This window comes from Lepisosteus oculatus, chromosome 1 (genome assembly GCF_040954835.1).
Source record: "Lepisosteus oculatus isolate fLepOcu1 chromosome 1, fLepOcu1.hap2, whole genome shotgun sequence".
Classification (NCBI taxonomy): domain Eukaryota; kingdom Metazoa; phylum Chordata; class Actinopteri; order Semionotiformes; family Lepisosteidae; genus Lepisosteus; species Lepisosteus oculatus.
This window is the reverse complement of record NC_090696.1, coordinates 3,097,460-3,227,183: the sequence shown is the minus strand read 5'-3', so window position 1 is coordinate 3,227,183 and position 129,724 is coordinate 3,097,460. Positions and strand designations below refer to the sequence as shown.

Sequence of the window (129,724 nt, the reverse complement as noted above, 5' to 3'; positions counted from 1 at the left end):
CAGCCTGAGCAGGGCAGGGGCACTCGGTCCAGTGTGATCTGAAGACCTTAACTGGCCACAGCATCAGTCCTCAAGCTCTAGGCAAGACTCGGCCTTTTCAGGACTGGGATGAGAAACCTCTGAGAATAAAAATGTTCCTGCGGCTGTTGGTGAACTAGTACTTTGTTGGTGTAAGTGGCACTCTTCCACCTGAACTAAAACTGCCCCAGCATTGTGACGGGGAAACTGGGGACACAATACAGGTCTTGGTCAGTAAAAAGGGTGGTGCTATTCCTGCTGTCCTAGCTTGATTGTTCTCTGGGCTGGCACTGTCTGGCCACCCTAAAGGTCCCCTTTAATTCTATTGGTGAAGCAGTTTCTCATTTCTTCAACTGATCTGCTCTACAGTGGGGCTGCTGGTGCAGAATGGCCTCTGTGTGTCTCCCAGGTGGGGCTGCTGGTGCAGAATGCTGCTGTGTCTCCCAGGTGGGGCTGCTGGTGCACTATTGTATGTAAAACACTTTGGGATTTTTTTAGGTGGAAATGCAAGCAACTGATAACTAAAGAACATATATTTAGTGCATTTCTAGTTGTATGAATCTGCTAGGAAGCGTGCTATATACCACAATTATTAATACTATTATTATGATAAGTATAGTTTAAAAAGAAAACTGCAGACAATGAGCAGTATACATAGACATATAGATTTATAGGCATATGAATAAAAATACATGTACATATTATTTACAGTCTTGGTTTTCATTGCCTGAGCACGAAAACAACTCTGTTGTCCAGAACAAGAAGAGACCTTCTTTCAGCTGAATGTACATAACATTGTACAGCAAAAGAAAATAAAAATAAGTGCAAATTGTTAATGGGACACAGTATTGTAAAGCATATATAAAGATCTGTTTTCTTATCACGTGATACTGACTTTGAGGTACTGTGCAAGGCCTATATATTTACATACACCTGCAGTTTGTGAGTAACTGGGACCAGCTCATTTATAAATTACACATTGTTACTGCCAATGGAATATGGCTTACCTGTGTGTAAGAACACTAAATTAAAACCATAGCAACACAATCTCAATAGATTCCATTCATTGAGCTCTTTGATACAGTAGCACCTTATATTAAAAGAAGAAGTAGGAACAAAGGAAATCAACAGCACTCTTCCATCAGAAATCTGAAGACTCTGGAGGTTGGAAACAGGTAGTCCCACTGGCAGTGGACACAAGGGGCAAAGACGGAGGACAGTCCAGTCACAGTGTCTGAGGGTCTTACTCCAAACCCAGGCCAGCAGGAACAGGCTGGCCAGCCTTTGTCCCAGGCCGTCGAGATTTGACTTTTTTTGCATGACCTGTGTTTTTATTACAGATTCTCTTGTAGTCTTTGCTCCTGAAGCTGGCTGATCATTCCTTCAGTCCGTCTAGTTTTCCAGTTTAGCCTCACGTCCATTTTCACAGGACAGCGGTACCTGTAGCTGAACTGCGTAATGGAGCTGCAGTCATGACTCCAAACACGCTGTCAGAAAATCTGAAGAATGTTGCTGGCAAAGCAAAAGATACAAGAAGCCACTAGCCAGATCTGTGTAATTATTAACAGTACAGAAAACCAAAGAGAAATACACAGCAGCACAGCATTAATTCATGAATTTGCTTAATGAAACAATAACTTATTTCACCCCAGAGAACGTAGTTACAAAGCTAAAGTAGTTTGGACATAAAAAACTCTTTAACCTATCTTAATTGAATCCTTTATCAATCCAGCTGAGAAAGAAACATTTCTCATCTACAGTGACCTGACAAGTTACCCATTTAAGCAGCAGAGCATTTGAGTGAAACTCCTTGCTCAGGGACATAACAGGAGCACCCCAGATGGGATTCGAACCTGCAACCCTATGGTCTAGAATCCTGACGGCTACTTTAATTGCAGCTTGTTTTGTTAGTGGAAACCGGAACACTTGAATCAGTTTTAACCAGGTTTTGTACTCCATCCATCCATCTAACCTCTTCATCCGTACAGGGTCACACTGGAGCTGATGCCTGTCCTGGCAAGTAAGGGGTGCAAATGAGGTGCAGGGCACACACAGATACACACACTAACACTGGGGCCAGTTTCCCCAAAAGCCACTTACCCTACCAGTATGTCTTGGAATTGTGGAAGGAAACCTGATCACCCAGTGGAACCTTGGGAAGAACATGCAAACTCCACACGGATAGCACCCCGATACACAGTTGAACCCAGAGCCCCAGCAGTGCGAGATAGCGACGCTAACCACTGTGCCAAAGTGCCACCCAGCTTTTGTACTCCTTCATACTTAATGATTCACTAGGTGAATTATAAACAATGCTCGTGGGTAACTAGGTTTCACAAACGGCATGGAAGAGTGATCCAACCAGACTGTGTAGTCATTCTGTATCACTAGTGCACAGCTTTGGAGAAACACAGTAGTGAAGTTTACAGTACAGCCCGACTTCACTCCACAAGAACACACCAGGAGAGGCACACAAGGAAGCTCAAATGTAGGACATCAAAGCCCACAGGGTGGTCAGGCCTTTGCACACAGGAAAAAGAAAGTAAAAGTCAGAGTGACAGAGAAGTGGCAAAGAGAAATAAAGGGAGATTGGAGGCAGCAATCAAAGACACGCAATATACAACCGAATAGCCCCACTTAATATTGACAATGCACTCATTCCTTTATGCAAATGGAGCATCTAAGTCAGTATGTAACTGTAAGTCATGCCTCTGACTCTTCAGAGCTCAATAACTGCCCCTGCAGTTACTGCACTGACACTCTGCAATGCATGAGTATGTGCTGTTCACCACTCTGCTATTCACACTGCTAGCTTATACTTCTGCTAGAAAGTACCTGTAAAATCACTGTGGGTCTTTCTGTGATCTTGTCTTTATACTTAACACATCTCATCATTTGTTCACCTGACAGTGTTTAAAGATTATTACTGTGAACAATTTTGTGATTAAACTAAGCACTCAGTATTTTTTACCCAATGTCTCTGGGCATAGAGAGATAAACAGGGTTTAAATAACCCTGTTGATTCAGTAATCAGACAATATAAGTACCGAAGAGCTTGGGGTCAAACAAAAGGACAGCCCTGCTGTCAAAGTGTCAGTGATTGCTGCTGTCTGTGAGTCTCACTCACAGAGCCCCATGGAGATGACAGGTCTCTTCCTAAATGGGGTAGCAGGTGTGTTAATATGCCATCGCTAACCTTCAGGGCTCATAAAGAGCAGTTCAATCAATGCTGAGAGACATTTGCTCCCACAAAATTCCACCCAGACATCTCTACCTCAAGCCTCATCAGACTCAATTACTTTTTTTTAACACTGCAGGGCTGACTTTTCTTCAAGGTAAGAGAGGTGTTAGTCTCAGCATCTGGCTCTGTCACTGACTCACTGCACTGTTCCGTATCCTGCTCAAGTGGCACAACATTCCTGCACCCCTTCTTCCAGGGAAGACCCAGCGCTGGCGCCCCATCGTAACTGACAGCTGGTGACGCACTGATCTCTTCACAGGCTTTGGATAAAATCATCAATTTTTTACTATCAAACCACAAGTTTCTCTTCATTTCTGAAAAGCTGGACATCAGAAACACTGATGCACAGAATTTAAACTATAGTTATACCGGGGACGGTCAAGCTCTAGAGCAGGTTCAGTGTCTCAGGGCTCTTTGATCCTCTTGAAACTGCCCCCCCGCAGTGCCGCAGTGCGCCACAGACACTGGCACAGACAGTCTGAGACTGGAGACTCCCGGGCAGGGACCTCTGCAAGAGACTGCGAGCAGAAAGCATCCTGGAAAAGAGTGGCAGTCGAGGACCGGAAACGGGAGACAAGGGACAAGCAGGGCGAGGTGCTCCAGAGGTCAGGGGGCAGGAGGGGAGGCAATAATAAACGCCCAACCATCTTCCAGGAAACACGCCGGGACAGCACGTCGAAACGCCGGGAACTGCCTGCAGACCGCTGGTCCCCCCCGCCGCACACACGCCCCTGTCCCGCGGTCCCGGGGGTCTCTACGAGCTGCTCTTCCTCCCGCAGGCCTCGGCCTCCTTCCTCTCTATCCGCGTGTAGGGCTCGAAGGCCGAGAAGCCGCAGCTGGAGCCTCCCGGCGGGGGGACGGAGAAGCAGAGCTGGGGGGCCCCCACATGGGGGGACGGGGGCGGGCCCAGAGAGGGGACGGGGAGCCGGAAAGTGCTTCCGGAGCCGGGGGGGGTCCTGCTGAGCCCCGGGGAGGAGCTGCCCGAGGCGGGCGCCAGGGCCGGCGGGGGCGGCAGCGGGCTGGGGGGCACCGGCACCGACAGCAGCCGGCCCTGCTCCAGCAGCCGCAGGATGTTGCAGGTGGCCAGGGACTCGGAGGAGGAGCAGGAGCGCCTGTCCATGTCCTTGGTCTGGTCCTTCTTCTGCTTGGTGCGCCTGTTCTGGAACCACACCTTCACCTGCAGAACAGGGGCCACAACACATTTCGGGGTTACAGCAGGGGCCCCAGCCACAGCACAGCCCCACTGAGCCCTCACCCCCCCCGAGCTGTCTGGTGCTCTGCTGGAAAAGTTCTTCGCAGGCGCTGTGAGGGTTTAGCGTCCTTCAGGGGGGAAGATCCTGCCAGAGAGCAGAGCTGCTTCTGCGATGCCTGCGATGGCTACTGAGACTGATGGCCTGCACAGCCCTTCACCCTCCGCAAAGGGAAATCTTTGAGAACCAAGTGCAAGTGCATTGATGGTGGTTTGTACGATGCTCATTGGTGTACATGTGTTATGTGTACTGTATGTGTTGGGACCCTTTAATTAACCCCCTTATAGAGACCAACCATACTAGAGTCAACAGCCTTTGTGTAGCAATCAATGAAATTGCACAGAAACAGCACGCACAAAACTAACCTGACACAAACTCATCTGTTAGTCTGGTCCTGTGTGTCATGTGAGGTCTGATGCATACGATCATGCTGAAGGTTGATAATCATTTGTAAAGCTGTCACCGTTTCAGGGTGTGCTCCTGTTAATATGGGAGTGTTTTAAAAGCGGGGTCATTTCACTTGGCATCATTAGCCAGCAGCCATATCACCCTGCAACTCACAACTGGCAACCCACTGAAGCTAAGCAGGTGTGAGCCTGGTCAGTACCTGGATGGGAGACCTCCTGGGAAAAACTAAGGTTGCTGCTGGAAGAGGTGTTAGTGGGGCCAGCAGGGGGCGCTCACCCTGTGGTCCATGTGGGTCCTAATGCCCCAGTATAGTGACGGGGACACTATACTGTAAACAGGCGCTGTCCTTCGGATGAGACGTAAAACCGAGGTCCTGACTCTCTGTGGTCATTAAAAATCCCAGGGCTCTTCTCGAAAAGAGTAGGGGTGTACCCCGCCTGTACCCCGGTGTCCTGGCCAAATTTCCAATTGGCCCTTACTAATCATGGCCTCCTAATAATCCCCCTCTATGAATTGGCTACATTACTCTGCTCTCCTCCCCACTGATAGCTGATGTGTGGTGAGCGTTCTGGCGCACTATGGCTGCCGTCACATCATCCAGGTGGGGCTGCACACTGGTGGTGGTGGAGGGGAGTCCCCATTACCTGTAAAGCACTTTGAGTGGAGTGTCCAGAAAAGCGCTATATAAGTGTAAGCAATTATTATTATTATTATTATCATTAGCTTCTTTCTCTCTCTCTTTGGGTTAATGAGCCAGCTGAGCAGAGACACAGTTGCCCAGGGCTTGTGTTTGTGTCTTGACAATTCTGCAGACTTCTCTGATCCTGGGCAGTCCACGCCCCTCCCGGTGCTCACAGCGCCCCAAAGACAGCCCAGTGGCCCCTCTGCGGCCCTGTCAGTGCCTTGCTCAGACAGTCAGCAGGCTGCCTCCCACCGAACAATGCAGCTGTGTTCTAAAGGTCACTCTCTGTGCTGGTGTCATCAATGAGCCCTTATTGTCTATAGTCACTGGAGCTACACCTCCTGTATAGAAAACTGCTTTTCATCAGCTGCAAAAGATTTGACTACATTGCTAAAGATCCAAATAATTACAGGCAACTTTTACATTTTCTGTATTTGGCTAAAACGTATGACATCCATAAGGAACCATCATCTTTTGACAAACTATACAAACCTTTTCAGTTGAGACTGAGACTTTATTCAGCACGAAAACAGCCCCTGTCAAAGTCAAAAATTATATTCTAAATGCCTTTTATATCTATTGCCAGTATGCTACTTAATTTAATTTTACTGGACCTTAGTGCCTGTATCTTTAGTACTTTCGACAATAACATTATTTTTTTAAAGACAAAAAGGCATATTTGGGATTACTGGTATTGCTCAAGGTTGGTGTAGATCTTACCTTTAGCAGAGAAAGCTGTTGATCTCAGTAAGTATGGTGAGTTCTGTCTCTGGAATGGTTTCTCAAGGGCCTACACTAACATCAGCTCTCTGTAGTACGGTATGTATACATTTCTCTCCTTGCCTTCTGGGTGAGTCTACAATTCGCTGTGAAATCCTGTTCAGGATGTTCAAGACTTTTAACATCTCATTCCCCCAACATCACTGATCCTGTGTCCAATCATATCCCCAGCCCAACCCCAATATTGATCCACTGCTGCAGGGTTCCTCTGAGCTGACAGGACCTTCAGTCTATACAGACCTAGACTGTGGACTACATTTCCCAGGAACCTCCAGGATTCTGAGCATTTTGGATGTTTTGAATTTGTTTTGTTTTCTTGTTTTTTTTATTTATTTATTTACAGCACTTTGGAATATTTTTATGTAAGGTGCTTTAAAAATGAATTATTTAATTTTACCTGCATAATTACTTCCTGGGCTTTCATTTTTAAATTAAATTTCTTTCATTTTCATTTCATTTTCATTTCTTTGCTGTTGTTTTGAGCCACCTACTCCTGTAGCAACAATATAATGTCCATGTATCTGCAACCTGAAACGGCTATTGCAGCAGACACCGGCACCGGGCCCCACACTGGGGCAGCAGAGCCACTGTTCACACTGTTCCCTGATCCTGAACTCTCACTCAGCCCATCTGAATTCTGTGTTAAACCAAGCACAGGGGAATAAGCGTAGATAAAAAATGCATAAACTCCCGACCAGCTCTATGCTTTCCCTGGGGCATTCACTCCACGCAATCTTCTGTCTCCATGCACAACGACAAGCACACATCGTATTTGGAAAACACTGCTCCACGGTTTAGACATTAAAGCATCATTAAACCACTAGTGTGGTTAAGTGTCATTAAAGTCACGACTGATTAAACTTGCAACGACTGTAAACTGTATCTTAAAATCCAAATCTTCCTGCTTGTTGCTGATACTAATATGTTACATCCCTCTTTGTTTCTTCAGAGCGGCAAAGCTTTGGATTAAAAACTATCTTTAAACCAAACTGTCTCCAGGCTCTACACAGTGGAGCAGGTTGTCTATCCGATTAAAACCAGCCCTTTCTCTGGAGTCTGATTTATGTGCATTGGCCTGAATTCTTGCCCTCTCCTGGGTAACCACACTCTCACATAATCCCATCTTGGGCAGCTCTTCTCACCTGAGCTTGTACAGGATTATGAAAGTTATTACTACATATTGCGTAAGCACGTTCCCACAGAATAAGGGTACAAATAAAAGATTTTTGAAAAGCTCTTATACTGCAGAGTTCATAATCTGATCTTAGTTTTCATTTTTTAATTGTAAAATAAAATAGTGTTGCTTCATTGGACCACAAAAAACTAATGACTAAAGATGTATTCAAGGATGAATTAAAATGAATGGTATCACTGGTCTTTCTCCATGAGCAAACTTACAAAAGAAATAATTTCCCTATTATTTGTGTCATTGTTTTTAGTTTGGTGAGAGGTGTGCTGGATGGGTAGAAAATGATATGATATGATATGATAACACATTTCTTGGAAACACAGTTTTGTCAAAGAACCACATAAGATATCAGAGCAATCAGACAGCATGAAGTGATTCGGCAGCACTCGGGGTTGGCAGCTGTGGCGGCTGAGGTTTCCCGGGAAGGAGATCATGCTTTCAGCCAGCATCCGCCCAGTGAGGACAGAGATCATGGGATCTGGGGCGCCTATGAGCACGGAGGCGCACGGAGGCAGGTTTCCATGGGGAGAACAATATTCCTGTACAGCATCCCCTCCCACTGTGACGGAGCACGGCACTGCTGCTTTCTGTCCTGCGTGCCTGTTAGTGTGTGTGTGTGTGTGTGTGTGTGTGTGTGTGTGTGTGTGTGCGCGCACGCGTCACAGTGCTGCATGTGTGCCAGCCGTGTGCTGTCGTCTCTGTGCGTGAACTGAACTCAAGTCTACTGATGAAGACAACTAGAAAAATATCAGAGCTGCGCAACACAAAAATAAGACAATAACACACACAGAGCAATAGAGATCAGTGCCTATATATGAAGAGAAAAATTAACCGATGTAACTGATTACAAGGAGGAGCATGTGATCTCATCAGAAGATACAGGAGAACAAGATGGCAACAGGCTAGATGCTGACAAAGAAGACAGAACATCCCTAGGCCGAGGGAATGCGGAATGCTGTACCTACTGTATATATAATGGATATATAAAGCAGAAAAGATGAGGAAGAAGAGCTCCTTTCAGATGACAGGATGACACATGACTAGATCTGGCCGAGTTGAGAGAAAGACATCCGTGCACGAATGTTGAGAAAACCTTCATCCTGGAGTGGTTCAATATAGGAAAAGATATTCATGATGATGATGATACATAGCCCTGGGAAGGATAACTTTAGATTGGAGGTTTGTTGGAAAATACAGAATGTACTTTTTGTTGGTGCTAAGAGTTGGGGGTAAATTTCTTTTCAGTACTTGCGGCTTTGAAGCCAGTTATGAAAGAAAATGTTCAGGGCCTAAAATATCCTGGAAGGAAATTTGGCTTTGAAGACTAAATAAACACCGAGAGCTAGACGGAGGCGTAAAGATACATTTAACCCTGAAATTCGATGCCATATCATGGAGATTTTCTGTTAATGTGAAGCATCATGGTATCCACTGATACTCATTGGTTCAGGACAGGATACTGGAGGAACACAGGCCTCAGGACAGAGAAATTGCCTCACAGCGATCTGGACTGCGAGGTTCCCCTTAGCTCCTCTAATCCCGTCTTCAGAGAGCCCTAACTCAAGCTATACTGGTGAAGTACAGTAGCACTCGGTGAACTGGGAAGGCCTCTCCTGCCCTGGGTACTGTAGATAATCACGCTCCTTCCTCAGTGCAGAGAAAAAGCAAAACAACAAGTTAACATGTATGTTTTTTACCATAAATATTATTTAATGAGATCTGGCCTCAGTGCTTGGTCGGTTTAACAACAAAGCTGCTTTATATTTCCATGCCCAAAAGTGACCTGGATTTGTTCTTACTATTACAAGTAGAGGTCTAGCTATGCTTGGCATTAGGGAGTGAGACAGAAGAGACGTGATCGTGATAAGTCCCGAGCATGCTGTTGCTCATACATGGAGACTGCTTGGTCCACATACAGGATGGTAACCGACACGACTGTGGCATCTGTCTGACCTGTACCAGGATTATATACTCTGGTGATCTGGGAGGGACTGTCTGTCTTTTAGACTGCACTGTGAAACACTGTGAAACATGAGTCCCCTTTAGTCAGTCCAAATACTCGTAAATCGCACCAAAACTTTCACTTTAACAGCCTTTTATTGCAACACATCGCTTCAATTTCTCATGGAGGAAGGATCAGAGCTCAAGCCAGCAACACTATCCTGCTTTTCTTCCTAAAGCAAAGCCTTCTGTTGCCACTCTGTGACCTGATCTTGGCCTAGGAGCTCGTGTTAAAGAAACACATGCCTGCCAGGGTTCATCCATGGGTCAACTCCATCTTACAGGATCACTGGTAGATATGGCCCACTAATCCGCCTTAGTGGGAAGCATTTCGACTATTAATAGTTTCTACTCTGCGTACTGTGATGTGGAGGTTTAGATTAGACAATTAGTCTTACAGAGCCCACAGAGACTGATAGGATTCCCTCAGAGCTACGCCAGCTCCCTGCTCAGCAGCACCACTGTCTCAGAGTGACACTCCCTCACACAACAACACATTCTGGCACTGGCACACAGTCCCGCCTGGATAAGCAGCCAGTTTCCGGTGTGTGACCTTCGTCCTGCATCACTGAGCTACTGGTGAATAACTCTGTGGGGTGCAGAGCGGTGGTCAGGGCTCTAGGCTTGTGACTGAAAGGTTGTGGATTCAACTCCCACCTGAGGCACAGCTGCTGATGGACTCTTGAGCCCGGGACTTAACCCAGATTACTCCAGCAGAGCACATGACTGCACAAATGGAGGCTGCTTGGAATAACATAGGAAAAATATACAATTTGGTTTGTTACAGGGTGTCTCACAAGAGAAGACACTACTGACACATCAAACAAAGCAGTCTATGTACTGCATGTATTCACAGGTTTTCCTAGCAAACTTTACTGGTAGATTAAGTTCAAATTCTAGAAACAATTAAACCACAACAATTATTATTTTTATTACAGAGAGCTCCCAGAGTCATTCCCCATGCTTTACCCTTGATATTTCTGCAAAACCAACCCTTTCTTAAAAAAAAATGAATCTACAACAGTGAAGAAGGCAAAACACACCAAGCTGTACAACACTAAAACATATTTAAGAACTCTTGTACTTAAACACATTTCACTGTGTCCCCTGGATTGGCAAGATCTCCAGCACAGAAGCAAATACTTTAATCTTAGTCATCTAGGGTTAGGAAGGGTTACAAAAAAGAGGAAGCCACTGGGCCAACAACAGTCGCCTTAACAACACGGCTCCTAACTAAGTCACAATATAATAATCCCTACCTGGAGCACAGGATTAATTTAATAAGATCAGAATGCCTCCCCCATGAGAGGAAGCTGGCTCAAGATCTAAGTCCCCCACCCCACAGTGTGTAAATACACCTGCCTTCTGAACTGCGTTCTGATCAGAGGTGTCCGTGTACTTCCTGGAGGGAATTTTCCTGACGACTGGGCCCTGCTCCCAGGACACAGATGCAGGGCACTGTCAGTGACCCGTTGCCCCAGAAAACGTCCCTAGAAGAACTAGTTTCTTTGCTAGGGGGCTGCGTAAGGCAAGCTATCTGCACTTCGTTTTCCACAATACCTGACACCAAGACACAGCAAAGAGCATGCGTGTGGAGAGCAGGAGGGAACAGCAGGGGCCTGCCAACGTCTCACACTGATGCAGTTATCTCAGCGGATTGGGGATTATGAGCACCTGCATTTGTCAGAAAATTTACATTGTCAAATACAAAATATCCATTCTACCTGAAGCTCAGCAGTGTCATCCCAGCCCAGCCCCTGTTAACACACAAGAGGGCTTGCAGGCCGTTCTCTGAAGAACAGCTGTGATGCACTTTTACACAACGGCCCTGGTAAATCTGACAGCACGAGCCGTGAGACACACATTCCCAGCCATCTGCTCTTCCCAGGCAGTCATGCAATTTGATGTTTTATCATCTTTTTTTAGACTATGTTCAATCAAAAAGCTCTTACTTGCACCGTGTCAGGGGATTTTACTATCTGCCAGTGTAGACGTTCGACCTAGGGAATGTAGCAATAGGTCACAACACACGTGCTTGTGAAAAGTGAAATGACTGGGGATCCAGTGAAATGAACAGTATTTCCACTAGATCTGGCACTAGAATGCATCTAATCCGCATTTACAAAACAAAACAATGTCATTCAAGATGGATTCTATATCTGATTTTGAAAAAGACTATAAAATTGTATTGCTGCATTTTGGTAAGTAAGACACAATATCAATTTGGTCATGGTTAAATGGTTAAGTGCTCAATTCACACGTCAGTTTCCTTTAATTCAGGAGCAACATCAAAAACGTCATGTCTCACTGGGACCAGGATTTACAATAAGGCCTGGATGGCACCTGGGACGTCACTTTGCTGAAAGCATGATATATATTACATGATAGACACTGTACAGTAAATGTGTTCGTATCTGAGCACAAAGACCCAACTGGAGCAAACCCTGCAGATTCTCAACAGATTACAGGGATCTATCATGGATTTCAGGACTTCCATGACAGCTTTACCATAAGCTTCTGTAATCACACCTGAGAGACGTTCTTTCCACTCTTGAAAGGCCCAGCAATGGTGAAGCTGACTGCTCTCTCAGCAGGGCCTTGACCGGGCCTGTTTCTGCACCGCACGCCAACACAACAGATCCGCTCAGAGGGAAAGGGGGCCTATGGACATCATCACCTGTCAGTATTACGAGACCAACTCGCAACAGCAGCAGCACCAGCTGGTTAATGAAAGGTCACAGCAGCAAAATATTAAACATTCTTGCTCTCCTCAGTGCTTCCTTACTTGATTTTCATTCCCATATCCGCTGTGGAAAACGATTTGTGCTTTGAATGGCGTGTGCACCATGAGTGCACCATTGCTCCCGAGAGACGGCTTTGAACACTTTCAAACCCCTTCCTCCACTCCGGGCTCTGTGATGGGCAGAGCTGGACGGAGTCACGTCGACACAGAACGGACCTCTCAGGGATGTGGTTTTCAAGACAGCTGTATTCACGCTTGAAGGCACATCTGCTCAGGGATAAAGGCGCTCAGCTGAGTTTGTAATTGAACACAGTCTTCACAGGCGCGGTGATAAGCCCAGAGCAGTGTGCAATCATGTTACAATACCTGTACCAGGTTTATACACCTTTGCTGTGTAAAGGATAAGATGGAGTATTTGCATTATATAGAGGTGCTACTCAACATAGAGTGAAATTAGACCCGAACTACTGATCGGCATGTTCAGATTATAAGAAATACGACATTTGGTTTATAAAATAACACTGGTAATTGTAATAGAATCATCCCTCTATCCATTTTCTAACTGTTTTCCAATTCAGGGCTATGGGGGAGCTGGGGGGTATCCCGACACACAATGAGCACAAGGCAGGGTACAGCCTGGACAGCACCAGTCCCTCACAGAGAGGACACACAGTCACACACCAGAGCCAATTCACCTGCAGGATTGTCTTCGAACTGCAGGGGGAAAACCAGAGAACCCAGCACAAAGAAGGAGAACATACAAACTCCACACAGAGAGCAGCCCAGGTCTGGAAATGAACCCCAGCACTGCGAGGCAGTAGCACTAACCACTGCATCACCATGCCAACAACAGTGATATGTAAATTCATCTTCATAATAATAGCACTTTTCCTTGTAAGCAGTTCGTCATTGGCTCTCAGACTAGTTGTCTAACACACATTTTCTCCGAGTTTGTCCTGACCACCTGCACAGGCATGGGTGAGGGGGTGGGTTCTCACCTATGGAGCATTCTGGGATTGGAGAACTGGGGATTGTATCTCTATGTTACTGACTCATATTATTGAATTCTTTTATTATTATTATTTTACAAACCCTCTGGTATAAACCAGTCATCTGTTTACTGACAATGATGACAACGGCAGTAGTATGTCTTGTGAGCCCATATCTCCACGGGAAATAACATCACCCATTAAGAAAATGTGAAAAGCCAAGAAGCCACGTTTAGGACTGATTGTTGAGGAGTTAGAACATAAGGAACTTTGGCCGATCATCTGTCTGCAGGAGAAGGAAGTCAGGAGAAATGTCTGGCTGCACAGGGGTGTTTCCAGCTCTTCAGGAAGTGATGTCATGGAGGATTACAAGTTACAAGAAGAGAGCTGAGGGAGACCTTGGTTGCTGTCGTCCCTCCCCGAGTCCTCCTTGAACACTCCAGTCCACACAAAGGGACTAGTGACCAAACCCGAAACCCAACAGGTGAGGTCTCCGGCTTGTTTTCGTGCCTGCGATGCACCTGTTTTCACCCTGCACAAACCTGAAACATTTTCTGTGTTTCCAAAACAGGAAAGATGTTGCCACTACACTGTGGCCTTCTCGAGGTTTGTGAAGCAGAAACACACAACAAGACGTGTCTTCTTCCTCCACCTCAGAATCGTTAAAGATGGTCAACCGCTCTTCCTAATTTATAACAATAATTGAGATTCTGGTTCCATCAGAAAAACAGTCCTATTAAGGACAGAGAAGACTCTACAGAAACACCACAGAAACCTTCTTAATCTTTTTTTATGTGTTTAAGAAGCTCTGCCTGATAAGCAGCATTTGAATCCCATGCTGACGCAACTAAACCAGTGCATAATAGTCACCTTGGACAAAGAAGACAAAAAACATTGTTCGTTTGGAGATGTACTGTATTTGCCTCTTTGACTATTTTGGATCATCTGCAGATTTAACTGGCTTGTGCATCATTCCAGAATCTAAATCATTGATTTAGACCAGAAAACGCAGTGGGCTACAGGCAGGTCCCTGTGGCGCACTGCTGCTTGCACTCCTCAGTCAGCAGTCTCACCCTGTCCAGCTGACATGCTGTTTTCCATTACTTAATCAGCTCTCGATCCATATGCAGACATTATCTTGGATTCCGAAGGTGTTTAATTTGTGAATGAACTTTTTATGAGGGACCTTATCTGATTTTCACTGGAAATATGAATATGTCGTGCCGTGTTTTAGAACTATCTAATGTCCTTGGTGATTGACGAATTCTAGCAATGTAACATGAGACCATCCCTTTCTAAACCCATGTTGGTAATCTCTTAAAAACCCATTGTTTTGTGAGATTTAGTCTTGGCGACTCTCATTTACACATGTTCCCAGCGACAGAAGTCGGTTTGATGGGTCTGTGGTTTCTGTGTTCTGCTCTGTCCCTGTTTCATGAGCTGGTGTGACTCGCGCAGACTCCAGCCTGTGGCTACAGCTCCCGTTCTCAGCGAGAGCTGCCGAGCCAGCTGGGGGTCCATGAAGACTGTCCCTCGTTTCCTTCTGCAAGGCTGAGAGGACGCCGTCAGGCCCGTGGCAGTTATCATTTCTAAGTTGCTCTAGAGCCTGAGCTAGCCCTCATGGTGGCTTGTGCTGAAAGAGCCCATACTGACAGAGCGTATTCTGAAACATGGTTCATATCACTGACAACTTCAACTGTAAAAACCTCCAAGAAATATCCTTTTAAAATGATTTATTTTTCATATTTTCTGATCAATTCCCTATTCACTTCTGTTTTTACAATATACTCATTGTAGGACTGAAAAGGCCTCCAATTTGGGATTATTGGAGTGTCCTTTTATTCTCTGTCTCCTGGCCTAATATCACATTCTCAGTGCCTAAATGACTGTAAGGGGAAGGTCAAGTATTTCTTCAAGGTTTTATCAATGACGATAAAAATAATAAAAAGACACTCATCCACAAATGTATTAACACTTTACATGATATACATAAAGGTGTTTAGCTTTTATATTGTGTCGTGGAATCTTTATCAAAGACAAGCCAGGAAAGGTGTTCTCATTCACGCAGTAAGGCATTTATTCATATTGTGCAATAGGCAAAAACAGCAACCACCAGTCTGTGCAGCAAGTGGGGGCTGATTTCCAGAGTAAAATAGGGAAAGGCCCCTTATTTTATACACTTAGCTGATGCAACACCTCAACTTGTTTCCTTCATTATGGTTGGTTAGTAATACAAAGACAGGCGAGACAGTAATTTTCCAGTCCTTATAGATCTTAGCCTTGAAGGACAGAGAAGACAGCTATGTGCAGTTTCGTATCGCCTTTTTGCTGGGGCAGAGATAAACATTATTAAAACATCTCGTGCCCTTGACTCGCTGGGTACAATCACACTTTGTTCATAGAATCTAGCTGCTTTTACAACACAGCTCTGCCTGTAAATCACATTTTTAGGATAAACCATTTTTCTTCAGTAACTTTCCTTTACAATTGCCTTCAAAAAAAATCTCTTGTGCTACAATTTTAATTATGTTATAAACATTAAGAAAACTGCATTATGAAATGTACTGTAATTATTGCCAAAAATGGCAGAAAGCCTTGAAGGCAATCTACAAAGAGCTTGTTTACCATCACTGAGGGGCTCCCCTTTTAATAGTACACCACTGAATGATATATATAATTTTTTAAATTAATTTAATAGCTAGAAAGCATTTTTAAAATGGTGCCCAAACCTTTTTAAGTGTCTGCCGGACTGTAACACTTCCACACTGGACAGAATGCACTCAACCTGTCCCACACAATGGAAAATAATAATTAATTAATTGCTTACACTTATATAGTGCTTTTCTGGACACTCCACTCAAAGCTCTTTACAGGTAATGGGGATCCCCTCCACCACCACCAGTGTGCAGCCCCACCTGGATGATGCGACGGCAGCCATAGTGCGCCAGAACGCTCACCACACATCAGCTATCAGTGGGGAGGAGAGCAGAGTGATGAAGCCAGTTCAGAGATGTTTTCATCACCCTTGACAAGAGCCAGAGATGGGGTCAGAGCTCCTCAAATCACAGCACATGGTTTTGATTTACTGCTGAGAGAAAATTAGGGAGCATTCAAACCTGAAAACACTACAACAAGTTTAATTAATGAATTGACGTAGATGGGAACTGTGACTATACGTGTGAAAAACTGAAACAGTCTAGAGAGTGAGGTCAATTAGCTTCAGGGAAAGCTTGGCAATGTGGTCTTATCTCCAGCACGATACTTTTTGAAAAACCATGAGCCCAGCTCCTGTGGGTTCTGTCTGAGAAGCAGGTGCAGTCAGAGTGGTCTGCCAAGATCACTACAAGTCAAGGTAACACATAGGTTAACCGTCTACAGTCCTGGTCCTGCAAGGGGCGCTGTATCTGCAGGTCACCCAGGTCTCTTTAAAGCAGTAGCACTTTGGTCCAGTTAAACCAGACACTGGAAAAGGGCTTAAACCTGTAGCGACACAGCTGGGCATCCAGGACTGGGCTTGGAGTCATCTGACATGCACACTTCTCCTCTGGAGGTGACTGGCAAGGACACATGGGTTAGTCATCGTCGGAGACAAATCTGCTACCACAGCAGTTGCGAACAGCACTATAGAATGCTCCGCTCTGTTTTCTCACAAGTATGCAGCCGGGACTAAGACTGCAAAGATCGTGTTCATGTGTCGGAGCCAGGCTACACACTGCAGGAGGCTGATTGTGATCTTCAAAACAACGCAATAGGTGTTTTGTTTACAGTGATAACACTGCAGAATATCACTGGTGTCACCTACTACAACAAGGGGACAGAAACAGCTCAGGCAAACAGAAGTACACTGCAGAGTTCTGCTATTCACCAACCACTCTTCCCGATTTACATACATGATCTAGACCCTAGTGGTCTAGATTTAAATCTCCTAAATTTGCAGGGGACACCAGAACAGGTGGGTATCAAACTAGTTTGAAAGCAACAAAGGCTCTATCCATCACATAAGGAAGTTAATACGTTCATTGTAGGACACAGAAGATTGCCGAGGTCTTAATACAAGTATTTAAAATCCCTGCAGCTATTGAACAAGTCAACCCACTGGAGTTCTTCACTATTAACAATGAAACAGGAAGTTGACACAGAAACAAGTAGAAGCACATTTAAAACTGAGACCAGACCTTTTTTTACTCAATGGCTGGAAAAATATGACCATAAAGCATTATGCAAAATGAAATGTCCTAATGTTGGTAGTGTATGTAGACAGGGTGATGTACAGTAACATTTAAATGTTACATTATGTGTAGGGAGGCATCATGGTGACACAGGGGTCAGTTTTGCTGTCTGACAGCGCTGGGGCCTTGAGTTCTATTCCTGACCTGGGCTGCTGTCTGTGTGGAGTCTGCATGTTCTCCCTGTGTTTGCGTGTGTTTCCTCCAGGTTCTCCGCTTTCCTGCCACAGTCCAAAGACATGCTGGTATTCTGTGTGTGTGTGTGTGTGTGTGTGTGCGCGCGCACGTCTGTGTCTGTGTGCCGCCCTGCGATAGACTGGTGTACCATCCAGGGTGTGTCCTGCCTTGTGCCCAGTGTTCACAGGGATAGGCTCCAGCGGTTAAAGAAAGGATGGATGGAAAAAGGAACAATATCGCAAGTGCAAAACATAACAATGCTGTCAATTCCTTAATAAAAGGGCCTTAAGGCTTGCAGAAAATGGAGCAACAGTGCAGATGCTGTGAGAAAGGAAAAATGGAGAAATCGGGCAGTGCACAGTGTGGATACAGAGCAACAGTGCAGCCACACTGTGCTAGCTTGCCATTTTTACAATGAAAAAGTGCAATAAGCAAATTCCATTAGTCTCAGAATTAAAATGGAGCTGAAGACTGAAAGGTCACAGGTGCTGGATGCCTGGCAGAAGGGAGAGGCTCTAGGGAGAGACCAGAGAAGATCTGCAGGACAAGAGTGGCTTTAGGCAACAGTTAACATTTGGGATTGGATGCATTCAGCAATAGGAAGCCAATTGTGGGACTTTAGTGGAGAAATAGCAGTGGAATTAGACCTAACTAATGTCTTCTCATGAGGTTATTAAAGTCATTTTATAAGAATGGCTTTTAATCAAGGGCTGTGTGATGGGATGTTGGTTGAGCTGATGTCTCAAGGGTCTTTGGGGTCAATTTTGAACTTTTGTGTGGAGTGTGCATGTTCTCACTGTGTTGAGGTAGGACGTTCTGGGTGCTGGAGAGCCCTGATCTCTTAAATCTTGTAAATCTGCTCTTTTAATAAATACTGAAGTTTAGTGATCAATTTAGCAAATAATTTATTGAGGAAACTCTGGTCCCTGAGTGCCTGAAGGTTGTTGTTTGTTTTTTCAAACAGCCTGTAACCATAAGCTTCTTGAGCTGTATTATTATAGGAATCATCTGTTTAATCGATCTCAAGTCAACAGTGCTGAATCTTCAGGACATGATGATATACTGGAATGGTGATGTACTGTATAAGAGCTGTTGGACTGGGACAGTGTGCGCAGGTGCAGCGTCTGCCTGGGCTCTTCATAGCAGGGCTCCCAGTGCTGGCCGGGGTGACCCACACACCTGCTGGTTTCTGCTCCAGCCGAGCCCTCAGTTGACTTAATAATAAGATTCATTTGAACGTCTCTAAACAATGTTGGAGCTCCGAGTGAAATAAAATCCCAAACTTGTGACTTGAAACAATTTGCAGGTCTTCGTTCGAAGCTATTTCTTAGCTCAAGTAAGGCTCCAGTTGCCTCATGGCGGCGGGGCGGAAGGACCCCAGCGGCCGTGTGGGTCACCAGGACCCGGACTGGGAACCGCTGCGCCACACGCTGGGCTCCGGGCGCTCACGCCCTCGCCAGCTTCACGGATAGTGAATTTCCTCTCAATAGCAGAAAGTGTCATATTTTAAAAATATATATTACGCATTAAACAGACAAAACATAAGTTTGTGTATGTTCTTATTTAAAGTGTTTTTTTCCCCAGACTTCATTAGGTACATTTCTGCTGAATACTAAAGTTTGGTAATCTGAAAACTTTCCAGATTTACACTACTCATTAACACAGCACATTAAATAATCGGATAATTTTACCGTACTGCACAAGTTGGGTTTGTGTGCTTAGTAAGATCTGCAGACCGAAGCATTGTTTTTTTTCCTTTCTGACTAACTTTCTGGTTAGTTTTCTCCGCCGACAGTTTAAAACGTCGCCATTCAGATTTACATTTCATTTATTTTGTTGTTGGAGCAGACACCACGGTACGGAAAAGACTGTGGGCTACTACAGGGCTGACTGATCCGGGTGTCGATTCATTTGACATCGGTTTCAATTTGCCTGCAGCGGGCGGGACGCTCGCTCTCCTGGTTGCCATTAATGTCAAGAAGAGAGATCATTAAACATCACAACCCCGTTACTCATGAGGTGCCGCGGGACGGGCTCAGATGCCTTTCCCCCCACTGGTGAGCAGGCTTTTTTTTATAGATGCAATTTACCTGTTATTTGCGGACACTTTGAAATCTGAAACACGATACTGGTGAACTGCTTGCGGATATCCGCCCTCTCCCGAGCGCCCTTCTCTTCAGGAGCCCGCGGCATCACATTACCAGCCGCCTGTTCGGCGCCTTCGGACAGGACCCTACTGTGAGCAGGTAGACGGTGCTGTAACGCGGCAGGGCGGCGCCTGGTACAGTGTGTCGCTTTACCGACTCGCACTGCGTGTTTAAGGCTGGAGCCGAGAGCCACCTGCTGGGAAGACGGCGCGCCGTGTCCCCGAGCCTCACGGGAGCGGTGATCCCCGCCAGGCGAGTCAAACCCCACCCGCTTAGGATTTGTCTCGCTTTGAAAATAAAATACACCCGCCTAAGCACACCTGTGCTTGTAAACTAATCTTCCAGGTACCCTGCTATTCGAGAAGGCTTGAACGCAAAATATGCGTTTTGCAAGCGGGAATGAAATAAATAAAACTGATTTTCATAGCAGCGGAGAGAGATGCAGAACCTCTCACGAACGAGTGCGCCGTCTTCTGATAAAACAACAATGCGTCCCATTGCTCGGACCTGAGTTCGCCATGAGACGAGAGATCGTTAGTCTAATCGGGTGAATTTATCCACGATTGGTGTAAAGGATACCTTATGCCTCTCTGTGTTTTGAGTTCCTCAGGTATAGAATCATCTTGAAAGATGCTCTTGGCAGCTCTTTCAGAGGTATTAAAATCTTTATAGAGCTCTCGACCATATGTAAGCAAAGCGGCCCCAAACCACGATGCTCCCTCCACCATGCTTCACGGTTGGGATGAGGTTTTGGTGTTGGTGTGCAGTGCTTTTTTTCCTCCAAGCATAGCGTTGTGCATTTCTGCCAAAGAGTTCAGCTTTTGTCTCATCCATCCACAGAACATTGTCCCAGAGGTGTTGTGGAACATCCAGGTGGTCTTTTGCAAACTTGAGACGTGCAGCAATGGTTTTTTTTTAGAGCAGTGGTTTCCTCCATGGTGTCCTTCCATTAACACCCATCCTGTTCAGTGTTTTTCTTGTAGTGGACACATGAGCAGAGACTTTGGCAAGTTCAAGAGATTTCTGCAGGTCCTTTGCTGTTACCCTAGGGTTCTTTTTTAGTTTAAGCAGATTGTGTTTGTCTATTTGTATGAGTAATTAATGCAGAAAGCCAGCGTTCAAAAACTTTTTCTTGCAACTGTATCTGCTCAGCCCTTATAAAGCATAATATTGTGTTAAAAATGGCAGTGATTTGTAACACCAGCTATCAGCGTAACATAATAGTTTGTTTCCAGGATAGAAAAACGTTCTTTATATTCTTTATAGATGGCTAAAGTGTATGATCACTATAGAAACTAATAAGAAACAAAAATGAAAAAAATCTAAATGCAGAATACTAACTTTGTAATATCGATGGGAGCATTGCCTTTATGGTAATCAGAATATATGAAAGTTCATTTCCCCGATTAGCCTTTTATTTTCAAGTTATTCTAGAGAATAAGTAGCCACGTGTGTCAATAGGATTTTTTGTAAAATAAGGTCAAAACATAGGACATGACATGACAAAACATTTGGACTGCATAATCTGAAATTGAGCAGATACATAATTTGCTTTACAATTAGTGTCAGAAAAACATGTATTGCCTGTTGATTTAAACTGAATATTGTCTTGTACTGCTTTAAATATATTTTATGTGTGTATTCCATTTGCACACAATTATTTGATTAAATAATGGAGTAGATCTTAATTTTGTACTGTAAATTCTTTTGAATCAATATTTTTACAGGAAGCCAAACTCTGTTTATATGTGAATGTCTCAACAGGTCACAGAATGAACCTCCCAGCTGTTAGCTTCCTTCCACATGGAAACCAGCCAGCCATCAGACACTGGGTTTGTAGTCTGTAAGTAGCAGGTGGGAGTTTTGATTGAATCTGTGCTTTATATAGCAGCACACGGCCACAAAACCGCTCTTTACAGTTGTGAGGGGGGAGATGACAGATATTTTGTTTAAAGGTGTTAATTGGTTTGATTTCAACACTGCCTCCAGTCTGTGCTAATGCCTGCTGTTTACAATAGCTAAAGCACTAAACAAGGGGTTCACACCTGGCTGTTAGTTCTAGCAATATTTGAATTTAATATTTTCAGGCACTTAATTACCTATAGATTTTAATCTTCACTTGCTAGATTATTGCTAAACATATTGCTACAGCAATGTCATGGCAATTAACAATGTGTTAGTTAGAAAATGTTGGTTCACAGATTTTTGCATTTGATAGTCATTAATTTAACTGAGAAGAGAGATGCGAGCTTTATTTAATTGCTTCTGTATTAGATATTTGAAGCAGGTATTGGTTGGTGTGGGGAGGTGTATCAGTGTGCCAGCTGCAAAGAACATGTAGAGGTTAATTCTACCCTAAAATGATCATTTTATATTTAAATTATTTTACACTTATATAGCGCTTTTCTGGACACTCCACTCAAAGCGCTTTACAGGTAATGGGGATCCCCTCCACCACCACCAATGTGCAGCCCCACCTGGATGATGCTCCAGTACTCTCCCCACACACCAGCTCTCAGTGAGGAAGAGAGCAGAGTGATGAAGCCAGTTCAGAGATGGGGATTATTAGGAGGCCATAGTTGGTAAAGGTTAGAGGGAAATTTGACCAGGATACCGGGGTAACACCCCTACTGTCTTTGAAAAACACCCTGCAATTTTGAATGATCACAGTCAGGACCTTGGTTTTACATCTCATCCAAAGGGCAGCACCCTTTTATAGTATAGTGTCCCCATCATTGGGAACCACACAGACCACAGGGTGAGCACAACCTACTGGTGCCAGTAACACTACTTCCAGCAGCAGCCTCAGCTTTCCCAGGAGTCTCCCATCCAGGTACTGACCAGGCTCACACCTGCTGAGCTTCAGTGGGCTGCCAGTTGTGAGCTGCAGGGTGATATGGCTGCAGGTCTGGTTTGGCTGTATACTTTCTTTGCATTTGTAGGGAAAAGAGGGAGAGCGCAGGAATATGAGGCAAAGGTGTCAGTATTGTTTTCTCCTTTTGTTTTAGTGGGTTACTATACATAAGACCATTCTGCACAACTGAGGACGCTGTACTCTCAATATATTTTTGTAGCATAGAAAATGGTGTTATTTTCTAAAATTAAAAAAGAAATGCAAAGAGTATGTAAAATCATTTTTTAAATAAATTCTCATGAAAATTTGATTTTCAACATTCCTTCCAATAAATCGTCTGATAAAAAAAATCCTTCACCTTGATTTTGCCAATACTTTACTGCCTGTTTCGTGTATGTGTGACTGTGTGCATATAATCACTCACAGAGGAAATAATTTATAAAGTAAAGATTACAAAAGCATAATGAGCGTTTTTTTTCTCTGTAATTCATATTTGAGCTGGGGATGTGAGAATCAGCTCCTGTTTCTCCACGCCTCTGGAGGACTCATCATTCCCTCTCGCATTCCAGCACAATTCCCAATTACCCAACTAACCTCAGCCTCTCTAAGGCTGCTTCCCACACTTCTCCCTGCTCAGTGTTCCAGTAGGTTTATCCCGGCTAGAGCTACCCTTCCTATCGCTGTGACCTTCTCGTTGGTTATTGGCTTCCTGGCCCTGGTTTGTTCCCCGGCCACGTCTCCTGGTTTCGGTTCTGGCTTTATACTGATTGTACTGGTTTCCACTCTCGGCTTCCTCACGGATTACGGCTCCGTTTCTGGTTTTGTACTTTTGCACCGGCTTGTTTTCCTATGGCTTTCGGACCTCGGATTGTTATATCGACTACGCCTCTGGAGATCGTTCTGGTTTCTGCGTATGGTCCGCACAACTACTTCATAACAGCTCCATGTTCAATTTCCTTAGTCCTGACAGACACTTGTGAATCACTTAGGCAGTTTTTGTTTATGCAGAACAAAAAGAATCGTACACATCACTATGAATTTCAGACGCTTGGCTCCTGACCAAGGACACTGGTACAAACTCTCACTAAAATGTTTGCAGTAATATACAGAACATCTGTGTGATCTGCCTGGAAATGGATCGCACACATTGTCTTCTAACCTAAATGAGCTTCATCATAATGAGGTGCCATGTGCAGAGCAGCTGAACTAATACAGAGCCTAGCAGCACTCATGAGATGGAGTGTCTTGAATTGGTAACCAATGAGATATTTGAATGCTGTATATTCACAGATAGAAGACATTGGATTCAAAATTTACTCTGACAAAAGTGATGTAACAGTGGATAAAAAGATGGTAAAACAAACTATGGATGTCAGATCTATCAGGAAACACTGAGCTTAAAGAAGCTACTAATGAAAAAGACATTTATGGGCATCTTGCAGATAATGTGTGAAAGCAATACTAAAGACAAACTGGGAGTTAGAATACATAAAAGGGTAGAATATTTTATACTAAAAATGTATAACGCACTAGTAAGATCTCGTGTAGAATATTACACAGGTTTGCCTCCATTCCAGCAAAAAAATGCTTTTTAGTCTACAGGGGAACATGATACAAGGATTTACAATCCTCAAATTCACTCACGAAGTCAACCTAGTAGACCTTATCATAACAGTGAAACATCAACAAGAGACCACAAGAGCAAACTAAGCGGAACTGCATTTAAAATGAGAGCAGAAGGCACTGCTTTACACAAAGGGTTGTGGGAGTGTGGAACAAGCTACCTAGCCATGTGGTTGAAGGCCATACCTAGCTTCTTTTAAAAAATGGCTGAAACAGATCTTCTCGTCAATCTGCCGCCAGCGCCTAAACAAGTTAGATGGGCTGGACGGTCTCTTTTTGTCCATAATATTCGTTATGCACGTGTGCAACAATGTGTACTGTATGTGTTTATGTCTGAACTCCAGCAGAGATGACACCCAACCTACATCTAACAAAGCTGGCCATTAGAAGATCTCGCACTGCATTTCCAAAGCACAGTTATGTCGAGGGTTTGAGCCACTGTTGTAGATGCATTCTGTCTGACATCCACTGAGCATTGTGATGTCATCATGATGGGCCAACATGGGTCCCAGTGTTATCTCTTACCACACCCAGCTCTTTACGTCACAGGATTCAACAGCCATCATCCAGACGCGTGCTACAGAGCAGCTGAAGGTGCTGGTGAACAACTCGCTGGCAGGACGTCGCTCTGCTTCCAGATCCAATACAGCCCAAATTATTAGATGACTGACCTCCAAATCTTCTAGATGGAACCAAAACACACTGAGCTGGCGCAGACCGAGGCAAACTGTGCCCAAAACTTGCCACATTGCCAATACAGATCACAATGGATCTGCAATGCCCAAATATTCAGCCCTTTCCAATTGCAAAAATGAGGCTGACACACTTTTATATTTAATATTTCATTCAAAACCTGAATGTTCAAACTCAAGACTTCTGAGGGTAAGATAAGATACAGTAAATGTCGGCAAACCCACGGGCTCAGTATCTGATGGAAGCACCTTTGGCAGCAGTTACAGCCGCAGGTGTTTTGTGGTCGGTCTCTACCAGCCCTGCACGCTGGCTTGGAGCGATGCTTGCCCATTCTTCTTGGCACATGTGCTCAAGCTCTTTCAAGGTGCGTGTGGATCTTCTATAAAAAGCAGCCGGTACAAAGTCAGCCACTCAGGAACATTCACTGTCTTATTCCTAAGCCACTCCAATGGAGCTTTGGCCTTGTACTTTGGATCGCTGTCCTGCTGGAAGGTGATTTTTCGTGCCACTTTTAATTCCTCAGCAGAGTGAAACAGGTTTTTCCTCTAGCCCTTGCCTGTAATTTACTCCACCCATTTTTCCTTTAATTCAAAGGTTTTCAGTCCCTGCCGAGGGGAAGCATCCCAGCATCCAAGCTCCAGCCAGCTCCATGCTTGACTGCAGGGATCCTGCTGGGAGGTGTGCTGAGATGGGTCTGCTTGAAACAGAGCGCCTGGTATTTAGGCCAAAAAGGTCTGACCACAACCCCTTTTCACCACAGTCTGCAGTGTCCCGCAGGTGCTTTGTTGCTGAATATGTGTGGGACTTGAGATGTCCTCTTTTCAGTTCCATGCACGCCCCTGTTTTGGAGTGACTAGGGTATTGCTGACCCATGGACACTGACGTGGACTCTGTAGCTCTTTGAAAGCCCACATTGACCTCCCTGCTTCCCCCTTGCTGGCTGCTCGGTTTGGTGGGACAGTCTGATCCACGCAGTGTCTGAGTGCCTTCCACTTCTTAATGATCGACATTACTATGTTAAAAAAGATATTAATGCCCTGTGAAATGTTTTAATACCCTTCTCCTGATTTGTGTTTTCATATAACTTTGTCCCTGAGTTGTTTTGAAAGCTCCTTGGCCTTCATATTTGAATCTTTGATCGAAATTCACGATTTGACTGAGAGACCTTAGAGAGAATGTTTTGTACGTGAAACATTATAATTGCACACAGACAGAGGCCACTAAACCAATTGTGTAACTTGGCACAGCTAATTATGTGACTCCGTAAGGTCATTTTATTTTCCCTAAATTAATTTGTCACAGCAAAATGTTTGATTCATTGCCTCCAGTCATTGTAATCATGACTTCTACCTATTTCTCTCAGACTGACTGTCTTTAATTTTGCTTTGAACATGTGGAGTAGGTTGTGTGTATATAAAAAATGAATTGCTACCTCAAAGTGTCATGACTTCATGCCTTAAAGTAACATAAATGTAAAAACCATAGAAGGATCTGAAGACAGCTGTACCAGGACATGACAATTCCCTTTTTGCTTCTACTGGTGTACCTCTGGCAAGTTGTAAAAGTCCAGTCAGGGTCCATCAGCTCTCAACAACTTGCAAATTGTGGCAAACCATTCAATAAATTGAGTAACCACTTTTGGGTAGAGATTACACTTATGTGATAAATGCCATTATTAAGAGAGTCAGGATATCAAAGCTCTGTGATAGAGTCAGCACCAATGTGCTCTTATGGGGCCACCAATAAATATTTTAATGTGGTGCAAAATCATTCCTCGCTTCATCTTATCAGTTAAAACCCAACACAGCAGTACTAGTATCCAGAAACTTCACATTTAATCTAGGTTCTTCTAGGCTTGTAACAATCAAAATGCTGAATGACATTGGGCTTCCTGAACAATAAAGGATGCTTTTCCGTAGGGGGTTGTTGGTGATTCTCAGCCTTGGTCCTGGAAGACTCTTTTGCTTCTGTTTCTTGCTCAAGTTGAGCTCTTAATCACTAAGGTTTGTTGATCCCTTGAATTGAACCTTACTTGGTCAGTTCTTTTCAACCCCTTTTCTATGCACAGCTTTTGGAAAAATACTCTGCTGCAGGTAAGTTTTTGCCAAAACATCTAGCAGACAGAATACTGTCCATTCTCTGCTCAATCTCTTTAGGAGTCACAGTCTTAACAGTCTTATTTATGTCTAAACAACCAATTAATGACATCAAGACACAGACGGGGATGACAATTGATCAAACATTACTAATGACTTCCATTCCATATAACTGAATGAGAGATGGGGTGAAGCCTAGAAATACTAATTAACTCACCCCATCCAACTTCTTAAGAGCCTTAATAATCATCAAAAGGCCAATTAGCATCTGTAATTAAGAGATCAGTGGGAATGAAATCCAAGACACACTGAATCTGGGTTTAAGAATCGGTGATCTAGGCCCCTGACTAATCTCTGACAAGTCCAGATCTGGACTCTGAGAAAGCCTGTGAACAAAGAGGACTCACTGACCTGGCCAAAAAATGTTGAGTCCATGTTATGCAGGGTATTCCATCATACCCTGTCAACTGGTGACAAAGCTCAGGGGATTAGGTCTGTGCAACTCTGTCTGCAACTGGCTGCTGGACTTTCTTATCGAGAGACCACAGGTGGTGCGGATAGGCAATAAAACATCAACACCACTCACCCTGAGCACTGGAACCCCACAAGGCTGCTGTCTGAGTCCAAGGTTGTACTCCCTATTTACTCACGACTGCACAGCAAGACACAGCAATAACCGCATCATCAAGTTTGCCGATGACACCACTATAATAGGACTGATCAGTGATGATGACGAGTCCACTTACAGGGATGAAGTTGTACAGCTGCTTAGGTGGTGTCATAGCAATAACCTGGACTTGAACATAAAGAAAACGAAAGAGCTAATAGTGGACTTTCGGAGACACAGGCCACACACTCACAGCCCACTCAGTATTGATGGAACGGAAGTGGAAACAGTCACCAGCTTTAGGTTTTTGGGAATTCACATCTCTAAAGATCTAACCTGGACTGTGAACACTGACTCTATCATGAAGAAGGCTCAGCAGCGCCTTTATTTCTTGAGGTGCCTCAAGCGATGGGGGCTGCCAATACATGTGTTGGTGAACTTCTACCGCTGCACTATCGAGAGCGTCCTCACCAACGGGATCACCGTGTGGTATGGCAACACCTCTTCGCGAGAAAGAAAGGAACTGCAGAGAATGGTCAATATGGCCCAGAAGATCATCGGCTGCGGTCTCACCGAGATTAAACAGCTCTATGAGGACCGCTGCTGTGGTAGAATTCTGGCCATCACAGAGGACAGTCACCACCCCGGGCATGAGCTCTTCACCCCACTGCCCTCAGGCAGGAGATACAAGAGCATGTGGACACTTACCACTAGATTCTTCAATAGCTTCTATCCACAAGCAGTGAGACTGGCGAACACATTTAGCCATCCCCCTCAGACCACACCTACACCATCACCATCTACCTCTTTATGATTTCTTATCTATTGCACATCTCCAGTCATTGTTTACACGTCTGTATTGTTTACATTCAAACTGTCTACATGTTTACTTGCACATTGTCTATTGTTTGTTTGTACATTGTCTTGATGCACTGTTTGCACTTTGTTTTGTTTTTTTACACTTGTTTTACAATCGAGAGACTTTCTGTAAGTAAGAATTCCATTGTACCAGTACCGGTTACATATGGCAATAAAGTTCAAGTTCAAGTTCAAGTTCAAGTTATGCCTGCAAGCCTTGCTTTTGTTATCTGTGTTATGTGACCGTACTCCAAGATATTCATTTGTGCGATTACTCACACATGGACTTGCAATATAAACATATACTGTACTTCAGTAGCTTTTTTTCACGGGCATTTGCAACAGTCAGATAGGATAAATCCTGACTTCTCTTACAATAGCCAACACCAGTGTGATTCCTGACCACTCCTCTCTGGAAGAGTCATGTTCTTTTAAGAGCTTTTTTCTCTTGGCTTAACATCTCCATTCTAGGAAGCTCACAAACCTCACAGTGAGTTCTATCATATCACCAACGCCAAAGGAATATAAGGGAATATTCTGTACTCTTAATGCAGAGGGAGTTCTGCTTTTCATTTACCTTCATTCTTTGGTGGGTAAAGAATAAAGCTTCTTCGCCTCGGGCGGAGCGGTGGCCCTGTGACCAAGGATCTGCGCCTGCGACTGGAAGATTGCCAGTTTAAATCCCACGGCCAGCAGAGGAATCCTTCTCCGTTTGGCCCCTGAGCAAGGCCCTTCACCCCAACTGCTCCAGGGGCGCCGTATAAATGGCTGACCCTGCGCTCTGACCCCCAGCTTCCCTCCCTGTCTGTGTGTCTCATGGAGAGCAAGCTGGGGCATGTGAAAAGACACTTTCCTAATGCAAGACATTGTATATGGCCAATAAAGTGATCTTATCTTTGAGATGTGTACAAAATCTTCTAAGAGTCTCAAGCATGTTTGGACTCCTCTTAACCATTTGAAATGACCTGACTGTTGCTTCTGGGTGATACAGGGGCCCTGGTCCTTAAGGGACACCTGTAAAGGAGGCTGAAGTGTCTTAACACCAAGTCAATCTAAGTCAATCTCTCTGTCCAACAGGAACAACTATGCAAAGGGGATTTTGGTAGAAATGTTTTACTAACACGGGGGAAGCAAAGCGCTGGTGAATACTAGCAACATGTAGCTTCATGCCAAATTTTCCTTAGACCAAAAAAATCAGATTCGATTTAAATCATCAGATGAAGCCATCATTATTAATTCTGAGCACGCACAGAGACAGGTAAGCATGACGTATAGCTAAAATTTAATAACCGTCTACAAAGAAGTTTGTGCTCCATCTATGGGCCTAGCAACAAGACTTTTTCTCACCATACTTACTTACCATACACAACTTATAACATAAGATCAGTTACAACTCCAGCTATCTAAGAGCTAGCAACTCATCGGCCTGAAGATCACACCCAGCCAGAGTATCAGCTGTTACAGTATGGAATTGTAAATTGTAATTGGTCCTTCTGTTCTTGGTTTAATGCACATTTACGCAATAAATTAGCGTTCTCAAAACACAGAGGACCTTTCTATATAAGTCCTCAGATGCACACGGCATATAAGCTGATTGAAAATATTGTGATGATAACAGAACTCGTTACTGAATTAGAGCTAAATGACAGGGACTGCTGCTCATTGGGTTCCTAAGACCAAATTGAAGAGAAAAAAAACAAAAAAACTCATTCAGATTTTGTCCATCCTCCCTGGAGCAGGAATGATGACGCCAGAGCCTAAGACACCTTCATCCTCTCATGGAGAGGAGAACCAGCTCCTGGAAGAGGCCCTCCAGCCTCCTGTGCAGTGAAGAAACTAGCCTGCAGCCGTGATCCCGACAGCCACCGACTCCCTCCCTTCATGCAGGAGATCTAGTCAGCTGAGGTCTCTTCATGAGCACCCTCAGTTCTTGTTTGCTGCTGACAAACAGGATTATTACTTGATAAGACAACTTGAATTAAACAAAACCTGATTATACCTCTGTGTCTCCGCTAATCACATTTTAGGAGGAACGGTGCTCCCTCTTGTACTATTCTGCTCGGGCATTGCAGTGTTCATGTCTGCGCTGCAAATGCACAAATCTTCGCTCGTTTATTTTTATGGTTTCCAATTTTTTACCCCTTTCAGATAGACATAGTGTGAGGGCCGCAAGCCAGCCCCTGTCTTCTGCCGACATGCATTTTTGTGCCACTGAGGGCATGTCTGAGCACTTTTAACTACTGTCATTGAAGCCACAACGGCGCAGACTTGTTCTCTATTAATGTGCAGCAGCACGTAACGGTGAAGGATGAGTAGGCCATTCACAGTGTTATCAATACTGGAGGCAAAGCTGCTAAAATGGATACTTATTCATTTCGTGTATTTTAAAGGACAGGAAATGCTAGTTACACGTCAGATTACTTTATCAACTTTCAGTGACGTCCTAAAAATTGTGCTGCCAATTAAACTGTTCCCACCCACCCCGCTGCTTTTGGGGTGAGCCCCGCCTCCGTGGCTCCTGATTGGCCACTCCCCGCATGCCCCGCCCCTCGACACCCTTATCCTGCTGCCAATTGGCTGCGTGGCTCTCCAGGGTCCCCGCCTGTGGGACCCGACCACGGCGCCTGAGAGAGAGGGTCTCTCACCTCAACTTGCCCTTTCCTGACCGCGGCAGCCTCAGCGATTCCAACACTTTTCAAACCAATACTTCCCCATGTGCTAGAAATCCATGCGAGGATTTCTGACAAAACAAACGGAAATCAGTAAGGCCGCTAACAATCCCTTTATAATAACGTCTTAATCCAGTACAGGGTTACAGTAACCCATCAGACAGCTACAACAGAAACCAGAACACAAATAAGTATAAAGATATTTTATATTTTGAAACATCACAAATAATACATTCCAACAATGAATGTGTGAACGGATATCAGCAGGGCTTTGGCAAGAGTTGTTGCGGGCCGGATCATTCCCCGGTTGCCCATCCTTCAACCGCGCCGTGCAAAACCCCCTTTCACAAACACGCCCCATCTGCCACCCGTCCCGGGGACGTTTCTCTGTTTCTCTGTGGCACAAACGTCACTTGCGTCTGAGCTCGGTCCCTGATTTTAGGAAACCCTGCTCCAAGGCCGCGAGACAACCTCCACGCGAGGTGTCGGGGAGCGCAAGACAGACCCCCGTTCTTTTATTTTCGACTTGTACAGTGCAGCTCGGCCCCCCGTGGAGTCTTCTCAGGAACGGCCCTTGTCACTCGCCACACCGCGACACTCGCGAAAGTGCCTGTTTTCAAACCCCAACATGCTTGAAATGAAAGGAGGAATAAGATCTTTTCCACTGGCCACGGCCCCGCGGCCCCGCGTCCTCCCTGTCGTGATTAGTGCGTGTCTGGAAAGGACGCTTAACCTCTGCTCAGCGGGAAATGGACCAATCGGCTCCCGTCCTGTTCCAAACCCGCCTCTGTCCGAGCCGGGATCAATCACCGCACCCTGGACGGGCCCGGCTCTCGCCCAGACTGAGTTTCACGCTTTCCGAAGGCCTGCTTCTCGCCTGTTGGACACACGCAGGCCTGCGTCCATTTTTCCTCTGTATTACTCGCTTTGGTGCGCCGATGGAATTGGTCAGAATAACGGAATACAGTTGAAAGGCAGCATACTTTGTACACATTGTAATTTACAATATCACTGAGTAGGAGAACGACACATATGGACCAGTACGCACTACAAAAGAGTAGACTGAATTAAGATACAAATAAAAAAGATACGAGCTTCTCGCCATAACAGTATTTTGCTAATAACGAAAACAGGCTTATGAAACACTGCTGCTAATCTAAATCTCAAACGTTAGTACGGAACATTTTAAAGTGTTTATTGGTTAAATATTACAGGACAATAAAGCTGCTTGGCATCTAGTGGACACATTCAGAACTGCTGGAAATAAAAGCAGGCGCTATATTTTAACAAGGGTGAAAACATTTTGTCTTGCAATTTTTTGCACTCCTATACGCTTTGGACTTCAAGCCGGCGCGACCTAACGGAGCGCCGGGAAACGGATCTGTGTTCAGGCAAAACAAAAGCCCTGATGCAAATATTTAAATAGATGTATCAGCGTATCATGGTTCGGATGCGCTGTCGACGGCTGCGTGTTGGAATTTGGAAGATTTAGATATGCTGCTCTCGTACAGTACGTTAATTTTGAATTATTAATGCACATCCGAATTATCTTCTCAGTATACCCACCCCCCTCCCCCCAACACCTTCAAACACAGGGAAAGTATCTGCTGCAGCGGGTGTCCCCGTCGCGGAGGCGGCCTACCTGCGTCTCCGAGAGGCTGAGCTGCCGGGCCAGCTCCGTGCGCTCGCGGCCCACCACGTACTGGCAGCGCTGGAACTCCAGCTCGAGCCGGTAGAGCTGCTCCGCCGTGAAGGAGGTCCTCGTGCGCTTGGGCCGGTCCAGGTCCAGGCCCCTGGGCAGCACGATCTCGCGGATGGTGCCCTTGGCGTCTGCGCGACACAAAGTCAGAGAGGGCGGCGAGTGCACCGTCACACCCCACGGACCACCACGCACCAACATCCAGAACACTGAGCCCCGGTCCTCGTGTCCGTTTGCGCAGGAGGCGGGCGTCACCGGGGAAGTCATTTCAAGAGTTATTCTCGAAATTAATTGGCATTCTAATTTAGTCTAATTCTAGTTGTTGTTGTTTCTGGAGGGGCGTGGTCGCCTAGGGGGTGATCAAATATGATCGTTAACATCATTATTCACAGTTTCTGTCCACGCCAACAGACATTCTGAAGCTCCTAACGCCGGAAGCATTATGACACACATGAACTGTATTTCACAAACTCGAGGACAGAGTCAGTCATTAAAGGTTTCCTTTAAACATTGTTGAAGTCCATTTGTTGGGGTGATGGACAATACGGGGTTTAACTAACTCGCATATAAATGCAGTCCCACTAAATCGAAAAACGTGAAGACATTTGTGTTCACGCAGGAACAAACGCTCGTTAAAACTCAACACGTTGGTGTTCGAGAATAGCCATAAAATGAAAATAAAAACAATACTTTAATCAGTTTTTGTTTAATACAATAGATAACAACAATATTGTTATCAGTATCAGTACCGTGTTTGTGCAATATATGCCAGGCACCTGTGCAATACATTTATATTTATATTTATATTGTGCAATATGACTTTTTGTGTACTGTTCTGTTCTGGTTTGTTCTTTGTGTGTTCTGGACTGTGAGTAACTCTTCTTAGTGCACTTCTCACTGTACTCATTGTATTGTGTGTATTGTATTGTTGTATTATTGTATCATTCGATACACTGTGTCTGTGTTGTGTGTGTTAAGCTGCTGTTGCACTGCAATTTCCCTCACAGGATCAATAGAGTATCTATCACATTGAAATAGTACTTTTAGCATTTTAAAATCGCCGTGTCTTATGTTTAGTGTTAGAATTAATAGGTCTATTCATTTGAAAAAAATATTAATTATTAAAATTTGCCTGTCTCAATTTCTGCATATAAATCCACAACCAGGAAAGCGAAAATTCAGGAGCTGTCTGAAATTTTCATCATCCAAAGATCCAAACCTCTCTGTGCAGTTCAACAGTTAAACCGTTTTAAAGGTTGAAACAGCAATGATATAAAAATCCAGATCTGACAGATAAGTAAACTGTTTAATAAAACTCAATTTTCTTAATAAAACGTAAAAATTGAAGTCACGTTATAATAACCTTTATAACAAAAATTGTTAGTATTTCTATTATTACCTTTTTTTAAGTCACGCAAACGAGCCTAGTAAATTGTATTATGCGTTACTGGGTAAAATGCCGACATTAATTTTTTTTCTTGTTTAATGTTAGAAAAAATATCGTTTTAGCGTTCTACCATTCGTCTTGGAAATGTAACATCTCGTTTTAGTTAATGGTAGAATCCGTAGGAAAAATAGTTTACGATCATTTTAAAAGTCCAACATCCAAAAAACGTTTTCATCGTCCCATGGGTAATAGCAAATTTAAGCTTCAAAATACACAAACGTAGATACATACGTTTTTCTCTCGTATGTTATCATGATTGTTTTTTCGTTGCTATGCTGCTATAACTTTCATTATCAATGTTAAAAACAACAAATGACAAAGGCGGGTTTCTCGTTTGTATTTGTATTTGACTTATTTAAGGTTATTGACGGTGTAAAGTAACTTGCGCTGCTGGTCTCAACATGTTCTTTTTATTATCTCATTCGCAACTAAAACTCAAAAATAAACCCCAATGGGCTCAATTATTCAATGCAAACATTCGCATTCAAAAGTGAGCAATGAATTGAGTAGCAAAATCACCACCTTCCGAGAAAAACAAGTTTCGTTAATGCAGTGCGAACAAATAAACGTTAGAAACGCTGTGATGTGAATGTTTAAAGTTTTTTTTTAACAAAAACGATAATACTCTGTTTGTTATATAATTATTATCAATAATAGTAATAATATCTTCGCTGGAACCAGACGTTTCGCCTGTAAAGCCAGCTAGAGATAACCCGCATCTTTTCATACTTTCAGCACCTTGATGGGTAATCTTTCTAACAAACAGTCAAAACTATTTATTACCCGTTTTATCCTTTACCTCGGATTTATCAGAACTGTTATTAGCACAGTGAAAAGCGGGTAGGGAGACAGTAAAGACACTTGAATGCAAATAGGCGGGTCCCCTTCTTTTCCGAGGAAGACGAGGAAACGGGTTTTGTCTGTCGGGGCTGCGCTAGTGAGATTGTTCCAGGACACCTGCCCGCCTCAGAATGAGCCGTTCATGCAAACTGGACTTTGCGTTAAGGTGTGAAGGTGTCTTTGTGCGGACGCTTAACCGCGCGCCTTCGCCTCCCCCAAGACAGAGAGGGGCTGCGCCGTCACTCGCGCCCTGCCGCCAGGACCGGCTCGCCCTGCGCGACCCCGCGGTTTCAAAGGACTGTCCCACATTTCACATCCGTGCGCCGCACGGGGCAGAAGCACCCAATCAGCGCACTCCTTAAAAGAAAGAGCCCACTGAACCCCTCCAGTACCGTCTCGATCACGCCACGGCGCGCAGGAGTTCATCACTGCCAAAAGAGGTCTGGGCTTCAGGCTCTTACCTGCGTAATTACATCCATCTGTTTCTTACATTATATCAAAGAAATAGATATATAGGACATTCACCTTAAAGGCTTATAATTAAAGATCTGTCCCAATATCTGAAACAGGCAGGTACTCAAGCGGGAAGCACACATGAATCGTTTTGATTGTGATGCCCTTTATCTATTGGCTTTAACATAAAATACGAATGTGTTTTTTCTTGTCGTCACACGGCAAAATGCGTTTTACAACGATGTTTTTTTCCCAGTAAAAAAAAAACAAGGGATGCCAGAAAGTAAGACTGTTATTATTGCAGTTACAAAAATAATCACTAATATCATTACTCTGATAAATTCGTCCTCAACAGCATAGAACGATGTTGGTGATGATGGTGAAAGATTGCACGTCACTATTAATCAATTCCATGAATTCATTCCTCATTTAAACGGTTCAGTACTGTGGAAGTCTCCTTTCTGCGTTCCAGTTGTGTTCATATTCACTCTCAGACCGTGTGCGGCTCCGAAACAGCGGCCGAAAGGGGGCAGCACCCAGTCCCTCGGGCTACCAGCGCCGCTGACTTTCAATACCTTCACGCCGTGGACTGGACTACTGGAACATCGTAGATGTCTTAACTCCTGTTATTGGTCCACAGCACCTCACAATTCTATTTATCTGTGATTATACTTCGTGATTGCGATATATGTACACACCGATTTACAGTTTACAATGATCGCTGTTTATCAGCGCCGCGACCTCTCCGTGACCCCTGCCCACGCGAGGTGTCCTTCCACCGCTGACAGTGACGCTGAGCCGCGCGTCTCAGCCTCCCTCCCGAGTCGCGTCAGTCCCCTGTCCGTCTCCCACACGGTCCCCGCTGCGCACACGCCGGCCCGGACGAACGGAGTCGCATGCCAATTGAACAACACTGCTGCTTTTAACGTGCAGATGTCCCGTAATACACCCCGATAGCCGTCAAATTAACTATCACATGAAAAAATAATACGGGTGTGTTCATTCGTTTCAAATTTTATGTGCAGATCCACTTTCGCGTTTCCAGCGTTTAAACTACATCGACAGGCCCGCAGAGGAGTGGCGAGCGGTCTGACTCATGAACACGGACTGTACTGTCACTGTAGTGCTGAAGGCTGACGACACTGATCACGGGCAATCACTGGTTCGCCAAAACACAACCTGCCTACTGCTGGTCTCTCTCAGGAGTCAGCAGGGAGCGTGTGGCCTTGATGGAGCTCAGTCCAACGAGGAGCTGTAGTGTGGGGGCGAGAGCAGCAGACAGCTAGGTGTTCTGTATAATCTTGTATTGAATGCCTAAACATCTTGACGCGATACAGCTACAACACACCGCTTTTGACCTTTTCCAACGTGAGTCTGCGTTCATGACAAAAAGGGGTTTAAATGAAACGCAGCCATGGCCTGGCCTGTCTCGGCTCCAGTCCGGGCTGTGCAGTCTGGCCTCCCTGAAGTGCCCGAATTCACTTCTCACTCTGCCCGGGCTGCTGCTGCAGGAGGGCTATTGCGCGTCTCCACGGCGGAAACTGCACTCCAACGGGGGAGGAGGTGGTTCCCTCTATTAATTATAAAGTGCTTCGGCCTATTTTCGAACGAGAAGAGTCATATAGATGCAAATAGCAGTATTAGTAGTCACTGCATAGAGCATTTATTTAAGAGCAAAATCCAAAAACGGCAACAGTGTTAAAAGAATAAGAAGAAAATGTAAATGTTTAAATTCCTAAATATGAATAGGCCCACCATTGTTATGTTTCTATTTTTATAATTTATAAATTACAAATTACTAAACGGTCTTAATCTGAAATAAACCAATCTTCTCTTATGATTGCTTTCAAATAACTATTCAATTTTCGTTTCCTAAGCAACCAAAGTTTCCCAGCGGAAAGCTTGTTGACAATGAAATTGCATTTGTCTAGTTTTCTTAGTGGTATTATCAAAATCATGAACAGTATGATTAGATTTTAGGGTTATTCGAAAATGTTATACCGTTTTAATCAGTATGCATTTAAAACAAATGTTACATTAATATTATTACATTATGAAAAGGAGAAAATCCATGAAAAGTAAAAATAATTTATGTTTTCAAAATTAGATGAGTGTAAATAAAACAAAATCATAAACTCTGCACGCTAAATATTATTTTTAAAAATTAGAGAATCAAATTAATTATTTAGGCTACTGTAAAAATACAGTAACCTAAATAATGTGTTGAGATCATAAAATAATTTTGAATACATATAGTTTCTCTCAAATGAGAGTTGTTTTATCCATTCGATTCAATAATGCAAGGAGATACATTCCATATGCCAGTGCCTCTAGTTTGAAAAACAGTATTTGTTAAAGGATTAAATGAGCGTTGCACATATTAAGAAAATATCAATATTCAACCATTTAAAATAAACATTTACTTTCTAAAGTCCTAATGTGTTTGGAGATGGGACATTTTTTTTTATTTTCGTAAAGAGTCTAGCGTACGGTGCAGTATAGACAGCAGCAACCATGGAGAAGATGGATATTTATCAGAAATATCCGCGTATTATGTATTCTATACGGACATTCGTTATTGAGGTCTGTTGAATTTTGCAGCCTATAAGCATTAAACAAATGGTATTAATAACGGCTTATTTATGCGACAGAATGCACAAATGAGCATCTAAAATTCCTCGGGGTAGCAGGTACCTCGTTCTCTTTTATGTACAGGTTTTAGAACAGTGAAAGTGATCTATAACACCTGTTTCGACGGGCTGTAAAGGTTAAAGAGTGCCCTCTTCTAGTCACTCTCAAACCAGGTTTGTTTGGATAAAACACCTCGAAAATTGAAAGACTCTCGCAGCGAAATTAATTTTACCCGACGATAACAATTAATATAGTTACATATTCCTACACGAATTGGACGTACAGACAATACTTAAGAGTGTTCTTGAGACGTACTTGGAGTGTGCTTAATAAACATACATTTTATATACAGTTGAAGAGAACGCATTGGGAAAATGTTTCGATGTGTAGGAAATCGAAATAATGAGGCAACAGTGTTCGAATTTTAGGCTACGTTTTCATAGGTCTCAGGAATTAATATCTCTGCTTGCCAAAATATTTTTTTCCTCCTGATGAAAGATGATGGAAGATGACGCGTTTATATTTTTCTCCAATAATTGTTTCTATTTCTACTTTTCACAAGACTTAAAGAGTACTGTATGTTTAGACTTTTTAGCCAGGCAAACCCAGTTATGTCTGTGATTATTTTCTTATCATGCTCTTAAATAGGACAAAAGAAAAGGGACAATAATAGGGATAGAAATAATCGACATTTAAACCTCACATCACAAACAGCTTTCTGGGGAGAACCTACTCCCGAAAATGCCTAATAGCTCTAATTGTTTGTCCACATCAACTATGATTCATGTACAAAAATATTTTTTAAACTCCTAAAAATGTCGAAATATATTTGTATAAACAGAGTCAGTACAACTGGGTGTGAACTTTAACCTATGATAATTTTCTCAAATAACTTGCTGTCTTAATATTCGCCAGCGTGCAAACGGGCACGTTGCTGTGTCATTTATTGTTCGTTGAATTTAAGCATGGGGCATTATCCCCAGAGAAATATTTTTGAGAATAACGCTCTGAACCATGAAAGCCATATTTGTTTGTTTGTTTGTTTGTTTTTTATTATAGTGATCACGTTGTGTTTTTATTTCTGTTTTTAACTCATTCTTTATATTCTGATTTTAATTTGCTTATGGAAAACAGTGATGGAAGAATATTTCAAAACACGCTAGGAGGAAAATGAGGTTTTACGATGCCCTTCTGGGGAAAAAAACATCATGGTCCGGTTCATTGCATTGTCTTCGACCTAAACGTGCACTGCATTTTTGCAGTATAATCTTTCGTTCATTTTTTAAATACAAGTGAAAATAGAAACCTTTTGAAAAAGTGAGGAAATAGTTATTTTCTCCACCAATGCTGTATTTCTGCAACGCGCTTACAGGTAGATGGAAATGCTGCTAACAATATACAAAGCCCCGGGATGTGTAGATGAGCATGTTCTGATGTACCGATTTCGATGCTGTGGCGCCGTGTCTCGCACTTACCCCGCACTAGAATCCTTCTGCAATAATCGGGGTCCACTCCTGAAAGTTTGTCGTGCCCGTCCTCGCTGGACGAGCTCGGTGTGGTGGAAGAGGAGGTCCCGGGAGTGTCCGCGGTCCCCTGCCCGGGGGACAGACTCTCCAGCTCGGTGCGGCACTTTCTGTCTGTCGCTACGTCAGGACTGAGCGAGCTGGACCCACGGAGGTGGTTTCTGTCTTCTGCGAGCCCATCGCCCATATTCGTGGTCTGATCGAACATTGGAGTTGAACGTCAAAGTCTCTGTGTTTTTTTTTATCTTTCCCCTCTTTCAGAAACGAATCTTCCCCCCCTCCTTACCTCAAAGAAACCCCCCTCCCCCCCACCGCCAGTCAAAAAGAGCCCACGAAGCACGCAGATGGAGCCCCAGTGCCCTCCGAGTGCTTCAGCATGATCCGCGATCCAGCGCCTGAGAGGCGGCAGAGGGAAGCGGAGGTGGAGGAAGAGAGGGCCCCTTTCTGGAGCGGTCGGGCAGCCCCCCGCACTACAGCCAGGCGTCCTGTGGGTGCATGTTCTGGGCTACACGTGTGAGAGCAGCCGCGCGGCTTCGGGTCCGCCGGCGGGGCGCCCGGCTGGATCAGCCGAGTACGAGGACACGAGAAGACGGCGCGTCACCAGCAAGACCCCCCACTCTGCCCAGCGGATTCCGCCAAACTTTCACGAGCCAAGGACGTGGGGAGGAGGTCGCGCGGAACTGTGCCCACATCACACCCGCTCCTCCCGGTGGCCTGCCGACAGCAGGTGCGTGGTAGCTCGGGATTCTGAACTTGCACTTTCGCCCTTCCTTTGGGATTAAGCCACAGTATCTGACTTAACGCACAACACGTTAGCTCGAAAATAAACAAAAACTTAGACACTCACTACCTATAACAGGCCCCAGTGAGGAGCGTGCATGAAATCTCATACCTCCCCGTGCTAAATGTATGTTTTCAGCTAACCAAGGAAACCGGTAAAGAATCATACCAAGATTAATGACTCCAGATAACTAGTAACAGGGGGCATTTTTAAATTGACTGTCAGCAGACACGTAACTTCCTGTCAGGGCATGCTCGGCACTGATTGGCACTCAAAAAGGCAGCCTGAAACTCGGGACCAGATTCACTCTGTGAAGAAGATGAAACGCAAAACGCCGGTGGATTCTCCGCTTTTAAAAGGCAGTTCGTTTTTCATTCTCCATTTCTGTTTGCAAAGGAGAGGAGGGGCCGGGGACTCCCCAGGCATGTGTCCGAGCTGGGGTGGCTGGAGCGGCGTGTGGCAGGGGCACTAGTGTCCCGTGCTGGGCAGAATGAGCCGATGGAGGTGAGTTAATGCGTGGTCTGGTCCGACTCTTCCTCCTTGATAACTCGCACCACTGCACGATAGAAGCGCACAGGCCTACGCTACTCCGCTGACACGTCTGTTCGCCGGCGAGCATTTTCGTTTTCATAAAACATACGAAAGGGGTTACGACTTGAAGGACTCTTCAGATAATGTTCGCATGTTTGAAATGAACCAGGCAATTATTCATTTTAGGAATGCAACAATATTGCCGACCAACAGGCCGTCGGACAGAGCCAAACGTACTCGGCAAAAGAAGAGCTTCACGTCGTTTGTTGTTGCTTTACTATAAAAAACACCAGCAATCAAGTGCATAAAGAGATAAACACGTGCAGAAATTGCATAATTCAGAAACAGAATAAAGTGTGAGAGAAAAGGGAATTCTCCACATCCTCCTGTAGCTTCACACTCTAGTGCGCTGTAAAGGTGTGGGAATTCGCTGTTTCATGAACGGCCTCACCGAGCCCAACAGGCTACTGCGTAGCAAACGTACCTATTCGCTGTTTTTGTGATAATCGCTCGTGCAGGCTGGTCACGAGCCCTACTTGTTGCATGTGCGATCCAATCCCTCGCGTGGCGCGTCTATAAATACAAGAGCTTGTACCCGCGTGATCGAAACGTGCGCCTTTATACTTACAAAATCCTTCATACGAGCAGTTGTAGATCCAGACTATATTCTCCCTGTGATGCGTACTGGTTTTTGTTGTCACTTCTGCTGTCGTTTTGAACCGGGCACAGACTATTCCTGTGACTCAGAATATCTCTGAATTTATTTTTCAACTGTTAAAAGATTTTTAGAAGAAAGAAGGGAGAATTTCCTTTTGAGCGGCTCATTCGGCGTCCCAGACTGTGATGAAGCCCTTTGTCATATTGAAGAGGTGATGCGAAGTTTCAGTCTTAGCAGGGACTCTTGGTAGTGCATTAGCATAGAAAAAAATGGTTCTCAAAGTTAAGCTTTCAAAAGTTTATTTCTCTCTATATACATCAAATATATCGATTGATCCACCCATTCTCACAGGACCGCTAACATTGGTGAGAGTCCGCGACCTTAAATGCAAACATATATATAGAGGTGATAAAAATCTATTTTTTAGAAACTATAAATATATTGAAGATAACACAGTAAAAATAAACGGTGAGTTTACATTTACTAATAGACGTGCTTCGGTGCTTCAGTGCTCATGTCTGAGCTCGTTTCGCACCGCCACAACTGAGCGCGACTCAGCTCCTCTCCCAGGAAATGGTAGTTCATTTTTAAATGCAAACAAATCTCAACTTGAAAATATATGTGATTCACGGCAGTCAAAGAAATGCCTATTGTGTCCTGTGTGAGAGCATTGCGCCATTTAAACTGTACCCTCACTCAGTTTTGACTGTTTAAATGAAACAGACAAAATGCAGCAGCAAAATAAATAGGAAAAATCTGGCACCTACAGCATAAAAACCAATAGCTAAAATAAAACTCGGTTTTTAAGGTCAGAATTCACGATTAAAGAGTCATGTGCGCTTTAATGTTTGTCTACCCACATATCATGAAACCTGTTGATGATTTGGATTTTGAGAAACATTTCTCTAGTTGTTATCCAATTCCGAATTCCTGTGAGAATTAAAAACTATGGCTTAATTCAGAATACTGGATATTGAATTTCCTGAGTTATTAAAGAAACGTTAGAAACCTGAGATCGAACGGGGCGTTTCCACCGGAATGAAATTTGTTGGGGGTTTTTGTTAACAGAAACCACTTTGTAAGCGTCTCTCTGCTTTCGCGTCGCCCCTGTGTGTCCTCAGGTCCTGATTTTCTGTTTCTGGACTGACAGACGTGCGGATCGCGACTGGAGCCACTGGAGCAGGTGAACTGCCGCTGTGTCCCGTGTGTCCCCCACAGGACAGTCCCCCACAGGAGAGTCTCCCTGTGAGCTCGGGCCCTTCCTGGCGTGTATTATCTGTACCTGACTTCCACAAAGACATATACCCGGCATATCTGTGGAGATGAAGGCATTATGCTATATTTGAATTTTGGACCGTGACTTACACATATATGACACACATAGGCATATATTTCATATATATATATATTATATTGTTAAATTTGAAGTACAGACTCTATAGTCCAGAAACACTGAATCCATCAAGTGTCCTTCCTACGGAAGCGGTGCACACATGCTGTTCCAGTACTCTGGCGATTATTTCTCTCAAGCTAAATTAGATCTTAACACGGAGGACGAAAGCGTAAGGAAAAGAGAATTCCAACCCCTCCACTTTCCCTCAAAACCGATGTGTAATTTTCGATATTCGCATCGTTTTGTGTTAAAAGCAGGCGGATGTAATAAAAGCACGGTGAGGTTTTTATTTTTCTTTTTTTTTTCCTTGAACGTTGACTTTCGGTGGAAGGCACGCGACGAGGTTTTCAAAAAGGCACAACATTGAAATTATGTCGCAGTTCCAAAAATATGTTTTGAATCTCCAGTTGTATAATGTCCAGAGGTTTGAAGTAAAACTTTGTATCCGAAAGTAAATTGAATAAAAATATTCGGTTACATAAATCGGGCTTTAGACATCATTTTATGATCTAGTTCTTATTTTCACTTCTTTTGAAAATCGCGACCTAAATGTTTTCTCTACATTGTAAGCGCGCGCCTATTGCAATGACTGGAAAAGTGCTAAAAACGTCTAAAGAAATATCTCTCGTGTGAGAAAGCATCAACATAGAGTGCCAGAAATGTTGTATGTTGTATGATTTATTTCAGTACAACAGCAGTGTATTAAACATATTCTAATATATAAATATAATTATTATATAAATATTCTGCACAAAATAAACGTCTGTTGGACTGCAAATAAGCAAATCATGCAATAAATTCCCTCTTTGTCCTCTTTTTGAGGCACGTAACAACAATAATTGTCATTGCAAAATTAGGAAGTTTGGGTTTAGTTCTAGAAAAACTAACACAGTGGTATGATTAAACTCTTCTACAGAACCTCTAGAAAAATGTTGTGTTAAAGCATCATCGACGCGCGTCGCTCCACCACCTTAGTGGTTTGAGATAAAAGGTAAGAGACGCGCCAATGTTGACATAGCCATTTCCGCCGTTTTTCATCTGTGGATTCTAGACTAAAGATATCACCTACGTCCTTCTATGAAGCAAGTCCGGAAAACACTAGAGATTTGCGCTAAACCTGCAACTCTGCAGCTGAAGGGCAGCTTTTCATTCTGCGCCGCACGGCCGAGTGTTTAACAATTCAACACTGGTCTTCCGCATCCGGTTACAACCCCTTTAATATTTAGATGTAGTTCTTAAATGTTTAATTCCTTAACCCCTGTGTTTTCTCTGGCTATGAAGAAGGGTGTGCTAGGTCACCGAAAACAAATGCTGGAAATGCGTTTTTATCGAACACTCCTTCTGCTTCTTTTTGAAGCGTTTTGGCGGTCCCCAGTACACAGGTAGGTGTCGTACCTAGAGTAGATGCGGGTCCTGAAATGGGACGTCGCAGGCACAGGGCAGAGACTGCGCTTGTAAGCCCCAGGGGAGTCCGAGAGAGAAAACGGTATGCCGGGCCGCCCGCCCGCTGGGAGAAGCTATAATCTCGGTCCAGTAAGACCAGTGCAGTACAGAGAATATGCCACCAACTTAGTAACCCAGTGCAAGATACAGAGACTTCCGTCGTGATAACGTAATAAATATTAGTTTAACGGGCGTAATAACATTACCGGGAGAGAGAAACAATACACATACTTGTAGTTAGTTCGCGCACTACGGTGCTCAGGACAGGGTTGAGAATCTCTGTTTCCCCACAGGGAGCGACGCTGCGTTCTCCAAAACAGAGCTCTGGTCTCCCTTTCACTGTTACCCAAAGCATGTTTTTTTTTCTAGGTTAGAAATGGGTTTTTCAGACTTGAGTACTTTGTACTTATTTCTCCACGGATTTCCAATTCTTTGTTCCAGATGGCGATATACTGTATAACATATAGATGTACAGTAAGTAAACCTGGTAACTTCGAACAATCTTTTTACTAAATTCAAGTATTAATTCAACGAGGCCCGTTGTCCTTAAAGCGCAATAGCTAAGCTATAGCTGTCTCTATCAGCCCACCTCCCCACCTAGTGATATTTAATACAGCAGCTCAAGAACAGCCCTGCCAGCGAGATACATTATTTACAGTTACGGACTGTCCTCGCTCGAAGGCTCCCCAGAACTTCACGGGATCGCGCAACGCTTTGTAGAATTATACGCAAGTTTTTCTGACATTGCGAGACCTCTCCATTGAATCTCATTTACCTGTTATCAACTATTGTCTTCTCTACCGAAACGAAACGTCACAGGCGGTGAGAGTAGACCCAAAGCTAATAGGTACTTCTAGGTTTTGAGTTTTTCAGAAAACGCCATTTGATCTATAAAAATGAATTTTCCCCGCGGGCACATCGACACCTTGTTTAACACTGAGCGAGAGATCCGTCCGGGATCAATTTCTACACTTGTGTCTGCACACTTGTCGTTTGCATTTATCAGTCTGTGAGGGATTCCCACTGGCTTTTGTTTTATCTCCGTCTATTCTTTTATAACACACATACAAACGATCAATTCACCCCGGGAAAATATAGACTAAAACAAATATTTTTGTCGCATGACAAAACGTCCAGTATTCGTTCCGCTCTCTGACAGACTTCAACAGTGACCCTGAGGCGCCATTCCTGCCTTCTCAGAAATGAATGTACTTCGGACCATATGTTGTGAGCTACCAGATTTGAAATAAGAGGCTATTTGGTTTATATTCCACAATTTCCATTGTAGGGGTGTCACCAAATCGTTTGTTTGTAGGTAGGCCCAATGTTTTCGGGAGGATGTTTTCTTTGACTTTGCCCCGGCATTCACAGGAGTTAGTACTGAGAGAAACACATTCCCTGACGGAATTTTACTGCTGTTTCATCGAGATGTCAGGACGTGAAAACCCGACGCAAAGAGAAAAATAAATGTTAACAGATGGATGTAGTACGTTCCCTAATATTTTAACATTAGACCGTCCAGTTGTCCGCTGTGCAGCCCCACAGATCTCCAGGAGGCCGCGGTGACCGGCTGGGTTAACTTCCGGTCAGTTGCACTTACTGTCTTTCAAACCGAACGGGGGTGAGTTTCCCGAAAGCATCGAAGAACATCGTAAACTCCATCTTAAGATCTATCGTATTTCCCAAAATCAATCGTAACTAAAGTAGCACGTTAAATCCTTCATAATTTACGTGCTCCCGACACACTCGTTTATCACCAAGTACTTATTAAACTGGCTACCTCTTGCGCCAACCTTAGCGACAGAGATCGCCAGACAGAGCACATTCAATTCACGCATTAGTTCAGAGCAAAGACCCTCGACTTTTTTGTTCAACAAGAAACCTTAAAGCAGATATCGGGGAGAAGAAAAATCCGAACATTAACCGGTATTCCACGTGCACCATACCTACAATAGTGCTGTCATTATTAGTAGTAATAATTAATAAATAACAATAATAATAGAGTAACTGTAATATGTGGTTAGCAGAATATAAAATAATAACACGTTTCTAGTATCCACGATATACTGTATATAATAAAGATAAATGCAAGAATCAGAATTAAAAGAACAAGGAAATAGAATAACGTTTAGGCTCGTCGGTTCTGGTCACAACATTATTACGTGCACATGACTTTTCTTATTTCAAACTGTAAAAGTTTTTTTTCTTTCGCGCAGTGTCCAGTGTCGAATTTGGTTCACTTTTTGACGAGTTCCAGGAACTCGTTCACGTTCTGTCTTTCACGTCTCCTTCTCTGTTTTAATTTAACGGCAACGGCTTTATCTTAAATGCAGTACAATTACTGGAAAAAAAAAACTAATTTTACCATGTTGTTAAAGAGAAAATTGCTCTCTTAATTTTGAAATAATTTTTGACCCCCGTTCTGTGCCGCATCCAATCTAGTTAAAACAGCACGAGAGACACGAGTAGTACAAATACTGCAACAAAACCAATTAGGCACTACTACAAGGGGATGTTTCAACCGAATCTTCATTATTATATTTCTAACTTCATAATTAAAATAATAATTAAGGCAGATGGATCTGTCACACCGAAGCCCTTCAAAAGTCAGAACTCGCTGTATCCGCTGGATTTCTTTTGGACTCTTAGAAGCGGTTATGTGCCCAAACTAGTCTATTATTATTATTATTATTATTAGAGGATTTGGTTTAAGTGTCAAAGATAACGTTAATAGAACACTTCGCTGTGCATGTCCTGATTACACTCTGAAATACACCATTAGGCCTGTAACTTTCAGAATTTCCGGTTCTGTCAAAGCAACGACCCGGGTCTAATTTGCTCTTTGTTAGCCGAGTAAATAAGTATCACAAATACATATCAGCAAACAAATAAAATATTTATTTCAGGGTCAGTGGCGACGAAAACACAGATCAGCTACAGTACGTACCTAGCGGACTGACTATTAACAGCTAGTTCCGCGTTTTCTTTGAATATTCACACCTGTTGCTGATTAAATCAGTTATGTGACAACGAATGTGGGAATTCGGGATCCGGCGGACGGGTCTGGAAATATGGTATCGGTTCTGGATCCGGTAATCAGGTATGGGATTCAAAACTGCTGTGGTTTTCTTTTCAAACCTGTAGCCGCTATTTGCGCACCCCATCTCAAACAGATCGGGTGCATATTGCACACATATCCAAATATTTGCGTGGAAATGCGCGTTTCTTCAATTATGAATGCATCGATGAGCATGTAGACATGTTTTAGAGCAATAAATAGAGTAGATAAGAGAAAGTAGTAAGCTAATAACCGAATTCTTAAAATGATTCTTAAATTCTAACTTAAACGTTACGGGTTTTGTTGGCACGGATGAGCTCATTCAAGTCAGTGTCACGGGGAAAGCAAACGTCACCCGCTTTCTCAACTGAAGCGAGGTAGCAACCGGGCCTGGGTTTGATGTTCAGACACCAAAGGGCTCACTCTTACGCCCAGCTGTTGGCAACATGGATCTCTGCTACGCTTCCCAGCTAAACAATCTGGAAAATGAGTAAGGTACAGAAAGTTATCTATATTCTGCAAAAATAGATCCCAGTGCAATCACATCGTAACTGGGTGTGCAAATGCAGCACGATACGACATCAAATGCGAGAGGTTTAATTTAATAATAAAACCTGGTTTAATTTGAGAAAGGAGGCCGTGAATAGAACTATGCAACAGAGCAAAACTTTGTCAGACGACAGCCGAGGTGGGAAAGAGTGGGGATCTTAGAGTAAAATACGATTGCGGTGGTGAACCTGCCACAGGATTTAAGGTTGCGTTTCCCATTGAAGATATCGTTTACTGGGACACCCCCTGGACTGGACAAACAACCTGAATCCGTCGATCTTGTCTCTGCCGTAGCGCTCCTCACACCGAACGCCAGGCACTAAAATACCACAGGTCTGTGTCTGCATTCGAATCTCTTTACAAATACAGATCATGAGGTATTCTGTACAGGTACCGAGAGGAACGTTGGATCGAAGGGGGTTATTTTTACAGTGGAAGAATTCAAACGAAAAATGAAATATTTGGGAGGTGTGAAGCGAGATGTTGCCCTGCGATGACTGGCGTCCCGCCCGGGGCGTGTCCTGGCTTGCGCCCGCTGCTTGCTGGGATAGACTCCAGCTCCCGTGTCACCCTGTACTGAATTAAGCAGTTAGAAGTTTTACAACGCTTTACTAAAAAATCCGATAGAAGTACAGAGTACTGCATATTCCAATTTAATAATAATTATAATTAATAATAATCGTCATCGTTATCTTCGCACGTACTGTATATAGCGCTTTTCTTGGTACCCCACTCAAAGCTCTTGACAGATAATGGGGATCCCCTCCACCACCACCACCAGTTTGCAGCCCCACCTGGATGATGCGCAGAAAAAGTGCTGCGGTTTTGCTGCAGACAGCTGAGGAAAACACAGCCCGTTCTGTGTAACAAGAGAAGGCTGACTCGGTGCTCAGAAGTGAAGAATGCAGAAAAATCACGTTCACCCGATCTGGTTTTACTCGGCCCGTAAAGTGCAGTATGATTGCTGCAGAAACGGGAATAGACTCCAGACCTTCAGTGAAATGAAAGCAGAGTTTACATGTATATTTTATTCTTTTGACGTCAGGCTTAATTAGAGCAGCTTGGGTCCCAGAATGACGAATATTGAGCTTCCCCAGTCACACACTATGTGAACTGTCCGGAGAGAAGCTCGCTAGTTTATACGTGTAGGTGTGTGGGGGGTAGTTCTTCACACCTTTATTTTGTATGTTTTGGATCATGTTTGCGCCAATAGTGAGCTACAATGCCTTCACCTCTTACTATGTTTATGATGCAAAAAACATGCATCCTTTTTCAACCTTTCAAGCCAATAGGGGGTTGTGAGCGAGACAGAGCCAGTCCCAGGGGCACATGGGACACCAGTCCGTCACAGGGCACACACTCACATCAGAGGGGGCTACTGGCCGCCGCACAAAGGCTGTGGGTTCCAGACAAGTCAAGAGCTAGACAGCCAGCTGAAGAGCCTCCGCCGGATGGCTGTGCACCAGAGGCTGGCCAGCAGAGGGGTCCTGTATAGACACTCGCTCACCAGGAACCTGCACCGCCCCCGGGACACCACTTCACCAAGGGGCTGGCACCCACCAGACTGGACAAGGGGACGCAGGACCTGCCGGGGCTGGCACCCACCAGACTGGACAAGGAGACCCAGGACCTGCCGGGGCTGGCACCCACCAGACTGGACAAGGAGACCCAGGACCTGCCGGGGCTGGCACCCACCAGACTGGACAAGGGGACGCAGGACCTGCCGGGGCTGGCACCCACCAGACTGGACAAGGGGACGCAGGACCTGCCGGGGCTGGCACCCACCAGACTGGACAAGGGGACGCAGGACCTGCCGGGGCTGGCACCCACCAGACTGGACAAGGGGACGCAGGACCTGCCGGGGCTGGCACCCACCAGACTGGACAAGGGGACGCAGGACCTGCCGGGGCTGGCACCCACCAGACTGGACAAGGGGACGCAGGACCTGCCGGGGCTGCTGGTGTCCCTCACAAAACCAGGACTGTGGGACACAAGGAACACTCTCATCCGGCACAACACAGAGCGGGGGAGCGGGGGAGCGAGGGAGCGAGGGAGCGAGGGAGCGGGGGAGCGAGGGAGCTGGAGGAGAGTACTTGTGGACCTCAGAGGGAGGATGAAGCACAGTTAACGGCGAGGGAGCGAGGGAGGGACTAGAGAGGAAATCCCTGCTCCCGGAGCTCCCGCGGAGGAGCGGACAGCCGCCGTCTCAGAGACAGCAATCCAGCAGCAGGGCCTGGAGGGACTCTCTCAGCACACAAATCCACCACAGCTGGCACTCACACAGTGGTGGGCAATCAAGAAGAGGACAAATCACCTCTTAAATAACTGTGTATAACCTAGTTCAGCTTTTATGACATGTGAAGAGTATGTGAGATTGATGTATATTGTGGAATTGAGTTGATTTTGTTTTAAAAAATTCTCCCTGGAGCACAGTCTCTGCGACTGTTTCCCAGGATGATATGATCCTGCGTCAAACCGGATAGACTCCAAAACCTCCTGCTTGGAAAGTACTTTCTGGACCTCACACAAGCACGTCCTCTGAGATTGTAATTACACCTTCAGGCTGTCTGGAGAACCGCAGCTTGTGAAAATCGATACGGAGACAGTGTAGCCCTGATAACTCCATGTGTCCAAATACACGTGTTTCTTCTTTAGGCTTAGGAAAGTTACCTGGGAGATCCTGTGAACCCTAAGGCCAGCAGTGGTTTCATGATTTTTAAAATCTCCACAGACTAGAATGAAAGAACCAGTTGCGTCGAATCTGCGCACAATCTGTTGACTGTGATGGCACGAATGTGTGTAAACCCAGGATTGTTAATATTTCTATAATTTAGTTTGAAGCGTTTCTGATTTAGTATATCGCGCCATATCAGCAGCACCTACACGTGATCACACGAGGTCGTTTCAACCGGAAACACGTCCGGGGCGATCCGGGAAGAGCAGCTTCACCGCTGTCGGGGCTTTAGAAACCTTCAAGCGCGGGAGACTGACCACCGACTAACCCGGTGCTGTCTTTAAGGGGGTCACCTCCAGCTGTGCACTAAATTATTTCCCAGCGCAACCAATTTAAGAGGCGGGGATCAGCGGATCCTCGGGTTTAAAACAGGGATGAGGATTAAGATGTTCTCCAGACATCACAGTACACAATCAATCCATTTCCATCACATTGCATTGTATTCCAAACCATTCACTTGATTAAGCAGTTTCAGTTATAAACGAAGAATATAAGAGCACCATAGAGAAATCGGGGAATAATTAAATGGACAAAAATTCCGTGCATCACTGTATGTTCATGAATAAACTCAATTTATCAGCAAACTCTTTAAAAACTAATGTAACGACCCACACACATACAATGGCAGGAGGTCGTGTACAAAATGACTTCAATCTTTTCAGCTCACAGAAAGCTACTGGGAGAGAAGAGAACAGGGGGTTTCACAGCGCTCAAATACCTGCAGGCGAATTTAAGAACAGCTGTACTGGCAGGTTTCGCGAGAGACGGAGTGCGCACGGTAAAGCTGTGATATTTAAGGGAAAAGACTTGTAACTCAAAGACAACAGCTGTGGAACTGAGCTCCGCGAACGGTGCTAGTTAGCGCCCCCCAGTTCTCACGATTGTACCGCGGTGACGCGCTTGATTCTGTCCGTCGTGTGTGAGTGAACGCCGCATCAACAGTTGTTCTTAACACGCCCGGAGAGACGCAGACGGGGAGGAATACACCGTCTTCCAAAAATATTCACCCGACGAAGAATATCTTTGAAAGGCGCCTACCATGTTCTGTTTTGTTGATCTACAGATCTGTGTGTCAAACGGTGAAAACTGGGTGCGGAATAACGGGTATCGGGAACCCCGGTTTCTAAGCTTGCAATGCATGGCCAGTCAAGGGTGGTGCATCTGTACTTGCTTGTTCTTTGAGCCTCTCATTGATCAACGGTCCTCGCTCTGACACTCGTTATTTTTTCAAGCCAATCAGCTTTGTAGGCTTGACTGATTAATTAGTGTTGCTACAGCGTATACAATTAACACAACATCTACAGACATTTGCAATGCAAACACATCATAGGACATTTACATACAAGATACAACATATACACATCATTGAGAGACAGGCTCACTGTTCCTCAGGTTGGGACAGGAGATCACACACTGGGCTGCCAGTTCCCTCCCCCCTCTCCCAGTAGAATTGGGAGTTATTGTGATACCGGAAGGTGTGATGATTCTCAGATTAGATCTGTTATTTTAGGGGAGTATGCTTGTCTAATCCCAGAGTATTAATCACAGTGCAGCAGAAAGTGCTTCTCTGTTGTCTCTGCTTCTCCGCACTGGCAGAGTGCTCGCATGCCAGAAAAGACACTTTTGTGGAGTGTCTAGACTACTGTAGTGGTTTCAGAGTTGCCACATGTCACAGTGTGGCATATCTGACCAGTTTCCTCTCCCCAGCTGGTCAGTTCGAAGGGACGGTATCTGAGCAGCACGACCAGCCTTCCACTGCTTCAGGACCAACACCGTCACGATGGAAAGGATCTTCAGTGTCTGAAAGTTTTCTTTATACTCCTGAAACTCCGTTTCTACAAATTTTTCCTGAGTTGTTTTTAAAGCTCCTCGATTTTCATGGTTTATTCTTTGCTGGAAATTCACCTGACTGAACGATCGTACACATACAAGTGTATTTATTCTGAAATCATGCAAGATACCATCACTCACACAGACAGAAGCCAGTCAACTAAACGGATGACAAGTCAAAGTAATTTTGTGCACCCAAACTAATTGAGGTTTGCCACAGCAAATTACACTGGCTATAAAAAGTATTCACCCCCTTTGGCAATTTCCACATTTTATTTTCTTACATCATGGAATTAAAATGGATTTATTCTGGAATTCCTTCCACTGATCTACACAAAATACTCTATAAAGTCAGATTAAAAAAAACAAACCTTATTCTTAATTACAAATACTATAGTTATAGTGAAACCATATAGTTTATTTGTATTTATACAGTTCAGAAACAAAATAGCGAGTAGTTATGTAAATCGCATATTCATTTTTAACTTTTCTTTGTAGTTTTTGTAAACATTTGATGTCTTTCACCCAAAAAGTTCAGCTTGAGCATTGTTCAGTTCATAAAATTCTGTCAATTGTAATACTACAAAATTTGACTTATGTAATGGTTCTTGTTATGAACAATGATCTTCACCTTACACTTGTTTGTGAGCTACAGTTCAGCCGTGGAAAAATCATGAAGCTATAGAGATCTGTATCTCTATAGGGACAGCAGACAGGCTGGATTCCACATCTCTGATACTTCTGGGTTAATTTGGATGCGGCATTAACCTATGTGCTAAATTAATTAATTAGTTCATTTAACTTATTTTAACTACGAGTCCACTTCATTTTGTCACTGGGAGCTGGAGTCCGTCCTGCCAAGCAAGGTGCGCAGGGCAGGGTACACCCTGGACAGGACGCCAGTCCATTACAGGACACGCACAGACACACACACACACCAGGACCGGTTTTCACAGAAACCAATAACCCACAAGCGCGTCTTGGGACTGTAGGAGGAAACCCATGCTATCACAGGCAGAACATACAAACTCCACGCAGATAGTACCCCAGGAAATAAAGGCAGGGCCCCAGTGCCGAGAGGTAACGATGCTAGCTGCTGCGCCACTGTGCTGCCCTCATACTACAGGGGGAAACACCTGCAGCAGAGCCGGAGCAGAGTCAAGCGCAGGAGCTGCAGGCAGGAAGAGGAGTGGGGAGATCGAGACCCACAGACAGCTGGCACGCTGCACTGTGGTCACTCAGACGGCCAGGTGACGCCGTGCGAGAGCAGCCGTCTGATCTCACTGTCCGCCAGCGTTTCTCTCTCCCCTCTGACACGGCGCCACAGGACCAGGGACTGAGAGTGATTCGCTCTCCTCTTCAGAGAGTAATTCCTGGTGGGGATAATGGAATTCCTCCAGGATAACACCAGGTCAGCTGGGCAAGCAAGGAGGAAGGACAAAAAAAACAATTCAAAGGGCAGAGCATCTGGAGAGCAGAGTCGTGACTGGGTCTGACTGGGTCTGACTGGGTCACACTGGGTCTGAAATATTGGGTCCAATTTGATCTGATTGGGTCCGATTGGGTCCAACTGGGTCTGACTGGGTCCAATTTACTGGGTCCGACTGGGTCTGATTGGATCTTTGAGTGCTCATGAAGAATGTCAGATAGGAGCCAGAAAGTGTTTTGAAGTCAGACGGAAAGGCAGCAGCAGGCCTGCATAGTAGTGAAAGCTGAAGGCCACAGGCAGTGCCGGATTTCCCATGAGGCATTGTAGACACAGTGCCTAGGGCCTATGAAATGTTCAGGGCCTACGAAGGAGGGAAACACTAGCGACTAATGAAAAGGGAGCTGAAACAACATGCTTGTGATTTACTCTAGATGCTCCAAATCAATGGTCCTACGCTGTCTAGCGGCTGTTCTAGAAACCAGAGGTATCGAAGTGATGGTCACTGGACTCGCTCCATCAGTCTCCAGGTTTAGCATTAGAATAGGTAGAGCCCACAGCAGTCACTTTATCTGGGTCCTCTGTTACTATTTCCAATATGTGTTAACAGTTTACAGATTGCAAATGGCATTTAAATTTGAAAATATTTAAAGATAAATATATTGATCAGTTGTTAGACACTTGACATACATGTCATAGGAACTAGACTCTGATTGGATGTTGAGCCCCTAATCTAGTCCACAGCCTGAATCACACCAATAACACTAACCCCAAAATGTAAAATTTCAAGTGTTTAGAACATCATTAATAGAATAGTCTACGGATGCCAATTACTGATATCCCAGCTAAAGGGGGCTTAATAACTTAGTAACTAGAATTTTTGCTAAATATTAAAAAAATAAAATTGTTGAATTCATTAAGCTGAAGGCAAACTAAGTTCTTACCTAGTTATTTATTAAAATCTTATGAGAATAACGTTGGTTTGGGCGTCTATTACAGCGATTACAGTTCAGTAACGCAGGTGTCTGAAATGTTTTTAGAAATGTACAGACATTTTTATGTATATATTTTATATATTTATGTAGTTTATCTTAAGGTTTTAAAATTATTTTGATCATTTTTATTATATTTTTCGATGTTAAAAAGTATTGAATTAACTATATTGATACCCTTTTCTTAAAATAATGTGTAGATTTTGTTTTTAAAAAATAACTCTTATTGCACAATTTAAAGCGCCATATACGATGTTCTGACGTCAGGCGAGGAAACTGCCCTCGGTGACGTCACAGTCTTCGATAGCTCGCCAACGAGTCCGCAGACACCTGCACACCTGCACACCGTGATACGACACCAAGACAACGACGTCACATGGAGACCCTTCGTGGGGTTATTTATAAGAATCCAACTGTAGCCACAGCTTTAAGAGGGGTTGTTTTCCTTTTTAAAGAAAAGTTCAAGCTGAACTAAAAGGGTTTATGACTAAAATGACTTGGTAGAAGTATTTCTCATCGTTTACTTTCCTTGGAAGAAGTCCTGAAAACTATCCCCAATACAAGCTACAACTAGTCTGTTATTAATGGTTGTTATTGTTATTATACTTTAACTCATCACAATTTAGAAATTTTGCTTTGCTGTTACTTCAGTCTTTATAGTAGTTCAGGTGGGGAGCTGCGTCAGTACCAAATAAGGTTTATTCCAGCTGAAAAGAGAAAAAAGAAAACAACGTTTCGGCTGTAAAGCCTTCTACAGGTGTTAGAAAGACAGGGCAGAGGTCTCTGTGTTCGGTTTGACCCCGGAATCTGAGCTGAATTAATCTCTACTTTTCAGTTACAGTGCCCTTTATTTATGCTGATAAATATTACACTTTAGTACCATATACTATATTTCACTTCGATTGCTGATTAAGAGTGTCTTTAAAAATAAAACGCTCGCACTATTATCGAAGCAATTGTGTATTTAAACGTGTATTTAACGTGTAAACGTGTGTTTAAAAGGTTCTTTCTCCAAGGGTTTACGTGGTAGGTTCTTGTCGATTCTCGTTCAACGAAAGAAACTGCATTTGAGAAAAAATCGTCACAGTGCAGCTTTCAGACAGTTAACGTAATCTGTTGCAAAAAGTACCTCATGGATGATGAAAATTCTCATTTTATATACCGGATTTGCGGTTTGAAGATATTGCAATTTTAACTACCGAAAAGTAGTTCCGACTTCGACTGGATCTTTAGTACTCAGAAATGGTGAAATGTTTGAAGCGTCCGAGAAGCTGTGTTAGAAAAGTAGGTCCGGAACTGGGACCGTATAGCACAGCAACACGCGTGTATTTCCATTCCGACTTCACCTCACCGGAGCCCAGGGTTCATGAGACATTATAATACTTCATCTTCATGCCAGATTCTTAGAAATTATTATTACAAAGGGGATTTCAGCTTTTTAACAAACACGAAAAAGGAAATATATAATTATACCAAAATGTGCTGTAAACAACACGGACCGTCTTTTTCAATAGAAACAACAACAGACTGTAGGATGGTTCAGAAATTGTAGCGTTGTCACTCTGTAGCCTGCCTGCGGTATTTCTTTTAACCTTGGAATTATAATTTCTTAAATTGCGTCAACCAGTAGTGCGAGCGCCACTGCTTTTGCATTTCTTCACGAGAGACACTTTGGAAAAAAAAATCCTGCAGTTCTTTTACCCTGTTTTCTCTTGTTGGGTTCCAGGCCTTATCACCCTCCCATGTGTCTATAAAGTGTTTCGCCGGGCGATGTGAAGACGGCGGTGATGGTTTTTGCTGACAAACGTGATCATTCGCCAGCGCGGTCCGATGAATCACACACACCTGTTGGGTTTTGTTTCATCTCAACCCTCCGTTAAATGCGCTGAACCCCTTATAAGCCTCACAATACAATAGGGTTAATTTGAGTTCTTTAATTTTTTTCAGTTTTAAACATAATGGAAATTGCCTCGCAATCATAGTGGTTCATAAATAACATAACAACCTCCAGCCTCTGAGTAGAAATGAAACCAAATGCGCAGGACCCAGCCAGGCATCCTCCTGTTGGTGCAGTTAAGGGTGTATCGACACAAAGAGCTCAGCCCTGACCAGCACCGGGAGCCCCTGATGAGAGAGGGGGGTTACCGGGACAGACCGTCCCGCCCCTGTGGGTGCAGGGGGTTGGCTGTTGACTGATACGATACATCGCGCCCCCTGCTGGGGCTTGAATATCAGCGCTATAGCCGCCGCCAGCGCCACCATCGCTGGGAAGGACAGGGGTCGTTAGAAAGTAAACGACATCACGAAATAGTCACTTGCTTGGGACATATATCGTCTTCACATCCGACTTGAGGGCAGACCTGAAACCTCCCAGCTTTTCACGAGATAACAGACAATTTTTATTTGAGAAAAAAGGCCTGAAATAGAAAGTTGAAATAAATTTGCCTGCGATCAAGAACTCGGCTGGAGCAAACCCCTGGAGATACAGGCGTGACTCAGACCAGGGTTCAAGTCCTGGACATCCACTTGTGCTGGTTTTCATTGCATTAATGAGCTAAATTAGCTCATTAAACTTACAAAGTGAGGGACCGCCATATTTTCAGGGTTTTTTTTTCTACTCAAAAGTCTGGGATTTTACATGCGAATTGCGATAGTTAGTATGCCAAGCTCCTACATGTGTGAGAGATGAAAACAGAGGAAACGCAGCCGATGATCAAGTGTGCTAACTCAGAGCCGGGCTGGAACAGAACCCAGCAGGGCTGGGGGTCTCTGGGAGCAGGACAGGGACCCCCAGCAGTAGAACATGAGAGTGGGGAATGTCAGTGAGAGGTGATGTTAGTGACAGCGCTCACTCGCCTCTTTCAGGGAGGAAGCACCATTGAAAAAACCTCAGAAATTGAATAGAGGTGATTAGGACCTGGACTGAAACCCAAGGGGTCTGGAGCTTCTAAATATGATTTTCTACCTTAAATAATATGAAAATTATTCTGGCGTAATCTCTCTAGACACCCACGACCTTTCTAATCATTGAACCATGATACTCTAGAGTATATCAGGGTTGGTCTCATAGACCCGTTAGGCAGTGTACAATTACTATTTTTTGGTTGTTCCTTCAAACACAATTTAGAGACGTCTTTTAATGTTATTTTTCACAACTCATCTGTTCTTAATTATTCAGATTAAGCAGGGTGTATTCATTTAATTTCTCTTCTTGAGATGTTAATCTCTGTGTGGAACTGCAGTGAACAGCATTCAATTGAAAAACAACCAAGTTCTTCATGATTAAAGCATGTGAAAATGCAAGCCTGTGAAATGTTTTAGGCAATTTCACATGATGTCACTGGTCCATCTTTCATACATGATCACGGTCTGCCCTCTGGTGGGGGAAAACAACACAGCAGCCACTGACAGCTGGTGATCTGGTCCCCGTTGATTAGAAAAAAAAACATCGACTACTGAGGAACCAGCACAGCACACGTTCTCTCTGAACACCACCCTCCACAGGGTAGAGCTTGTGAGTGGAGCTCTGTAGTCCTGCTCAGTGTGCTCATCCTCTGCCGTGATCACATGGAGAGCGCTCCCCACGTTATGTAGTGAGACACACTTCCCCCAAATTTAACACTTGCACTGGCTGTGCGGAAGACAACCTTAACTCTTGCAAGCTCAGGTTCAGAGCTCAAACATCAGATTTGGAGCCTTCAGACAACTCTTAGGCAGTGAAGTACATCTTCTAGTTTGAGTTTTCCTCTGACTGCAGCCACTGCCCCCAGCCTTACTCTTGAACATGGAAAAGTCTGGAGCAACGTTCATCACCTTGAACACGCGCTATATCTACTGAAATCTTCAAACAGGGGTTAACAGGTTTGGTGTTCCGACCCTAAAGGCCAGACACAACTGGGGCCAGCAGGGGGTGCTCACCCTGCAGTCTGTGTGGGTCCTAATGCCCCAATATAGTGTAACCCTGGCGTCCTGGCCAAATTTCCCCCTGGCCCTTACCAATCATGGCCTCCTAATAACCCCCATCTCTGAAATAGCTTCATCACTCTGCTCTCCTCCCCACTGAGAGCTGGTGTGTGGGGAGAGTACTGGTGCACTATGGCTGCCGTCACATCATTCAGGTGGGGCTGCACACTGGTGGGGGTGGAGGGATCCCTATTACCTGCTTTGAGTGGAGTGTCCAGAAAAGCGCTATATAAGTGTAAGCAATTATTCATAATATTACAACTGCTCCTTTGTGAGTGTCAGGAAGGCCAGTCGTGTTCTGCAGATCAGTCATGCAGCTACTCCAGTAAACCAAGCTGCTCAGAACCAGGTTCACTGTTATTCAACAGAGCAGGTCATCCCAATCAGAGATTTTTTAGGCTTCAAGACATGTTGACTGGTTTAGTGAACCTTTTAAATCTGGAAGACATGAAGACATGAAGGAGACCTGATCCAAGAACTCAAAATCTTCAAGGCCACAGTCAACCTGGCAGACTGGTTCAGAATGAACAGTGAAACAGGAACCAGTGGAAATTTGAACCTCCTGAGAACAGGAGGAACTACTTTACACAAAAGGTAGTGGGAGTCTGGAACAGGCTATCCAGCCATGTGTGTGAAGCTGGTACCCTGGCTAGGTTCAGGAAATGGCTGGGTGAGATGCTCAGGTCAATTAACTCCTAGCAAGCAAAGAGGCCACAAATCACCTGCTCTTCTTTGTAACCTTTTTAACACTCAAACACATCAAAGACTAAACCTGGGCACAGCAGCACTTCCCAAACTGGGCTGAGTCAACCAGCGCCTCCATGTTCCAGATTGATCTTATGGCGCATTAAAACGGGGTCATCCTTCTCCGTGTAACACATTGCATAGTACGGTAGTAAGAAAACACAAGGACGAGGCCTTTCTGTGCAGCAAGCAGGAGAGCTTTAATGAGGCTCAGACACATTCCAAGCTGTGCAGATGGCCGCGGTGGCAGAGGTGGCGGTGTCCACGGCGTGTCCGCGTGTCCGCTTGCGAGCGGAGTGTGCTCCTCCGGGCCGAGCGGTAAGCAGCGCCCGCAGGTGCCCCCGGGCCGCGCAGGGAGGAGGGGAGGTCCCCCGCCGGTCCACACAGCCATCACTCCTCCCCTTTCGGCCCCGGGGATTGGAGCGCCAGTGTCTCACCTCCAGTCTCCTACCGTCCCCTCCCACCTGCAAAACACCTGGCGCCTAAAGCTGGCCTTGAAGACGAAGGCTGGCCTGGCCAGAGAGTGGGGGTGCACGGCGTGGACACAGCCTGCACGGACACTGCGATGCAGCGGAGCTCGGAGGGGCTGCAGCGCTTCCAGCCCTCCCTCAGTGCGCAAATCCAGGGCTGGGGGACGCCGTCACACCACTGTTGGTAAAGACCTGAGCCCACTCTTAGCACAACTGGCCGAGTTGAACTCTTTTCAAAGGTTCTCGGCTGTTGATGATTTAAAGAGACCTAGAAATGCTGCTGGATTCTTTCCCTCAAAGACTGGAATCGTGCACCTGTGCAATACAATCTTACATAAGCAGGTGGGCGCTCTCTGAATTGCTGAAGAGCAGAACAACAGCTCTCTGTACCTCCCCCTGCTGGCAGTGCCTGTGAAGTACCGGCCAGAAAGATCAAGTACGAGTAACATATAAACATGGATCCACCAGTAGAGACTGTCAAGAAAAGCAGTTTGCCTTCAAAAATCACAGACCTTGTCCATGGATGCAAACACCGATGTGAAAAGCAGACGCTTGACAAGAAATTCTAAAAAAAAGTTTTGTTTTTCCCAGCTTTGTAAAAGTTTCTTGACAAGACACAAAAAAATAGTAACCCTTGAAACAGTGGTGCAGAACTCCAGTCCTAGAGGCCCACAGAGCTCATTACTGAACTAACTGGGCTGATCATTAGCTTAGGTGGAAACAATTTCACTCCCGTCAAAGTTCTCCCAACTGTTCCTGCTTTAAAGAAGCCCTGGATAACCTGTGGGATTCTGGCCCTCAGGGACTGGAGCTGTGCACCTGTGCCTTAAAACAGACCCGCCCTCCCCCACCCCCCGCTGTGATTCACATTCTGGAACAGGACGCCCCCTTGCAGACGGTGGGCCGGCGCTGGCTAGTCGAAGCCCTGCCAGTCGCTCTGCTCCGAGTCGTACTCCAGCTCGGCACCGACACAGCGCACTCCCTCCAGCAGCATGGGCGTCCCGTGATGCCGGTCTGCAGCCGGGGGGGGGAGAGAGAGGGGCGGTGTAGAGGCTGTCCACAGAGCAAGTCCTAAATATCACATTTAACACTAACCTTGAACTTGAGCTTTATTGCCATATGTAACCGGTACTGGTACAATGGAATTCTTACTCACAGAAAGTCTCTCGATTGTAAAACAAGTGTAAAAAACAAGACAAAGTGCAAACAGTGCATCAAGACAATGTACAAACAAACAATAGACAATGTGCAAGTAAACATGTAGACAGTTTGAATGTCAACAATACAGACGTGTAAACAATGACTGGAGATGTGCAAAAGATAAGAAATCATAAAGAGGTAGATGTGATGGTGTAGGTGTGGTCCGAGGGGGATGGCTAAATGTGTTCGCCAGTCTCACTGCTTGTGGATAGAAGCTGTTGAAGAATCTAGTGGTAAGTGTCCGTTTGCTCTTATATCTCTTGCCTTATAACCTCGGGCTTAGGGAAGAGGCCGGGAAGAAACTGAGATACCGATGACATCAGATCGTGGTCGTTCTTATGGGAAGAAGTGTGACTTTGTTAGTGCAACAGCTGTGACTATGACAGCGCAGTCACAGGCTTTCCTGAAGCAGAAAAAACACACTTTGCCTTGAAAAGAGGACAGTGTGACTGGCTGTTATAGCCACATTGAACAGCAGGTGGCAGCAGAGGACAGTTTACTGTGATGCTTGTTAAACACAGTAACGATCGTGTATTCTTCACCATTCGCAACTACACTAGCCTATCTAGCAGTTTCATGCTGGTGAGCCGCATGTCGGGATAATCATCACTATCATCCAGTTTTTGGGAAAAGTCAGGGTCTCCCGAGCCAGAGAGACTTTACTCTCATTCCCGTGTCCTGGGGAAAGGAAACGGAGGCCCGGGGATGCCATCGGCTGCCGTCGGGACCCTTACCCATGACGCGGGCCTGGACTCGGACCCGGAGGCAGGGCGGGTCACCGCCCTCGTTGAGCAGCACCATCTCCTCGCGCAGCACCCCCTCCTGGTGGGCCGTGTACTCGCAGGTCACCTGCAGCCCCCCTGCCAGAGGGATGACAGCGTCAGCTCACACAGGACCGCCCCACCCGGGCACCCCTTTCCCTCCAGTGCACCCAGAACTGCGCAGTCCGCCAGGATGGGGTTCTGGCTGGGCCGTCCGCGTGAGAGACGGCTCGGTCTCCAGGCAGCCAGGGGCGGGGTGTGAGACTCTCGTCCCCGCGCTGCTCCAGTCCAGCGCACCAGAGGGAAGGAGGAAGCATCCGGAAGGACTGGAGACCATAAGTCATGTATGCTCAATCAGTTTGACATTCTCCGTCTGGTTACATTTTGATCATCCAGAGAAATGCAACAAAAAAAAGTGCAATAAACATTTTAAAGGCTGGACAAGTTCTGGAAAGATGAAAACTGCTGCTCAGAAGTGTGATGCCAAGCACTACAGCTGCCTCTGGCAATGCAACGGAAGTACACCAGACCTGCACACCAGTCATCCTCGAGCAGGTTCTGTATAAGTATGCCATCCCTATAAGAGAGGGGATCGTGCCCCCGAGAGAACAGCATTGCTTCACCCCTGCAAAAGTCAGAAAGTTAGAGACAACACTGTCCGTTCCACTACAACAGAGAGGACTGTATCAGCCCACCGCAGAGGCAGGACAGTTAACTCCACCCACAACAGAGAGGACTGTATCAGCCCACCGCAGAGGCAGGACAGTTAACTCCACCCACAACAGAGAGGACTGTATCAGCCCACCGCAGAGGCAGGACAGTTAACTCCACCCACAACAGAGAGGACTGTATCAGCCCACCGCAGAGGCAGGACAGTTAACTCCACCCACAACAGAGAGGACTGTATAGGCCCTGCAACACAGAGGACTATTAGCTCCTCCCACAACAGGGAGGTGTGATTTAGCCCTAACTTTGAGACAGGATAGTATTAACTTCACCCACAACAGAGGACTGGATTAGCTCCAGACAGCAGCTAATACAGAGAATGACAAAACTCAGACTGACATCATCAATAGAAAAAACTGCACTTAGAAAATCAAGTCATGAAATAGGAAATCTTTGTTAAAAAAACACTCTAACGGCTCCTGTATTTTGTTGGACTTTCCACCTCTTCCGAGGGCATTTTAATGACTGTAAAGACCAACTCCCACATAAACCAAATTAATCCTGCTGTAATTGTGAAGTGGGAACACAGTTCTTAAAGGATCGTCTCAGATCAATAAAGAACAAGCGTTAACAGATGCTTTTATTTAATTAACTCTGCTACCAGCACAACCGGTGGAGTGGAGTTCTGGGCTTGTTGCCATGGCAACACACTGCTATCCCTGGGCGGGTGTTTCTGCAGTTTGTCCTGCTTGTCAAAGACGTGGCTGGGGTGCAGACACAAATCCACACTCTGTGTCCAGACAGAGAGGAGTGTACGAGCCCCACACCCGAGACGGGATCGCTCATTCCCCCACAGCAGTTCCCCCAGAGTGTTACAGGGAACAAGCATGGGAGAAGCATGGTGACGCAGTGCTCAGCACTGGGGCACTACCTGTGTGGTGTTCTCATGTTCTCCCAGTGTTCACACAGCTTTAAGCTCATTCCAGTCCAAAGACATACTGGGAGGCTAACGGAGCAGATGGCTTTAGCACCCAGGCCAGTCGACACTGCCAGAGTTCAAGAGCTGAAGACATGTCTTTGGTCCACTTGAAGGAAGCTCGTTTTATCAAGGCAGGGCTCCAGAACTGACTGCATTCTCCACAAATGAAATTATATGTGCTGTTGGTGCCCATAGGAATGTTTACCAACAAAGCCCAGGGAGTTAGGACATTTCAAACATTGTCTGAACCCTCTTACTTTACCTGTCCAGACCTGCGGCTGCAATCATAGTGACGCATGTTTTCACCTGGTGGGGCTGTGACATCTCGCCCCTGGACAGCCCTGCCTTGTGACCTTGTATAACAGAACCGGCACACAGCCTTCCCTGGTAAGAGCCAATACCACACACCCTGTGTGTTCCCCACGGGTGTCACTAAGTTAGAAGACACTTCTCCGGCTTCGCTCCAGCAACTTCCTTCTCCAGTGAACACTCAGCTGCGGTTAAGCCCACACACACAGAACTCGCTAACCCAGGCCAAAAGGTTAGCAGGCATCCACGATGGAAACAGGAGAGAGGAATAAACACCTCCTACTCTTTAGAGAGAACTGGAGAAGAGCGCTAGACAGCAGGCATTCATCTCTTCCAAGCCTCGACATGACTAATACCCATCCGTTAGTGGGAAGCAGTCTGCTCTTCAACACTAGACAGTTTATTCCAGATCGGTGTAACAGCCTTTGTGCTCAAGCACTCTTGAGAATCAAGCCTGTGACTTCATCGAAGGCCATTCACAAGTTAATATGCATCCTCAGCGAGACGAGGCAGCTCCAAACATGTGCAGGAAAATGTGAATTCAAATTATTCAACAAGAGTCTAAACTCGGGCTTGCTTTGCTTTCCAATAGTTTAGAAGCTACCAGCATGTGAGACACTACAGATCATCTTCAAGATGTCTTTTACCTGGAGCTCAGTGATCAAACGCAATAAGCTTACTCACTGCCCTCAGCCTTAAGACCCCTGTGTACTTCACACTCAGAATAAAACAAATCTGAATGCATTTATTATGGCAACTATAGAATTTGCCGTTGGGAAAGACGGTGTTTCCTTACAAATTAACCCAATCTAAAATAATCTGGGCATGTTGCAACGAGTCCTTCCAGAACGCCTCTATAAGAAAGAGAACCCAAAGCACCACCTGCAGGCTCAGCCCTCAGGGCTGGGCAGACCCTCTGGGTGGCCCATCACTGTGGGCAGCCAAACTGGAAGCCTGTCAAAGAGGCAGCCCGGTCCGACACGAGACCCAGCAAGGACCTCTCGCTGTCTGGTAGGACCCTGCCTACTCACCTGGGCAGCAGTGGCCCCGGCTTTCTTCCAGCTCCCTCCCGCAGGATGGGAAACGGAGAGAGAGGGGTCTGGAGAACTCCGAGATCTCCCCACAAAACTGTTGACATGAACCCCTATCTTCCCTGAACGCGTGGCAAAACGATTTCATTGACTGCTTTACAACAGATCCCAGTTTCCAATCCCAATGGACAGGGGAGTCCGTAGGTTACTTATGCAAGTGTTCCATGAATTCGTGGGAGCTGTGGATGATCACAGGAAAGAGCAGAGAAAACGGTCTCTCAGATCAACCAGCCCGCAGCGCACAGACTGGGCAGCACCACAACCTGCCATGGAGATATTCTGCAGGGACCCTGTTAATTACTCTTCCCTGATCACATGTTCTCTTTTTGCAGGCACTCAGGCAATGACTGGACTCCCGGGAGGCAGAGCAGACAGAAAATGCATCTTAGCTCTGCTCTGTCTGAAAATTAAAGCAATTACAAACATAATCCAGTTCCCTGCGCAAAGGTCAGGCAGTCCAGACACGTGCGTGTAATAACCAGATACAAGCTAACTAATGGCAGGATTATCTTCATGTACACAAACAGGCAGCAATATTCTTAAAGCCCACAGTATATTTTATTTTTGAGACACACTCAATGCAACAACTCCAAACCACTGTGCAGGAATTCTACCATGATTCTAGAAATGTGGAAGGAAAAATATTTTAACCCAGTGCCCTGTCCCTGTTCTCACACATGCTTACAGATGCCCCCTGGGGTCCTAGCTCCTACTTATTGGTCCTCTTTCAGAGAAGAGGGAGCATACTCCAGTTACCCACTCACATTCCCGACTGGGCCTGATGAGCCCAGTTCTCTCTGCCTTCACGAATCACCAGATCACTGGTACACTCTTCTTCGCTCTCTCAGTCTTCTTCAGGCCGATCCTGGTTGGCGAGGGACACTAGCATCAAAGCATCACAGCAGCAGCCAGGTTTGCTGTGTCTTTACTTTCTGCTTACTCGCTCTCCGAGACCACCCATGGGTCTGCTGATGGTAAGGCCCAGGGAGCACACAGGACCCCTGTGCCATTTAGACATCTCTCTTTCAGCGGTGGGGAGAAAGTACATTGCTACCCTGCCAAGTGATGCCCACCCTCCCAGTACCACCGCCTCCAGTCTCCCGTTGAGCCTGGCAAATACACTACCCCTCTGCCCACCTGCCCAGCACCTGTGACGCACCTCAGGACAGCCTGAGCTGTAATTTCTCAAGCAGCTGAAGCTCGCCGGGTCCCACAGGCCTGACGGACAGCTCAATCTGTTGATAATGAGACCTTCCTCTGGAGTGTTCACTCCCCTTCCTTCCAGACTGGAGCCTAGATGCAAATTGAGACCCTAATTCCATGGAGAGTCCATTCTGACAGCTCCTTTCCCCTCACAGGGAACTTCACTCAAGAGCGCTAAAGACTCATTCAGAACACCTGTGCCTCAATCCCATTAACAGGCACCCATCTTGGCTCAAGGCCACGCCACTGGGACAAAGCTTAGAGCCAAGTGAGGAGTTCAACAACATGTTCGCCTCTCTCTGCCTCATACCCTAGTTTTGTGAAAAGTGCCATATATTAATTTCTTACATTTATACGGCGCTTTTCTGGACACTCCACTTAAAGAGCGTTGCAGGTAATGGGGATCCCCTCCACCAGCACCAGTGTGCACAGGAGCACCAGCGTGGTGCCGAGCTCTTGGTGAAAGACTAGAAAACAAAGTCATACTGTCCACAAAGATGAGTGATGGATCTGGGGGGTGTCTAAATCCTTTTGAATCGCTCCGGTAACAATATAAACTGTTTTTCTTCTTAGCCGTTGGTAGCAACTGTTTGAAAGGTGTTTCCTCACTTCCTCAAGCACTCAGAAACCCCAGCAGTGCCTCCCAGTCCCTCTCCCCCCCGCCCGTTGTGCTGAGTGTGGCACTGTCGCACCGGGGTGTAATTTCCAGACCGACCAGGTGTGCGCTCTCTCTTGACCCACACTGCAGGGCCTGCTCCCAACACACTGCTGCAACTGCGCCATGGCAACCAGCAGCCACACCAGCCATGCACCGCGTGTGCGCAAGAGAGGGAGACTGTAACAGTGCAGGAGAGCCCTGGAGGGAACAAGGATTCAACAGCCCTGGGTCTCTCATGTCCCAGAGCTACTGTCCCCGGGTTACACTGAGAAATATCAAAAGCTAGTCTGCGCCCCGCAAAAGTTCCAGACCTTTTAAGAAGTCTCAAAAGTCTGTTTGCGATTAGTAGAGCATTAAAGCACATAGCAAGAAGAGAAGCGATTCTCAAGGGAGCGCCTACAGAATCTGAATATCATTCTGCTCCTAGCTTTAATAACACTTAAGGTAACACACAGATTTGTACAATCAAGCCCCCTGTATTCTCAAGAGAGAATATTGAAAGTATTATAAAGAACAGATCACGGTTCATGTCGTTTTTTAATCTACTGTACATTGCAAGCCGGCAGCAGACAGACATTTTGAAAGAAAGAAAATCATGGGCAGCAGAAATTCTCTTCTCTCCTTCTGGCTGCTCTCTCGTTCAGCACCAGCCCTCTCCGCAGCCCACCCCCACGCTCGGACCCGGGACAGAGGGGCTCCCACACACCCCCGCCCTCGGACCTGGGACAGAGGGGCTCCCACACACCCCCGCCCTCGGACCTGGGACAGAGGGGCTCCCACACACCCCCGCCATCGGACCCGGGACAGAGGGGCTCCCAGACACCCCCCACCCTCGGACTAGGACAAGGTCATTTAAGCACCTTTCGGCATCATGAAGCTCTAACCTGGGTGATCTTGTTGGGCTGCAGGACCAGGAAGATGTGTCGCTGCAGGACCTCAGAGTGATCTAGGGAGGGATCGTGCAGACTGCTTTTTACCAGCCAGGCCTTGCCTACACAGACAGACCCTCTTAGAGCTGTAGGTCTGAACGTTTCATTGTGCGTTTTAAGGTGCTATAACATGCCCCAAACCCATATTTAGGAACTGTGCAGCCTTAATATTAAATTTACGAGCCATCAAAGGACCCAAGATGGGCAAAGACACCCAGACTACACCCTCTTCCACCAGAATGCCTTTTCCAGATCAAATTTAGCAAAAATGATTCTGTTTGACATTAGAAGCCTGGAGCCAGTAAAGACGAGCACAGTTGACAGGAGTCCCTCCCTGTTTGTTCAGGCTGAAGGAGCAGCTCCCTGTGCCCGTAAGGACTCTGACAGCGAGATGCCACTGAGAAACGCCTCAGAGGCACTACTTTCCCCCTTCAGTTACGGGGCCTGGTCTAGAGCTGATGAGCTAGAGAAGCAGCTCTAAAGGACGGCTCCACTGGACAGTTCAGCCAGAGCGCTCACGAAGGCCGGAGGGGAACAGACCTTCGGCCGCAGGCTTGACGTCGGTGACTCGGAGGTGGGGGTTGGGCACGGGCGCGGGGCTCACGTTCTCGCCCAGGCGGGGGCTCTCCGGCAGCGTGAACACGATCTCATACTTGTGCTGGATCTTCAGGAACCCCACCTGCAGAGACACGGGAGCGACTTACACACAGTCCGCAGGGCCCGCGCTGCTCATGGGCCACACAGCACCACAATCACACGACTGAGCACCTCCAGCAGACCGGCACAATGGCTGATCGAGACACGCCAAGAGGGGGCGCACTGCGGCCGTCTGGCCGACGACGTGATCATGACCTGCCGGCCGGAGTTCCCATCCTCAGGAGGGTTTCAAAATGAAACGAAGCCACTTGTACAAACCTCACAATCCCAGCATGCTATGAAATTGGAAAGACACATAAATGTGTATCCATCTTTAGAAGGATCTCTGGTCTAACACGTATATGACAAGTAAATAGTTTTTCTTCATTACTGCGAAGACTGGAACAGCATTCACTTGTACTATCTTACACTATAACCCATAGCTGGAGAGCCCTGCTGAGCAGACAATCACAGCCGGAGCATCTGTGATGGAGCAGCAGCAACATTACAGCCATTAACGGGAAATGTCACTGACAGCATTGCGGACACTTCCTGTCGTGATCAGACTTGGACGAGTCTTTTGCACTGACAGTCGCCACAGCCTCACCCACAATGCACCTGTGGTCAACAATCTGCAGGGGTGTTCTGCTGCAATGATGCTAGGAGCTGTCGTGTTACAGGAGCATGTTGTTTTTCCCCCCTGAATGATTTTAGCTCATCGAGAGAAAGCTGTAAAATGCCGTCTCCCATGAAAACGTCATGCGACCCAATTCCAGGGAGGACAAGCCTGGTCTGGAGGCCAGGGCCGTGCCTGGAGCACACAGCATTCCAGCCGTCTGCACTCCCAGTCATCTTGCTTAGCAGCGAAGTAGGATCTCAACATTCAGCGCTGAGAATTTACAAAAGTCGATTCTATACCATCGCAAAATGTAATACACCACAGCATATACAGTAGTATGCATGGTAAAAAAGACATCTTCTTTTGTGAAATTAAAGAACGAATGAATTGGCTTCAAGTTAAAGTAATACAGATCAACTAAAACAAACAATAGTAATGTTAAAATTAATCAGCTAAAACAAAAGACATGAATCCCTCCTCTGCATCCAGTGGGTGTCTGCACGTCCGCGCTGCAGTCCTGTTGGGCTTGGGAGATGCAGAACACAGGGTCTCATGCCAGGGGTTGGACATTTCAAGGTCATGTCCACAATTTGACAAGGTTTGCACCAAAGTCGGATAATTAAATATCTGTTTTTTGGTACAACTGGTACAAGATTCACCAGCTCGTAAAAGCAGAACATAATTAAAACATGAAACACTAATTCTACTATTATTTATTTCCTTGGGACTGCCTTGAAATTTACTCATAACATTACCTTCCCATCCTCAAGAAAACATGATCGCCCTGCAGCTGTCAGAAGAGGGAAAGAGGTAAGAAGAGAGGAGATGGACATCAAAAGGATCTCATGACGGTGATGTCACAGACCCCGCCCCCGACTGCAGCAGCAGCCCTGGCCACACCCACCTTCACGAGGAAGTTCCCATCTGGCTCCGGGATCACCATGACGACCGAGTCATGCAGCTTGTCGTCGAAATGAACGTGGGATGTGGTGGCCGGCTCCTCGGAGAATCGCACACCCCCCGCCTTGGCCCTGGAGCCTGGAAAGGCGGTACAGGGTCAGGACGGACAGGACAGCGATGCGCACACTGGGTGCTCTGTGCAGGGAGGTCTGGAACATGCACTTTATCCACAACCCGAGTAGAAAACAAACACACTCACCCAACCTTTTCATATGGCTTATTTACTGCCTGAATAACGCCAGGCGAGACGGGAAAGGCTTTAATTTAAGAGCTAGTGACAAACTGTGGGGGCTGGTACAGTAGCTTGGCAGTAACTGCTGCCTCACAGCTTTTGGGGTCCAGGGTTCAATTCTGTACTAGGGCACCTTCTGTGTGGCGTTCCCGTGCTCTGCGAGGGATGCAAGATTTTCTCCACGTAGTCCGGCTTCCTCCCACCCTCCAAATACAAGCTGCCGAGGTTCACTACTCCAGTGCGTGTTCAGGGAGCAGCCCCACCCCGAGTCTGGATGAGCGCCGTTTTACTGCGACCCATTCCAGGAATCAGCAGCTCTTGGACACACGATAATGGCTGGATGAATAACTGCTGCCAACACATTCGATTTTGAAACCAAACCTAAATGTAAGACTACGTCAATAATGCATCCCACGAAGATATTTCACAGTTTCTTTATGAAAACAAGGAGCCAGGAGAAAAACAGTGACTGAGCAGTCAGTAAATGTACACCGAAAGTCGAGTCAAGAGCGCAGCTCAGGTCAGGAACACCCAGAGAGAAAACGACAACACAAAGACAGCCCTGAGCCTCAGAAATATGGCATCTTCTCCACCGGAACCACAGGCTTTGCTGACAAATCTTTCACTCAGCAGCACAGCTACGTGGGCCGATCCTGTAAAAGAGCTACTCAACAGGCCAGGCAGACAGTTCGCCCAGCCCTGGGGGGCCTCAGCGTGTGCTGGAGCTCCTCGCCAGCACAAACACATGAATAAATGAAGGACCCCCAGAGATCTGCAGTAAGCAGGGGGATTACTTCCCTCTCGAAAGGAGTAGCACAAAAAACTCCTGACGTCTGGTGAGGCAGCAGACAGGCCTGTTCTGCACCCCAATGCATAAGGACACGAGGACACGAGGACACGAGGACACGAGGACACGAGGACACGAGGACACGAGGACACGGCTCTTCACACTTTACATCCTGAGAACCACGACACATGAGTAAGGAAGGCATGAGTCAGGATATTCTTTCTTTTGTCGATCACTGAGAACAAGCATTCACTGCCCCAGCGCTACGCCCTACTAAAGTGTCATGCCGTTTAGAGCGAGTGTCGTCCACTGTTCCTGCCTGTGCTCTACACGCTGTGCAGGTAGGACTGCAGTGAAGAGCAGAGAGCGCTTCCCCTGCCCCAGAAGCAGCCGGAGCGATGGGCCCGTAGCCACGCAGGGCAGCCCGCACGAGCGCCAAGAACCACTCTCTGCTCTCCCTGCGCCTTCAGACAGGCGCCCATCGTGCCCATCATGACTGTGCTGCTGAGGCGAGCTGGTTAAGAGCCAGCAGTGTGATTTCATTTTGGAGGTATTCACGAAAAGCTGGCAGTACAAAAGAACATGAGCAGAAAAGACGTTAACGATAGAGAATTCTATTCTTACAGAGATAAGAATATAACAGAGGGTTATAGGATGGGATTCACCATCAATGGGTGAGATCCACACCAGCCACTGTCGCAATAAAGCCCAATCCAAGGATCCCAACTATCCGGCCACAAACTGTTCCCTGCGCTCTGACAAGCGGTACCACACTATTAAAGCACGAAGCACTAGACTGAAGAACAGCTTCTACCCTGCTGCAGTGCACATCCTCAGCAGCTAACTGCAGCGCCTCAGACTCAACACACATCTGCACTCTGCGCTTTTTACATAGTCTACCCTTTTTTCTCACTCTCACTACTACATATTTACTTATTTTTCCACAATAGATTTATTGTTCCTGTTGTCTACATTGTGTAGTGTTGTCTGTTGTACTGTGTGTGTCCCGAGAGATCAGTGCGATTAAGAATTCCAATGTACGTGTGCCTATGGCTACTACTACTACTCCACTCCACTGCTGCTGCTCAGGATCAGGCCAGAGAAGAGCAACTGGACACTTTCTGGGGATGCAGGGAATGTCCTGAAGGAACTGGACCTTTTTAGTCTGAAACCTCATTGAAAAGATTAAAAGTACTCAAAACCCTCAAAGGCATTTAAAAAGCTAACCCAGAGGATTTCTTCAGAACGCACAACGTGCCTGGTAACAGTGGCAAACACCGGGCCTGAGCTCAGCACGGCGCCCCCAGGAGGCCTCCCTGCACTGCTCCCAGCAGGGAAGTGAGCAACAACCTTCCCATCTCAACTGCAAACACAACAGCCGAGCTTTTCGGCAAAACTCCAACTCCGACCAGCTGTCCTAAAGACCCATCCTACACCTACTGTAGGCTCCGAGCCCTGCTCACACTGCTCCAGAAAGCAAGCCGTCCTCACAGAATGACAACATGCCAAGATCTCAAGCCCAGGCTCCTGAAGTGTTTTCTACTGCCCTTCCCCTGTACTGGGTATCCCGCTGTGGGTACAAGGCAGTTTCAGTCTGGGCCTCCTCAGCAGCACTGGCAGGGGCCCAGCGAGCTGGCTGGGGTCTGGGGAAAGAGAGACAGAGCTCCCACCTGTGTAAACACAGCCTGCTCATATGACATAGGCCCACACCTCCCAGCACTTGGAACTGCAGTAACAATAATAATAATTCCTTGTACTTCTACAGTGCTTTTCTGGACACTCCACTCAAAGCGCTTTTCAGTAATGGAGATCCCCTCCACCAGTGTGCAGCCCCACCTGGATGATGCACCAGTCTGCTCCCCACACACCAGCAATCAGTGGGGAGGAGAGCAGAGTGATGAAGCCAGTTCAGAGAGGGGGATTATTTGGAGGCAAATTAGGCCAGGACGCCGGGGTAACACCCCTACTCTTTTCGAGAAACACCCTGCGATTCTTCATAACCCCTGTGAGTCAGGACCTCGGTTTTACATCTCATCTGGAGGACAGCGCCCTTTTACAGTATAGTGTCCCCATCACTCTCTCCCCTCTAGGTACTGACCAGGCCCACACCTGCTGAGCTTCAGTGGGCTGCCAGCTGAGAGTTGCGGGGTGATATGGCTGCTAGCGAAGTTCCAAAAAAAACTAGTAATGATGGAGAGGTACAGTCAGAAAAGAAGAAGGCTGTTCATCCTCCCCCTACTTAAACCAAAGACAAATCTGTTCCCTCTGGCTTGTTCAATCTGTGACCTGTCCTCTCCAGGACATCCCACTGGAAGCCCGAACTCTTCCAGTTTCAAACAGGTGCAGAGATCTAGCTTCGAATACTGCAAGTGTACAGGCCTGCTGTGGATACCTGAACTGCAGCAGACTCCATTACCTGGGGCTAGTAAACGTCACAAAACGTATGCTTAACATCAATTAATTACTAGCCAAAGGTTCTGATCATAAAAAGTGGTCAATAACAACAGGTTTCCTGAGCTCGGCTCACCCTGGCTCTGCCTCACGAGGAGCACAAAGATTTTACTTCGATAAAACTCTCACCAGCGTAATGGTTTTCCTGAAAACTTTATTAAAAAGGATTCCCTCATGGAGTGCAAATTAACAATAACAGTAATGGAGTCTAACACATAGCGCTTCACAGTTAAATTATTCACAGGACACTAACTGAAAGTTAGAGTCTCAAAGCCTCTTTGAAACCGGAAGATTCTGTCTTTCTGGCTTTACTAATTGGCTTGACAGAGCACTGCTTCACAGATAATGAGGTACTGTGTTTTATCTTTAGCTTACAGGCATTTTTTCCCTGAATGACCAGCTATCTCTTCACCCTGTGGTAAAGGCGACTATGAAGACTGGGTGTCCTGCACAATATCACGCAAGCTGATTGATTTCAGACTGGCTGCCTTCCCCAGACAAGACTGACATTCAAAGCAGGTTTGAGAAATATCTTAGTGCCTGTGCTAAAAGCAACAAAGCACAGAGATATTTAAAAGATGTGAATGTGTTTGAAAGATCGGTGTGATTTGCCTTCAGACCAGCAGTAAAGGGGCACAGGTGAAAAGTGAATGAGAAAAGACCAGAGAGCAAATGAGGAAGAGATAACTGGAACAGAAAAACTAAAAAATGTTTAGTGTGCAATTCCCCATTGCAAAGATGGCAAGTGTTTTGTCTTTACTAGCAGTAGAAGGGCCTATGATGAATATGTATATAATCTCATACTCTTTCGCATTACCTTTATAAAACACTCAAAGACAATCTGAGTCCCCTAGCTAAAACCACACACCCCGTTTGAGCCGGTTCTCTGGTAGTTCACACGCCATCCACGGCACCAAATATCATGAGATGAGCTGCATCCAAAGCCTTCCATTGGAGCAGGCGTGGGAGACTGGACAGCCTGCCCCAGGAGCCCTGGACAGAGCACACAGAGCTCCACTCCCAGGCAAAGAGCAGGGCGCTGTTAGTGCACAGGCACCCGTGCCAGAGCTCAGTCAACTTCCGCTATGAGCTTGTTATTTCTAATAATAAATGAGTGCAAAGTCATCACGTTACGGGTCACTTATTAAGCATGGCAATCTGCTGCAACAGTAGTTCCTCTTTCAATTCCAAGTACAGCCCAGGAAAGAGGCTTTCCAGAGTGTAGTCTGCAGCCAGTGAGCCAGCCTGACCACACGGAGGGGCTGCAGAGGCGGTCAGGCTGGGAATTAAGACGTGCTGCACGCACACAGCGCCCTGCGCTCCCTCAGACACACACACACACCGGGAAGAAAGACGTCTCGAATCACACCCACAGTCTCACACAGCTTCAAACACAGCACTTTCACAGAACTTTATTCCTGAGTTTCAGAGCATGATCTAACCAGAGTGATGCCGTGTAGTTCTACACACTGATTCCAGCTGCACAGCAGTTTGGTCCGTTTCAGAGTTTCCAGGGCAGCAGGTTCCCACAGAAGCCCAGCCCACCACAAAGAACATTACTTCTTGCGCCCTCAGTACTAGAGCTTGTAACATCTAACACCTGGAATACGCAGCGCAACGGGAGTCTTATCTGTTCCTCTGTAGCATGAGGCTGAGAACTCACTCTTCTTGGCTGTAGCCATGTGGAGGACAGGCCAGGGCAGACGAGATGCTAAGCTGGTCAGCAAGATGTCATCTCAGAGCTCTCTTCGGCGATCCCTAGACAAACAGAGAGGGGAGAGACAAATTAAAGACTGCTACTCTACCACCTGGCATCTCTCTAACAGGACCAGGGAGAGCTGTGCCAGGAGAGTCACGGGTTGTGGATTGTATTCAGAGCCAGCCTCTCGTGAAAACATGTCAAGACCTTCCAGGTTGAGTCTAATTCTAATCAGAACACAACTCAAATATTCACAGTGACTCACAGTGATTTCACAACCCCTAGAATCCCTAGAGTTTCATCAGCAAGTTTAGATTTTTAACTGAAATGATAAGAAAGGGCAACCATGTCATTAACAACCCTGAAGGTTTCCCCTGCTGCTCAGATTCAGAAACAGGCAGCAACAGTAAAGACACATACAGGACATTACAACGCCCCTTCCATGCAAAAACACATGGATTAGTGCTACGTCAGTGTACAGCTTGAGACATACAGTATACAGTAGCATCTGAATGAGGATTTTGCCAGACAAAAACTGTATGCTTAGTATCTGCCCTTGTTTCAAACTTTAAAAATCCTCCCACAAGCTCGCCAGCTCGATTGCCAGCAGCGATTCTGCCCCTGCGCAGATCCCAGCGGCCTGCTCCAAGCAACGCCCGACAAGAGCAGTTTACAGGAATCATCAAGCCACTCGAAATGCTTAATGTCCGGTGCCAGGAGGACATCACAAGAATGATCTGGACTGGATCTGCCACCGGGCAAAAAGGGGCGAATGTACTTCATAAATGGAATCAAAATCTAACTTTCGTTCATCACATGGTATCGTCTATCTACAGTTATTGACTGTGTTGCTTGGTTAAACAGTTGTGTCAGAGTCCATGCTGGACTGTGGACAACAAACAGAGATCCAGACAAGCACGTCCTGGTGTTGAAGCCGAGATCCCGGCTTCTTTCAAGAAAGAGCTCAATGAGACTCTTGGATCTACTATCTATGAACTAACAAACAGGCTAAATGGGCCACAGTCTCATCTGTATTTTTTCTAAGGGTCTTTGCCCGTTACAGTGCTGGAGAGAGTGTGCGCTGACCTGCCTGATCTCCTGCGTCCTGTCCGTCACGCCAAGGTGTGCAGAGAGGCCTTCACAAAACAGCACAATTAAGTTCACATAGTACTTTTTTCTCCTACTGCTGGTTTCCCAAAAAGCTCTGCAGGCGGGAAGATAAACAGCCATAAACAACCACTCTAGTCCCCCCCGGTGCCTCCACGCCTGTCAGTGGTCCGGGCTGGACCTGCAGAGACCACCTCACGGATTTGATTCATTCTGCATCTCGTTGGCCTGTTTAGAGACCAAGTCCATATTGTAAATATTTAGCTTCTCCCATTTTTAATGTGTGCCAAAAGTAAACGGTTTGGCTTTCAGGGAGGCAGTGACCTTGGAAACTGGGGGCATTAGGGCCGATCTGACCCCAGTCAGCACCCCGATAAAGACTTGTGATACACCCACCTGCGGCAGCTCCACGGAGAATCACTCAGGTTATAAATCACGCAGAAAGATCCCATGAAGTGCAAAATATTGCAGAACTTGCTAGATATAGGTTAATAAAGGTATTTAGATTATCTATTGAAGAGATTCTAGAAAGCCAAACATTGCCTATAAAGCAGAGAGGCAGCTGGGAGAAAGTATGAACATTAGCAACAGCTCAGACCCGAGTCGAAAACAGGCTGATTGCCGTGAGCACAGGTGCAGGGATATCAACCTCACCCCTGGCGCCCCCTAAAGGACAGGGCAAGACTCAGTTTCAGCCCAGGCAGATCCAAAGTCTGCAAACCCCACTCAAGATGGCTTTAGAGACAAAGTATCATTAAGTTATGTGACAAAGTGTTTAATTGCTCACAAAGGAATTCCAAATCGCTGGAATCTGGTGATTTGATGCTGCATACAGTAGGAGATCTCAACCCCCCAGTTAACCGTTACCTCACCTTACACCCATATACTCAATATTCTGTACCTGTTCTTTAAGAGTCATACTCTGTTCTATTTTCCATGTCTTTTCTGCAAATTCTCTGTCAAAACTGGCATAAACTTCAAATGCCAAGAAAGCACTTTCTGATTTAAAACTGGAGCAAAGTAAGAAACTGTGCATTCTCATCTCCAATTAGATTTCTCAGGCAGACATACTGTAATAAAGGCAGAGAATCTGCTGCTTGGCAAGAAAGTATGACAGGACAGCATGAAGGGACGATGATTTGTGTGACCAACCCCGCTGTTAACATTCGACAAGCAACAGGATACCGAGAGAGATTTTATCAGCATTGGAAATCTACCCCCCGGAGCAAGAGCACAGTCTGGCCCTCCACTGATCCACAGTACTAATGGCAACACTGGAAGAACACCAGAGCTACAGAGTGACTGGTGTAATAAACTACCCCGAGGACTAGGATTTTAAACAGTAAGTGTTAAAGCTGAAAAGGTCATAGCTAATCTGCAATATGAACATTTTTGAGGCATTCTGGACGTGTTGTCAGTCAGCCTCTCCAGTTATGCTCATATTGAGCTCAATATACACAGTGACACTATTCTGCTTCCTTGCTCTGAAAAAACATAAAAAGCATAAACCTCCTATATAAAGCAGTGTAGGTTTCAGATATTCCTCATACCATGAATATAGTGCCACAACAGCGCTGCTCTCCTAATGCCGAGACACTTGCAGGGGTGCTGGCCAGCTGGTTTCCCTGTGCTGAAGTGGTGAAGTCAAGAAGTCTGACACTGTTGACTTCACCCTCTGTGGATTCTCCCTTTTTTCCAGTGAAAAGTTCATTTGCAGATTCATTTAGAAAATTAAGGACTTGAAACGTATTGTTGAGGTGGAGCATGCAGCCCAATGCCCAGTCCTACAGTGCTTCACACAAGGACATCACAAGAAAGATCTGGTCTGGATCTGCCACAGGGCACAGAGGGGCTAATGTACTTCATAAATGGAATCAAAATCTAACTTTCTTTCATCACATGGTATCATCTGTCTACAGTTATTGACTGTGTTGCTTGGTTATACAGTTGTTTCAGAGTCCATGCTGGACTGTGGACAACAAACAGAGATCCAGACAAGCACGTCCTCTTGTAGGTGCTGCAGCAAGCTGGGTAAGAAAGCGGTCATTAACCATTTGACCATATCCACCACGTCCATCAGCACATGAAAATGTACAGCATGGTTTTCTTTTTCAGCTACCCAGCCTGGTGTTGAAGTCTGTTTCAGGAAAGAGCTCAATGACACTCTTGGCTCTATAATCTACGAACTAACAAACAGGCTAAATGGGCCACATAGTCTCATCTGTAGCTTTTATAATGTTCTTTGCAACTTTCCATATGTCCACACATCTTCCTGAAGCCATCAGCTATTACAACCCCACCTGTCAGTGACACACACATCCTGACACCTCTTCTTACGTCCGAAGCACAGAAGCCCTGAGCCCAGCTGAACCCCACAGTGAGCAGAGCTCAGAGACCAGGCTCTTTCCATTGCAACAAACAAACGGACATGATTACAACCAAGCACAGTGCAAGAGCGAACTGGCACATATATATACAGCACACATCCAGCTCAACAATATTAGTACTTAATATTAATATTACACATTGTGGAAGGTATGGGAGCAGTGGCTGGGATCTGCTTATTTAGCATTTACCAGAAGGAAGACAGGATAAAGCTGGCTTGCATTAACAGCTACAGCAAATAACTGCTTCTACCCTTAACACCTTGCAGAAGGGAAATCACATACCAAAGGACAGGACTAACAGTGCGGATCACATATCAAAGCCTGGGACAAATATTCACCAACACATCATAAAACAGGACAATCAGAGTGTGAAACAAACGTCTTCCTGAGCGGTCCTGTACAAAAGAGCTGGGAAAACCTTGCAGGGTGTCTGTCTCACACAGCAGATCCTGCACCACTTTGCTGCCCTTACTGAGCTCAATAAAAACCGAAACCACACAGGACTGTCTCCTGCTCTTGTGGTGAAGAATATCCCACAACATGAGCGATATAAACAGATCAGTCTTGTTCGTTTACACAGAAGGAGGGGGTTCGAAGGTCACAGGGTTTCACATAAACAAAGCTCCCTGGCCTGACACAGCTCATAAGGCTGATTTATAGCAAGCTCGTGGGATTGTACTGTGCACATAATTCACTGGGCAGCTGTCACACAATCGGCACCATTGCATGGGACTGCTCTTCATACAGCTGTCGCCTCTCCAAAAGCCCCAGCCCATTTTCTCAGGGTCCCGGGGGCTTTCATGAGCCACACCAGCAGGTGGCAGCAGGCAGCACTGGACCCTCCCATGCCCTTCTACACGCGGAGCTGTCAGTGCCAGGAGTGGCCCCAGCAGTGCTCCAGCTTCCCAACAGCTGACCCCCCACCCCCGGTGCCCAGCTGGCCAAACAAAGGGCGTGACCTTGGGGCCCGTGTGTAAATATCACTGGACACTTGGGCATCAGCTGGCATCAGCTGGAGTTTCAGAGGCCAAGGGAAAGTGTGTGCGTCTGTGTGTGAAGAGCCTCGCGCACAGGCATGGGCAGATCATTCATCGCGACATTAAGGGGCGAGCAGACAGCTGGTGGGCTTTTCTATCGCACGGTGTTGGACAGGAGCCCCACAGTCACCTCACAACCTACCCCGGCAGAGCTCACTCAGCCAGCTCACTCTTGTTAGGTGCAAGGTGACCGAACACCAGGCAGGTTCAAACACACCCGTATTCACGAGCCCCTTTGTTATTAGTGGCTTATTGATCACAGACTCTTGTTCAGCGTGCTCCTGATGCAACATGTGACCAGTCTGTTTCAGACACCTGCAACTCTCAGAGTAAGGAAACGCCTGCCATTTTCAGTGATGCCCACTCTCAGCCCCCTCGCACGCTGAAGACACCAGCAGAGTAAATAACCGTACCCTGGCCGCTCCGCCCTCTTACTACAACTGTACCGACGGCTGTGGTGTGAGGAAACGATGGGGAAGCGGATGTAGATCAGAGAACAGGAGGGGCTGCCTTGCCCAGGGTTCCTGATCCTGTTCGGAATCAGAGGGTCCCAGGACTTGCTACTCCTCCAAGTTGTCCTCGGCCTCGGGCCTCTGGAGCACGCTGGGGCCCAGACCCCGGCTCTCACACGGGGCCACGCGTTTCTGAGTGTTCACATCCACCCGTGGCAGGAAGAACCCCCAGCCTGGACCAGCCCTCTCAGGGCCAGGACTGCGCGCAGGAACAGTGCCGGCGGATGTGCTCGGACCTCACAGCCCCCCACCTGTGGCAAAAGACCCGGGCCTCCCTATTGAAGACACCCTGCTAGACAGCGGCAAGGTGACTGTCATTCCTTCACTGCATTCACCAGGCCAGATCTGTTACAGTGCATCATGAGGAAAAAACAATGATTCTTAATTCCTTAGTTCCCGACTCTGTGCCATGGCTCCGCATGGCGGCCCAGTGCCCAGTCAGGAGACTTTACACTGGCGTTCCAGATTTTTTGCTCACTGCCTGAATGTGTAAACAGGATCACAGGGAATAAGACAAGTATTTAGAAAATGCAGGTTTTGCCTAATAAACCCGCTGAGAGTTCTTTACTCGAGCAACAGCGATGCATATACACAGAGCAGACAATAAAGGAGCAATGCCATTTTCAGAAGGCTTCAGAAGTCCCTCATAAAAGAGTGATTTTCCGATCGGGATTCAAGGCAGCGCAGGGGTTCGGCCTGAGAACAGGGTGACAGTCTTGGGCAGGGCGAGGTCCTCACACCCCCGCGGACACCCGAGGCAGGTACAACAGCGCTGCCCGCGACGCGCCAGCCAGGCCTCTCCACGGGCTCGGGCGGCGCGCGCACAGCGGTCTCCACAGTGTCATCCGACACTAGTGGGGCCTCTCTCCCCTGCTCCCCGCGCCCGCAGCTTGCTACACAAGCTCGTTTTAATGGCTTCTCCCAGCCCAGACACCTTACTGAGGACACTTCAGCTGCTTACACCACCCTGGGCCTCTCAATGACAAGCCTGGGCATCGAGAAACCTTGACTTCCTGCTCCCTGCAGCGCGGTGCAGCTGCAGTCCGCCACGTCACTGGGCCTGTGGAACCGGCTCAGCCAGGTCAGCAATGACGACTAACCATCTCCTGCGCCTGGATTCTCAATCTGTGCACTCTGGCATAGACACCAACATAAGCCACATATCCAGGATAGGCAGAGACCGGCAGGGGTGAGCTCCAGCCAGCCGCTGATAGGTCACACAGATCAGGGACTGGTGCACCTGGTCGTGCTCCGAGCCCTCTGCCCCTCTTCCCTTGAACACGGCTCCCCGAGCAGGGGATACAGGGAATACGGGGAAGTGGACAGTGTCTGCATTGACCGGTGAGCAGATCACCGGGATGGCCGGTGGGTTCGCAACAGCGGGGAGGAACTAAAGTTGGGTTGCGTATGACAGTTACTAAAGGATTGGTTTCGTGGGTGTGGGTGTCTCCCGTGAATACAGTCAATGGTTTTATGCCAAAAAATACGGCGATGTCAAGACGCTGTACTGATGTATCATGTTAAAAACTTTTAAAAAAATGCTAGAGAGCCCGGAAAAAGCGTTTACATCACCTTCATGTCAAAAGAGTACTGCTGGAAGATCCGGTGAAGTGGGGGGAGGTTGTATTTGCGGTGCAGAGGCCACTAAAGAAAGCCCAGTTCCTCCACGCTTAACCCCTCAGTACGCAGTAAGCTGAGGTACAAGCGGCAGGTCACGCACCCCTGTCTGATCGCTAGGGACGCCTTTTTTCCGCAAATCGCTGCTGGGGAGCCGTGTTCAAGGGAAGAGGGGCAGGGGGCTCGGAGCACGACCAGGTGCACCAGTCCCTGATGCGGCGCCCGGCCTCTCCCAGCGGCTCACCGCCACTGCCCCGCAGGCTGAAGAGAAGCTCGCCCTGCGGCACCTCCTGCTAGACTACTGCTGCTCGGCACTGCGAGCTTTCAAAGTTTCCATTGCGGACGAGGCACGAAATGCGCGGCGCTCTGTCGGACACTTGTAGATTTAACAGAGGCGCACGGGTTGTTTATGGAGGGATTCACCTTTTCTTCCGTTTTGGAACCGGTCATAAATTTACAGGCTGTAGTAACACAAAACACCCGTATTATCCTTAAACTTGTAACGCCTCTACTACTTGATGTTTATAATACCGAATTTCCTGATCTGGAAAATGCTTACATGCGCGATTGCGAGAATTCCGACTTCTCCGAGTAACTGGGAATTATTATTTTACTGGCCAGCCCCTTTAAATACTATATATATATATCCTGCACTCACCCGACCGTGGTGTAGCTTCAGGGCGACCTGCTCATCAGCAGCTCGCACCGCAGACACTCCTGTCCCCTCGGCACTGGGAACAAGAACCACAGGCGGCGCTTCAGAGGGCGCCTCCGCGGCCCCGCCCCTCAGCGCACGGCACGCCAACCACAGGCTCAGCTCCAGCGCGTAGAACCGCCCCTCGGCACCTAGCCCACCAACCACAGGTTCTGCTCCAGCGCGTAGCACCGCCCCTCAGTGCCACGGCAAACCAACCACAGCCTCAGCTCCTGCGCGTAGTCCCGCCCCTGCAGTTTGACGTTCGAACACGCTTCTCTCACGATAGAGCAGTTTGTCCTCTGGTTTTAAAAGTGCGTCCTTATCATTTTACTGTTAAACTTACAGCCGCGGCGTTGCACTGCTCACATAACTCATCTGTGCATGTCATTGAAATATTACAACCCTACAGGTCTTCCTCCAACCTGCTGACTCAAGACTTGTCTCAAAAGCTCAACTGCAGTCAAGAATCTTTTGGCTGCTTTCTTATGGGTGCCGAGTAAGGGCACGTACAGTATGGAATGAATACTTCAGGTATTTACCAAGCAAGTAATTAACATCTAAAACGTATTCAGCGCCTTTCGTGATACATAATTGCAAGGGACATTACATTAAACAACAAAATACACGAGTATACATAAATTAATATATAAATTAAACAGAATTAGATACCTTCCGGGGCTTAAGGAAATGCCCTTTGCTGGCAGCCTGAGTGAACGGAACATTTTTAGTCTTAAATCTTCGAGAGAAGATTAGGACACCTGATACAAGTATTCAATATCCTCAAGGCACCGAGCCCGTGGATTTCTCCAGACAGTGATCAGTGAAACACACACCGGAGGACAGAAGCAGAAACTGGGTGGAAGTGTGTTTAAAACTGGGAACAGGAGACGCTTCTTTACCGAAGGGCTGTGGGAGTGTGGAACACGCTGCCCAGGCTGGTTGGTGAAGCCGATACCCTGGATTCTTTCAGGAAACTTGACATCTGAGGATCTAAACTGGCCAGATGGGAGATTTGTGTCTTTTCTTTTGCGTGTTCACAAAGCTGTTGCCAGAATGCCACAAGCAAAGTCTATTTTTTTCCTCAGAGATGTTCAATCTATTCATACGAATAGAATTCATATTAATCACAGGTGATTAGTCATGTGAATAGAACAGGGATTATTCATAAAATGGTTCAGGGCATTAGTACCTCATCCAGGGGTCCTGGGAAATCCTGTCCAGGGGGTCCCCAGAATTTTGCCTCCAGTTGTGTCCATAATAAACATAATTATGCCGTGGATCTGCTCTCACTATATTTACAGTGGATTTGTTACTGTGATAATATACTGTATATGATAATTCAGGTGGGTAGCTGTGTCAGCATGCATAGACTGCAAAAGAACAAGTAATAGGTTTATTCCATGCTGAAAAAAAGAAGAAAGAAAACGTTTTGTCCGTGGAGTCTTCTTCAGGTGTGTATATGATAATTTTGTGTAATGAAGTAGTTAGATAAGATAAGCTCACTTTATTGGCCATATACAATGTCTTGCATTAGGAATTTGTCTTTTCACAGACCCCAGCTTGCTCTCCATGAGACACACAGAGGGAGGGAAACTGGGGGTCAGAGCGCAGGTCAGCTGTTTATACGGCGCCCCTGGAGAAGCTGGGCTGAAGGGCCTTGATCAGGGGCCTTGCTTTTTTAGTTCAAGTAGGGAGCTGTGTCAGCAGGCGTAGGCTGCAAAGGAACAAGTAAAGGTTTATTCCAGCTGAAATGAGGAGAAAAGAGACTCGGCGTTTCGGCTGTGGAGCCTTCTTCAGGTGTGAGAAGGAGAGGGAAGTCAGCAGCCGATACAGCCTGGGAGAACAGAAGCCGGGAGTGGAGAGGAGGGGGGGGGCAGGGGGGAGGCAGAGTGGGCACTCAGGTGGGGCGAAGTCAAGAGAGGTGAAGAGAGGGGCAATTGAATAGAGAGGATTAGGAGGAAACTCGTCTGTCACTGAGAGAAGGGGGAAGATCTGATCCGTGTTTCAGGATAATTTTGGTTTCGAAATGTTGTATATGTTGTATAATGAATAGTAGTCTTATTTATTACAATTAAAACTTCTTTAGATTGTGTATTTAGGGGTACAATATTGGGGCCTTATTGCAAGTGCTTTCTTGAAAAGGGTTCCCCTGGATTCTAGCCCCCTGATGTAAGCAAACCAGGCTTGTTGGCAAGGAGAGAAACCTCAGGCTGATCACGAGGAAGTTAACGGTCTTCCCGGTTTTTATTAACGCCATGAGCTCAGCTGTGGATCAAGAATAAGTGCAGCTGATGCAGTATCATGGGGATACTGCAGTACTGTTACAGAGGAGCCACACTCGCTGTATCCAGGACCAAGCAGACAACAGCAGAACATAAAAGGTTACAAATGAGAGGGGGCTCATTGTGCTCATTTTGGTTTCTCATAAAAGCCTATTAAAGGAAGAACTGCAAAGCATTATACACAGGGACCAGCCATTTGCATGTAAAATATCAAGTGGGTGGTACTGAACTGAACTCAGAAAGGTGAGAAGCGAGAGGCACCCAGGTGTTGATTCTGACTCATCCGTGGGGGCGGAGGAGGGCCAGCAGGATGCTGGGATGCAGATTAAAATAAGTGTTGGACCACCGTCAAGGGAGAAAATGGCAAAAATGTGTAGCGCACCAGCACGATCCAAGTGGAATACACAGTGTGAGGTGTCCACAGCACTACAGCAACATGTATAAATAGGACCAGCAGGTCTGGGGTAACTGGAGTAGCAGCAAGGCTGCGCACAGAGAGGCTGAAGGAGTGAAGTCCAGTGAGCCTGGAGATCGTGCTGATGTCTACACAACCCTCACAGGGACGAAGAGAGAGTGGGGCACACACTGCAAGGCCTCATGAGGACGCTGGGAGGTCCTTTTCCCACCGTGCAAGGGATCAGCAACTCGTTTAACACCTTGCAATGCCTCAGACTGAGGTGCGGCCAGCGCTAACACACCTGTGGCAGACACATTTCCTGACAGACTCTGGATGGTTTCCCCAGGACCGGCTCCCCACAGACACTGCAAAATAGTAAATTCAACAACAAGATGATCCACTATGGATCACAGTGGCACAGTGGTCTGCATTGCTACCTCTCAACACTGGGGCCCTGGGTTCAATCTGGGGTGCCTGGGGTGTTGTCTGTGTGGAGTTTGTATGTTCTTTCAGTGTTCGCGTGGGTTTCCTCCAGGTGCTCCTGTTTCCCGTCCCACAGACCAGAGACATGCTGGTGGGTGCGCTGGCTCCTGGGAAAACTGGCCCCGTGTGAGTGTGCGCATGGCTGTGCCTTTGTGTGCCCTGTGATGGAGCAGTTCCCGCCCAAGCCATACCGTCTAAGAAGATGGCAGGATGAGCCACATTGTAGTGTCTGCAAAGATGGAAATAACACTATGGTTGAGATATTTTATGTGATATTTTTAAGAGGTTGATTTTTAAACATGTTTTTTTAACTTTTGCAAATGATTTGTCCGTGATTGTTAGCTCACCTTTGTTGAAGGGGTTATTCAGTGCTGTCTTTCACATACTTAACCCCAGTTAGAGGTGCTTTCTTCTGTGTTACTGGCGCTGACCTCAGATTCTGTTTTCAGACAGAGGCAGTTCCTCTGCAAGTCTGGGGCAATGGCTCTTTCTCCAGCTCCTGGGGTCATGCTGAAGAGATTCATGAACACTTGACACAGGTGAAACCAGCTACATGTCATGCAAATGTAGCACCAGTAAGCCTTGTGCAGTTTAAAATGACTTCAGAGAACTGAGAAAGATAGATGTTTACCTGTTCTTAATGATGGCTGCAGCCAATATGATAGAAGTCTATGTTCTGTATCAGAAGTATCCGGTGGCCTTTTTAATTATAAAAATATTAGAACAATTCTCATTGCTAAATGTTGTTGGTTTTTGCCTCTGACTGCAGAGATAAAATTGAGAACAAGCTCTCTGTTGCTCATGGAGATGGATTGGTCTATATCAAACTGAATCTCTTTAATCTTGAACTCAGAAGACTAATAGGGAACCTGATTCAAGTCAAGCAAGTGGATGTCATCAGAAAAAAACAGTCAAACACAGACCAGAGGGAACAAGTGGAAATTACATTAAAACTAGGAACTGGAGGTGCTTTATGCCAAAAAGTCTGGGACCATGGAACAGGAAAAAACTACCATTTCATGATGCTGAGATACTCATGTTCATTTGGTTTGTGCTGTAACTACCAAACAGGTTACATGAACTGAATGGCCTCTCATCTGCCTGTCTTTCTCCTTATATAATTCAAAATATCTGTTACTCAATCAAGGTTCAGTTTCAGAGCCAAAGCCAGACACTGATCTATGATCTAACATACACTGATAGAGTACAAGGGGACAGTATGTCTGTTCTTCATGCACACAGTCTGACAATAACAAAGGGGTGATTGTCCAGAGAATGCTGATCCAACCAAGAGAGATGTCTTATCCCACATGGAGTTCTTGAATTGGTGTCACCACTCAGCAAAAGAGTTGATGATCTGTCGGTGAAAACTCTCCCAAACTTGACTTTATACATACAATTTGCACCGTGCTTTGAGGAAACTGGACCCAGTGGTGTGATGGAGGCATAACTTTATTAAAACAATTAAAAAGTGCTCTGCTTCAGTAACTCACAGTCAAGTAAACACCAGTTTTCCTTGTCTCAGTGGAAAGCAAAGCACAGTACAAGAGCTCACGTTGAGTCTCAAGTTACTTCATAAATTATATTATATAAGCAGCCCACACATAGTCATTCTGAATGCATTCTCAAAGTTTACAGCTGTTGCCGAAGAGGAGGATACCTCTTCCTTCATCACTCACAACTGCTACAGTATACAGAGAGGCTCTGTAGGCAATCTGACACATCCGACAGCTCTGTAACGCTCTGTAAACTGTGATAAAGGTGGGAGCAGTCTCCAACCCTGGTGCTGGAGAGCCCCAAAGCAGTCAGTTTTATAAAGTCACCTGTTGCTAAAGATTGGACATTTCTGGGAATTACGGATTAATTCAGTAAGCAATCTGTTGAATTTAGAGAGCTCTAACCCCTTGAGGGCTAAAGGTGACCAGCATGTTCGTCCCAGATAGTTTCCGAATTACTTAATCCAAGAAATTAACTGATCACTACATATAGATGTCCACTATCTTAAGAAATGTTTTGATAGCCTATAAAATGTGTGTGGGGAGCTCTCTAGGACCTGGCCTTGGAGACAGCTGAGCATGGTGTGAGTGATGCCTCCTGGTGGCAGAATCTGGAAACTTAAACAAATATACTAATTCACAGTTGAAACAATGGGTGTAACTTCTACCTTCATAAACATATATATTTACTGTAGAAAAAAATTCACATTTGATTTGCATAGATAAAGTTGACTATTCATTTAAACTGTTCACATATTCAGGGACTTCCACCATGTAAGAAGGGTGATAAGTGCATTTTCAAAAAGAAAGATTTAGCCTTATTTAAAGAATAATTTAGAAAATAATAGAATAATGTATAATAAAAGATCACAGTATTTGTTCAGAAGTCTTCTGCAGATTCAGTCTGTATCCTGTTTCACAGCCTGGTCTTATTTTTTGTGCAAAACTGTATTTCAGGTGCGATTATCAGACCTCGTCTTATCCAGAGCTCATGCAGTGTACTGCAGCTCCAAGACAGTCTCCACAGCGTCAGGCACGTCAGTCAAGTTGCGAACCTCTTTTCCTTTGTGCTCTCGCGCGGCCTGTGATGGGGGTTTTGACTCTCCGGCAGCACGGGCAGGCTCTTCTCAGGAGAGCCCCCCCCACGCGGGGCCGAGAACAACCTTCACAGCGGATGGACGAGGCCTCCAGCAGACCGCTCCTGTTCGCTGACGGCGGCGGGCACAGTCAGGCCAGAGCCTCAGTGACCGCGGCACGAGGCGCTCGTGGGGGTGGGCGGGTCCGGGCTCAGCGGGGCGCCCCCACCCTCGGGCAGCAGGGCGGCGGTCGAGGACGAGCGGTACACCCTGATCTTCTGCACCAGCAGCGTGGAGCAAAGCAGCGCCGCCGCCAGGACCAGGAACGACAGCGCCCACACTGAGGAAAGACAGGGCAACGCCAGTCAGCTCCCGGCCCTCTCCCAGAGCATCGGGGGGGGGCGCTCAGGCGCGCTTCAGTGCAGCCTGCTTCTGGCTTGGCAAACGCCAGCACTCTCTAACAGAGAAAAGCTTCCTCTTTGGGAGGCAGAGGGCACTGGAGGGCCAGCAGAGTGCAGGAGTGTGGGATGGGAGGGCAGGAGGGTTAGAGGGTGGGCGTGGCGTGTCTTAAAGGTGACAGCGCCAGGTTCTTCCTGGGCTAGAACAGCCCTCGGGTCTCTTGTCAAGGACAGCAGGGCGTTAGCTGTAGGTGGGAGTACAGCTGCTGCATGCTGAGAATATAATGTATATCAGAGTGGAGCAGATTCTATTAAAGGTATCAGGCACAGGTCCACTGGCTTAGCGTAACACCTTCAGGGAATGTGCAGAGAATGGCATTCTAAGAGTGGGGTATGGAGTTTACAAGCATGAGCACAGATAGGGCCATTTTGGAGTATTTCTTAACAGTAAAATTCCTCATTATACAAGAGTGCTGCAATTTACTTTGGGAGTAGGATCTGTGGGATTGCCTGAGGTATCTACAGGGCGGTTGTATAGTTTATACGGGAGATCTTGCAGGGTACTTGCATTACAGTCGTCAGAACTGTCCTAGTAATTTGGCGACATGTTGCAGTTCAGGTTTTTAAAGCACAGCTAATCTTTTATTATCATTACATAAGGGAATAACTGCTTCTGTCTGCTGGCTTACATATTGTGCCAAACAGGTTTGCTTGTATAAATGGCTTGAGTTTTAAAACTTAAATGAAAATTAGAACATTACAATTATAAAAAAATCATGTAGGAAGGATTTAAATGTTATCACAACAATTGTTTCAGAGCTAAAAACTGAACAAGTCCTTTGTTTTCAGGAGATTCTGGAGCTGCTTTCCTTTTAGATTATCATCACCTTTATTCCCAGGCTAAGAACAGATTTAAAAAGGGAGTGACCATGAAGGTCATATGCCAGCAGCCATATCACCCTGCAACTCACAACCGACAGCCCACTGAAGCTCAGCAGGTGTGAGCCTGGCCAGTACCTGGATGGGAGACCTCCTGGGAAAAACTAAGGTTGCTGCTGGAAGAGGTCTTAGTGGGGCCAGTAGGGGGCGCTCACCCTGCGGTCTATGTAGGACCTAATGGCCCAGTATAGTGACGGGGACATCTTTGGGTGAGATGTAAAACCGAGGTCCTGACTCTCTGTGGTAACCCCGGTGTCCTGGCCGAATTTCCCATTGGCCCTTACCAATCATGGCCTCCTAATAATCCCCTCTCTGAACTGGTTCCATCACTGGTCTCCTCCCCACAGATACTGGGGAGTAATAGTGTGATGTGTGCTGGACAAGGGCACGCTGAGAATAGTGGGAGTATAGTTCTCTTACCAAGGAGGGGGAGTCTGTAGACCTTAGTGAGGTCATCTGTCTCCTGAAAGAACAAAGGCAGATAGCAGTCAGTCAAGGAAGAAGACACAGGTAATGTATGGCCAATATTGCAGTGTAATCCATGATCAAGTAAATAGATTCGCAGGTACATTGCTTTTTCATACCAGGGCCGCCCAGTTTGAATTTACCCCTACATCCCTAATTCATGACCTCCCTTCCCTCCTCCAGCAGTAAACCAAATCTCCTTCCCCAGTGAACACCAGCTTTTGCATGCTTTATTATTTCTTATTTATGTGGTTAACACTCTTACCTAAAGCACCTTTCATTTGCACCCACCTACACACACTGAATACAGGTACAACAGTATCGACTAACCTGGGATTTGATCCGGCAACCTTCCAGGTACAAGTCCTGAAACCTGATCTCTACCAACGCTAGACTCCAAGCTCATGTCAAATATCTAATTCCCCCAGTGAGCAAGCCCTTCAGGTCACTGCCCTGTACATGCCCGGGTTGTGGGTGCCTACAGGGTGGGAAGAGCTCTTTCCTCTTGCTAGGGCTTCAGAAAAACAGGAGCACCGGGCACCCTAATGATAACAAGGTCAGCATGAAGGCTGTGACTCTTTCCTGCTTATTTAAGGTGCAGCGAAGACCTCTAGTGGTCTGAAGTAGAAAAGCAACTATGTGCACAGATATACTGTAGATGAGGAAAGACATAGAGGCACCATTTAGGTCTTTATGTCAAAGCTATGCCCACTTTCACATTATGTGCCAGCTGGACCGGTTATCAAACACACAGGAGATCTCCAAACTGGAGATTTCTGTGTCGTACATGTCTAGACAAGAACGGAATGTTTATACTGCAGAGATCTTTCATTTTTTAAATTATTCACAACAAAATGACTACAAACGAGAGGACCCCGTTTTGCCCACCACTGTTCTGTCACTGGTCATACTGGGAACGACTCCCTCCCGACAACCCCCCACCCCAACCTGCACACCTCTGAAAGCTGGGAGGAAACCAGCACACCCATCGCAACACAGGGAGAGCATGCAGACACCACACACACAGACACCCACATGGGAATCGAACCCGGGCCCCTGGATATTTGAGGCAGAGGCAGGGTCTCCATGCCAGAGCTGACACGGCATCATTTCAGCATTTACCACATTAGCTACGAGGTCCAGAATTTGAAAGAACCTTCTCAAAGAATTGTATTTGTATTCAATTAGTTTCATGCAGAGCACATTGACCTAAACCACATTCAATTGAGAGGAAACAGTTGAACAGGACTATATATACTGAAAGAGCCCTGAAAGGCATATCAGTTAGCAGGACCTGGCTCTTTCCTGGAGTCTGTGTGTTTATGGCTTTTACCTCCCCTATAAAGTGCTCTGGCGGGAACATAAATAATTAAATTGGGCAAAAAAAGTGAGATAACTGACCTTCTCTCATCTACACACATTAAGAATTCACATTTAGTTCTGAATCTCACCTGAGGGTGGCTGGGAAGAGCAGAAAAAATGCCTTGCTCCCTACTGACAGCTCAGCAGCGCCTGGCCTACTGCAACATGTGTCTGTATGTTTGTGTCACAGTGGAACTTACCAGGAATGTGACTGGCCGGTTCTTCAGACAGGAGGCCTTGTCTTTCTCCAGGAACCTCTTCAGAGAGCTAATACTGCAGTTACTGAACACTGTGCTCTGGCCTAACCTGGAAATGCAGCAAAGGAAACGGTCGTGTGAGCCTGTGTCTGATAGTCTCCACCAGCGACCCCAATCCCCCTCCCCCAGTACCCCTCAGTCTCCACCAGTGACCCCAATCCCCCTCCCCCAGTACCCCTCAGTCTCCACCAGTGACCCCAGTACCCCTCAGTCTCCACCGGCGACCCCAGTACCTTCTGGATTGTGTTCCAGATCACTCTTGGTTGCATTATCAAACTTCATGTAACTTATTGTTTAACAAACTGTTTTGTGTACTCAGTGTTACTCTATTTCCAAGAAATGAAGCAAAAAGATGCTCTTCCAGTTTCTTTTACAGCCAGCAGAATATCAGTTACAGGACAGGAGCAGGTGACAAGGCCGCAGAGTCTAACACTGCCCCAGAGTTCGTTCTTGCACTAGCCCTAGTGACGCGTGGACTCAAGAGCTCCGCTCCAGCTGGTCATTTCAACAGCGGCCTGAACGAGCCCTGACCGTTGGGTAACGAGCGCCCGGGCTCATTTCAATCCCTCTTGATAGTGTCCTTCTAGGTACCAACTGAAACAAACTGCTGGGCAGAGCGGGAACACGGCTCTCACAGCTGTCACCCAGGGCCCTTACCCTGTGAACGCACTGAGCAGGCACTTGCCGCTCCAGGACGGGCACTGGCAGCTCCTGCCCGGCTCGTTGTCGTGGTGCATCTCCAGATTGTGCCCCATCTCGTGTGCCACGATCTCGGCCAGCTCCCAGGCGCTGACCCCAGGGCTCTGTTCACAGAGAGACCGTCACCACTGGCAGCACACAGCTCTGTCCCTCGCCAACGCAGCGCCAGATTGTCGGATTTTTGTCTTTCATATTAAAAAGGTTGCGTATCTTAAGCATTTCCCACAAATTCCTCCTTTAACGTTCCTTTCGTTTTTTGCAGGCTAGAAACTTTCAAATAAACTGCAAAATTACGTAAGCCCTGTATCTATAAAATAAACAGGGGGCTTTGTTGCATTTTAAGTATGATGCATTCTTTATTCTTTTAGAAAAATTGTCAGTAATAGCAAATTTCCATTAAACACCTTACGAATACAGGAGTAACATTAACAGCTGATCATCATTAATATTCATTAACACTTCTGTTATCTTTGTGCAAACAGAAAGGTGTATGGATCTGTCAGTGTGCAGTAATGTGAGCACAGACAAACAGGTGGACACGCAGACTGACATATATTACCGTACGTGTAATTCTATCTTTCTGTACAATACATAGTGGTCCTATAGAGCCACTGCAGTCCAGCAGGTCACCCGTAAACCTTCTATTTATAAAGACTTAAACCAGTTGGATTAATTTAGGAAGTTAATTGGTTCAATTAAGTGGCCAAAGAGCTTTAGGATCTAGGGGTCTTCATTACAAATTGTCTCCAAGTTACATAATTAAACACCTCGCCCGCTTCAGGGGTCAGAATGAAATAGTTCCACATGTGTGGAAATGGATGATTTAAGGGGGACCCATAATCCCTGCAGGACTGGGGCTCCCCGGGACCAGGGTAAGCCAACCCCAATTTGTGACATCCCCGTAATACAGCCATGTCTTACCTGGGCCAGTCCTCCACTCTGGCTGGAGGAGCACATGGTCCCTAAGAGGCCTTCTCCCAGGACTTTCCCTTTAAACCTCCTGCCGCTGGAGAGAGAGAGGAGGACACATCAGGCGTTGCCCTGGCTCACGCAGGCACAGGGAGACCAGTGGACTCCAGGATGTAACACTGTTTAATTCCAGACAGTGGGGCTCAGCCCCTCTCCCCGGAGACACGTGCGGTCAGATTCACAAATCAGCAGGCCCTTCCTGTGAGCATCGCACTGCACAGCGCTTTGGTCTTAACAGACTGAGCTCAGAGCCCCGAGATCCTCCAACAAAGAGCCAGTTTCAGACCTACCAAGACCAATCAGCCGCAGGCTCCAGCTGCCTCACATGAAGCATTAGAGTGATCGTTTAATAACTGTAATTGTAACTGTAATTGTAGTAATTATCCCAGGCTCTTGGTAAGATTAAGCCACTCCACAGATTTCTCCCCAGTAGGACAATTATACATAATACACTAACCAGGACCCCTGTGCTTCAAAAGAGGGTAAACCGCACTTCTGCTTAAGAGGAACTTCCCTGTTCCCAGCAGTATTAAGCGGCTGGTCTGACGCACATGCTATATTTGTCCAGCAGGGGTCACCCACCACTGCTCTGTACCTGATGAGCTGGGCGTTGTCGTGAGGCACCCTGGGCAGCAGGTCCTCCTCTCTCCAATGCAGGAAGTTCTTCAGGGTCTCGGTGGTGGAATAGTCCACAGTGACTTTGTCCCCCTCTGTCCACACCTCTGTGCCCACCAGCCACACGTCGATGCCCACTTGACTGTAGATCTAGCACCACACAGCAGGGAAAACACACACACACACAAGGTTAGACACCATACGCCACACCACCCGCACACCCTACAGGCACCGAAACATCCGAAGAGCACCGATCTGCTATCAGAAGATTAATCTTTCTGCCATTAGCTACACAGTCCTGTGCAGGGCCTGGCTGTAGGCAACATGCCTGTCACATGGCTAATGTCCACTCGACTCCTCTAGCTCACACAGGCCCTGGTTTTGCCCTCACTGATTGCGGCGCTGTGAGCCCTGATGCACAACTTCCTCTGATCTGCTCCATCCTGAAGGAGCCGCCTGGAAGATGTCTCGGGAGCTGGGAGGGGTCCTGTCTGAGGTGTAATGCCCTACCTCTTTCAGGTGGTGTGCCAGCGTTATCAGCTTCCACTGGGTCCTTCTCTTGTCGCCATGCTGCCTTTGAAACTGCAAAGAGAAACCCGTGTGCATCAGCCAGCATGAATCTGTGACCAGATTAAACACTCAGACATTAAACAATCTACCCTGCTCTGCCTTCGCCTCTATATCAACACAGGACATTAAACAATATACTGTTTGAACTTCACTGTACTTGAACTTCAATCTAAACTGAAAAACCTGGGGGTGATATCTGGTCCTGTGTTGTCGCTAACTGCGGCTGAAAAGCTGATCAACCCATTTGTGTTCTCCTGAATTGACTACTGTAATGCTCTACTTGCTGGGGTTTCTAAATCCACATTGAACAAACTCTAGTATGTCCAAAATTCGGCAGCCAGAATCCTGACCAGGTCTAGTGCAAGTGATGACATTACTCCTGTCCTGGAGTCCTTGCACTGGCTTCCTGTCAAGTTCAGTGTGGACTTTAAAATCCTCATGCTCACCTATAAGGCTCTGCATGGCTTGGCACCTCAGTACCTGTCTGAGCTATTATTGCCCTACTCCCCACCTGGCAACCTTCACTCTTCTAACTCTGCTCTCCTTACTGTCCCCCGAGCCCGTCTACATTGTATGGGCGACAGGGCCTTCTCCTGTTATGCCCCCAAGCTCTGAAACTCCCCAAGGATATCAGAGAGTCACCTTCTCTAAACTCCTACAAATCCAGACTCAAAACCCTTTTCTTTAGAAGAGCCTTTACTGAACTGGTTCCATTCTTTACCCTTCTGCTCCAACCATATTCAGTACCTCCATCTACTGTCTCCTTTCATTGTGCATTCTCATTGTGCACATCTTGTGTATTTTTTTTTATTGTTGTTGTCGTTCTGTAAAGAGCTTTGAGAAGCCACCTTTAAAGGCACTATATAAAATAAAGTTTATTATTATATAATATACCCCACCCTGCCTTCACCTCTATATAAATCACTGTGTTGCATCAATATTCTTCACTTATTTCGAACCCAAAGGCAAAGGAGTATCCAGAAGACACAACATAGCACTTTCAGTGTGCACTGATTGTATATTAAACTGTATATATGCAAAGAAAACTCAGCATGATAAAATGTATATGAACATTCCTTGAAAACAGCAACATCTACCTGACAGTCAGAATCTAAGGTCTGTCTTCTGTAGTGAATGGATTTATTTGTAACAGAAAGTACTGATGAGGTGTGAATGACTCTTCCAAGAAAGAGAGACGCCTAAAAGTCCGAAAGCTAGAGGTTGGGAAAGTGGGAGGTCTGAGGACACTACTGAGGTGCCAGGATACTACTAATACAGGCACTTTAGAAAGACTTACCTCTTCATGGTCAGCCACCAGGAACAGCTCAATACCCCACTTCTGGTCCGAGCCCTGCAGCGATATCAGAATTAACTCTGGCATGATGTTACAGAGCAGAAATAAAGAGAGGTAAAGTCTCAAAGAATGTGATCACCTATGTTTACACGCTGCTGGGTAACTTCAAACTCTACCACAGTGAACTCCGAACAATATTTCATCGGTGTGGATCATGCTTAACGAAAGCTCTCACTGAGCTCTGACTAAACAACGTGGTGGGTCCTCATCCAGGCCGAGCTGCTAAAGCTGTTCCTCTCCGCAGAAAAGAAAACACAATCCTGCGATCATGGCACCTGTCACGTAGCCGTGAGCACAAGAGGTTATGTACATTTACTGAGGCGGTGGCTGCCAGGAGCAGCCCCTCGTTACTCCATCACGCTGTATTGACTTCAATCCATCACAGCTCATGTCTCAGGCCTCGGACGGATTAGCAGAAATACTGCCTTTCCTGTTCAGAACTAGTTCTGAACAAACGTGCTGAAAATAAATCATATCTGCTGGACGGGCTGAATGGCCTCCTTTTCATTTGTCAATATTCTGACGTTTCCAACAGAACGGACAGGGTGAGCGGCTCCGTCGGCCTGTGAGCCGCGCAGGCAGACTCACAGCATCAGGACGGGGGGGTCCGGTGCCGGGCGTAGGAGAGGGGTCCCTGGATCGTTTCCTCCTTTTCAGGCGAGTCCCGGTGAGCGTGTGCCTGGGGCCCCCATCGGTTTCCGGGGTCACTGTGTAGCTGTGCTCCCCGAGCCTGAGAGAGCCACTGGAAGGGACACATGAACACAGGGGCTGTAGCAGACCACAGAGCGGCTCACACCCCCACGACTCTGCAGCAGAAGCATTCGGCACAATGCCCAAGTCAAACAAATACTGAAAACAAGTGCTGCTTTCTGCTGAACTGATACACATCCTTAGTGCTCACATTTTTAAAGAGCTCTGGTATGAAAGTCACATGTATCTTTTTTTTTTTTTAACCGGAGGATAATTATAGCTTTTATCCTCTTCCGGGGAAAATTTTGAGGATGACAACAAAGCCGGGAATCCGGTCTGTCGCCCTGCGGAGTCACGCGAGGGCGCCTCTGGCACCCAACCAGCATCGCTGGCTGGTGCCCTGCACAGCCCCGCTGGCAGCAACCCGATCTCCGGCTGCTCCACATCCCACCCTCCACTCACCTGAAGCCCTGGCAGGAGCACAGGGAGACAGAGGAGTCCCGAGCCCCCTCCACCCAGCCGGTGTAGCAGCAATGATCCTGGGGGCGGACAGAGACAGCACTGAGCCCACTTCCTCTGAAACACCAGATCAAACGCCCAGCAAGCAAACGTCCGGCTGGCGCTCTTAAGTGTTTCTGGGTAACAGACACACACATCAGGTTCAAGCCTCTAGATTTGTTTTTTAAGACCGCTTTGATTTCTGACTCTGACTCTTTGGCACAAGGTTGGTACGGTTATGAACCAGACCTCCAGTTCCTGCCCTGCGGTGCCAGTGATCACCGTGTGCCGGTGCTGCTGCAGGGCTGCTTCGTACACAGACATCGGACAGAAAGGAAATAGGACGAGCACACCTACTGGAACAGCAAAATCCCAGGGCTTCAGACTTCCTTCTTAGTTTTGAATTTAATTTTAGACGGACACTTTGTAATAGTGTCCAGTGCCTCCAAAATTTCCTGGGATGACTTACATGGTCACAGCTGTTATTAAAGTTAAGATGAGGTTTAGGGTGAAGCTTTTTTGTCCGGTGCTGAAGATAGTGGTACAGTAACTCCAGGATTCACCCAGAAGCAGTGACAATACAAGATTTCACCTTTAACAAACATAAACATGTGTGTATTTGGTAGGAGTTATAACTTGCAAATATCTCCTTGGCAGGTTATTTAAGAAACATTATTAAAACCAATTCCTGGTTTAGATAAGCCAGGAGACAGGATAGTGTACCATATTAGGAAATCTCAGCTGCTGAAGCTCTGGTACCATTGACAATGAACAAATTTTAAAACCAGCTCAGAAGCTGTTCAGTACCATTAGAATTCCTACCGTGTGGTCATGTCGCTCGGACACAAAGTCCCCTCGCTCATAGTAGTGCTCAGTGTATCCCTCTGACAGCAGATCCCTTTGAAAGGAACACAATGTGTGCTTAATAACACCTCTGCTCACACAGTGCTGTGGTTTAACATTATGAATTCCTTGGTATATCATGTGCCCCTGAATTACTCTATTCCCGACTCAAGAATTGTTTTCTTTTTTCCCTGTGCTAAGACATGGTATTCACAGGGCAGCATATCACCATAACTTCATCAAACCTCCTTTCTAACACTGTTCAATAACATGTATGGTGTATTTTCTCATATACATGCAATGTGTTTGAATTGTGAACAGAGCTTGATCATGAAAGTTCCGTAGATATCCTATCACTCATCAGATTTCTATCAGTTCATTGAATCTATAGAATCTTAATAAAACATTTGTAGATATTCCATGCTGTAAAGAGAAGAAAGAAAACACAATGTTTCGGCCGTGGCGACTTCTTCAGGTGTGAGGCGTGAGGTGTCAGGTGTGAGCTCACACCTGAAGAAGGCTTTACAGCAAAAACATTGTGTTTTCTTCCTTCTTTTCAGCTGGAATAAACCTTTACTTGTTCCTCTGCAGCTTATGCCTGCTGACACAGCTCCCTACTTGAACTATTTGTAGATATTCACTAGTGATGAGACGGGGTGCGGGCTAGTGTGAACATTGATGTGTTGGTAGAGATATTTTGTTACATCTTTAGTGTATCAGTTGATAGTAAATTAATATAATAGAATATCTATTAAACCAATCTCTGTACAACTTGAACTACTGACTACAGAATTGTCTATTTTGTTGCATTTAAACATGCCACAATAATCATATTTCATTTAAACGCTTTTCACAGGCTGCACATTGATTGTGTCAGTCCTGTTTGAAGGTATTCTTCTCACTGTTTTCATTAATAACAAGCACATTTTCACGTTTCCTTCCACCAGTACAGTATAGCGCAGCCATGAAGATATACAGAACCACTTCTAATCCTTCTGCATTGTGAGGACACCGTTGCTAAAATCACTGAACGCATGTTTTAGAAAGTATCTTGGTAATCTCGATATCTTGACTGTCAAAGCCACTGATACTTTGTGAGGTCTTGCAGGAAACTTCCAGAGCCCAGCTGTAATGAGGAATATTTTATTGGTCTGCTAATGCTCTTCCTGGGAACACTGCCATCTGCGTCGTCCTACAATCTGACAACGGAAGTGCAGGACTCACTGCTGAGGATGCAGGCACAGGACGTGGAGTTTTTAATTAAGAAACGTTTCAGAGGGAAGACCGCAATCCCTGTTCTGCTTCACCTCTGCTACTCTGACTGAAGCTGCTCCATGACCGTGTCTGAGAAATGCTATAAAGACGACAGTGAGCCCCTCTCTCCTCCCTGTGCTGCTTCTTCTGTACTGCAGCTCCTCCGATCTCCACAGAGCGGCTGTGCCGATTCTCTACAGGAGCTCCTGACTAACTTCTCAATGAACATCCCTGACCAGGTTTTCTTATCGATTGGCATTGCCCAGGAATGTGTACAGTTTTACAAGCAGAGCAAGTCCTGAGTCCTGCTGGACTTCAACCCTTTGCATGTATCATTTCCAAACCAGGCGAGCCAAGTACTGGGATCAGCACACAGGAAGTATTTCTATCTAAGGTTTCCCTTTTGTAATCCAATCATCTGCTATTAAAAGACTTCAGTGGAATAGTAATTCAGGACAGTTTAATTACTTGTTTTCAATGTAATCTCCCCAGCTGATATCGAATCCTATTGATATCACTTTCATTATCATGTATGGCCAAACCACAGAAGTGAAACTGAAATGTAATGTGTGTATTTTAACACATAGACACAGTCCTAACCCACTGAGCAATAGTTTGAATCTGGGATTTCTATACATTTACTGTAGGTCTACCATTTACAGAAAAGTCACACTCACTGCTTGATAACAATCTGTATGAGGTGACAGGCCTACTTAATGCCTTTACTATACCTTGTCCAAACAACTTCATTAAATAACCCATCTGTCAAGAGAGCTGCTATTTTGTACCTACAACGGATACTTGTTTAGGTAATGTCTGGGTGTTCAGGGTTTCAGACTCCCGAGATATGCTTCAGAGGGAGAAGAGCTGAGGCAGTTTCTCACATTCGATTCTCTACAGAGAGTCACGGCACTCTGACCCAACGGGTACGGCCATACCTGGAGATTCATTTAATCGGTTCTCGTTTCTATTATCTATATAGATGAATTATGTTGGCACGAGCAAAAACAGACTGTCTTACTGTAAGAGGGCCTGGAGCGAGAGCCCAAGGCTCCCATCACACAGTACTGACAGAAGGAGACTCAGTACACTTCTTTGACCCGGTCTTTTCACATACATGATATTGCAATGAGAGCTGGGTGAACCTTTTTTTGAAAAACCTTTCTAACTTTCAGTCATGCAGGGCCCGTGGGCTTCCGGTAAGGCAGACCAGGAGTGACAGAAGGGGGGCTGTTAGGAGGCTGCCCAGGCCTGTACACCCGTGTGAGAGGCCCAGAGAGGCGTGCGGAGAAGAGCGCTCACCGCGTCTTGAAAAGGTGCACAGTGTGGTTCTGTCCGGAGATGAACATCGCCAGCCGGACTCTCTCTGGAAACCGCTCCTGCTCGCCAGGCGTCAAGACATACAAGGCGCACCAATTAATACATCGCGTTTTCAAACGCCAAAATAAAAGTACATTTCCGAGGTAATGCTGCATTACTGAACGAGAGGCACAACGTCTTCTTCCTGTTTTTACCTCCGGCTCGGACCGGTAACTCTGCTCGGTCACGATTTCCGCCGTCTCCACGGACCCCCCGGCGCGCCGCCGCCTCGGCCACCGGCACCCGCTCGCTGCAACACGGAGGAAGGGGCGTCAGACCCCGGCGTGACAGCCCGGGAACCGGCAGGACATCCCCACGATACAACACCTACTGTACTGATCGGATTAGCACTGATCATTTCCCAAAGGAGATAAAGCGGAAATTCGCCGTGCAGTGCGGTGATTAATGTACTGTACCGAGTACTAGCGCCGCTGGCACAGCGGTGTAGAGCAGTGGCTGAGATAGGTCAGTGGAATATCCGACTGCATGAATGTAAATCGCTTCAGATAAAAAGCATCAGATGCATAAATTAGAAACGTTACTATTCTTGCTCATTTGAAGTATTTTTTCCGTATTGTTCTAAAATCAATACAGTTTGCACAATTTCTTTCAGACTGTAAACAATTGCTTGTAAAACCAAAGCAATCCCGATTACAAACAAGATTAAAGAAATTGCATTTAAAATTGTTCACCGGTTTTATCCGTTAAACTACAACTCTCTAGATTCAAATATGAACAAGATGATTTACAGTATGTGTGTGCAAAAAGAACTCGCATTTTGTCACCTGTGTACAATACACACAGGTTTTGCTTTGGATAGACTTGCAAAACTATCTTTAAGCATTAAAATTTGAATGTTAGATTTAAGGAGTTTGATATGTTATATGTTGCAAAATGTAATACAGAAAACATGTATTTAAATATTAATCTGTCAGTTACAAAGTTTGCGCTACTTCCTCCTTTAATGCCTGTAAGCCGGAATGCAATATTATGGGAACTCCATTAAAAACCTGAAAAATGACAAAGCAAAAAACAAGAACAAAATTGATGTCTTGGAATTTTTTAACTTATTGTGGCGGCGTATTTATTTTGTGTGTTGTTTTTGTTCACTCATCTTTTTGGGATACTTTTTTTCCTCTCTTTTGTGTTACTGGATGTTAAAAGTTTTGGGAACAAAAAACAGTGTATTCAAGCCTACGCAACACTGTGAGAACAATTGTACTGTTTTTTTTTCTAGGTATCTGCTGTTTCTGTTTTTGTTGACCTCACGTTGTGCTAGACGTGCTCTAACAAAATGCGTGAGAAATGTTCCTGTTTGATTGGCACGTGGCGTGTGCCCGTATTCTATTATGGGAAATTCGCCATTCCGCGCGTGAACTGGGCTCACAGCGCGTGCCGCGCAACAGGGCATCCCGCAGCATCAGAGATGCTGTCAGCTCGCCCGGCTCCTCCATAAGGAACTATATAATCCTGCCTAAATAACAGGCAACCTTATTCTTATGAATATAACTTGCATTTGATTAAAATGTGCGATAGACTCATATGTATTGATTATCTTTCTAAGGTGTTTCACCTTAACATTCACAACTCTGTCACACTTATTTGCAAACAAGCTCTGAATATGCAGCCTGAAACAGACCACTACAGATTAACACCTTTTAGGCGAAACGATATTTGTTAAAATAAACGTTTGTCCGACCGAATAAAATAGGTTGAATGTGAGACTATACACACATGTAGATCTAGCAAAACAAATCACCTTGTTACTCACCTGTACTGAGGACTGTGACAGCGAACAGCATCTCGGTTACCATCCTTGTGTTCATGGTGCTCAGATGTGCTGCCCGGGCGCTTGATTGCGATATTTTTATACATCGTGTCTGATTCTCAGGAAGCCTTAATCCCGCCCTCCGGGTGCAGTTCCTAGAACGAGCAAAACAGGTCAAGAGAGGACAAGTATGTTTGTTTCCTTAAGGGCACTTCTGGGTCGGAGTCTTGTAATTTGGAGACTGGGTTTTGGCAAACACTGAAGGTCAAAGTCAACCGCAAACCAGGAGTACACAAAATGCAAATCCGTTCATCAGTGTGGAAGCCGGTATTCCCACGCGTTTTAAGTATAAAGCGTGTGCTAGGTATAATGCCGTTTTGTGTTGTAAGCTAGATGTTATAAAAATGACAACTTATGACCGCAGGTGAAACACTCCATTGTGGTGTCGCTTGATGCCGCGGAATAGTTTGTGTCCGTTGTCCCGCCAACCCTAACCCACACAGGGAGACGTTCATTCAGGAGATGGGTTTTTTCAAACGGTTCCTTGTAAATTAATCTACATTGTTACATATTAGGTTTTCTTTTCTTAAACGTTGTGGTGGAGTTTTGCAATCTATCAAAATGCTGTTCATGATAAGCACTGGGCTTATTCTGTGTGCTTGAAATGTTCTGTTTGTTGTAGAGGCTCTATGAGCTGTTCTGAGTGTGGTGAACAATACAAATAGTTTTATTAGTAGCAGTAACAGTGGGAGGATTTTTTGGCGCTTAGAAATCCGCTTGTGGAGACCTACAAACACTTTACCTGTTCTCGCGTACACTCAGAAATGACTTCGCATCTCGTTCACGTAAACTCTAATGTTATAATGTTTCTTTATTAGCCCTATACAATTTCTTGCATTAGGAATTCGTCTTTTCGCATACCCCAGCTTTTCTCCAAGGAGAAACAGACACACAGACAGGGAGAGAAGCTTGGGGTCAGAGCGCAGGGTCTGCCATTGTAAGGCGCCCCTGGAGCAGCTGGGGTGAAGGGCCTGGCTCAGGGGCCCAACGGAGTAGGATTCCTCTGCCGGCCGTGGGATTTGAACCGGCAACCTTCCAGCCACAGGTCACAGCTCCGCTGTTTACAAGCCCAAAATAATGCTGTTGTTGACTTCTCTTTTGATGCCAATGGATGAGTGCTCTTCAGCTAGCTAGTTCTGTGTTTTCGAAGACGACAAACAGCTGACCGGCATCCACGTGCAGAGTTTTTTTTTTGCTAATATGAAAAGCATGAATGGATTTGTAGTTTTTCGCAAACCCGTTACTCATACATAGAGCTGTGGGTGTGTTCCTCCGGGAACTACAAGAAGCTACTTCCGCTCTTTCTGACCATCGCGAGGAGCCGTCGCCATGGTTACCGCAAGACGCAAAACGCTCAGAGAGGTCTTGGCGTCCGCAGCTGCGACTGACCGCGTTGGTCATTTAAGTAAAACATTTAGTCTCGCAAACGCAGCTGCCATCAACTGTGTTAGATTTTTTAAGGATACAAGGTGTTCTTTAATCAGAACGATATACTGTACAGAAATGCGATTTCCCGAATCGTACTGAAGCATCAAAAAGTTAGCAAATACCCAACTTTCGGAACAGAACTGACGTTACTGCCTTCAAGCGAAGTGAATTTTGCTCAGTATAACTCCGCAATTATTTTGCATAGTTAAAGGACAGAAAACGAGTATGTCCGGGGATCTGGACGAAGACAGCCTGCAGGAGCTGTACGCCTGGGTGGACAGGGCGCCCCTCTCCAGACCCAAGAGGAACATCACCCGCGACTTCAGCGACGGAGGTCAGCCCCGCATCACCGCGCCTGTCCCGGCTCACCTCGCTGTACTCCCGCAAGATTCCTTTTTTTTCTTTGTTTTGTTTTTATTACACGTCAGTATATTCAGTCAGAAAATGCATGATTTGACCGCTGTCCAGAACACATTGCCTCCCTGGGCAATTGAATTGAAATGACAAAGGTCTTGTCATGTGCTGATGTTACAGGAGACACCTGTAAACCACAGGCTCTGTAGCTCTCAGAAAACACCGGCCGCATACTTATTACCTTCAGTCAGTAATAACCTCATGTATCACTAATAAGACTTGTATTGTGTTTTGGTTTGAGTGTGTCTGCTGCAAAGGAGCAAGGAAAACTTAATCCCACACTTAGGAGAAGAAGGAAGATGAAACACTGTTCCTGCTGTTAAACCTGAACACCAGAAGGTTTAACAATTTAAACTTTGTATTTGTTATTCCTGCTTTTCAGCATACATAAGATAAGATAAGATCACTTTATTGGCCATATACAATCTCTTGAATTAGGAATTAATCTTTTCACATACCCCAGCTTGCTCTCCATGAGACACACAGACAGGGAGAGAAGCTGGAGGTCAGAGCCGAGGTTCAGCCATTGGACAGCACCTCTGGAGCAGCTGGGGTGAAGGGCCTTGCTCAGGGGCCCAATGGAGTAGGATTCCTCTGCCAGCTGCAGGATTTGAACCCGCAACTTTCCAGCCACAGGTGCAGAGCCTGAGCCACAGAGCCACAGCAACAGCCCTGATTATGTTTTTGTCGTTGGCAGTGTAGCATGGTGGTTAACTCTCTATACTTGGTGGGTTGTGGGTTCGAGCCCCTTCTGCAGACACTGATTTTCATTACTCAAAACCAGGAAATATGTTCTGCCCCATGAGCCATCGTTTCACTGACAACCGCCAGGCTCCGTTTTGTTCTTATGGTCTCAGTAATGATGCAGGGTGGGTAATGCGTCATTACAGCTGTCATGCATGCCAGTTGTGAAGTGTATCAGCTTCATCTCTACACCCCTGAATATTTTCGGAGAGTCAGAGTAATTTGGGTGTGAACACAAATAAGCACAAGTCTGCAAACAAGAGGAAGCCATTTGACCCATCTAGCTCTGTTGTTAGTTTGGTAATTAGTAGCTAATTGATCTGGGAATCTCATCTGGGCATTTCTTGAAAGAAAGCAGGGTATCAGCTTTCTCAACATGGCTGGGGACCTTGTTTCACACACTGCAACCCTTTGTATAAAGAAATGCCTCCAATTCTCAGATTTAAAAGGACTTCTATGTAGTTTCCCCTGGTGTACCCTGGTTTGTGTTTCACTGTTACTTCTGAAGAAATCTCCTGGGTTGGTATTGTGAGCATAGCAGACACTACATGAAATTGTGAGAGGCTGGAAATAAAGTATTGAGTGATTATGCACAGGTACGAAATGCAATAATATTGATCAACAAAATACGCTCAGAGTATAGTTATTGGAACTCTGCTATGCCAACATTAAATCCTGTCCTGTACACAATACTTCAGTCCATTAAAAATTTTAACTTTTCAAATTAGTCATAGTAAGTAATTTAATAAAGTGATAATATATTATACGTAAGTTACAAAACCATAATGACCAAAATGGATACCGAAAATGTATAAAATAAAATAATACTATGAAAAAAAATAGAATTCTACCTTTCTGGCAGGATTCTAGGTATCCTAGCTATTCAGTAACCAATATGATGAAAGACTTAAAAAATTCATAATTAACTGAAAAAAGTTTAGGTTATTTATAAGAAGACCAATATTGTTAAGCAAGATAGCAGATTGTTCTGTGGTTTACAATATTATAGTGGTGTTGTTTACATCCAGACAGCCAGCTTCCCAATCTGCATGTCCCACTCCCAGCATGTCCTCCTCATCTCCTGGTCCCAGCTGCACGAGAAGGACACAGGATGTGCTGGGACATTTTAGAATGCCTTTTCTAACCAGTGGCTTTTAAACCTTGAAACCTTGAAAGCCACCTTGGAGTAAAGTCTGCTTGGAAGAGAGAAACAAAACCATTCTGCATACACTGTTCTGTAGAGGGTGTTTTCAGTATGCATTTTTTTAAACAAATTATTTCCAAAGCATAAACTGTTTTTTTAATGGATGGCATTGCATGATTGTGCTGCAATGTGTAAAAGTTTGCTTTTTACTGCAAAAGATCAAATCCAATGTCTACAACTTGTTTCCTCAATAATCAAAATAATGCTTCCCTTTCTTTTCTCATCCTAAAGTTAACTCATGGTCTATTTAAAGAGTGCCTAAGCAGCATGAATGTGGGATACAATAATGTCATGTTTTTTTCTTTCTTCAGTCCTGACAGCAGAGATTGTTAAATTTCATTTTCCTAAGCTGGTGGAAATGCACAACTATGTCCCAGCCAGTTCAACCCAACAGAAAGTGAATAACTGGAGCCATCTGAATAGGTGAGCAATGCAGGTGATCTCAACACACCAAACACCATAGATAGACCATTGGACAGATTACAAAACAGCCCCTCTTTCTCATTTGGTCGTAGTAGTTTATCAGTCCTAGTATCTAATCCAACCATGTCTTGTATGTCACAGTAGTTTACTTCCTTTAACTTGACAAATGTTGATCTTCCAGTACTCGTACTCCCCTAGGTGGAGCTGTCAATGTCGTAGCACTGTCCAACAAATTGATTTAATGTAATTTCCCTACAACATGACTCCCCCCCCCCCAGAGCCATTCATCTCTACAGCCCTGTAGAGAATGGGAATTATAGTCATGCTTTGAGCAAATACTTGCAGACATTATTAAATCTGTATGGACAGGTAAATTAAGAGTGCTGGGCTATTAACAGATGACATTCTCAGAACAGAAATTGAATAGAAATCCTAACACCTCATACCACAAGTTGTGTGCCTTTTCACAGTAAATTACTGTTAAGCTGTTGTTGCCAAAATAATTTAGTAGTAGCATGTTATCAATCCTAACTTTTTTTAAAAAGTTTGAAATGTTAGGAATATCCTGAAATAAATGACTTACCAGACATTATGAGAAAACCCTGCAAAATGAAATCTAATGAGCAATGTGCTGCTTTTTAAACTGATAAACTCCCAGGTTGTATTCCTTGTTTCTGAGCACCAAGTACAGTAGTTCTTTTTTTTCAGCCATGCACAACTCTGCTTGGCTCCAAGTTCCCATCTGAATGGATTTTGCTGTCCTGCTCAGCAGTGGACTTTCTCCTGGCAGCCTGTCTTTACATTCACGGTCTTCCACTCAGATGGTGGTGTCAGGAGCCTTGCTCTCTCTGGGAATGCTTCTCCCTGTCACTGTTGGTGTGTGGTGGTGCAGAGCAGGTCCCCTCCCAGCACCGCCGTCTCAGGCTGCGGCCGCTGTGCTGCTCTCCCTGACTGTGCTTCTCCCCCAGGAAGGTGTTTAACCGGCTGAATTTCAGCGTGCCGGAGGAGCTGGTGCGCAAGGTTGCTCAGTGCACGCCTGGGATGGTGGAGCTGGTGTTGCACTCGCTGAGACAGAAGATAGAGGAGAAGCAGAAACAGGGAGCGAGCAAGCCTTCCCCGCAGGTAAGGGCCCGCCAGGGGTGTTGGGGACAGGAAGTGGACGGGTTGGCATGCGTGTTGGATTCAGGCCTGTTTCTGGATTCACATATAACCCACACAGCATAGCATAGCGAACGGCATGTTGAACAATGCTGATGTTTGCTCCTTAGAGCAGGTTTCCTCTAGAGCAGCTGTGCTTATTGGAACAAGTAGTCAGGCTACTGAAAGTTTATCAAACGGTTATTCTAGACCAGTGCCCATAATAAAAAATCTGAAAAACCCTTAGCAGGGGTCTGATACATTTGGATTTGTGGAATGTGCCGCCAGCAATCGGTTCTGAAACATTCAGGTGTTTTGCAGTAGATTTCTTTAGCCTCTATGGGAGATCATAAGCTCTAGTTCGGTGAAGGCCAGTTAGCCCACTCACAGGCTTGCATCAGCCAGAGCAGGACTGGGGAGTCTGAAAGTCCGTTTTGAACAGTATGAGAGTATGAGAAAAGTCTTTTGAGTTTTCTTTTTTTTAAATCATAAGAATACTCATTTATTTTCGGAATGAATGCCTATACAGAACGTACAAAAACGCTCATCTGTCCCATTAGAACCTCAAAGAGTGTGAAATGAGAGGACATCATTCAGCTCCTCTTGCTAGCTTAGTTGCTGATAGCTAAGTGATCCAAGGATCTCATCCCGGTGTCAACGACCAATCATTTAATCCAGACGGTAAAGATGTTCTCATGTTCCAAAGCTGTTCTCAGCACTCTCAGTAATTTCACTGCTTTTAGCATGTGCTGTGTGTGTACTGTTTTGTTTTAAAAAGGAAATGTTTATTGTATTTCTGTGAATTACTTGTGTAACAGTGCATTGAGTAATTAATTGAAGAATTTTCCAGTGCCTCATCGACATTCTCAACAGGATATATATATATATCAGGAAGGAAATTTGGGGCTGTCCATCCTCATTTATACATTTTGTCTTAGTGATCTTGTGCAAGCTGAAACCAGGAAGAGACACCAGCAGGAAAAAGCTAATTACTGTATCTCTCATTCACTCCTGCATTCAGACACCATAGTGATGACACATACAGATATAGGAATGATCTCATGGTTCTGTTGTGTTTTGAAACTGTTGATTGCTTTGGGTCCACTGTTTCTGACCTTCTTTGGAGTTTTAAAGCACGTGCTGAAAATTCATGCCTGTATCCACTGAGAAACAGGGTTATACTTGTTTAATCACTATACTGGGTCAAAGCTTTTAGCTTTGAGAGTGTTGGTTATCCCAAGAGAGTATAGGTTGCATTGCCTTGCCACATTTAAACAGACAAGCTATTGTACTAATGTTTTTGTAGAATTAGGTAAGAGCTACTATAATTGCTGAAATTGTCATTTATTAAAGTAGTTGTGATGGCACTATTCTGTATGTGATAACATTCTGAGGGCACTAGATGGGTCTAAGACTACTTAGTCTGAAATTCTCCCACTTTTCTTTATGTCCCCTCTCTTCCTCTATGTTCATGGGTTGTTAAATCCTCTGCACTCTCTGCTGCTGCACGCCTGCTGTGGAACTGCCTGTGGTGGTAATCTTGTAGCTAGAGTCTTAGAACTAGTCTTATAGGACACCTAATCTCTCTGATGTTGCACTGCATTGATGACTTGAGCAAGCAACCTGTTCAAGTAAGAATTCTGCTCCTTGAAGGATATACTGATTTTGGTTACAGTCTTTTAACTAGTTCTGTAAATTTAACAAAACGAAGTTTAATTGAATAATTACCAGTGTTAAAAAACTGTTGATTTGTTGATTTAATCATGGCTTATAAAACCTGTCTGGCTTGGGGTCTACAGGATCACGGTTCAAGACCCCTGGCCTAGGCATATCAGGACAGCACACAGTGTAGTCTCTGATCACCCTGTCGCACCTATTCTTCTGACCTCCTGTTTAGATTTACTTTTTACAGTTTATCATTTTAATTTCTGTTTCCATTACTTTGTACTGTACTTTTAGAGCAGTTACAGTTACATGATAGTTTTATATTAACAGATTTCTTTATCTCAGATCGTTATTATTGTTGGCTGTTAATTAACTACAGTGAGATCGCTGATTTGCTGAGCAGCTGATGGCGTGGGCATAGTGTTAAGGGAAATCTCAACAGGAAGCACAGGACCTTGAGATCTGTCAAATTCACAATACCACATGGAGAAACCTTATTTTGAAGTGGATGCAACAGAAGGATGCCCAAGACTGTCTCTGCGTTTTTAAATCCATCCTGTAAATACGTTCCTCTATATTTATTGCCGTTTGGTTGAAAATGTTCTAAGGTTCTGCTTGCCGGTCTCTCTATGAGACTGTCTTCTATGGCAGCATGTGTGTTGTTCAGCCATCTAGTTTGTGTGTGGCTGTTAGGTGGCCATGAGAGCTTCTCACTATTAGAGCATACAGTATTTTATGTCTTGACAGAAGTCGGCTATCTTTTTTATCCTTCAATTCAGATTCTTTCCGATGGTGTGACTGGAAAGGTTTTGTCAAAGGACCAGATACTGTGTTAATCTGTCATGTTGTCTCTTAATGGCCCAAAGGTGCGTGTCTTGAATGGTGTCTTGAATGGTGACTGTTTTGATTCCTGCTATTCCTGTTCAGTCTTTCCTTGTTTGCTTACTGCTGGCATATTCTTATCAGCTTTCTTTTCATATTGGTCCTTTCAGTCTCACTTCCAAAGTAAAGGAAACAATATACAGTGTACAGGATTAAAGTGTTTTGTGGTCTACGTTTCTGTGGTTTTTGTGTGGTTTAAAGAATGTTAGGATTTTAAAAAATGACTCTCTTACAATCATGTATCTTGAAGCACTTCACACTGAACACCATGTGTTTTGTAAAGTAGTGGTTTCTTCAGAAACTGAAAATATAGTTCCTTGAACCTTTCACAGTTACTTTACTTCTAGTCTTTTTCTAGTGTTTTAGTTTTACTTTTGATGTCTATTTTAACTCATGAAACTGATTTTTTTTATAAATAGTTGTGTCGGTGGAAAATGTGAAGCAAGGGAAAAAAGGAAAAAAGGTTAAACCATGGATACAGAAAAGAAACCTACTGTAAACTGCCTTGTTAATGGCCTTTACTGGGGTGAAGATTATGGGGTCCCATAATCCCTACTGACCTCCCACTGAATGTATTGGACTACAGTTCATGTTCAGGGTCTGTTGCAGGAGTCTTTGTACATACAGTTAGGAGCAGACAGCTATCTCCTTTGTACAGGGGGTCAATTGGCACTGAGCCTGTTGCACAAATCACTTAAACACTTAGACAGAGCAGAATTTTCCACGTGCAGGAGGCCCAGCTTTTTGACATAGGGGAATCCACTGCTGTGGCTTTGGAGCTGCAGCACCCTGTAGGCGGCTGCATTCAAATCCCTTGCACCAACATCCTCTCATTTTATTATCCCTAATTGAATATCAATATTAAATAGTCTCCCCTGAATGCAGAGGCGCTGTGGCTGGGGCGTCTCTCACTATGTATCTGGTGCCTCTGTGTTGCAGGAGCCACAGTATTACAGTATGGAGAGCAGCACAGGTGAGCTGGAGGGTGAGGACTGGAGCTGTGCTGCCGATGTGTTCACCTGATCCAAGTAATTATATCACAGACCCCTTCTCCCTCCCCTCTGTGTCCAGCTGGCCAGCTCTCCCCTCACAGCCCCCGGCTCAAGCTCAGTGGAGACGGCTCTCCAGCACAGCAGAGGTACAGCATCCATGTTTCTCAGCTATTATATTAACATTTCACAGGGCTTTTATTATTATCACATGTGCTTTAACATCTACAACATTACCCAAACACAGGTCTTGAGAGCTGTGAAGCAGCAGCCCTAAGCACTAACCACCACAGCACTGGGCCACCCTCAGATTATAGAACTCCTCCGTGCAGTGGGAGAATCTCACAGTGGGGGAATCCTGGGGGATTGAAACAGGACGCAATTGAGCACAGGCTGCTGTGGTCTTGAATTAAACTTGCTGAAGCTGCTCAGGAAAGTGGTGCAGCGCACACACTGTTCTCCACTGCTGGTCTGCTCTGGAAAGTGCGTCTCCAGTTCAGGCACTGTGGCTGTTTCTGATTCACCTATTTATTTTGTAAACTGCAGCTTTAGCTCAACAGAACAACTGAGTTAGGAGCGAGTTAGGAGGGACCGTCACACTGAAAAACGAATATGCTATCTTACCTGTGCTAAGTGAACAATATGATTGCCTGTTAAATTGCCCAACCTTCTAGTTAGAAGAGAGTAATATCCTGTATTTGCAAAGTCCAAGACTTTTGGAGGCCAGTATAACAGCTTGGACAGGCTGGACTAGGGATAGGAATGATTGACATTTGTTAAATCACAATATGGGGCCTTAGCCACTGACTCAACACAAGAGATCCGCGAGAGTCACAAGATCTGCTGGAGACTGCCTCTGAAGGCCCCCTCTCGTGTTGTTCTGCCCCTGCCGGTGGCGCTGCAGAGCTGGAAGAGTGCCTGCAGGGTGTGCACAGCCTGCTGCGGGCCCGGACCCGGCCACACGCCTGCTGCTGGAGGAGAGGGAGCAGGCGCTGCTGTCTGCGCAGGAGACCATCCAGGTGAGGGCCGAGACCGAGACCGAGCAGAGAGCTGTGAAGACATGCTCTCCCCGCAAACACTTCTCCGAAACACACACACACTCGTGGACCATTCCTCTCTTGTGAAGCTTGGTCCTCAGACGCACTGCTCTCTAGTGACCTGTACACATCAGGTTTCACCATTACAGATTAACTAAATGTAGTTCATCTGTATTTTGTATTTTCCAACACGACCACCCAGATAAGTTCTGAGTGACCCTATTTGTACTGTCTATCTGAGAAAACCTCCGCAGTGTTTGTTAAGTGTTTCCATATCTTATCTGCACGAGACCTGAATGATCTGCTTGGTCAATGTTTTCATGTTAGGAGGGTATGGGGGCTAGCGTGCTAGACGTGCACCTTCTGTAGTTACAGATAGTAGCTGTTCCCACAGACAGCAGAATACCATCATCCTCGCTGGGGTGTGCTATAGGCATCAAGGGCTATACGGATATCATTCAAACAGTCTGCTTTGCATGAGAAAAAAATCATCTAGAAAATTAAAAAAGGATTTTGTGATGATGGACACCTCTCCTTTTAAATTATTTAAATTACACATTGATCCTATTATTTCTTTTTTAATCTCAGTATGATTATTAGTGGAAAAGCAGGGTAATATAAGAAAAAGTAGTATTTGCATAGTCCTAATTTTCATAATGCTGCATTGTTGTCTCTTTTTCCTCTTCATTTTCCCCAGTGGTTTGATATGTGAATTCACATGACAGCAGACATCACAGTAGGCTACCTCTCTTTGCTCGGCTTACCTCTGAAGATTTTCACATAAAGGACTGGCATCTGAGCTAGCTGGAATAATGACATACCTCTCGTATAAAGATGCTGTTTGGAATCTGAAGTTGGCTTCTAAAAGACACTATCAGATGAGGCATTTTATCTTTAGCATCGGAATGTACAGGTATTCGTCAACTAGATGTGCTCTAGGCAAGGTGACACGGTGTTAGTCGGACACAGATTTTTTGTTAGTAATAATGTGAATAGGGAAAAATGCATTAAAGCCCCAACTCAAAATTGGCACATTTATAGTTTTTGCCTGTACTGAAATAATCCATCCATTTTTTTACTGCTCTATCCAGTACAGGGCACAGGGGAAGCCGGAGTCTATCCCAAGTACAAGGCAGGATACACCATGGATGGGACACCAGTCTGCCACAGGGCAGACACACACACAAACACAGACACACACACATGCACAACAGGGCTAGTTTTTTTACAGAAGTCAATTAACCTGCCAATATGTTTTAGGACTGTGGGAGGAAACCGGAGCACCAGGGGAAACTTACACAAACACAAGGAGAACATACAAACTCCACACAGACAGCACCCCAGGGCCTAAGGATTACCTCTGCGTGCCATGCCACCTACCTGATATAGTGACATATCTGTAGTCGAAGAAGCGTGGGTAAACAAGTTGTGAAAGAAAATGGGTAATACAACTGGAAGAGAAAATGGGCAGGTGCAGACATGTTTCACCAATACATGTTGTTTCAAACCACATTAATGCTTTTGAAAATACAAATCTTAACTTTTGTTGAAGCTGGTAGCACGGGTGGTATGGTGTTCCCTCATTGCTCATAGTTCATAGTTGCTCTTTCTGATCTCATACCACTTGATCATTTGTGCTGATCCCTTTTCCATGCCTTTTCCTGTCTGGACAACACCATGAGTGGAAAAAGAAAATTCCTTAGGCCCTGCCCATTATTCCGGGAGTAGCCTTATTTCTAAAAAAGTGTTAATCCAAGTTTGTGCAGGTCAAAAATTATGTTAGCAGAGGAATACTGCTCCACTGCTCTGAGATGTTTCCTTATGGGTCTCAAGTTATTAGACATTATTGTTTGAGAGGCTCACTCTGTTCCTTATGCTAAGATGGGAGATAGCAGTACTGAGTTTCCCCTCCCAGTAGGACTGGAAGCTGTTCTGATCCTGGCGAAGATCTTTCCTGGGGGGGGGTCTCTCTCACACCCCACCCTCTCCTGGTGCGTCTGCAGCTCTGGGCTCCAGGAGGGGGTTGTCTGAGGAGATGGTGAGAGGGTCCCTAGGGGGAGGGAGGTGAGTCAGGGGAGGAAATGGGATTTTCTGTTTTCTGTTGCTCTTCTGTACTCTTAAAAAAATATCCCATGAAGAATAAGATAAAACGTCCGTGTAAACACTCTTCATGTGAGCCAGTTGTATAATTTGGACATCTGAATTATTTATTATATTAATATATACATAATGTATACTGTATTGCGTATTATACATAATATCCTGTATATTATGTACACACTGTATTAAATATATATATAATAGATTTCTTTCTAATCACACGTTTTCATTTCTTACTTGTTAATGGGCTCATATTGTGTTATATGAATCGTGTGATCTGTTATGCCTTTACCTGCCCGCAAAGCAAATTTCCCATCTGGAAATAAAAGGAAGTAATTAAAGTAAATAAAACTAAAGTAAATAAAATAAAAAATGAATATAAAAACATTGTTTAGAAGAATAGAAGAATATGAACTGCTCCTATAGGATTTACTGTATAAGGGCTTTGTGTCAAATGGTACTGTAGGTTTCCACATATGTAGCCTTTTCACGTCTTACCAGGACTGTCATTCCAGTACCACCTTCTTAAATATCTTACCACAGTTGTTTGCTGCGCAGATTTACAGGTATATTCAAATTTATATTCTTGGCCATTGCTCAGAAAAACTACCATGTTACCATGTGTACAAACAGCTTCCTGATAACAAGTTCCCAAGAACTCTGTTCAAGCAAAGTTAATATATTTTCCTCACCTGGCAAACCATAAAACCCAAAACCTAATTATGTGATGTTTAACAAATGAGCAACATTTAGTGGAAGCACTTCAGGAAGTATCTGCCAAGACAGGTGTTTACATTCCATATTAGAATTCTGGTTTATTGTGCTATGAATTGTAAAAGGTGAATAATTAAAAACGTTAGGGTAGTATTGAGTTAAAGAACAATTACTGACTCACTTTATTATCCCAGTTGGTAAATATGTTTTTCAGGAAGAGAAAGTCCATAATGCAATGTGTAGTGCATTTAACAGAACACGGACCCAGTAACATACCGAATAAACGTGTTTTAGATGAGAAAAGCAGGTTAGAAGCTTAAATAATCTTCACGTTCTTTATTTTTCACCTTTCACAATTTGCATTACAGCAAACAACTAGAAGCAAAGACCATTTTTTCAGGTATATACAGTATGGTAATATTTAGATATGGCTTATTACAGTATGTGGTATGAAACTACACTTTAAAATATATTGAAATCCATTTTATATTTGAGATGTATATGAAATGTTCAGAATAATCTGAACAGACAATACATTTAAGATATTGTGCCAGACAGTATTAAATATTGCAGTGTAAATATAAGTATACATTTGGGATGTGTCTCTTCATATTTGTCTTTTGTTGTTGCTGCTGCTGGTGTGGCAACAGTGGGCTTTCCTTCCTCTTCATATTAATAATGAAATTCATTTATGGAGAGCTTTTCAGCCACAAGTATCTCAAATATCCATTTGACATTTGTATCTCATTTGTCCATTTTACACATAAGAGTAAATGAGCATACCCTCTTCATCTTCCACTGGAGTATAGTTCCCCCATAAGTGACCTGCAGTAGGCCTTCTGCAGAATGGAATTTGTCCTGGACACTGGGATTCATTCATTCTCACAAACATCTTTCATGACTGAGCAGTCAGGGCGTCACTTGAGTGCCTCATCTGGAGAACGATACTCTCTAAAGCACACTTTCTGTAGTCACCATGCTGGAGCAATTTCTCTGGAGAAATTCTTGTCCATGGAGAAAAGCGCCACCTACTGGACCACCAACAACATTACAACAGCAAAATGGTTATCCTTAGAAGTTTCCCATGGCTGTATTGTACACTGCTTACTAGGCCCAGCCTGCTTAGATTCTGAGAGTGTAGCCATATTTCTTTGATATACTGATGTCAAAATGCTAGTTCCTCCACACCCAACTTGAGTTTCAGTGTCAGTGAGAGCTTTGTCTGTTTGTCCAGTAGGTGGTAATGCTGCTGTGTGCTTTGAGAAGCTCAGAGTACATGAAAAAAGAAGGATCTAGCACACTCTGAAGCAAAGTTTGCACAGTCTTCACTTATTCTGTGCTGGTATGAAGACCATTTTTGTAAAGTCATGTTCATCAGTAACTGTCATTTCCACATTGAGGCTACGTACATAGGGTGTTCAAATACATTCAATACATTCAAATGTTCAAGCCTGATTAGCTAGTTTGAACTATCTGAGTGCAAAACCATTTCTTCTTCCCTTGTTTCTGGTGCTTTAGTAAATTTATTTTCCTTAATTCTTCCTACTCCATGTGGAAAGAAACATCTCCTTAACATTTTCCACATGTGCAGAGTCCAGCTGGCAGGTTGCTCTGATCATGTCCTGAGTCGCCTCCAGAACCCTTTGCATCTGGAGTGTGATTAAGATAAGATATGATCACTTTATTGGCCATATACAATTTCTTGCATTAGGAATTTGTCTTTTCGCATACCCCAGCTTGCTCTCCATGAGACACGCAGACAGGGAGGGAAGCTGGGGGTCAGAGCGCAGGGTCAGCCATTTATACGGCACCCCTGGAGCAGCTGGGGTGAAGGGCCCTGCTCAGGGGCCCAATGGAGTAGGATTCCTCTGCCGGCTGCGGGATACGAACCAGCAACCTGCCAGCCACAGGGGCAGAGCCTGAGCCGCAGAGCCACCACTCCGCCCACCTGCCCACAGGATTACAGGAGAGCTGCCAGTTCTTAGCTTCCCAGGCTGTTCCATCTCACTGAAGAGAGCTGCTTATGGCCTATAACTCTGTCTTCTGTAGACCTGTCTCCGGGACAGTGTGGAACACCACCTTTATGTCAGTCTCTCTTTCCCTATGTCTCACTCTCTGTCTCTGTCTCCCAGCTCCTGCAGGCCAAGGTCCATCGCCTCCATCACCTGTTGCACCTGAAAGACATCCGAATAGATGAACTGTCAAGGCGTCTCCAGCACCCCCAGAAGACACAGTAGCCACCCGAGTTCACGCACAGTCCAGAGCGCAGGCAGTAATTAAACAGGAATTATTATATCACTTCAGACTTTAACTCACATTCCTCAAGTCCATGTAAAATATTTGTTTTTATTGGATTAAATGTCCAGCATACTTTTATTCTCTCTGGTCAAGACAGCTTTGTCTAAAAGTACATCACATTACTTCAGTCTTTGTCACTCTTTTCAGTGTGTCTTTCAACTTTAAGTGAACCTATGTTGGCAGAGAGGCGCTTCAATATTTACAGAGGTGGAGCGGTGGCTCTGTGGCTCAGGAGCTGCACCTGTGACTGGAAGGTTGCCGGTTCAAATCCCGCGGCCGGCAGAGGAATCCTACTCCATTGGGCCCCTGAGCTAGGCCCTTAACCCCAACTGCTCCAGGGGCTCCTGCTCCAAATGGGAAATTTGGCCAGGACGCCAGGGTTACACCCCTATTCTTTTCGAGAAACACCCTGGGATTTTAATGACCACAGAGAGTCAGGACCTTAGTTTTACATCTCATCCATGTCCCTGTCACTATACTGGGGCATTAGGACCCACATGGACCACAGGGTGAGCACACCCTGCTGGCCCCACTAACAAGGTTGCCTCTTCCAGCAGCAACCTTAGTTTTTCCCAGGAGTCTCCCATCCAGGTACTGACCAGGCTCACACCTGCTGAGCTTCAGTGGGCTGCCAGTCGTGAGTTGCAGGGTGATATGGCTTCTGGCCTTGTGGAAGCAGATCCTAGTCTATTGATATTCCCAGACTTCAGAGCCAAGGTAACTCCAGGTTAGTTTCAGCAGTGTGACCGATCCTGAAACTCCTGACTCTTGTTCGACAAGTATGAATGGGACAACCTGCCCGGATGACACCAGCGTGTGTGTTAACCTTCATATCGACTGCAGGGAGTGTTCACTCTTCTCCATAGCTCAGGATTGTCCGGAATGTAGCTCATAGGGACAGCTGGCACCACATGAAAGATTTCGTCTAATTTGTGTTTCATTTGAAGGGACCTTTTGCTTTTGCTTTCGTTTCCGCGGAGTCCCGCTCGGCCTGTGTGCCAGTCAGCTGCAGCAGCCTGGACACGCGAGAATCCGCGGCAGCCCGGTGGGCATGGGATGTCGGAGCCAGTTCCGCAAGATGCTTGTTCAGTATGGTAGTCTGTTTTTAATGCACAGCAGAATCGTCTTTTTTAAGTTTAGGGAAATAAACGAAGCATCAGTTCCCCCTACGGTGTTTACACTTTAATACAGAGTGCAGAATACTAATACAGGCGATTCCCGTTGTACTGTATGTCGAGGTTGTAGCGATCAAAAAGTCGGGACTTAATGGCAAAACGCAGTATGAAAGGAGATCTGTCAATCTGGATGGTTCGGGGCCGTTAGAGAGTAAACTGCCCATGAGCTTTAAAGAGGCTGGGGGGCTTTTCCTATTATAATTAAGGAAATGCAGTCGGGGTAGAGACTGTAGTTCGATTGTGTGTGTGTTTTATTTCTAGTTAAATAAAAGTGTCCTATTATAAGACCAGGTAACGTTCCTAAATAATGCAAATCGTAGATAAACGAAAGCGGAATTTATACCCATAAGGAACAATGTAATTAGCGTGAGACATGTGTATATATGTTAATATACGTACTGTATAAATAGCGTTACCGACACTTCAAGTTGTGATTTTATCGAAACCATCAAAGGTGTACACGCTGCTTCAGGGCAGATTTCTTCTTCCTCCGCACTGTGCGTGCTCAAGTGAGCGATCACACCGTGATCCATTGCCCGGATCAGCGACGTATTGTGGGACTCGGCTTTAATATCGGGGCACGACGATTCAGAATAAAAAATCAAGTGTAACAGCATTATCTACAAGAGGAACTGATTTTATTGTTAGAGTTTGCTCTTCACAATGTTTTTTCCCCGAAAGAAATAACAAATCAAAGCCTAGCTAGCTTTCGATGCCTTGAAAAACGACTTTAAGTGCGGGGGTTTTAACGTCGAAATAAGTGCGAAACGACCTATAGCAGGGTGACTTATAACGGGGACAGTCTGTATAATAATTTCAGAATTGTACTTCTGAAGAGCTTTGGCAGACAAGCACATCCACAACCACAACCTCTGTTTCCAAAACAGACATCAGAATAATAAACTGTATCGACTGGAAACCAAAGACATGAGAAGTACTGGCATCGAAAGGAAAGAAAGACAGTACTGTGCATTGTCTTTCTTTCCTGGTCACTACAATGACAAGCAGATGTTATGAAACAGTCCAGCTGGTTTTGCTCTCGTGTGCTTGTTGAAAGTATACTGCACTGTGTATTCTTGTACTCTGATTATATATCCAAGAATACCATTATATAACCAGTTCTGCAAAGGAACTGTCATGAATAGGTTTATCCCATGCAGAAAAGAGAAGAGAGAGGCTGTGGAGCCTTCTTCAGGCGCAGACTCTTCTCCTTTTCAGCGGGAATAAACCTTTTACTTGTTCCTTTGCAGACTACACATGCTGACGCTGCTGCCCACCTAAACCACTATAAATAACCAGTTCTTATGCAATTGATCTGTTTTTCTTTTGTTAAGATTACCTTGCACATTTCTGTGTTTTAACATGTTTCTTTATTATAACACCAAGCACACTACAAGTTCCCAAAATAGTATGGTAATGTATAATGGTAGAGTGGTATTGCGCTGATGCTGTAGCTACGATGAGGCTATAACATTAAACCATTAGGTTTACTTATTTTAGGGCATCTAGTTTTATCAGATTTTTTCATATTCCCAAACAATTACATTGATAATACATTAAAATACTCTTTTATCTTCTAAGAAGAATCCCTTCTGCCTGACTGATGTTTTGTGCTCTGTGGCAGTGTACAGATGGCCTGCCCCTGTGCTCTGCCTCAGAGGCTCAGACAGGCAGAGCTGCACTGCGCCACAATTCGCCAACCCCTCCTGAAACATGCTAAAGCGCCTAACACTCCTATTACTGTCTGCCTGGCTGTCGTTTAGAGGCATACTGTGCTAATTTTGCCGTGCAAAGGGAGACATCCTGGTGTGCTACCCGAGCCCCTGCCACGCTGCCAAAGCAGATACACTGGCTTCTACACGACTCCCAGATCGATCAGTCACTAAATACCATACCGGCTTGGTGGGCCAATGGGCCTCTCCTGTTTGTTACGTTTCTCATGTTCCTATCAACTTGGAAGTCTTTTAGATTGGAAAATAAAACAACTCATTAATTGTTGAATCTCAGAAATCATGCCATCTTAAAATCTTTGTATTAGTTAAGATCACTTTATTGGCCACCTACAGTTTCTTGTATTAAGAATTTGTCTTTTCACATACCCCAGCTTGCTGTCCATGAGACACACAGACAGGGAGAGAAGCCTGGGGTCAGAGCACAGGATCAGCCATTTATACGGCACCCCTGGAGCAGCTGGGGTGAAGGGCCTTGCTCAGGGGCCCAAAAGAGTAGGATTCCTCTGCCGGCCGCGGGATACGAACCGGCAACCTGCCAGCCACAGAGCCTGAGCCTCAGAGCCACCATACCGCCAATGTACAGTATGTAATACTGTATAGAAACCAGCGCCATTCTACAGGTGTGAAGCTGGGGTCCTGACTTGCATTTGGAGATTCTTTGCTTCCATCCCTTGCGGCTGCTTTGGGATTAAAGGCTTCCAGGGAAATCGGAGGGGGGGAGTGGCCGTCCCGGAGCAGGGGCTGACTCATGCTTTTCCTGCTCGCAGCTTCTTGCTTCTGCAGCAAGTCTGGGCACAAAACAGCAGGCATTCAGGAGCAGAACTGGCTGATCTGTGGAGTAGTGTATACTGTATGATTAAGAGCATTGAATCTGAAATACCTGGGGTTTGTGGGTGTATCTCTTTTTTAAAAAACTTAATTTTTAAAGGATTTCAGTATAAAAAGAGGTCAATAGACGCCGATAATGGCAAGATAGTGGAGGTAGCTGCACCCCCATCTGCTCCAGAGAGGTGCCCTGTCCTGCCTGGCACAAGGCTTGCTGGAGCCACGGTGTGCAGCAGACACCATTGTTGCAAAGAGCAGGGGAGCTGATTCTGGATGAAAGCCCACTTCTAGAAGACCTGATTCACTGCTGCAGCTATTAATTTTCATCAACGACTGATACCTGGCAATGCACTAAATAACTGTCTTTCTCCTGTGGATGTTTCAGATGGGACATCCAGAGATGTGTCTGGGTCAGGTTTGGTCCTGGGCCTCGTGGTACTTTCTGTAAAGAAGTAAAAGCTATTGTTCTTTATACATGTCTTTTTTATTTGTGTCCTCATGTGATTCTGTGTGCTTTAAATAATTCAACTTACCAATTCTTTTGAGTACTCCGAAACCTTAATAAGGCCCCTATTGTCATGGATGTCGGGAGGGACGAACCGTGGAGAGGCAGGAGAGCGGTAAAAGACACTGTGCGTGGTGGCAGATCGGGGGACTAGCCCGGGCTCAGCAGTTCAGGAGTCGTATAGAAACCAATGTCCTCAGGCAGCAGATGTGGGGCGACCTGGTGCTAGGGGGGTCTCAGGACATACGAACATCAATGCTGAGCGAAGCAGAACCAGTGACCTGGAAATATATAGCCCCAGAGAGAGAGACACCGGAGTGACAGCGAAGCACAGGAAACTAGGGACAGGATAGAGTAGGAGCACCCTCTGGCTGCAGAGGGCATGACAGTACCCCCCCCTTCATGTGCAGCTCCCGACACCCATACAAATAAGTGAGTTACACAGCACTGGGGGGAGGAAAAACCTCATTTAACTGAAAGGAAACCTCCGGGAGTCCACGGCTGAGAGCTGCCCCCTCTTCCAGGGTATAAACCTTTATTGGGTAGAGGAAGGGGGGTCAGGTAGAGCTCTGGAGACTTAACACAAAAAAAAGACAAGTACACAAGCACAAACAAAGACAGAAATAAGCCTGGGAGACCAGGGTAACAAACCACAATAAACAGATAGGAACCAAGAGTTTCAAGACACACGGGACAGGGGGACCATAGAGAAGGGGAAACCAAGAAGTGAAAAAATCAAAACACCAAGCAAAAAACACAAATAAAAACAAAAACCCGGGAAAAATACAGCAGACTGGGCAATAGGCACGTGCACATTCTATCACGGAGTGGACAACCCGAGGAGAGCCAGCACTAGACCTGCTCACAGGCATGGATGTCAGGAAGGTGATATCCAGCAATTAGAAAGGGAGAGGGAAAAAGGCTCACCACCCTATCGCTGATATCGGAGTGGACAACCTGAGGAAACCCAGGTACAAGACCCGCTCACAGGCACGGATGACAGGAGTGATATCCAGCAATGAGGATGGGAGGGCCAGCTCAACATTCAATCACGGATGCCGGAAAGACAACCCGAGGAAAGCCAGGCCGCAGCCCGCTCACAGGCACAGGAGTCAGAAAAAGCATCCCGCGATATGAATAGGAGAGCTGAGAGGAAAAAAAACTGCTGAAAAAACAGAAAGCGCCGCTCACGGGGTCAGAAGGAGGCTCAGTGTTCTGTCACGGGTGTCGGGAGGGACGAACCGTGGAGAGGCAGGAGAGCGGAAAAAGACCCTGTGCGTAGCGGCGGATCAGGGGACTAGCCCGGGCTCAGCAGTTCAGGAGTCGTATAGAAACCAATGTCCTCAGGCAGCAGATGTGGGGCGACCTGGTGCTAGGGGGCTCTCAGGACATCCGAACGTCAATGCTGAGCGAAGGAGAACCAGTGACCTGGAAATATATAACCCCAGAGAGAGAGACACCGGAGTGACAGCGAAGCACAGGAAACTAGGGACAGGACAGAGTAGGAGCACCCTCTGGTTGCAGAGGGCGTGACACCTATGAAAACTTCCTTGTTAAAAACTAAAAACATTAACTTTCTTTAAAGCTGCATGAATATGACAATTCTTTAAAATGATGTTCTTTCCTCTTTGAACTTTCCAGTAAAGTAATATCCTTTTTTGTAACGAGGTGACCACAACCGAACACGATATTTTTCATAGGCTTTACTAGTGCTGCTTGTTGCTAGACCTACTGTATAAAGGGGCACTGGTCTCTCATCTACCTTCAGTAAATACTGGAAGAGGTCTGTAACCTCTTTTTGCGCACTCCCACATGGCAAGCAGACAAACAGAGAAGGTGATTAAGCAGAATACATAGAAAACCTCAACGTAAACAGTGTGTCAATGTGAGAAGAAAACATAATCTTGTTTCCCCCTCCTTTAAATAGCTTTGGACTGTTTCATTTGAAAAAGTGAAAAAGTAAGGTAACTTGTTTTAGATGGCTCTTGGCTGAAATCCCTTACTCTGTTTGCTGATCCCTGATTTGAACTCAAGCAGGTTTTCCATTAATTAAATGTTTCAGTCAGATATGAAGTACCTGCAAGAAAGAAGTCAGAGCAGGACTGGTTTTGTAGAGAAGGGGTTTTAACAAAAGTTAATCTCTCTATTGCACCAATTCTACATACAAAGACTGATTGTTCATGACATGTCCGTCTGTTTATTATTAACTAATTTGTCTGATGCTTTAATCCAAAGCCTCTTACATATGTGGCCCCATTTATAAAGCTGAGTGTTTTACTGTAGTAACCTGAGTGAAGTACCTCACTAAACAGTATGACAGCAGTTACCCACTTACTTCAGATCCGAACTCCAACCTTCCAGTCACAATGCCAACCTTAACCTTAACGGGAGCCGACTGCCAATTGTCTCTGTGCTCAAAACAATTCACGTCTTCAATCAATTCATGACGGGAATATGAAACCGAGTCTGAACGATGCTAGCTGGAATTCACAGCGAAAACCGAATGCACTGGAGAGAGAGACTAGTCAGAACCCAAGCGCGAGGGCCTGGGGACACAGAGCCGCCTGAAAGACCCGAATGGGAGGGTCACCAGCTCTCCAGACAGACGGAGGGAAAGTGAAGGATTAAAGAGAATAACTAAAGACGGGCCAGCGGAGGTTAGACAGCCGCGGCTGGACAGCAGGGCAATAGGCAACCTGACCCTGCGTGACTGGCTCCCTTGTCAAGCTCCTGAGGAAGAGGAGGGCCCCTCAGGTCTGAAGGCTGGCAGCAGGGAGCGGTGAGGTCCGACCTCAGAGGCCGGGCAGCAAACTCCTCTTGGGGTGGTCTGTGAGGAGGGAACCAGAACTGGTGCCCCGGGCCAGACCTGAGGGACACATCTGGTCCTCTCTGGGCTCCCGGAACCCCCCAGACAACACAGTCCCAGTCAGAGCTCCAGACAACAAGGAGGGCTCCACTGGGACCCTAGTAGGTGATGCAGGAAAGAAGGGAAAGAGGAAAGAAATTAAAGGGAGAGCCACGTTCCACATCCCTCCTCTAGAGGGCGCTCCTACCCCTGTCGGTTATGATTAATTTCTATTATTTCCTGGTGTGTCTCGTTTGCCTTTTGGTTAAAAGCCCAGCGTCTCTGCAGTTCGGGCTCAGTACTGGAAGATGGACGCCACAAGGCTTGCCTATTTTCCGGGTTCTCCGAAGGCAGGCCTTTTCCCCACCTGGGTCTGGGATTCAGAGTACCTGGTCCCGCTATGTTGGTAGTTCCTGTTCCTGTTCCTGTGCCGGTTCCGACCTGGTTCCCCTTGCGGATCTTGGATTATGGACTGCACCCTGACTTCCCTTTTGGATTTCCTTGGGCTTGATTGCACCTGCTCACTACGGTCACCGCCCCCTGTCTGTCCACCCATCCCATCCCTGTTGTACCTTCCTCCGTCATCTTTTACGGATTATACCGTCTGCATAGGGTCTTTAATAACGCACTCCACGGGCGTCAAAACCGGCTGCCGTGACACAGAGCCAATCAATCTGTCGGAATTAACGGGCTGGGCAGGAAAGTCCAGCTGGGCGGTCTGGTCGGAGGGTGCAGGAGCCGGCCCACTCAAGGCACACGACCTGGAGGGGGGTCTCTTCAAGATCCCAGGCCAGGCCTGCGCTGTCAGCACAGTCTCCCGGCTGCGGTCCTGCAACAACGGGCCCAGCGTCCAGATTCCAGGGAATCACCCTTACAAGACAGCCAGGGAAATTAAAAGACGTTCAAGGTGAAACTGGCCATTCTACAGAAGCATTGTGAAACCAAGTGAGAAGATTGGGATAAACATTGGATTAGGTCACTACATTCCAATTTGTAGATTAGAAATCCTGCAGCTCAGAGGAAGCATGACCACTCCTGTAAAATCTGCAGGCCCCCGGAAAGGGCAGGGACAATTGGGGTTAAAAACCTGAAGCAAATGGAAGACCAGGAATGCCCAAAGAAACTCAGTCACGGCAATTCTGTTTGGCTAATGGGCACCCCTAGTCAGTTGTGGAATAAAGATTAATGGAAAGAAAGAACTGTACTGGGGGCATCCCGTCCTGGTCCTGCAGGGGGCGCTGTGTCTGCAGGTCTCAGTAAAGCAGCAGCACCTGCAAAACAGGGAGAAGCTGATAAATTGGTCCTGTCAAGTCAATAATGAACTGGTGTAGTTCGTTAAGAGCTGAGTTAGAACGAGTGCCTGTGCACACACCTGCCTTCCAAGACTCGGACACCCCTGCCTTTATCCTTAAGACAACATGTCAGAGAATTCTGCCAATAAACTCAGCTCGACATCAGGATTAAAAAATCCCACAAACACAGACTGTTCCCCACACCTGAGTAACACTCTGTAAAAGAAACAAAGGAAAAAAATAAATAGAAAAAAGAGCCTGTAAACTGCTGTGAGGAAAACCCTGTTTGTTCATTCAGTGAACCAATTCTATCAGATAATCTCCTGAGACAAGGGCAGCACAGTGGCGCAGTAGTTAGTATTGCTGCCTCACAGCGCTGGGGCCCTGGGTTCAGTTCTGGACCTGGGTGCTGTCTGTGTGGAGTTTGTATGTTCTTCCTGTGTTCATGTGGGGTTCCTCTGGGTGCTTGAGTTTCCTCCCACAGTCCAAAGACAGGCTGGTAGGTTAACAGGCTTCTGGGGGAGCTAGCCCTGGTGTGAGTGTGTTGGTGTCGGTCTGCCCTGTGATGGATTGGCGTCCTGTCCAGGGTGTACCCTGCCTTGCACCCACTGTTTGCTGGGATAGGCTCCAGCTCCCACACCACCCTTTATTGGATAAAGCTGTTGGAAAATGGATGGCTGGAATCCCTCCCCTAAGAGTTCTGCTGGAAAGTGAGGTGATGTTTGTCATACACAGACTGCAGGACACTTGCATCTTTAAATGTCCACTTAAAACACTTACAAAATTCCTTAATCCTGATCTTTATTTTCAACTTAACACGTTTTATAACCCTAACCCTAATCCAAACCCTGAGACATTTCCTCAAGCCACGGTTAGCAGGCACTAGAGCATAGAGTCTGTGGAACATATACAGTAATTCTGGACACTTCTGGAACCTGTTCAATCACATGGGATAGAAGCATGAAAGACAGTTGCCTCTGAGCAGTCTCTAAAACTCAGTTTTCAATTCCAGAAACAAAAACTACACCATCTAGTGGTCTAGGAGCAAAATACCAGACACTGATTGCCTGTAGCTTCTCATTCTGTTTCGCGTTAGTGAGGTCATCCCTGATGGAGGCAGTCACAGTGCCTCAGTGAGGGGGCATACTGTACCAAGGAGGTACAAGACTCCAGTCCTTCCTGCATCCAAAGCTGGGAGGCACAGATCGATCAGCGCCAGTTTCTGCCCTCACGTAGGCCTTAACCGTCTGCACACGCCTGCCCTCTGAACACTTCTTCTTCTGTTCTCAACATTCTGCTCTCTTCTCTCTGCTCTTTGCACTCTCTGCCCTCCACACTCTGCCCTGTGCACTCTGTTTTCTGCACTCTGCCCTGTGCACTCTGGTCTCTGCACACTCTGCCCTGTGCACTCTGGTCTCTGCACACTCAGCCCTGTGCACTCTACTCTCTGCACACTCAGCCCTGTGCACTCTACTCTCTGCACTCTGCCCTGTGCACTCTACTCTCTGCACTCAGCCCTGTGCACACTCTGCCCTGTGCACACTCTGCCCTGTGCACACTCTGCCCTGTGCACTCTGATCTCTGCACACTCTGCCCTGTGCACACTCTGCCCTGTGCACTCTGCTTTCTGCACGCTCTGCCCTGTGCACTCTGCTCTCTGCACACTGCCCTGCACACTCAGCCCTGCTCACTCAGCCCTGTGCATTCTGCTCTCTGCACACTCTGCCCTGCACGCTTTTCCCTGTGCACTCTGATCTCTGCACACTCTGCCCTGCACACTCAGCCCTGTGCACTCTGGTCTCTGCACACTCTGCCCTCTGTGGACTCTGCCCTCTGTGGACTCTGCCCTCTGTGGACTCTGCCCTGTGCACACAGCCCTGTGCACTCTGTTCTCTGCACGCTCTGCTCTCTGCACACTCAGCCCTGTGGACTCTGCTCTCTGCACGCTCTGCCCTGCACACTCTACTCTGCACAACCTCCTCTCAGCCAACGGAAATCAGGCTGGCAGAGCTGTGGAAGCAGCAGACATCGGTCCCTGTTCAGGGCTCAATCACTCAAACATGAGAATGCAGAAACATGTTCTGTCATCTTCGTGCTGTTCAACCAGTAGTGTGGCAGTCAAGATTCGCCACCTACTGGACAAATGTAGATCTTATTTTATCTTATCCCCAGTGCTATGTTTGAACCTTCATACAATATGCTTATTCTGCATATCATACACAAAGCCTACATGACTTACTGCTGGAATGACTGAAAGCCCAGTGTGTCAAAACTCTTGTACTAACCCAAAAAATAGAACTCTGCTCTGCTAAAGAGATTCAGAAGAAGACCCGATCACAGACTCGATTTCAAATGTTCTTGCTGAAGTGACCTTAGCTCACCTGATGTTGGTTTATCATGTCCCACAGTTTGTCTATGCTCTGTGGGTCTTGTGTTTCTGTCCCCCAAAGCTGTGGAAAATAAAACAGTGGGGGGTTAAAACTCACCTAAAAATGTACCCTTTGAGACAGGCTTTTTCTGTGCTTCTTTTATCTTCCATGTGATCTGTTTTCTTGGTTGTGTAAGTGTATTTAATTTTTATTTTGAGAAATGTAGTGTTTGGAGATGAATGTTGTAAACAGAATACAGTTTATTACAAAGATGATATAGCCTGCTAACAACATAGACAGAAGAAAAGACGCATTGAATACAAAACAGGGGCAACAGGTTGAGCCGCAAAAGAATGGTGCAGAAAAAAGAGTGCAACGGACGCACCTGAGGAGACTGCAACACTTTCCGGGACGAAGCTGTTCCCCCCTCTGCGAGGACGCGGCAGGAAACAGCAGCACCCTCGCACACATGTGTCAACGGCTCCGGAGAGAGAAAGCCTGACGAGACACCTCATTGCGGGTTTCGCCATAAAAGAGGAAATAAATTGAGAGCCTCAGCAGATTTGTGAGCGCAGGCAGGCCTGGGCAGGTCTAGAGCACCTGGATGTCTGAGTCATGGGTCAAAAGCCCTGCAGACAGCATAACTGCCTGGAATGCAAATTCTGCTAACCTCCTGCAGCTTCCCAGGAGTACAGCCTAACAGCGCCTGCGGGTCAGAACTGGGCCACTTCCTTTACAGGAACGAACACTGAGGTACAGGACCCACGTGGAGCAGACTGACCCCACGCTCGTCAGTAGAAATTCCCACAGGAACTCCCCTGGAGAGAGTACTGGAGCTTGCTCTGAACTACAGCACCCAGAAAGAACATCCTGGCAGCAATGTTTCCAGAACCAAAGTAGGTGCAGAAGAGGAGTATAAATCCTACCAGAACATGAAATCAAAGGACAGAGAACTAAAGCTTTAATGGGCCCTAAAAGAACTTCTTGTCAGCAACAGAAATCAGATGAACAGTGAAAGATTTGAGACTCGGTGACCACAGCCTGGCCAGAGAAACTGAACAGCACAAAACACCATGGGCCACCAGAGGAGAGGCTGGATCCTCACTGTGAGAACTCTTCCTGCTCACCTGCACCAATACTCCAAAATAAGAGAAACCT

The 129,724-nt window shown here is 45.8% G+C and overlaps 4 protein-coding genes and 1 long non-coding RNA gene across 6 annotated transcripts; 1 reads left to right on the top strand and 4 right to left on the bottom strand.

Annotated features, from left to right (window-relative positions):
• Nucleotides 1-667: 667 nt before the first annotated feature.
• On the bottom strand, nucleotides 668-40,902 carry vax2 (ventral anterior homeobox 2). Its single transcript, XM_006629123.3, has 3 exons — nucleotides 39,797-40,902; nucleotides 32,894-33,081; nucleotides 668-4,436 (listed from the first exon to the last, which is right to left on the bottom strand). The coding sequence occupies exons 1-3, from the start codon at nucleotides 40,050-40,052 to the stop codon at nucleotides 4,014-4,016; spliced, it is 867 nt and encodes a 288-aa protein (XP_006629186.2). The 5' UTR covers nucleotides 40,053-40,902; the 3' UTR covers nucleotides 668-4,013.
• A 19,219-nt stretch (nucleotides 40,903-60,121) lies between these two features.
• On the bottom strand, nucleotides 60,122-83,020 carry adissp (adipose secreted signaling protein). The gene is made up of 6 exons (XM_015343867.2): nucleotides 82,915-83,020; nucleotides 75,561-75,655; nucleotides 70,372-70,505; nucleotides 68,753-68,891; nucleotides 62,351-62,476; nucleotides 60,122-61,430 (listed from the first exon to the last, which is right to left on the bottom strand). The coding sequence occupies exons 2-6, from the start codon at nucleotides 75,577-75,579 to the stop codon at nucleotides 61,330-61,332; spliced, it is 519 nt and encodes a 172-aa protein (XP_015199353.2). The 5' UTR covers nucleotides 75,580-75,655; nucleotides 82,915-83,020; the 3' UTR covers nucleotides 60,122-61,329.
• A 4,529-nt stretch (nucleotides 83,021-87,549) lies between these two features.
• On the bottom strand, nucleotides 87,550-102,887 carry LOC107076975 (disintegrin and metalloproteinase domain-containing protein 12-like). Its single transcript, XM_015343814.2, has 14 exons — nucleotides 102,731-102,887; nucleotides 101,115-101,209; nucleotides 100,903-100,979; nucleotides 98,326-98,401; nucleotides 97,468-97,544; nucleotides 96,904-97,057; nucleotides 96,259-96,312; nucleotides 94,902-94,973; nucleotides 94,372-94,541; nucleotides 93,729-93,813; nucleotides 92,766-92,911; nucleotides 92,052-92,157; nucleotides 90,445-90,487; nucleotides 87,550-89,027 (listed from the first exon to the last, which is right to left on the bottom strand). The coding sequence occupies exons 1-14, from the start codon at nucleotides 102,783-102,785 to the stop codon at nucleotides 88,852-88,854; spliced, it is 1,386 nt and encodes a 461-aa protein (XP_015199300.2). The 5' UTR covers nucleotides 102,786-102,887; the 3' UTR covers nucleotides 87,550-88,851.
• A 1,244-nt stretch (nucleotides 102,888-104,131) lies between these two features.
• Nucleotides 104,132-117,900, top strand: LOC102683916 (sperm flagellar protein 1). The gene is made up of 7 exons (XM_006629122.3): nucleotides 104,132-104,549; nucleotides 106,889-107,000; nucleotides 107,969-108,122; nucleotides 111,624-111,657; nucleotides 111,756-111,822; nucleotides 112,578-112,692; nucleotides 117,657-117,900. The coding sequence occupies exons 1-7, from the start codon at nucleotides 104,441-104,443 to the stop codon at nucleotides 117,759-117,761; spliced, it is 696 nt and encodes a 231-aa protein (XP_006629185.1). The 5' UTR covers nucleotides 104,132-104,440; the 3' UTR covers nucleotides 117,762-117,900.
• A 2,768-nt stretch (nucleotides 117,901-120,668) lies between these two features.
• Nucleotides 120,669-129,085, bottom strand: LOC107076980 (uncharacterized). 2 transcript variants are annotated; one of them, XR_011182566.1, is made up of 6 exons: nucleotides 128,952-129,085; nucleotides 128,579-128,647; nucleotides 124,396-126,176; nucleotides 122,089-123,488; nucleotides 121,896-121,997; nucleotides 120,669-121,518 (listed from the first exon to the last, which is right to left on the bottom strand). It is a non-coding gene; the product is annotated as an uncharacterized lncRNA (long non-coding RNA). The 2 variants fall into 2 exon arrangements; XR_011182452.1 differs by having other exon boundaries at nucleotides 122,089-126,176.
• Nucleotides 129,086-129,724: the final 639 nt, after the last annotated feature.

Bases quoted from the DNA above. Each gene is read 5' to 3' on its own strand.
- vax2 (XM_006629123.3), bottom strand. From the start codon at position 40,052: ATGTTCGATCAGACCACGAATATGGGCGATGGGCTCGCAGAAGACAGA. The intron at 33,082-39,796 runs GTAAGTGCGAGA...TGTGTCGCGCAG, and splicing joins CAGAAGGATTCTAGTGCGGG to ACGCCAAGGGCACCATCCGC. The intron at 4,437-32,893 runs GTAGGCCGCCTC...CCTGTTCTGCAG, and splicing joins TCAGCCTCTCGGAGACGCAG to GTGAAGGTGTGGTTCCAGAA.
- adissp (XM_015343867.2), bottom strand. The intron at 68,892-70,371 runs GTGGGTGTGGCC...GTGTCTCTGCAG, and splicing joins ATGGGAACTTCCTCGTGAAG to GTGGGGTTCCTGAAGATCCA. The intron at 62,477-68,752 runs GTCTGTTCCCCT...TCCCTCTGGCAG, and splicing joins CGTCAAGCCTGCGGCCGAAG to GGGGGCTGCAGGTGACCTGC.
- LOC102683916 (XM_006629122.3), top strand. From the start codon at position 104,441: ATGTCCGGGGATCTGGACGAAGACAGCCTGCAGGAGCTGTACGCCTGG. The intron at 107,001-107,968 runs GTGAGCAATGCA...CTTCTCCCCCAG, and splicing joins AACTGGAGCCATCTGAATAG to GAAGGTGTTTAACCGGCTGA. The intron at 111,823-112,577 runs GTACAGCATCCA...GTGGCGCTGCAG, and splicing joins GGCTCTCCAGCACAGCAGAG to AGCTGGAAGAGTGCCTGCAG.
- LOC107076975 (XM_015343814.2), bottom strand. From the start codon at position 102,785: ATGAACACAAGGATGGTAACCGAGATGCTGTTCGCTGTCACAGTCCTC. The intron at 97,545-98,325 runs GTAGGAATTCTA...GTCCGCCCCCAG, and splicing joins CCGAGCGACATGACCACACG to GATCATTGCTGCTACACCGG. The intron at 92,912-93,728 runs GTAAGACATGGC...CTCTGTGAACAG, and splicing joins AGAGTGGAGGACTGGCCCAG to AGCCCTGGGGTCAGCGCCTG.